The sequence below is a fragment of the Perognathus longimembris genome, chromosome 13 (assembly GCF_023159225.1).
Source record: "Perognathus longimembris pacificus isolate PPM17 chromosome 13, ASM2315922v1, whole genome shotgun sequence".
Taxonomy (NCBI): domain Eukaryota; kingdom Metazoa; phylum Chordata; class Mammalia; order Rodentia; family Heteromyidae; genus Perognathus; species Perognathus longimembris.
Genome location: NC_063173.1, coordinates 4,033,943 through 4,178,121, shown reverse-complemented (window position 1 = coordinate 4,178,121; position 144,179 = coordinate 4,033,943).

Below are 144,179 nucleotides of genomic sequence, written 5' to 3'. Positions count from 1 at the left end.
AAGTTAGTCTAAATGTAGTTAAATAGTATACTATTAATTTAATCTAATTTAGTGATTAAGAAATAAAATAGATTGAATTAACAAATGACTAAATAAACAACAGGAAATTTTCCAAAGAAGAGGGAAAGCCCTTCCACAGTGACATCTGATAGGAGTTCCTGCAGTTGGTAACGTGTCCAGTGATTTCATGCAACCTAAACTCAGAATGTAAGAGCACTGGTCAGCTCTAGGACAGTGGAGATTGAACTGCCTAGATGTCTAGGTTGTTGGTAGTAAAGGAAGGTAGAGAGAGGTGATAGATGAGGGAAATGAAAGCCCACTATTAGCTGAGTAATAACTACAGAGTTCCTTTAATACTTAGGATCAGTGGTGAAAGCAATAGCTATTATAAGGAGAACTGAATTTGGGCCCTGAAAAAGAGTGAAAGAGAGAGAGAGAGAGGAAAGAGAGAGAGGAAAGAGAGAGAGTGAAAGAGAGAAACAGAGAGAGAGAGAGAGAATTCTAAGGGTTTTCCACTTTTCAGCCTGTGACCTTGGGAAAGTCATAACTTTTGTAAAAGCCTTTTTTATTGAGGTTTTTTTGTCTCTAATCTGAAAATTGAGATAATGGCGATATTTACTGAGTTCTTGTGAAGAATACATACAAAAAAATCCCTGCAAGGTATGTAGTGATCTAAAAGGGGGTTGTCCTTTTGATTGTCCTTAATGACAAGACCGGAGCTGCACAAGACGTAGTCTGACCTAACACTGAATTCCCTGGAGCTACCCTGACTGATGGACTTCTGAACAATGAATAAACAAGGGGCAATGATTGGGATAAGAATGATTCAGCCATGAGGCAGTGTTAGCTGGAAACTGAAAGAATGATGAGGAGCTCAGTTGAAGACAGCCATGAGTACTTCTCAGATAATATCCTCCATACTGAGGGGACTGAAGCCCCATGGAGGCCACCAATCCGGGACGGAGGTGTCCACAGCAGAAGCTGCCCTTACGTAGGGGCAAGGCCCAGGCAAGGTCACCTGTGTTCTCCCACCCCCCCTCCCCCCAAAAACGAAACCTTGTAAAGTGCCTAATTCAAAAAGACAGTTCAACGTCCATCAGACATCAAGATGCATATTGTTATGGATTTTATGTGAAAAAATAATTTAAAATACTATACATTTTACAGATGACTGTATTGTGGAACATAAAGCAAGCTCTTTGAGAAAGTAGCTAAACAACACTAAGACTCTAGAAGTATTCTGAATTTGGAGATTGCCTCCCTGAGCTGTGGGCTATGGAAACTCAGGATAAATTGTGGTGGCCCTCTATCGTAAAATGTTTTTAAGCAAACATTACACAAGTGTTGGCTGACGGTCACAGGACTCTTGATATATTTATGAAGTGAGTAACTTTAAATATATCACCTAATCATGATGGACCTGTCTGTTCACAAGTAGTGACTAGTGTGTATATAACTTGGGGGAGGTATGTGTACTTGGAATGGAGTTGGTGCCAATTAAATATATATATTCTTTCCTTCTCTCCTTCCCATATATATATGTATAATGTGTGTGTGTGTGTGTGTGTGTGTGTGTGTGTGTGTATAATGCCAACTTGCCACTAATGATAGCTCCCCTGTGGGTTTCCATTTCAGCACCAAATCCTTGCTTCCCCTTTCCTGCATTTCACAGCTTGGTTAGTGAGCAATGGGTCTCTCTCCCTGTCTTTTTCTCTCTCTTTCTCTCTCTCTCTCTCTCTCTCTCACACACACACACACAAAATGAAACACAATCTATCACTTCAATAAAAACAAGAAAATTACAAACATAAACTTCATTCATAAAATTCAGAAATAGCTCTCACTGTTCACACCACCCTGTTTCTCTAGTTAGTGTCCTACACTAGAAATCTTCACTGAAATTCTTTATTGATCTAATTTACCGGCTTCTGCTGTTTGGCAAGGCTATAGATTATCAAGCCTAGACAATACTGCCTCCCTCCCCCCAAAATCAGGATACACCTCAGAGAAGCACACGTCACATTTGTTCTCCACACATGGTTAACTACCCTATTTTCTTTCAAACCAAAGTCAACGTCCTGCCGAGGAGTTACACGCTGACATTAATGAACATGAAACCAGATGAGGTGCCCACCAACCCTGCGGCTGGAAAAGAAGAGGGCTGGTTCTGGGTGGGGTTGAAGAGAATTCAATTGAGGGTGATTAAGTGCTGTTCCCCTTAGGAGCTCAGTGATCCCAGCAATGCTACCAGTTTAAAATATAAGAAAGAAGAGTCAGTGTAACATCCTGGAAGTCATCAGAACGCCCGGCTTTCCACCCCATCTTCATGTTGCTTACTAACATGGTTCCACTCCTTTGTTGATGAAGTGTGGACCTAATGTTCCTTAGAGGTTTGGTGTTAAGACAGGATGAAGATGACCACGAAGTACGATGCACAGTGTGTTTGTGCAGAAGTGCCACATTCTTTCAATTTTCTATTTAGTAGCTCTTACTAAAATTAGGCATGCTAAATCATATCTATCACTATTCTCCAACGTTGTCTCAGCTGTAGCATTCTCCCTCCCTCTATTTTACACAAATGACCCCTTATGTAGTAGCTTATTCAGATTTCTTGTTTGTTGGTTTTCGTGGGGGCATGCAGGTACTTTTTGAAAAAGATAAGCAGTAAAGATGAAAAAACAAACTACTATCAATTAATGATAGATGAGAATTGGCCTATTCTCTGTGGGCCTGAAAGATCAAGGGCTTGGATTCCCATGGCATTTTCAGTCTGGACGGACACTGCACAACATGAGCCACACCTCCACTTCCGGCCTTCTGTTGGTTAATTACATGTGAGATTTTCATCAAGTTTTCTACTCAGGCTATTCAAAACACGCAACCCTCAAATCTCAGCCTCCAGAGTTGCTATGGTTACGGGCATAACCACTGGCGCCTGGTTGATAACTGCTTCTTGTTTTGTTTTGTGTTTGCTGGTCCTGGGGCTTGAACTCAGGACCTGGGGTTCTGTCTCTGAGCCTCTTTTGCTCAAAGCTAGCACTCTACCACTGAGTGCCAGTTCCAGCTTTTGTCTGAGTAGTTTATGGAGTTTCACAGGTTTTTATTTCTTTTGTGGACAGGATGTTGAATATCTCTTCATGTTTACTTTTTCCTCTGATAAGTCTTTTAAATCTTTAGCCCATTTATTAATTGGGTTGTTGAGTGTTTGAGGGTTCATTTTTGCAGGAGTTATTTCTTTTAGCTCTAACTATACTTTAGATATGAGGACCTTGTATGTTGTATAGCTGATAAAGATCTTTATTCTCAATTTCAGAGGAAATGGCTTTAAATTTCAGCATTAAGTGTAATTCTGGAAATAGGGTTTGTCACTGAGAAGATTTCACCTCTCTCCAGTTAGAATGGCCATTTTCAAGAATACAGATGCTGGCAGAGATGTGACCAAAAAGGAACGCTACTACACTGTTATTGGGAACGTATACCTGTTCAACCACTCTAGAAAAAATGGGGAGATTCCTCAAAAGAAGTAAACATAGAGCTCCTCTATGACCCAGCAATCCCACTCTTGGGCATTTACCCCAGTGACTACAAACAAGATCACACTAAAGCTACTAGCACAACCTTGTTCATTGCAGCATTATTTACCATACCTAAGATATGGAACCAACTCAGATGTGGTATGTATACAAGATGTGGTATATATACAAAATGAAATGTTATGATTCCATTAAAAAGGACATTGTCCCATTGATAAGGAAATGGAAATATTAAAAAAAACATATATTGTTTGAAGCAAGCCAGACCAAGAGAAACATAACTTGCATGATCTCCCTCATTTGTAATAACTAGACTATGTCTATGATATTCCCTGAAGAGCATCACAGTATCTCAATAGCTAGGTACATATGAAGATATGAAATGAAACTTATCAAAATGAACTCCAAGAAATGGAAACAAGAGATTTTATAATGTACTGTTTGCAGTTATTTCTCCCCCCCCCCACCTCGCCGCTCTTTTGTTTGTGCCCTGTTGTCACTGTTTTTTATTTCTGTCCCTTTGTCTTGTATATAAGATTATCTGATTTGTGGCAGGGAAAGGGAATCACAGAAATGGCAGGACAAATGTGTGAATGATGTAACAGTGATACTCACTGGACACTATGTTAGAAATGAACTTTACCACTGGGGGAAAGGAAATGAGGGAGGGAAGAAGGGAGAGAGTGGGAGAAAGTGAGTGAGGGGGTAATGCTTTTCAAAAACAAGTATACTCATTACCTGACTTAGGTAACAGTAACCCATCTGTGCATCACTTTTTAACAATATAAATACATACATACATACATACATTTCAGCTTTTATCACCTCTGGGTGTTAGGGAAGAGTCTCAAGGAATTTCCTGCCTGAGCTGCCTTGATTGCAGGCATGAGCCACTGGTGCCTGGTGAGAACTAACTCTTTAAATGAATTGCAGCAACTGGGAATGTGGTCTAGTGGTAGAGTGCTTACCTCATATACATGAAGCCCTGGGTTCAATTTCCTCAGCACCATGTATATAGATAAAGCCAGAAGTGACACTGTGGCTCAAGAGGTAGAGTGATAACCTTAAGAAAAAGGAAGCCAGGGTCAGTGTTTAGGCCCTGAGTTCAAGTCCCAGGGCTGGCAAAAACAAAACTGCAATGTAGCTTGTTACATAGGATCTCAAGGATGCTCTGGAAGCAGAGTGAGTAGTAAAGGCAGGGCCATTCCTTGCTGAGTCAGAGAACTGACAGTGGAAACCCCAGAAGTATTTGCTCTGTAAGTCCCATTTTGTCTTAAGAACAGGAAACGGTGAGAACAAGAGACATTGAGGACTTATCATACTTTTCTGTGCTCTTCTGTAAAGCAAGGTATACTTTCATTAACTATCAAAGCTCTGCAGTTTTAGCATCAAAATTATTCTTCTTAAGCTGCTTTTTTTTGTTCCTAGATTATACCAAATTAAGTCTCTCATTAAAGATCTATTGCCACATGCAAGTATCTAAAGGAATTGCGTTTGTTTGATTCCATTGGTATTTTAGATAATGATCTTGATGAAGTATGTCAGAGTTCAGACTCTTCAGATCTTGTCACCTTGTGAAATATACCATTTTATTTTCACACTCACACATATGCGATATGCAGGTCATCTGATACTATGTCCCATGACACCAAGGATAAGTAAACAAGAATTATAAGTAAGTAGATTTCAGGGAACAGTTTGGAACAGTTTCTTATCACTTTCATTCCCTCACTCTCTCATTCTCTCACTCTTGTTCTCTTGCACTCTCTGTAGTTCCGTCAATCTCTGTATCTCTCTTTCTGTCTTTCACTCTCTCTCTCTATGGTTTTGTCTCTTTGGTTCTCTTCTGTTTTGCATTGAGCTTTTCACTTCATTCCCACTTAAAACTGTTTTTTTAATAGCAAAGATAATTTCATATAATACCTTGGTCTCCCCAAACTAAAAATCACTGTTTTTCAGAGGTAAAGTGTTGATAGAAAATATCATAAAGTAGGACTTAAAAGCAGAGGCTGTCAGAAAACAAGTGTATGCAAGGAAAGAGACTGTGTAAACGTGCATAATATGCTAATGAAGATGATCTGGCTTTCATTTGGCTCAGCTGACATTGAAGACCAGAGGAGTCAAGGCAGGAACCTAGATGCACTCAGTATCTATGGTATTTATTAGCATCTTACATGTGCAGCACCAGAAGTACCATTTGAATTGCAAATTGAATAGCTGTGCTGATTCTTTAAACTGTATCAGTGTCTTGAACTATCTGCTTTTTCATTTTCCAAATGGTTGGTAGCAAAACCTGCTTTAAATGATTAAAGAAGAAAGTAGGATTCTAGGATAGAATGGGAAAAGCCAAGGTTGATGTTATAATAATAACTAACAATAATATCAACACTGCTAATTTAAAAATGGTAGAGATCTGCAAGGAGCAGCAGAATAATTTATAGAATTTGGAGTCATACTGCTCTAGGTTTATATTCTGTTTCTGACACTTCCTAGCTGTAGCTGTATGACCTTATACAAGTTATTTAAATTGAGCTTCCTCTCACATACAGAAATAGAAATTCTATCTTCTTTATAGGGTTGTTCTGATAGTTATAATTACACAAATGAATTTCTTAGGACTAGATAAAAAGGCAACTCTCAGTACTTGTTGCCTTATTTTTATATTTTATGAAATTATGAATTATCCATGAGGAAACTAAAGCACAGGGATTTTGTGTTGCTCTTAGTACTGGGGGATGAGCTTAAAGCTGTGAACTTGTTAGGCAGACACTATGCTGCGTGAGCATGGGTCTAGCCCTTTGGGCTATTTTCAGGCTAGAATCTCATGATTACACCTTTGCCAGCCTGGACTGTGATCTTCCCAGTTACATTTTTCAGGTATAGCAGTGATGAGAGGCGCTTACTCCTGCTCCCAGATATTGATTTAGATAGGGGTCTCACTCTATTGTTTTCCCAGCTGGCCTTCAGCCATAATCCTCCTCCCTTGTGTAGCTTGTATAGAATTAAAGACTTGTATAGGATTAAAGGCAGGATTTTTCTGTTCTAAACATGACATTGAGATCCTGAGTTACAAAAAGATAATAAGTAGTAAATTAGAATGCGAATTCCATGTTTTCTACCCTGTCTCATCTCATTCTACATGTGCCATCAGAATTGATTTACTGTAATACATCTTTCCCATCCAACTAGGGTTCATCAGTACTCTCTTTCAGTGCACATACTAGAAGGGCAGATATGACCACACTTCTTGGGAGTTCTTAACATATAAATAAAGAATGTATTTTTTGTTTTGGTGGTTGTTTTGTGCTCTTTTTTATGGCACTGGAGATTGAACCCAGGATATTGAACTTGCTAGGCAAACACTTTGCCACTGAGCTACATCCCAAACCTATAAACAATATTTGGTCTAGGGTAAAAACTAGTCACCTAACTTGGATCCAAATATTCAACACATGAAATGCACATTTGTGTTTCTATGAAATTATTGGGATAACCGGTGTGTAGCAACTGCTACGAATGTAGAGTACATAGTAAGTTATACCTACATTTGCATTCTTCAGGGCTTAGGACTGGAAGGTTCTCTACAATTGATCACTTTCTTCGTCCTAAAAAAATAGAAAATGATGTTCATCTATTATAAGATAACAGTAACCACGCCATGGCAAGGATGCTGATTAAACTAAAACAATGACTTGATCCTGTGGCCCCATTGTAGGGCACCCACGGGAATTCTGCATGTCTCAGTTTCCTTGGTACATCCATGACCCATGCCATCAGGCCAATGAGAGCTGGGTGACATACCATCAAATCTTGGAATATGCCATGACATTCTTGGCTCTCTTTTCACGATGTGTGGTGATTATGGAAAGCATAACCAAGATGACTCATAATAGGTTGTAAGCTGTCAGGGTCCCTGAAGAAAAAAAGCATTCAGTTGCTGGGTTAAGTATGAGTTCCCCAAACTAATTTGTTTCAATAGCCTTGTCTGGCTTGTTTTGCTAATATTTGAACCAACATTCATGGTTGATTTTTGTACCCGATCAGATACTGAGCACTCTGTATGTAATTGAATTTCAAATCAGAGCTGCAAGGTAGTTATGACCGCTTTATAGATGAGGACAAAACAAAACATAAAAGAAATCTTGGTAGTCTCCAGGTCATATCCAAATAGTTGTTGTACACGTAGACACTGTCTCCAGTTTTACTGCAGAAAAACTGTTAGATGATCAATCAAATGGTACATTTCTGAGATGGAGATAAGAAATAGACTAGATAATTCAAGGAGGATAATGCTGAGCTTCTGGGATAATACCCAGAGCATTTGCTTTATTATTTGCAATTATTATGAAAGTCGATGCTGGTTAGGAAGAACTTACTGATGGTATCCAATTCGTTCCCACTATGGTGCTGTGTTGTGGCACTTGTTGCTATTTTAATGGCTATGATTTTGTGTGGCTGTGTGAGTCTCTTAGAGAGGTCATTACTAGAACTAGAAAACAAGGAGACACAGCATAAACTCACGACTCAGCACACACACTGTGGCATGGGCAATATACACAATCAAGCTAACTAATGGATGCTATATACACGTGTAATTCCATGGTGTAACGATGAAGTTTAACAGAATAGATATCAGGAAGATGAAACTCTTTTGAGGCAAGCACTCTTGCCACTAGGCCATATTCCCAGCTGTGATGAAACTCTTTTGAATGGAGGGAACAATTGGCAGGGATGACTGCATGGAAAAAGGAATGATGGACAAATGAAGTCATAACACTCGATGCATGTAGGTAGGTGAGCACGAAATAAGAAATGATGTGATTGGTGGGAGAAGGGCTTAGGTTGAAGGATAAGAATGATGATATGGGGACTCTATTAAGAAGCCATGTTTATATAGATGGACCTGCCAAATTAAAAGCCCCATTTGAGGGTTAAGTTTTCATGAAATTTTTTCATGAAATTTTCATGAAATTTTTTTTTTTGCCAGTCCTGGGGCTTGAACTCAGGGCTTGAGCACTGTCCCTGGTTTCTTTTTGCTCAACCACTCTACCACTTGAGCTCTACCACTTGAGCCACAGGGCGACTTCCGTCATTTTCTATATAGGTGGTGCTGAGGAATTGAACCCAGGGCTTCATGTATATGAGGCGAGCACTTTTACCACTAAGCCACATTCCCAGCCCTTTCATGAATTTTTATTGGTATACATCTTAGATGCTGTATAGAACATAAATGTGTTTTTATATTGAAGTTTATGTGTATGTATGGCATTTCCATGTAAAATAAATAGAGTAGGTAAGCCAGTTCATGCACACTCATTTACATATATATATATATATGCATGTGCTTGTGTGTATGTATGCATTAATTTGTCTGTGTATATGTAAGTACTAACAGACTCTCATAAATGCGTGGCCTCTGATGTGAAGAATTCAACAAGCCTTTTAGGAGCAGGTTTTTCTTACAGTCTACAAATCTAGATTCACAGCCTGACACACTGAGGAAAGTTTCAAGAGGCATCAGTGCCATCAGACTCTGTTTGCATGAGTAATTTTCCTAATTTCACAATAAATAGTCCTTTGAGCATTTACTAATTGCTAACAGCTTGATACATGATTAGAACAAGGTTTTAAAAATATGCACACTCAAATACATGGGTTATCTTTTCTTATACTGTAACAGTAAATTCCAATTACCAATAAATTCTGTTAAAAATAAACAAACATATATTGAGTGCCTTCCATGGTGCCAGAATATCCTACCATTAGGAAACTTCTTTATGTTTTCCTGTTGTTGGGGCTTGCATTCAGGGTCTTGTGCTCTCACTTGATTTTTCTACTCAAGCCTGGAGCTCTACTCCTTGAGCCACAGTTCCACTTCCAAAGGAAATTCTTTTCTTTCAGTAATATATTTATTTTTGTTGTTATTGTCAAGGTGATACAAAGAGGAACTGCAGTTACATCCGTCAGGTAATGAGTACATTTCTCTCTGAACAGTGTCTCCCCTCCCCCTGCTCTTCTCCAGTTTTCCCTTCCATCCTTCCTCCCCCAAGTTGTAATAGTTCATTTTCGTAGTGTCTAGTGAGCACCACTGCATTTGGTCATCCTTTGTCCCATCATTTCTAGGACATTCCTACAGTGAATTATATAATGCTCCTGTCCCAAAGGAATTTCAGGTAGGAGGGAGGTTTACTTCCACTAGTCTTTAATGATCGACCTGCTTTGAAACCAGAGTTCCTAGACACTAGCACCAAGGTCCACAAGTTTCATCTGTATAATCCAGCTACTTAACCTGATAGGCCAAAGAAAGAAAGGTAAAGGACAGAGAAAAGAAGTCAAAGGAAGACAGCACTTCAGTTGTTCATCTTAATCCCCCTTCAGGGAATACCCATTTGCTTTAGGTTAAAAAGAGGGAATTTCTGGTTCCTACAGAAAAAGATATGCATAGTTAAAATGGTCCCAAGTCTCTGAGGAGTTCAGAGAAGGTTGGGGTGTGAGGTGGCATCTAAGGCAGGGTAACAATCACCTGCCTCAGGATTGTTCACGCAAGACCTTGTCACAAGAGTCACCGAAACCTGCCGGGCAAGTCCTTTCTAGCTGCGAAGAGGGCATGTAGATGATTCAAGACAAGGGACATACATCTAATTTAGATGAGTCTGAGATGCCTAGCATTTATCCTGCTTCTAGTGAATTCCAAACTCTCTGTTTCTCAGGAAAAAGCAGCTTTGACACATATCTCCAACCTCTCTTGTATTTTTTGGTGAGATCTTCCTGTTCCACGGGGTTCGGTATGATCTTGCTTCTGGGAATCTCAGGGTTTTGCTGTCCCTGACCTTGGCCCGATCGATGCCTTTGTCCATAGAAACATCTGTGAAGAAGGGAGGTGCCACGGAGACTGCAGGTTGCTGCTTCATATCCAACTTCTTAAGATTGATAATTAGATTCTGTAGAATGCACTGTGTGTGTGTGTGTGTGAGTGTGTGAACACATGCACACGTATGCCCATCCTAGGGCTTGAAATCAGAGCCTTGGTGCTGCCCCTGAACATTTTGCTCTAAGAGAGCACTGTCCTATTGGAGCATATTTGCACTTCCCACATTTTGGGTGGTTAATTGGAGATGGGAGTCTCAAGGACTTCCCTGCCTCGGCTGACTTGAAACCATATCCTCAGATCGTCCGGAGCCATCACAGGCTCCTGGGGGCTGTGGTGCTGAGGTTCGGCGATGGGTCGTTTGGTGGTGGCAGCCCCGGCTCTACCCGCCTGCATCACCCGGTTCCCCAGCTGCCTACGTCCAATCCTGGCCTTTTGGTCCCGCAGCTCCAACTGGTGTCCATGGAGCCCTGCCGTCTGGTCTCTGCGCTCCTGACGTGACTTTTCGGCAGTTGGTCTGCCGATCAATCACCAGGTCCCCTTTCCCAGCTTGGCCCTGTTCGGGCCAGGGTCGGCGGGTGGGGAGAGGGTACCCCGGAGATTCTCCGGCTCCATGTAGGTTTTCAGCTCTTCTTTTTTGCTCCTTTTTGTTTTCCTGCGTTTCTCCACTGCTTCTGGCTGCTGGTTTTGCTGGGTTCTTGATGGGGTGTGGGGTGCTGGAGTTCCCAGCTCGCTATTCAGTTGGAGCAAGTTGGGGTGCCTCCCTACTGTGGCGGCGCCATCTTCCTTCTGTTCTCATAATATTCTTGAAGAGGGAATAAACTTATTCTATTAGCCCCAAACCTATAGGAAATTATTTTTTATTATTCTCTTTGATGAAATGGGCATTTCTACTGTAGTGAAACACAGCGAGTGGTCTGCTCACTAAAAATAAATGTGCTGTATTGCAACGTACTTGTGGCTCAAGCCTTTAATTTTTGCAATTCAAGTAGAGGAAATGTAAGGTTCCCAGGATAAAACCAGCTTGGGCAGGAAATTTTGTGAGAGTTTTATTGCCAATTAATGACCAAAACTTGGATGTGCATATGTATCTTAACTGGTAGAACACCAGTCTTGCACATCATGCTAGAAGACAGTGCCCAAACCCTGAGTTGAAACCCCATTATCGGGGCTAAGAAAATGGCTTAGCGGTAGAATGCTTGTCTAGCATGCATGAAGCCCTGGGTTCGATTCCTCATCACCACATACACAGAAAAAAAGGAGCTCAGGGACAGTGCTCAGGCCCTGAGTCCAAGCCCCAGGATTGACAATAAATAAATAAATAAATAAATAAATAAATAAATAAATAAATAAATAAATTCCATTATCAGCACACCCAAAAAATAGAAAGCACTACTGGTAGGATCATTTGAGTTATGTGCTGAACTAGCCACTTTTTCAAGGTACATAATATCTTTTTGGAAGAATTGACAACGAAAGTTATGATTAGTCACTCTTGAGTATTTGATAGACATTTTTTTGAAAATGAAGAGAAGGGACCTATCACTTCAAGGAAAAACCAGTGACAGAATTTGTTGCCAAAGATAAAATTCAAGTTTCTATGTGAAAGCAAAAAATTGGAGAAACTTGCAGTCTACAACTCTGAGCCTGACAGCTTCCCAATGCTAAACGACTTTTCTGTTGAGATCAGTGGTGATATGAGCAAATGTATTTTTTGTGAGATTGCATAATGAAATGTGTCAACATTTGGAAGAGCCGAGCAACTCAGTGAATCAATGTTTTTGTAAATGCTTAATGCATAATATAAAATCATGCATGGATAAAAAGATTCATCAAAGCACAAAATAGAGTGATGGATTTTAATGCAACACAATAAATTCATTGGCATGTGTTCAGATTCCATATTGCAAGTGATGTTTAAGAAACCCCACTTTTCAAGTTTTGATGCTGTATCAGATATCTGAAAAAGCTTCAATTTCCCAACTACCTATATTTGTGAGCCCAGATTTTCTTCCTGTACTTCAATGAAAACAACATATCAAAGAGATTGAATATAGACACAGATATGAACTTTGATTAAACTACACATAAAACATAAAGGGAGATATAAAATTGCGTGTTAACAAATACTGTGTTCACAAAACAGTTTTTGTTTGAGATAATACATAGTAACAGGTCATACAACTATGTTATGTTGATTTAATAGATTTATTGTGGCTACTTCAATATGTAGAAAATTATTTTTAAATTCCCATTGCTATTGAACAAGTTCAGATATTTTATAGTGCAACACACAGAAATCATGGTGTTATGAAGTCCTCTTAAAGGGTCTCAAAGCATCTATTGAGAACTTAAAGAAGTGTAGATAGATGTAGACATAAGCGTACCACAGTTCTGCCTTGGCAAACTAGTAATCCCACTGATTCAGTATGTCTTAATATGCTTATAAATAAAATGCTGGGACTTGCTTCAAAGTTCTTAAGGCCATCTGGTTATTTAAAAGACTCCCACAAAATGAAGGTTTGGTATTATGATTGTAGATGAAGTTAGAAATAACAAATGCATAGACCCAAATTAATTGCACTACATGACATTGGTATCATTAATAGTTTAATTCATTCCAACAATAATAATGATGGCTTTCAGCCTTAAACGTGCCCAAAATACCCAATATATACTGTCTATCATCTTTTCACTCCTCTATTTCCCAAATCAATTAGGTCAAGGTGCAATTTTCTCCTAGAGTTTTTTCTCTTAACGGCGTGTCTCTCCTATCTATACACAACATTCAATGAAGTCTTGTATTTCTGCCTATCAGTTCAGTTTCCTGGATCCTAGTAGGAAAATGCTATAGGTCTCACATTGTTAATATCTCTGAATTTTATTGAAAGAGTTGATAGTAGTATTTAAGTAGAGCTGTGACTCATTGAAAAACAAATGTCCTAATCAAAACTGTAAAGCTAAAACAGGACTATTATACTTTGCTCTTGTTCTCTCCCTTCTTCCCATTTACCCACTCAATAGCCTGCCCATCTATCTCTTTATTGAAACAGGAATTTCATGTTACTTAACACTAAGATATTAATGATTATATGATTTTCACCAGCAAATTAATCAGGGGTTAAGAAAGAGGGATCAAAAAGTACTGAATATCAAGTGAATGTGCTTGTCAACAAATTCACATCCCATCATGGAGCAATAGTAGTAATACATTAAAATGATTATGAACAATACTTATCTTTATATGGACATCAAATTTTAATGCCAATTTTATTTGCATTCAACCTAAGAAATCAATGAGAATCACTTTTAGCCCCCTAACTTATTTGCATAATTTCATAGGGACAACATTCTGCTTCCCATAACCTGTGCTTATCACCAATCACCAATTTCATTTTGCCATATTTCAACTTGATACTGTAATTCTGAGCCAAAAGAAACTAGGTTTTTCTATATTTGAATGAGCTTGGCATTTTGAGTTTTTGTAACTGGATTATATATTATGGGAAGTAAAATAGCTTCACTTGCAAGTCAGCCAAAGGCTTTTGACAGATAGATGTTATATTCCTGAGGAGAAGTCCTTCATGATGCATAAATTGGTCACACTAACCTCTCCTAGGGCTGAAAATACCATTATCTATTCCCAGAAATTTGACAGTTTCTACTGACTCTAATTGCAATGCCTGCTGTATGATAGACAATCTTGGGCATACACAATAACTTTTCATTTCAATGGAACTTCCTAGTACTGTATAATCTTTTTGAAGACATTTTAAATGACAATTAGGGATCTAAATTTAAGTCAAACTTAAACTTTATGCAATGTACAAATCAAAGGGCTCTTACTCAGGTGACAATAGTGTGAAGAAAGCTATGTGCGCAGGAAACTATCTTCTGTTGCATACACGCCTTAGCAAATGGCTGCATTCCTTTGTTTTCCACAAAACTTGTAAAGCATATTTCAGTATCACATACCATGAAACACAAACAAAAAATATCTTTAAAGTAAAAAAAAAAATTATCCAGGCCTGGCAGCACATATTTGTAATCCAAGCAGTTGAGGAAAGGCAGAGGCAGGGGAACATGAATTCAAGGCCATTCTAGGCTATACAGTGAGTTAATTTCAGGCCCGTCTGTGTTACAGTGGCAGTTTGCTTTCCCAATAGGCACAGATCCTGGGTTCAATCCTAGCATACCAAAAAAAATTAAAGAAAATATCTGTATATAAATATTTGTATTACATATATATTGCATGTATAATATCTATCTGTAGGCTGTGTGCATATATTTTATAGCATTTGTAAATCGTGTATATTATACATAATATTTCACATACACAGAACACTTATGTGGTCCATATGCCATATATTTTAAGCAAATATTTAACCCATATACAAAACAGCTTACCAGACTTGTACATCATGCATATCACTGTGGTGATATGCCACGGTTGCAGCTTAGAATGGTTCCCTGAAAAGTAGCATTCTAATGAGAAGGGTCATTTTTTTTTCTTTTCTAAAACTATGTTTATTGCTTTTCTAGCGAATCACTAATAGGCTTTTCTAATAAAACTCACAACTTGTAAGCACATGGCCAACAGGGAGGAGAAAACAAAGAAAGCCTTACACACCTTGCAGAATAAACCTAACCAGTTTTTCAGCTCTGTAGTCAAGCTTACACAGGAGCCAGGGTGTGTATAGAGAATGCACTGCAAGTTTGGATTCAAATGGAAAGAATGAATCAGGTAAGGAGAGTTTAGCATTTCTCAGGGGTGGCTATATGCAGTGAATCTTACAAACAGAAACAGGTAATGTATGCGTTTATGACATGAACTGTGATGAATTAGCATCTTTTTAATTATTTGCAGTTAACCCTTGTCATTTTAAAGCACTGCTTGGGAAATTTTTTTGGAAAGCAGTTGCTTTCTTTTCATCAATAACAATGTCAAGTAACCGGTTCTGGAGAGGTAGGGATACCCCATCAAATGGAGAGTTGACATTCGACAAAGATTTCCATAGGAAGAACTGAGCTCCTGTAAGAGTAGGCATGAGTTCTGGAGCCATGGAGTCAACAGAGTAGGAAGGTTTGCATTTCCTGATGAATTAGAACAAATGTCCAAAAAATTACACTCTCTTATTTTTAACCAGGTGTACAATATACACTTCAACTGCATAGTCATTAAGAAAATCATCATATGATGATCATGCATACGCATTGACTTGGCCACCATCCACATCAAGTTACAGAATTTTTTCGGCAACTAAATGACTTCCTTTGGCAATTTTCCATTTAGCCACTCGAAACATGCAGTAATGCTACTGTTTCTACTAATTAGGTTAAGTTTTGAAAACCGCACTACTTTTTTTCCTTAAAAGTAACTTTATTTTAAATATAATGAAACAAGATGAACGCAGCAAGGTAGAGAATTTAAATGGTATTTGTGCTGCTACCTTTTATGATACACTTTAATAACTGTGTTAATTATTCATTTACTCTTATCTCCTCATTTTCTCTAGAAATTTAGTAAACAATATAATCTACAGGTAAAGATGGAGGGTTATATTTGAATTAATTGAAGTATAGATGTGTTAGGTAAAAAGGCTCAAAGTTTCACCTTGAATGACTAGGTGTAACAAGTGTGTAGGATTTACTGTTAAATCCTGTGGTGGCTAATCAGGATGCTTAGCTCAAGTAGGTTGAGAGAGGCTTTGAAATTTAGTAAGGCATACTTCTGGATGTGTCTGTAGTGGCATTTCCAGAGACAATTATCTAGGAATGGAAGACCTTTCCTAAGTGTGGGTAACTATCAATAAGCTCTACATCCAGACAGAATAAAATAAGAAAGAAGAGGAAAGCCAAACCACACAGGCATTCTCTTTCTCTGCCTTCTCTTTTTGGCTAACATGATGTGGCCTGCCTCACTTTACTGTACCCTCCAGACCACAGTAGACTAAAACATATAAAGTGCTACCTAAAATAAGTACTCACTCCTTTAAGTGATGTAACAGAAATCTAATATACAAAATTGGTATGAGGAATGGAGTTGTTGTTACATTACCGATGATGTGGTTCAGGAATCTTTGGAAATTGTTTATGAGAGAACTTTGGAAAAGTTTAGAGATATGAGCTGGAAAAGCACTGGAATGCTATACACGGATATTAGTGGGAATTTCTCTCAGAGCTCAGAAGACAAGGATGCCTATAGGAATTTAGGTAGTTAACATGGAGCTCATGAGGTTTCAGATGGAAACTAGACCAGAGGTATTTATGTTCTGTTGTGGTAAAAAGCTTGTCTGTGTTTTGTCTGTGCCCTGAGACTATGTGGGAGACTGAGTTTAAAGGTGATGGACTAATTATTCTGGTGGAGAAACTACAGTGTGTGGCAGGATCATTTGGCAGTTCTTTTGAGGAACTGCTATACTTATTTCCATGATCGTGATACCATTTTAACCATAGAAGAAGTGCAAATGCAAGCAACACTAGGATTTCTTCCCACACGATTCAGGATGGCATTGACTCGTTTCAATTGCCATTACAATTTTGTTTTGAGGTCTTCATGTTTATGGTATGAAAAGTTTTTTTCTCTTGTCTTAAATATTGTATGGTGTCTCTTGGGGTTCTAGATCTGATTTAGATGTTTGCTACACCTAAAATCATTTTCTAACATCTGTCAAATTAAGAGGAGCAGAGGCAAACACTCACTCCAAATTGTCTACTCATCCTCTATGGTCATGAGTGGCTACAGTAATTTCCATGCTATTGTTAACAGCTGTTATGGTGAAGTGGCATGACCCTCGGGATAGTCTTGAATCCTCTCTAAGCCACCTTGGATGAAGCTTCCTCTAGAAAGAGAAGAAAGGTTGCTTTCTTACTATCAAGTGACACAGGGCTCCAGGAGTCCTCATGAACTCTATGGACATCATTGAAAGGAAAGGAAAGTTGTTACTGAACAGTACGGTTGAAAGTCTCATGGTTCTTTCCTGTATTCCCAACTCTTGAGATGCTGAAAAAATAGGTTCATGAGTTAGAGTTCAGCCTTGTGCTCTATAGGGAGTACCAGGTCAGTTATAGGCTTCATACATGGCATGACCTTCAGTCAAAGCAACAAAGGAGCAAAGGCTCATCACCCCATGTGACCTTCTCTGACTGACCCAGCAGAGTGCTTCTTTGTCATATTACAACTTCATGAGGAAGAAAGTGTGACTTTCTAGCTGGACTTCACCATCATAGGCAAGTGCTGAGTCCACTTGTATACTAGGGACATTTATCTGCACTACAGCAAGTGATGCTCTAAACCGACTCCATATTGCTTGCTTGCGCTTCTCTTTCTCCTTTGTCCAGAGTCAGGGACATTTTATATCTACTTGCTGGCATTTGAGGGGGTCAAACATCTTAACATGACACATGAGGCAAAATTAAAATCCTGGAAATTCTCCATTGAGTTATTTCTCCTGTCTCAACTCCCCTGGACAGTTGGCATTTTTTTCTTCTACTTTTCTGAGACTTCTTATGTTTATTTTATGTATGACAGTCAGAGTATTAGTTGTTCTTTGGAGGAAAAGCATGGCCTTGAGGTAGGTATTATTACTAGATGTAAAATTTCCATTTTAGAGAGGAGGAAAAGAAAGCATAGGGAAAGATACAGAATGTGTCCATGAGGAGATTAGCTCCTCAGTGGCAGGATTGAATTCAATTCTGGCATCTGGTGCCAGATTTTAGATTAATAGATGGAATCAAATGGACAGGTGAAGTTCACAGTCTCAACTCCATTAAGCCTCTAAGTCACCACTGATCCATGGACCAAAACAGATGCAGTGTCAGTCCCACCAGCACTTGGGTCCTGCAATTACTTTGCTGTGTTCTGTCCAGGGATGCCCATAGCTCTAATCTCCTAACCTTTGCTATGTTGGTTCAGGATTGGAACACAAACTAATACCTGCCCTTAGGCCTCACTTTGTGATTTGTATTTCAGTGAATCTGGAAGGATTGACACTCCATAAGAAATCCTAACATCTAACTCAGCTTTGATAGTGTTAATTCCTTCTGTACTTATCCCTGAGAACTTCTACCCCCCTCAAAATCAGTGATCCTGCTACATGTCAGAGATTACCCAGAAGCCCTATCTCATCTACCATGTTAAATAACAAGGGGGGGGGGGCAGGTCCTTAGGGCCGAGGGTTGGCCTAGCTAATTACCCTGTTTGATAAGCCCTTTGCCCACAGCCTCTGACCCACTGACAGTACCATTCTTCCCCTGAAGCACTCCAGGGAGAGACAGCCCTTGAATCTGGTTCGTATTCCTGCCCAAATAATCGATCCCACTGCAGTACATACCCCTTCTTGCCACCAAATTCCAATCTATATATCACTGTTGATTTTGTTGTAATAAAGGCATAGATGGTCGAGGATAGAAATAAAACTCTCATTCTACAAAAGTAAGAAAAGGATAGTGGAGTTAATGGAACTAACTACAATCCTATCTAGATATGACAGTTCGATACCCAGTAGCAACCTTTAATTTTTGCTTTCTTAAGTAGAATGTTTGATCTTCTTCTAAATCCTCTCCTTACTAAGATAAAGACTTTTCCCCACAGAGAGGGAACAGTACAAACTCGCCTATGCACCGTTATGTCATTATCATTTCTGAAATGTTTTGCTTTTTCCAAGTGAGTACAATTAATGATGAAGAGCCCAAGATGGAATTCAGCCTTGAGTTCAAAGCCTGGATTTCTTCCTGCTCCCAGTGTCTTTACTCATCCTTTCATTGGCAGCTTCTCTCTCCAACCAATGCAGTGAAGACAACACCTATTAGTAGATGGGTTATGAGATTTAAATGACACATTCTGAGGAGTTTAGCATAAATTCCGTGACCTTCTAATGACTAAGTGGAAAGAACTGAGTGGCAATGCTATGCATATATTTCCCCAATAATTAGCAAGCTTAAAATTAAGTTACTATTCAATGTGAAGTTAAGAAACACATAAATGACAGCTGACAAGTGTATCTCCAGCTTTTACACATGCATATATGTAATTATTACTCACATTTTCCATGTAGTCAATTATATTATTCCCATTTTCAGACAATAGAAGAAAGAAGAAACAATTGAAGAAAGTGGCAAGGCTAGCTTAGGATAACTAGAATGAAAATTTGATTAAGACAGGAGTTTGAGTGTACCTCAATTATCTAGAACCCCAGCTAGAATGAAGCATATACTACATAATACATATTAAAGAAAATTCAAAGTGCTGGAAAGATTCTCATGCAACACTCAGTTCTGTGTCTGCCTTTACTTGGTTATCATTGCTCTTCCTCTAATAGGCTACCCACTGATAGTTCCTAGCATGAAAGTATTATTTTATCCAAAGGGAATATCTATAATTTATAATTTGCTTTAATCAATGTTTGCCCTTTAACAGATGCATGACAACTGTACTATATTATGTTCTGAATTCCAATTATCATAAGGCAGATGTCTGCCCTTTCTAACAAATCTCAGAGCTTTGTGAACTTTCACTGGAAATTGCATCTTCAACTCATAAATGGCCATTTTTATTAAGTGAATGAGTCTGTGCTGTGTATTTAATTTATTCAGCAAGCTACATATTCTTTGAGTTGGAAAAATGTGAAGCAAAGTACACATATATTCAACTATATGTAGCATAGTGTTTTGACACTATAACATGATAACCATCAATACTACAGAACAATAACAAAACTTGGATTTTGTGATTTGTTGATGACTGTCATTTATCCCAGAAGCAGATACTTTTTGATGAAGATGTATTTAGCCCTATGACCAGCTAGAGACCAGTTCCAGTGCTGATTCCATCAGTGTTTGTATTTTAAGCAAGTTACTTTTCTTGTTTCCCATTGTTCACATGAAACTTTATAGTGATGAAAAATATCAACTGGCTTATTATGCAAACAATGTTATATGCAGTGCTATGCAGAAACACACTTAAATATTCTCAGAGCTAGATAATTTGCCCTGTAATTAACGGAGGTCAACTTTACAGATAGATAGAATTAACCTGCTGTGTGTATAAGGTAAAAGCTACACATTCCGAGAGCAGCAATCTATTTCCAGCTACAGTAACATCTTCACAGTATCATTTCCATTGGCTATGGTGATTTTGATACAAATCTATAGAGACAGATGTAGTTTTATAATCAGGTGCCAGCACTCATATTATGCTTTATACAATTAAACTTAGGATTTCTAACTTGTCAAATGGTTATATTTCATCTAACTTGTAAGACTGCTTTGATGATTTATTAGGTAAACTGTTTACTATTTGTTGAGTAATTGTTAGCGGCAATGATGGAAAGACAAATGTACCTATTGAGAATATAGAATAGATTACTTGATTGGTGACCGTTCCAGGCATTTCTTGTACAGTATCAGTGGTATTTGAATGTGCTATCATTTTGTGCTTACATATTCTTACTCTTAATCATAGTGCTAATGTGACGGAATTACATCTTTTGTTTTTCTACCTCCAAACTGATTTGCTTTATTTTTCATTAAATAAGATGTGCAGCCAAGGAAAGCATTCATCGAATGAGGAATGTGTGATTCTATTTAAGTTATAATAGTTTAAATCCTAAATACTCACCAAAAGTTCCACAAATGACCCAGTTGGCAGTGGATTATACTTGCCTCTTTACCTTAGGAGACTGAGATCTGAAAACTGCAGTTTGAAGCCTATTCAAGCCAACAAATCCAATAAATACTCTTTTCAACTAGTTGGCAAAAAGCCAGAAGTGGTAGTGTGGCTTAAGTGGTAGAGTACCAGCCTTGAGTAAAAATAGTCAAGCAAGAGTACAAGGCCCCAAATTCAATTCCTAGTACTGACACAAAGACAAGACAAGACAAGAAAAATAAAGAGAAAAGAAAAAGAAGCATAGAAGGAAGGGAGGGTGGAAGGAAAAGGAAGGAAGGAAGGAAGGAAGGAAGGAAGGAAGGAAGGAAGGAAGGAAGGAAGGAAAGAAAGAAGGAAGGAAGGAAAGAAGGAAAGAGAAAAATAAAGATAACAGCAAAAAGAAAGAGGAAAGAAGAAAGTGAGGAAAGCAAAAAGAGGGAAGGAAAGAAAAAGAAAGGAAGAGGGAAAGAAGAGAGGAAAGAAACAATGAAAGAAAGGATATGAAGGGGAGAAAGAAAGAATGAGAGAAGGAAATGAACAAAGAAAGAAAGAGAAGGAAGGAAGGAAGGAAGAAAGAAAGGAAGGAAGGAAGGAAAGAAGGAAAGAAGATAAATGTAGGAAAAAAAGAATAAAAGAAAAAAGGAATGAAAGAAAAACAATAGAAAAGAAATAAAGGAAATAGAAGGAAGGAGGGAAAGAAGGAAAGAAAATACAAAAGAAGAAAGGGAAATGAAAAGAAAGAAAGAATGGAGTAAAGAAAGAGGAAAGAGAGGAAGAAAGAAATAAAGGAAGGAATTACACCAATAAGGAAATTATCAAATACTCATGCACTGATTATGTAAATTTAGGCACAAGAAAAGATTTATTGAAGACACAAAGCAACTGTATCTTCAATGAAGTCATTCATGACTGGAGAAGAAATGAGATATTTAGCTTATGTCCTTAGTGAGGTCTTAGATTAATTCTGAATCATTTTTCTACCCACACTCACCTTTCTACTGTTGTGTTCTTCAATAAATGACTCTAGTAGTACCTAGCAGAAACATTGGTCTCGGGCTCGATGGCCACCTGTATGCCACGCTCATAGGTCTGATTTTATTGATATAATCAATTATCATTTATAGCCAGTATTGCTTTGTATCTATAAATGCATCGGGTCCTTCTCATAGAGCATTTGAACAACAATCTGGGATCTTCATTTTCACTCAGCTTGGTGGCAACATGTAGCCGAGCATTATCTCTGCCCTGATGGAGCTTACAAAGCATCCCTGACCACAATGCCAGGCTGGGCCTCACATTGAGAACTAAAGCCAATTTCTAGACGGTTGTGCCAGGTTGTTTTGTTTGTATCAACTGCATGACACTTTTTGTAGGATGATTATTTCCATGCTGAATCCGTAAGAGAAAGTTCTTACTTAAATCATGTGTAAATGGGAAACTCCTTAAGAGCTGAAATTACGAATTTTGTTTTTGGAGGGTTTGGATGAGTATAGATGACATTTATCCAGCAGTTAAATGCTTCCACATTGTTCTGTGTGTGACTTATCACTTAATTCTCAAGACTTTCATTAAAAGAAGGCACAGATGAGATACGAAACACAGATTTGTTAACTACAGGCATGCGCGAGTGAATCAAGTCAAAGAAGAAAACGTTCATAAATCAAATGAAAGCAATGTAAAGAAATGTGGATGTATCAGATAGGGAAGATATTTTAAGGTGTCATTTGAACAAGGTCCTCAAAGAAAGGAAAAGTGAACCCTGGACATCTAGAGTGGGCATTAGGAGGCTCAAGCAAACCACAGCACATAAAAGAGAGTAGCACAAGTATAGTTCCATCCTGTGGTAGTAATTTATAGAACAGGGAACTCTTGTTTGTTTGTTTGTTTTTACTGTAACTGCACAAGGCGAACTAAAGGGTTTTAACTGAAGCATGCACAAATGGAAATCAACCTCTTGTTCCTTTAATATATGAAAGGGTTCTTAAGGCTAAGAGATATGGTCAGGTCCAACAGCTACCATTCACAAGAGACAGACAGAAGCTCAGGAGACAGGTAGAAAACTGAAGATGCCCTTCTCATCTGATCTCTCTGGCTTAACATCTCTATGGCATATTCTTCAAAGTATCGTGACTCCCTTGCCTTATGAGTTTTTGTCCCATTTCCGCAGGAAGCCAGCAGGGGTCTGTACAAAGATCAAGACAGAACTTGTTAACATGTAACAAAGGATCATATCTGTCTAGAAATTGACCTTTTTCTCCTAGATTTTTCCAATTAACTTCAGTTTTGAAATATTCTTAGTGATCTTCTGAATTTCAGTGGTATCTGTAGTGATACCATTTTTTTTCCTAATTTTATAAATCTAATTTTCTCTGTCATTATTTATATTGATTTGGTTAAAGGTCTTCAGATACTGTTTATTCTTTCAGTGGTAGTAGCATACTATAAATTTTCACAAAAATCTATAAATCAACTTTAACTTTATCACTATGTCAGTGGTAAAGAAACTGGCTCAAGCCTGGGAACTTTGCTAAGTGGTAGAATACTGGAGCAGTATTTGTGAAGCCTAGGTTCAGTCCCTAGAACTGCAACGGAGAAAAGAAAAGTGAATGGAAAAGAGACTGATTAAAAAGCATTTAAGATTTTACAAAATCAGTGGGGTGCCGGCGGCTCACCCCTGTAACCCTAACTATTCAGAGATCTGAGAATCCCAGTTCAAAGCCATGTTAGGCAGGAAAGTCTGTGAGACTCTTATCTCCAATTAACCACCAGAAGACTGGATGTGGCGCTGTGGCTCAAGTGGTAGAGCACTAGCCTTGAGCTGAAGAGCTCAGGGACAGCGCCCAGGCACAGAGTTTAAGCCCCATAACTACCACCAGCAACAACAACAAAGGAATTTTACAAAATCATCAACAAGCAGAAAACAGACTCAAAATCTTTTGACCTTAACTTCTATCTTATTTCAGTAGAATATATTTCCACTATGCACATTTTTATATGCCTAAGAGTTTCATGAACATATTAATTATAGTATGACTGGTCTGGGGAATAGAAGAAGGGACTTAATTAAGAAGGTAATACATTCAAGTATTTCTACCAACTAGATTATAAAATATTTACTGAAGTAAGATCTGGTAAAGTAAGACCTGGTAAGCTGTTTCTAGATGTATTTTAATTCTAGAAAATGCAAATTCAACTTTTTCATTCAAACCATTGTATTCTGGATGGCACATGCCCATTGATTTGAGCATTCTTTCTTCATTATTGCCAGGCTAAACACCTGGAACGAAACTGATCGCCATGGCACAAAGCCAGCCCAGGCAGGAACAACTGTATTTGGAATATGTATAGAGTCATCAAAGTCATTAAAGTTTCAAGTCATTGGAAGCATTTAAAAACACATTCTCTCCTCTCTCTCTCTCTCTCTCTCTCTCTCTCTCTCTCTCTCTAGATATATATATATATATGCACATAAAAAGAAATTAATTACTACCAAATTCTACATGATTTGATGCTTTCACTCCACCATGTCCTAACAATAAAATCTCAATTTCATCACCCACAGCATCTCACAGAAATGATACTATCTAGTTCTAGCTCAGAGGAGCTAGTCTTTACCATCCAGATTCCAAGCCTCTGATCATTTTCTCTATCCTGTCACCTCTCATCAGACTTCTTCAACAAGAGGAATACATATGCTGCAAAGAAATCCTTTAATAGATAATTGTTCAAAGATGTAAAATCCTTGTATTTCTACAGATCTATTTGTTCTTATGAACTGAGAGCCTGGGTACTGATCATTAACTGTTTTACTCAAGGCTGGCACTTTACCACTTGAGCTAGAGCTCCCCTTTTGGCTTTTTGATGGTTAATTGGAGATAAGTCTTCAATGGACTTTTTTTTTTCCAGCCTGGTTTCAAACTACAGTCCTCTGATCTCAGCCTCCTGTAAACACCAAACTGTAACTTATTGTTTGTACAATTTATTTCAGTACTTGGTGTTCTTAAAGGAACACCAAACCGAGCAAAAGTTTTTGAGACATTTCTGGAGATCAGTGAGATTTGATTTAGCCTCAGCTACCTGCTGCCCCCTGTTGGTGTGGAAAAGCAAGCAGAGTGAAGCTGGGCGTTATAAAGGTCCAGCATTCCCTATGGAGAGATAGGGGTTAAAATAAACAAACAAACAAGTCATGTCCTGCTATGATGAGCACACTATTGGGTGAGAAGGAGACAGTTATTACAATTTTGATAACTACGGGATATATTATAATCAAGCTGATCATTTGGTTATCAGAATGAGCAGGCAATATTCTTGTTTGATCCGGAAAGAACCTCAAAGTTTATTTTAGGTCATACAGGCAACTAGAGTAAGCATTTGTATGTAGCTGGGTTGAACTTCCTTCACTAATCTGTTGCTCTAGTCTGAAGTCAAATTTGGTGCCACTCTGATTCTTACCTTTCAGTAACTCAGACAAGTAATGGAATTGATTTTCAATTTCTCCCATGAACCCCTCAGAATTGTTCCATCTGATTTTCCTTTTACATTTCCATTTGTAGTGGTGCTTCCAGACAAAATTCTGAACTAGTTGAGTTTCTATTTTTATGTACCACTTCTATCCCTCCTACCATACTCTTTCCCTAATTTCAGTCCAATAATATTAATGATGCTGATATCAACTTGATCATATTGGTCATATCACTCAATTATTTTTTGAAAAAGAAAGGAAAAGTAGAGGCTCATTACACTTGTGATTATGTTTATATTTCATACTCTGGTATTTATGGTCCTTTATAACACAGCCACAATATGTGTTTCAAGTGTAATCTACAATCAAGAGCTTACATACAACTCTATGTCATTAAGCCACTAAATATTCTTGGCACTTGAATTTTGCTCATTCTGTTAGCTTAATGAGAGTTCCTTATTCACCATTCTCATCCCAAATATGATTCGAAAAGCAATATTCATTTGAACTCAGCATCTATTGTAGTATTTCCTGTACACCATTCTTGCTGTTTTAAACAAAATAATTTACTTTGAAGATTTTATCTTCATCTGAGCCAGATAATAATTGGGGAAACTGAGGCCTAATATGTAGAAAATTCCTACTAATAGCTCTAGATATTTTGCTTCAAATACATTTAACAGGCATACTGAACCTTTTTCTATAAACTACAAATGAATTAAGTGACACTCAGACACACCAAGTAGTTGCTGCATTTCCTAATTTTTATAAGCAGTTGCATGGGAATAAAATCCAAGCCAGTCTTAGTTTCAAGGATGCAGTCTTTCCTGTAGTGCACATGTATTTAGTACAGGAGCAGTTGCCTAAACTGTCTCCAGATACATTAAGTTCAACCTGTGTGGTCTTTTAACATCACTCCACTATATCTATAGATGGGCAGATCACACTCCATGTCAACTTGGGAAAGGCAATTTCAAATTTGGACTCTTTAAAGCTACTTTTAACACTATATAAACGAATGTCCATATTGATAACTACTTCTCCTGGCAGATGCCCTTCAGTTGGCACCCATCTCCACTCCATTCTTTTCTATTAGGGTGCCTGTACATTTGTGCACTTTCCCTATGACAGTTTATTTTCTCTGGGCAAAGAATCTCTCTCTTCTTCAATTATATATATATATGCGTTTCAAATTTCATTACAAAAGTAGATGAATATATAAAAGCACAGTTTCTTAGTCTCACAGAGACCAATTTGTTTCTCTACTTTTTTTCACTAGATCTTGAGTAGGTTACTTATCTAACGCTTGCCTTAGTTTCTCCTCAGCGCGAATATTTCTCATGTGTTTGCATACATTAGAAAACATGTGAAAAACAGTCATATCACTGGTGGGTAATAAGTGCTCAGTAAATATTCAATCTGATTATGATGATGATTATTTCTTATACTTAAACAAATTGAAGCATTTATAGAAGAAGCCAAAATGAGCCAAGTAATAATTAATGGTCTGTCTTCCAACTGAATGGATCGTGCAGAGCAATCTTTTTCTCTCCCTCCCCTTATTTTTCAAGGGAGAAAAAGTCAATCAGAAGCTGCTAGAGCAGAGAAAAGCAAATCATTTTGGCACCCAAACAACAAAGCAATGTTAGTTTATTTTCTTTGTAAAAAGTCATCTGTTCGCAAACCTCTTTTTATGAAATACCTGTCAAAGTCCATTTTATTGAACGTTACTCACGCCGCATTCTTTTGGCCTCAAGGTCATTCCATTATCAGTTCCTGTATCACCTTCCCTATTGGAAATGGACTGTGGGAAAAGGAAGGGAAAAGACACACTCACACACACACACACACACACACATACGCACACACAAATACATGACACACTCCCCAGACATCTCAGATAATAAAGGTGATCTCAACCTGTGTCAGGCAGAACTCGGATGTAACCAGAACTAGTGACACTTAGTGACAGATCTGCAAAGACAGCTCCCTATTCCTGGCTGGTGCCTGAAGCCAGAAAGCAGCATTCAGTCTGATCACTAGGTCTTATCCAACATAACAGAACTATGTCTTCTGTGATGTTTCTTTATAAACCTATTTTTCAGCTTCTTTCATAAAAGGAAAAGAAAGCACGGAAACAAGCAGCGCTAGCCGCAAACATGCTCTGAATGCCTGTTCTCATCCTGAGGATCACCTGAAGATGCTCAGCATTTCATCTCAAAGCCTGTCAGGATTTCAAGACTGTCATCTGTGGTTGTGATGGGCATGGCTTTATGAACTACCTTCTCATGTAAAACTCGAGGAAACCTCCTTTGAATGGAGGCCCAAGACTTAACAAACACATTAAGAATCAAATCTTGTTTCATGGCACTCATAGCTAAAGAAAGAAGGCCGGTCATGTGTCGTGTAATCATTCACATGTTAGTGCACACACATTCTCTCATCAGATTTGTAAACCTCCTATGATTTTTATACATGATTCAAATAATGGTGATGTCAGTGCTCACCGTGACAGAGGAGGGTTGTGATGGATGATAATGCCATGGTAACTAGGGGAGAAGGGTGATCTTACGAATCAGGGAACCCAGGCAGGCACTGGGGGGCTCATCATGCAGGATCCGAACTTTGCAGGAAACTGAGATCCGAGGATTCAGGTTTGAAGCCAGCTCAGGTAGACAAATCCGAGAAATCCTTATGTCCAAATAACCAGCAAGGTGCCAGCCTTGAACAGAAATGCCATGGGAAAAGGCTCCGATTTCAAATGAACAAGCACGCGTTCCCTTTAAAAAGACAAATGGGGAAATGAGAGCATACAAACAGGCAGGGATCATACAAGCAGGAAGCGGGTACCTAACAGTTAAGGACAGGTCAAGCTCATTCATCTGTCATCTTCTGTGCTGGGGATTAAACTCAGGACCTTGCCTATGACAAGCAAGCTCTGCCACTGAGTTCAGGCTAAGCTCCACCACACATGATGTTTCCTGCTCCATTCTTCCCGCTCTAAGTAAGTTCTGTCACTTTCCAGAACCCCCAGTTGGGGCTTCTGTATCATCTTTTAGAGTTCTACTGAGTGCCATCCATAGGTCTTCTGTGTTTTTTCCAGTTCTATCTATTAAACATACTTATTATCTGAAATTCCTGTAATAATTGTGCTTCAGGTCCTTGGAGAAGGAGAGGAATCGATGTATCTAGCAAGAATAATGGAATTAAATTCATGGGAAATGTCAGGCCACAGTGCCTCTGGTCTGTAACGCTAGCTACTTAGAAGCCTGAGATGGTAGGTCCAAGTTTGAAGCCAGCCCAGGCAGGGAAGTCTGTGAGATTTTTTTTATCTACAATTAACCAACAAAAAGCTCCAAGTGAAGCTGTGGCTCAAGTGGAAGAGTGCTAGGGTTGAATGAAAAAGCTCAGGGATCTTGGGTGGCAATGGCCCACACCTGTTGTAGTTCTAGCTACTCAGGAGGCTGAGGTCTAAGGATCATGGTTTGAAGCCAGCCTGGGGAGGAGAATCCAAGAGACTCTTCTTTAATTAATGACAAAAAATAAACCCCAAGGCTGGAAGTGGAGCTTTATTTCAAGTAATAGAGCAATAGCCTTGACCATAAAAGCTCAGGGACAGCATCCAGGTCCTGAGTTCAAGCCCTAGGACTGGCACCAAAGCAAAAACAAAAACAAAAAACAACTAAGGGCAGCACAAAGTCCTGAGTTTCAATCACCAATACTGGCACATGCACATAATCCCCCCTCGCACAAAACAAACAAACACATTCACACGAAAGACTCGACTTTCTGAGCTCCTTTTCTTTCTACCTACGTGGAAGGAAAAGCCAGATTATAGATACAGAATGTGCGCATTAAGGTTCCAGTGAGGTCTAGGATCTATTAAAAACGATCTTCTGAACAGGGCGTGTGATAATCACCGGCTGAGTGATAGCAGGTGTGTGAGCAGACACTCCCTTCTTTTGAAGCTGTATCCCATTGACCTGGTGCCACACTTTGGTAGGAATGGAACATATGTCCTCAGCTACAGAGAACCCGAAAAGACCTTCTTTCTTTAAAAGAAAATTATTTATTTTTGCAACAGCGAAGTAGCCTACCCTTATAACCCATCCTGCTGTCTAATTAGTATAAAAAAAATCTAAGACTGACCATGGCACAGTGGAAAGCCTCAGCCTTGTCATGTATCACAGCCAACACGATTGAGGAACGATCATCCTGCCAGCAGAGCAGAGCCCTTGCCTCACGGCAGGTCTGTTTTACAGCGATGCCAAAGACTCAGAATATCTTCTACCTAGTCTTCAAATTTGAACTGAGGGAAAGAAACCAAATACCAACTCTCATATCATCACATGACCCCGAAACTTCCGTTCTTGTCAAAGTAAAACTGTCGAGGGCTGCCTGCCATGTTTGTCTTCAGTCAGATTGAAAACACGAGTTGCCCGTTCATTTATGATTTCAGTATTGTTGTGGCGATGGGGATCAAATCCAGACGCTTGCCCAGGCTAGGCAAGGGCAATCTCACGGTCAAAGCTCTAGCTCCATGGATGCATTAAAAACAACTCTTTACTTTGTCTTGGTTTAACTGTAAAAATACTAGAGCGAGACCAAGTGTTACTTTTAAAAAGCAATCAGTAATTCTCAGTGGGATACTCTGAGAAGTGTATCCCCAACCAGCTGCTAATGACAATAAAACTCATAATTATTTAAGTGGCACTAAATGATATAAATTATTTCCATAACCATTATAGGATCCCGTGTTTGTTTGTTTTTTTTAAAGAATTCGCTTGGCAAGGTAATTCACTTTATTTTTCAAATCTCCATGTATCGTCATCATTGAGGTGCTGTACACAAGGGTTACAATTTCCTGAGTCAGATAATGAGTCAATGGTAATCCAAAACTTGGGCAAAGTTGCAGGATATAAAATAAACCTTCAAAAAGCAATGGCCTTTCTCTATGCTAACGACCTGAAGACCGAGGCTGAAATCAGGAGAGCAACTCCTTTTGCAATAGCCCCCCAAAACATAAAATACCTAGGAATAACCTGAACCAAAGAAGTGAAAGACCTCTTTGATGAGAACTTTAAAAGCTTGAAAAACAAAATTAAGTCAGAACTAAGGAAATGGAAAAACCTCCCATGCTCCTGGATTGGGAGGATTAATATAATCAAAATGGCAATATTGCCAAAGGCTATCTACAAATTCAATGCAATACCCATTAATATCCCAACACCATTTTTTGATGAAATAGAGGAAGCAATCCAGAAATTCATATGGAACAATAAAAGACCTAGAATAGCAAAAACAATCCTAAGCAGGAAGAACAGTGCTGGAGGAATTACAATACCCAACTTCAAGTTGTATTATAAAGCTATAGTAATAAAAAAACAGCTTGGTATTGGCACCGGAACAGGCCTGAAGACCAATGGAACAGAATTGAAGACCCGGGAATGAACCCACAGAACTACGCCTACTTAATCTTTGATAAAGGGGCTAAAACAATAGTTTGGAAGAAAGATAGCCTCTTTAACAAATTGTGCTGGAAAAACTGGCTCAACACATGCAACAAACTAAAACTAGATCCTTATATATCACCCTGCACCAAAATCAATTCCAAATGGATTAAAGACCTCAAAATCAAAACAGACACCCTGAAAACACTAAAGGAAGAAGTAGGAGAAACACTTGGGCTCCTTGGCACAGGACGGAACTTCCTTAACAAAGACCCAGAAAGGCTACAAATCAAAGAAAGGATGGACAAATGGGACTGCATCAAACTGCAGAGCTTCTGCATAGCAAAGGACATAGCTTGCAAGATAAACAGAAAGCCCACAGACTGGGAGAAGATCTTTACCGGCCATTCAGCGGACAAAGGCCTCATATCTAAAATATATGCAGAACTAAAAAAATTACCTTCCTCCAAAACAAAACCACAAAGAACTAATAGCCCCCTCATCAAGTGGGCTAAAGAACTACAAAGAGACTTCTCTGATGAGGAAACGAGAATGGCCAAGAGACATATGAAAAAGTGCTCTACATCACTGGCCATAAAAGAAATGCAAATCAAAACAACATTGAGATTCCATCTCACCCCAGTAAGAATGTCATATATCAAGAAAACTAACAATAACAGTTGTTGGAGGGGATGTGGCCAAAAGGGAACCCTACTTCATTGTTGGTGGGAATGTAAACTGGTTCAGCCACTCTGGCAAGCAGTATGGAGATTCCTCAGAAGGCTTAATATAGAACTCCCCTATGACCCAGCAACCCCACTTTTGGGTATTTATCCAAAAAACCACAAACAAAATCACAGTAATGCCACCAGCACAACAATGTTCATTGCAGCACAATTTGTCATAGCTAGAATCTGGAACCAACCCAGATGCCCCTCAGTAGACGAATGGATCAGGAAAATGTGGTACATATACACAATGGAATTTTATGCCTCTATCAGAAAGAATGGCATTGCCCCATTCGTAAGGAAATGGAAGGACTTGGAAAAAATTATACTAAGTGAAGTGAGCCAGACCCAAAGAAACATGGACTCTATGGTCTCCCTTATTGGGAATAATTAGTACAGGTTTAGGCAAGTCACAGCAGAGCATCACAAGGCCCAATAGCTATACCCTTATGAACACATAAGATGATGCTAAGTGAAATGAACTCCATTTTATGGAAATGATTGTTATATCACAGTTGTAACTACTTTCAACATCCCATGTGTATCTGTAGTTTCTACTATTGATGATGTTCTTGTATCACCTTCTTGTGATTGTATCTACACAATCTCTGTAATCTTATCTGAATATATTGGAAACCGTGTATACAGGTATTAGAATTAGGAAATTGAAAGGGAATACCAAAATTGAGAGACAATGGGTAAAATAAGAGAAACAACTACAAAAGCAATACTTGCAAAACTGTTTGGTGTAAGTGAACTGAACACCTCAGGGGGGGAAAGGGGGAGGGGGGAGGGGGGTATGAGGGACAAGGTAACAAACAGTACAAGAAATGTATCCAATGCCTAACGTATGAAACTGTAACCTCTCTGTACATCAGTTTTATAATAATAATAAAAAAAGAATTCGCTTGGCAAGGTAATTCACTTTATTTTTCAAATCTCCATGTATCGTCATCATTGAGGTGCTGTACACAAGGGTTACAATTTTCTGAGTCAGATAATGAGTGTCATTCTTGTTCTGAACAATGTCACTCTTTCTTTCACCTTCCCTCAGTTTCCCCCCTCACGTCCCTGCCCCCAAGTTACCTAGGTCATTCCCACATAGTGTTTATTGAATAGCGTGATTGCAGAATGTGTTCACCCTTCCTCCCTACCTCTCTGTATCCCCCACTTGAGGCACTACAAAGACGAGAGAAAAAAACCCAAAGCAAACCCTAACACCACCGCCACCACCACCACCACCAACAACAACATGTGTCCGTTTCCTAGAATTGGTTTTGATAAAGAGTACTTTGATTGTTCAGAGGAGTTAGGCTGTTAGGTGCCTCCCCTAAGAGTCTCTTCCTTTCGTCTCCACGCGAGTGCTGAGAGCCCTGTGGTAGTTACCCTGTTCAGTTCATTGTAGATCCAGCTTCGACGACATCTGAGGTAAAATGTGCTCCATTTGTCTCTCTGAGCTTGACTTGCCTCACTTCAAATGATGTGTTCTAGGTCCACCAATGTCCCTGGAGTGAGATGGAATCTCAAAGCTATTTGCTTCGCATTTTCTTTATGGTCAGGAATGTTGAGCATTTCCTCGTGTGTTTATTTGCCATTCCTGCTACCTCTTCTGAGAAGTTTCTTTCTCTTAAGCTCCCTTGCCCATTTATTGATTGGTTTATTAGTTTTGAAGGGAGATTGATTTTCTTAGGCTCCTTGTGTATTTTGAATATTAGGCCTTTGTCAGATATATTACTGGTGGAAATTTTCTCCTAGTCTGTTGGCTGTCCTTCTAGTTTACTGTGTCATTTGCTGTGTACAAACATTTTATTTCGATGCAATGCCATTTTTCAAGTCTCTCTCCTACTTACTGTGCCCCTGGGACTCTTTTCAAAAAGTTCCTACTTATGACTGTACATCCTAATGTTTCTCCTACTCCATCTTGCAGTAGTTCTAAAGTTTCTGGTCTGACATTGAAGTCTTTGATACACTTTGAGTTTATATTAGTGCATGGTGTAATTTTCTCCATAGGGATGTCCAGTTTTCCAACAGCAATTATTGAAAAGGTTGTCTTTTTTCCACCATACATTTTTGTTCCCTTGTCAAGTATCAGATAACTAACTGTATGTATATGGCTTAATTTCTGGGTCTTCTAGTCTTGATCTTCAGGCCAGTACCATGCTGTTTTTGTTATTATAGCTCTGTGGTAGAGCTTGAGGTCTGTGATCATGACTCTACCTGCATTGCTTTATTTTGCTACTATTAAGGAAAGAAAAGCTGTATGAAGGAGACATGGATCTCTTTGATTTATTTCTGACAATTGATAGTGCATTCTCATAGATAGATAGATGATAGACAGATAGATGCCTAATAGATAGATAGATCTAAAAATAAAAGTCTTAAGAAAATTAACATCTCAAAACTGTGATTATGAAGATTAGGTCATTATATAAAGCTTCATTGCTGAATACATAGCTCTGAAATTCAAGCTATTTGCATTTTATTTAGTTTAATAAATTAATGAATGTAGTAATAAAACAAATAAGTTTCCAGAAATATTTCCTGGAAACCATGATTATTCAAATGGGATTGCTAACAGGGAGCGCGAATCATAAGAAAAGCCAGCAAATACTATGCAGAGAGCAAAGCGTGGTTATTCATATTGAATCCTTACTGTTTTATACCAACCATCAATATGTGTTGAGAAAGTATCTTGTGGAAGGCCATTGTATGAAAGTTAAAGATGAAACTTACTCATTTTCCTCTGTGTGTGTGTGTGTGTGTGTGTGTGTGTGTGTGTGTGTGTGTGAACATTTGGTGGGGATGTGTATGTTCTCTGTGCTGAGGAACATCAGTTACATCTCTGGCATGATAGAATTTTAATTCTACCGGATCTTCTCAGCTCAAAAGGCAAAATATAGACATATACGGGATTGTATGCATATATGGATAAACCTACCAACTATGGCATTAGCAGGAAACGTTTGCCAAGGTGTAGCTCTTTCAAACAACCAACTCATTGTTTAGCAAAATGAGTGCCAGAAAGTTGAAATGTGTTGTTAGAATTGAGGTTGGCATGGGAAGGGAAGAAGAGAAATGGAGAGATGGGTTAATATAATCATAGCATTCAACCCACATAGGTGAAAGTGGAACCACATAACTTGAGGGGAAGTATGGCGTTGGGAGCGATGGGGGAGGAGGATGGAAGGGGTGACATTGGTCAGGACGCATTGTACTCATAAAGAGATATGTGGAATTGAAACCCTTTTGTACAACTACTTAAATATAATTAAAAAGTCAAATGATTATAACATGATAATAGGTATATAGTAAATAAATCACAAGGAATATTAATGCTGGTATTGGATAGCCTGAACAGAATGTGTTCCTGAAGCAGGTGTCACTAAACACAGACACTGAAGGATGTATAGGAGTTCAACAGGGAGTCTAGAAAGGGAGCAAGTTTATGTTTTTTTTGTTTTTTACTTTTGTTGGTATTGGAGATTGAACTCAGAGCCTGGGCACTCTCCCTGAGCTTTCTTGCTCAAGGCCAGTGCTCTACCACTTTGAGCCACAGCTCCATTTTTAGTTTTTAGGAGGTTAGTTGGAGATGAGAATCTGAAGGACTTTTCCGCCTGGTCTGGCTTTGCACCGCAATCCTCAGATCTCAGGCTCCTGAGTAGCTAGGATGAGAGGTGGGAGCCAGCAGGGTCCCACAATACAGGCTTTTTTTTTTTTTTTAATGTAGAAAGAAGTAGGTGCAGAGGCTCAGTTACATGAGAATCTGCACAGAGTTGGAGCAGGTGATCAATGTCAAAGGACCAGAGGGGAAACCAGAAAGAGAATTAGGAAGAGGATAGGAACGCAAAGTAATACACTGAAAATGGAAGAGCCTTGAAGGTCATCTCAGAAGAAGGCATTTTAAATTGATTTAGGATGCAATGTGGAGCCAATGGAACATGAATGGCAGGAACTGTGCAGCCACTATGGAAAGGCTATGGAAATGTCTGGGAATGATTTGTTCTTTGTAAACCCATGGCGCTTTCAGTCTGTGACTTCCTTTGTCCTCGTGATGGTCATGGATTTTGTTAGATGGTCCTTTTCCGTTCAGCCTCTAATTACTGATCTCACCCAGAGTCATTCAGTAGACACACATCTCCTTGGACTGTAAGAAACGGGGGCTGATGTTCTGTGTTTTGAATGTCTTCAGCCTCTATTTCTACATGGATATTTTGAGGACATTTTGTTTTCTGATCATCAGAAAATATATTTTAGAAGCTAGCATTTGTAATTGATTTTACAGCCATCTCTAGACTTTCTTTGCAGGGTCATGTTTTATGCTAATATCAAGCTGCAGGGTTAAGTGCTTTCCTAGGTGCCTTTTAGCAAAGTTTTCTGAAAGCTTGAATTTTTTTTACTTAAGTATCTCATCACAAGTACTAATGTTTTGACATAGAATATCACATTGCTTTTTCCATTCATCATTCACCAGCATTTCCTGAGTACCTCTTTAGTGCTGGATTCTGTGTTTCAGGCTGTGTTACCTGAAAAGAAAATGATCTTATTTCCAAAAGGTTTAGTACATGAAAAGGAAGACCAAACAATCTGCTATGAAGTGTGCTATAAGAAATTTTAGTACAGCATTGGCTGGAGCAGAAATGTGGGCACCAGTGTTATTCTTAGGGGCTTGGAGAGACTTTGCAGGAGGTGAAATCTCAAAGTTTGTTGGAGGATAAAGAAGACAGCAGCAATTCTGCTTTAGTCTGGGCATGTTGGTGCAACGGCCAAGGGCCTCAGGAAGCTGGACATTCCCTCATAGGGAGTAATTAAGCACAGGTTTAGGCTAGTCACAGCAGAGGATCACAAGAGCCCAATAGTCCAATACCCTTATGAACACATAAGATGATGCTAAGTGAAATGAACTCCATGTTATAGAAATGATTGTTATATCACTGTTGTAACTACTGTCAATGTGCTATGTGTAACTGTAGCTTCTATTATTGATGATCCTCTTGTATCCCCTTCCTGTGGTTGTACCTGCACTATCTTTGTAACTTATCTGAGTACATTGGAAGCCATGTATACTGGTATTGGAACTAGGAAACTGAAAGGGAATACCAAAATCAAGAGACACAGGGTAAAAAAGACAAACAACTACAAAAGCAATACTTGCAAAACTGGTGTAAATGAACTGAACACCTCATGGGGGTGGGGAGGGAAAGGGGTAAGGGGGAAGGAGAAATGAGGGAGGAGGTAATAAACAGTACAAGAAATGTATCCAATGCCTAACGTATGAAACTGTAACCTCTCTGTACATCAGTTTGACAATAAAAATTAAAAAAAGAAATCTACAAAAAAAAAAAAACTGGATATAAGGTTGAAGGTGGGAATAATGGAAGAAGTAAGGACACAGACTCCAGAGGAAAGTAAGAATGAGTTTCCCAAGAAAATATCACTCAACATTGAGTATCTTGTACTTTATCCAAATGGAAACAAGGAGTCATTGAGTGATTCTGATAGGAGCTATGAGGAGAGTTGGGTGTCAGGGAATCACCATACCTCTCTCTCTATGCAGTCTGTATTCCATTCTTGCCTGTCATCAGTGACCCTAGCTGAATCTGTCCTAAGGACAAGCTTCAGTCTCTTTGTATTCCAGTGCCGGTTGCATTCCTGCAAGTTTCAGCATCTTTCTCACTGAGCAGCTCTGAGCTCCTGCTGATTGTAGAGCCTGGGAGATCTCGATCTGCTGATTGATTTGATTTCATTCCACGGTAGTGCGTGCAATTTCATGCTTCCAAGTGAAAGACATTTTCTGAAAAGTCTCCAATCTTCCCCAATTACTTAACTTTATATATTTATCTGCAGCTTCATTGGACTCTAAATAACCCAGATGGGAAAAAAAAATTCTTGGCACATGATGCTCTGGTCATCAAGATTCAACCATTTCTTTGATTAGCACTCACAGACAGTTAAGAACTATCCTAATGAGAAGAAAAATATTAAAACGCAAATGTGTTCAATTAAGATAGAATTAAAAATGCTTATTTGGCAGGGAAGAAAGGGCTGATATTAGGAAATAATAATAAGGTCAGGAAAAATTACATTTGAGTAGTAAAATGGCAAAATCTTTCTAAGGGATCGGCTTTTGATTGATTGATAAATGGACAAATTCCATTGAAATTAAATGTTACAAGTTTTTAATAAGATAGGACAATAGTCAGATCACATTGAAGAATAGTTTAATGAGGTACTTTCCCAAATCATGTTGTCTATAGTTCTAAAGCATACTTTAGATGTATATACATACGTGTACAAGTACATACAGGTATTACATTCATATATGTGTGTACGTATATCAGTGATAAAAGTTTTATCTAGGTAGTATTGCTTGTAAAAGCAATAAAGTTTGGTTCTTTAGAATAGTTCGGGATTTACAGAAAAAAAATAGAAAGGCATTACAAATTTCCTACATATCTCACAACTAGCTCCCACTATTAATTCCTTTTTAATTTTTAGAATAGTGTACTTTCTCCAATTAATGAAGTAGTAATATAGATTTTTTTTATTGCCAAGGTGAAGTACAAAGGGGTTATAGTTACATACATCATATAATGAAGAAATGTACTCACTATATTGATAGATTGTTTTTATTATTATCAGCATACTAAAGTCCAGACCAGGACATTTTACTTTTACTCATTTTGCTCATTTTAGCTCCTTTGGCTATGAACATGTTAAAATCCTGGAAAACGTGACCGCTTTGAGCAGTTTCATTAGATATTTTGTACCATACTGTTCAGTAGAAATCTGTCAGCATTCTCATTATTAGCCTAAGTTTGGAAGGAAGAGTATCACAGATGTAAAGTGCCATTTTTATTACATTCTGTCCAGAGCACGTATTAATAACTTTACTGATCACTGTTGAAGTTAACCTTGATCACTCAGGTGAATTAATCTGTGCGGATTCATTCGTCTCTAAGTATTTCTCTATATAACCTCTGTCTTATCTCTACTAAAATAATCTTGAGTTCATACCAATGTCTCCAACCACATAGATCATTTCAGCCTCCTACTTTGGCTTATATGAAACATCTGTTTGCCATCCATTTACATGAATGATTAGTTTCAGTAGCATGACAGGTGGTTACTGCTTAGGACCCTGGAACAATGAAAGCCACTGGAACTTCTTCCATGGTGGGCCATGGCATTTAGGCTAGCACAAATCCATGTTCTTAGGTCATAGTTACTCATATGTGATTTCCCACATCTCAATTGGCATCAATTAGCTATACAGCGGAAGTTCATTTTGATATTTCCATATATGCGTTCAATCTATCTTGATGAGACTCAGCCCCTCCATCCTTCACCCTTATTCCTCCTTCCCAAACTTGGTTGTTCCACTTTCATATGTGTACATAATGAGTTTGGACTATAGTCACCTTCCTTCATTCTGTCCACATTCCCTCCCCACTCCTTACTAGTAGCCGTATCCTTGTCTATTTTACATTTCTGTGATTCAATTTTTAGTGTATGTTAATTGTTTGAAGAGGTTTCACCATGGTATTTCACCTATGCCTGCAGAACTTTAATCGGATTAACCTCCTACAGACTCTCTTTTCCCTGTCTTCCTACCCTTATTGTGCAACAGATCTCAGTAATTATATTTCCTTGGGGAGGAGAGGGGGGAAGCTATGAGCTCTTATCCCCATAGGAAACCACTTTCTTTTTTCCCCCCCCCTGGCTGTGGGGCTTGTACTCAAGGCCTGGGCTCTGTCCTTGAGCTTTATACCTCAAGGCTAATGCTCCACAGCTTTGAGGCACAGTGACACTTCTGGCTTTTCTGGTAGTTAACTGGAGATAAGCATCTTATGGGCTTTCCTGACCAGGCTGGCTTCAAACTTCCTTCCTCAAATCTCAGCCTCCTGAATAGCTAGGATGACAGAGGTGAGGTACCAGCACCTGGCCAGAAACAACTTTCTTAAAAGATGATCAAGCTTATATAGCTCTTATATATTATATGCTTTAGTAGGTTGTATTTTACAATGTCATTTTATTAATTCATTTTAATTATACAAATAAGTGATTTTTAATGTGAGCTTGCTCTATATGTATATAATATACTTCAATGAAAGTCATTTTTCTCAAATAAAGATGTATGTTGAATACATTTTTCCAAGACAATAAATACAGACATGATATTCTGATAGATATAGTATGGGTAAATGGTGCTATGTCTTATAAATCATTGTGCGAATTATGTCCTTTATTCCCAAATGAGATGAAAAGCCTTTGTGCGGAAGAGAATGATCTAGCAAAAATTTTAAGATGACTCCAGCTGCTAGATTTTGACAAGAAACAAAACTGATGTGAGGAGCAAGAGAAAATGTTAAAGACCAGCCAGAGTCTACTACCTACAGATAAGAAGTGATTTTGACTTAGGCCAGGTTGGTAATAGTGAGAGATTAAGTGGCAGTACTACTGTTTCATCTGTTTACCCTTTGTCTCTCCATTCCTGTGCTCCCCTTTACACTCCCAAAGGCATACAGATAAACAAGAAGGAAAATTTTAAAAAGCAAGTGGCAGTATGTAAAAATCAAGTCAAAAATTTTGCTGAAGGATTGACAATGATTGTAGGAAAGAAATAGAGAAATCGGGGGAACTTGGGCCTCAGCGATGGGAAGATAAGAATGCCAGTTGTTGACATGGAGAAGCAGGTATTTTTTTGTCTTCTTTGGCTGTGTTGTGGTGATAGGAAGTAGTATGGGTTAAGAAACAAGTGTTTGGCTTATTAACTTAGGAATATTATTCCATATACCTAGAAGATTTAATTTTCATTCAGTAAATAAATAGAAACAAGTAGAAAAGATGAGGACACAAATAATCGATTTTATTGACACTGACTTAGAATACCTCAGTGAACCACTACAGAGCCAGAGTGTCTCCAGAGGAGAGTTCAGTAGGCTCAACAATCCTACTCCATGGCTCTTCACTAGAGCCTCATTAACCCTTCATAAAAATCCTGCAGAGATTTTTCTTCCATGGTCCCTTCTTGGATTTTCCTTTGGTTTGGGCCACAGAAGGATATGAGGTGGGAATAGAGTCTGTGTTTATTTGAAACTCTCTGTCCATAGATTCACCACTTGTGGTAACGGTGAACACAGCCCATAGCCTAGCCTCTCACTGCTCTCTGGCCCAGCCTGGCAGAGTCAAAGCCTAGGCAGCAGCTCCAGGATCATTCTTATCAAAGGTACACCCCGAGACACCTCACCTCCAGGCACATCGCACTGTAAAAAATGCTATCACCCCATCGTCCATCCTGCCTTGCAGGGGTGTCTAGTTATGCTCTCTCCAGATGCAATTGGCAAGTGGCCGAGGAAGCCACAGAAAGCCATGCATGAGTGCCCAGTCCCAAGGCTACAGGTAGGATTACCTAAAGTAGTGCACAGATAGGTACATGCTCATTGTTCCATGACTATGCTGAACCAGCTGAATCTCAGTCCTTGGGAAATGCCAGCCCAGAGCTCTTCAGCAATGCCTGATTGATTATGCATACCTCACACTATCCTTGTGATCTGTCTTTGGTGGTGGGCTTCCAGAGACTGACCATACATTGCTTTGAAGGTCAGCCTGCAATAACAAAGTGGTTAAAGTGAGGTGGAGTCCCTTCCCTGAGTTATCTTGGAGTGGCTCAGACCCAGATCAGACTTAACCTGGGGAGCTAGCCGCTTCTTCTGCTTGCATTTCTTTTCTGTGAGATCCTTTCTCATTGCGTTTTATGCATTTCTTCCTAGTCATTGAGTTCCACTTTCACTAACTTGTAAAGGTTTTCGCGTCTCTAAAGGAGATCATGCTTCATGCCTATTTTACCTAAATCATACTTGATACTTGAAGACAGGGAGATTTTCAAAACTATTTCATACTAATAGTTGCTACATTTGGTCACTCTACCTGACCTTTCTGGAATTAGGGTTTTCTTTGAAAGGACAGGTTAACACCACTTTCCCTAACTGATGTTGATAGCCACCATTTTTTATTGTGTTCTTGTCAGGTGACTCAGATCTATCATCTGATTTCTACTCCAATGCTATATAGTAGCTTACCCAAAATAGCCCAGAAAGTCTTAGACACTTACACAAGAACATTGAGTTATTCAGTAAATAAACATGTCTTCAGTGATAAAAGTTAAGTAATGGCAGAAGTTATCCATTGCCTCATTTGTCAATGATAAAGAATACAGGTGCAGATAAAAAACAAATTCAAATGTAACATGGAAAGCATCTATCCATCCATTTCATGCTGATGTTATAAAGATCTGAGGCATATGCAAAAGCACTTGCACTGGAATATTCCATAAATGTCAACCAGTACAGGGATTGTTTGAGTAGTGGCAATTTAGGTAAGTATAGTTATTCCAATTATTTATGTATCATGTTTACCCCCAAATGATTGCTTTCTATCGGGAGATTACAGTCATCAGACAAAATGTTACAGTGTGTACTGCTTTCTCTGAACTCTCATACAGTCTTTAGCTCAAATTCTTTAGTTGCAAACAGTAGACACTAAGAAGCAGGCTCACAGAGGGATGAGAAGAGCTCATTATAAAGGATGCTCTCATGTGGAAGCAGCTCAAGGGCAGGTAGGCAGCCAAGCCACACAAAGAACCAAGAGAGGGGAAAGCCAGAAGGAATCCAGAGACTTTCCCTTTCAATTCTGCGCTGGCTTCTCTCTGCACATCTGTGCCATTGTTTGCATTTTCTGCCTATCAACGTTCTCTGTTACTTGGTGCAAATCCTGGGAAGCATCCACTCTTTGCCTCTTTAATTTTAGTTTATGTTGTTTGTTTGGGTTTTTTTTGGGGGGGGTGGTTGTTCATGAATCTTATTGTTGTTGTGCATGCGTTTGTTTTGTTCTTAGTTTTTACTTTGTTTTCGATACCCACCCTTCACACTGGAAAATTAGTCAAGGATGAATTGATGCAATATAGGCTCCGTTCCAAGGTCCTTATGAATGGCTCGTGATTGGCCCAGCATGGACCACCCAGCTGTAGTCTCAGTATTCACGTGACTAATGAAAAAGCACCCTTACGGGAACTGAATTCCTTTTACTCACACGGACATCATAATGTGCTACAAGGAAAAGTTAGGCTCTCTGAAGTTTCGTATATGTAGTTTTCCCAAACAAAAATGGTGTTCAGTGGCATACATACCTAATTCCAGCACTTAGGAAGAGTAAAAGTTAGAGGCTAACCTAGACAACATGGTAGGATCCTTTCTCAAGTAAATATTTGCCTTAAGCTGGAGGTGTAGAACTTGTCCAGCATACATGAGGCCCTGCACTTATTCTTCAGTACCATCAAATAAAAAGTTTTCATCAAAGAAAGCTCTGCTATGGTTATGGTTACTTAAAGCTTTGTACAACTCAAAAATGGAGTAACCTGTGAACTTATGTTGATAATGCAACTGTTGATTCTAGAAATTAATTTTCTTCTTACTTAGGATGAATTATTCACACAGGGCTCTTTTCTCTTTATGCATTTAAAAATATTTGGGGAAGGTTTTCCAGGATTTAAAAAGAAATCGCTGTATAAAATGAATCATGAAGTTCTTCCCTCTCAATTACTGTGTGTTGTATCACAACTATTTTATCAACTGAGAATTCAGCACTTCCATCACTCATTTCGAAACCGTAGGTCATTTCTTTCTTATTGGTCATGAGACTTGAGCTCAGGGCATGGGTGTTGTCCATGAGCTCTTTTCTTGTGAGAACCTATTTTATAAATAGAAACAACTTTCAGAGGAGAAGGTGTCATCATATTAGCAAACCTGTATGGAATCTGTGGGACCTGTCCCCCAAGGTACAAATATGCACTACAGTTCCCATTTTACAGATACAGAATTCATGCATTTAACAAGGAAGTATGAGTGTTCATTATATACAAGGTTTGGAGTGAAGTGACAGTGAAATGCCGTGTTCTGTCTCATAAGTTGGCATCCACCCACCAGATGTGGTGGCAGGCTCGAGCTTGGAAACACAGCTATTTGTGAGGCAGATGTAGGAACGGTATGGTTCACGGCCAGCCCAAGCAAACATCAGTGAGACATGGGTTCAAAAAGAGGTTCATCCTGGCAGTGTATACCTTTAGTTTCAACTACTTTGGGGATAGAAGTGGGAGGAGTATGCTCTTAGCCTGGCCTTGTGAAAGCTGAGAACTGTGAAAGACAAAACCACCAACTAAAACAAAAGGACTAGGGGTTATGGCTCAAGTGTTAGAGCACTTTCTTAGCAACCATGAAGCCTTGAATGTTCAGTCCATATTGCTACCACATTGCTCATTAGGTTAATGATCTTATTATATATTTAATTTCCATTTTAATAGGTATGACAAGTTTGTGGCCTGTGAGAACCCAGTTGTAATATCACAACTATTCTAAAATTTGCGTAGGCATGAGAGAATACTGCCCTAAGGGAATGAATTTGAGTTGAGCTCTAAAACATGATGAACAACTAAGTAATGGGTGGAGGATGAATCAGGAAGAAGGAGCAACCCAAGAGGATGACCGGTTTGAACAGTTCCCAAAGGCTATCTTACAGGATAGGGAAGATGGCATATTATTAGCCAGTGAAGTAGATACTGACTACACCCTACAGATGTATAAGCAGTGTTTTAAAAAATGCCCCTTGTGAAGTAAAATTCAATGCTACCTTCCAAGTCTTTCAATGAGAAGAGTAAGATGACAAAAGGGGTTTTTGTTGTTGTTATTACAAAGAGGTTGGCCAAAGTGTGAAGTGTGAAGTGAGAAGAGATGGAAGGAGGACAAGAGAGGCTGAGAGAAATAACTCAGAGGGGCTTTTAGTGGTCGCCAAAGGAGTGAATGGGAAGTAGAATAATGGAGGTAAGCAGTAACAAGCTCTCTTCCCTCTTCCCATTCGTATCTGGGGAAGCAGCGCATTATAACAGAGCACGGGTAAGTCACGCAGACCCAGGGCAAGGACGGAACTGGATCTGAATCCAGGTTGCTCTCTGCTTTAGTCAGGAAGCGTGTGAGAGAGTGTCCATGGTATTAGTTACTATCACACAAAGACATGGAGCCAGAGAGGAGGCAGGTGATACGCTTAATAATAGCAAACGGAGATGGAAACACAACTGATCTCCTGGGACAGAAATGTTGAATTCAAATCCAAAGACAAAATGTTTTGTACTGCTTCAATATCCTCCTCTTTGCTATTTTATTTACTTTACCATGAAACATTATGTATACACACAGACTCTTTATGAGAGACAGACTTTTTTTTTTCCTTCTCAAAGAGAATTTCTTTTCAGCTTTTAAAAGAAAGGTATAGATGAAAGACTGAGAAAAAAAATTATTTGCCAAACTGCAGAATACTCAGGAGCAGGCAGATGCAGAAGCACGTATTGTATCTTTTATTTTACAGCACTAGCCAAGGGTTTTATCTCTGCAGGAGTCTGCTCAGAAAAATCTCCTGATCTCTAATGAAAGCCACCCCACTCCTGAGCCTTCTATCAGAGGAAAGCTGGCAAAGGTGAAATTGCAACCTCTAGGAAGCGAGAAATAGAAATCTCAAATTCTCAGTGCTCTCAACGTGCACTCTTTCGTTAGAGAGTAGGGACTTGGGTGGCAGGTATGATGTAGAGCAAAATACTTCAGCCCTTGTGCCTTAGTTTCCTCATGAGGACTTAAATGAGCTTTCCTTACAAAGTTAGTCAAAAACATCCCAACACCATCAATGGCAGTTGAGAGGGAGGGAGTGTTTCCTTTAAAATTCGGTGGATTCATAGCTTAGAAAATGATGGAGTTCTCTCTGATAATTTATAGAAGAGACCCCAGTGCAACATAAATTCACAAGCCATGTGTAACTCATAATCCATACAATTCGCTGCAAACAAAATACAGAATCTCCCAGGAAAGTGTAATTATTGAGGTGTGAAATGTGACCACAGAAGCACCCCCCTATCATTCTCATTCCATTCTTTACAAGATATTCATCTCCACTCTTTTGCCAGTGCTAGTCTTGGGGCCTGGGTACTGTCCCTCAGCTGAGATGTTGTGACCAAGGCTAGCGCTCTACCATTGAGCCACAGCTCCACTTCCAGCTTTTCGGTAGGAACTGAAGGTAGGAATCTCATGGGTTTTCCTGCCGGGGCCGACTGTAAGCTGCGCTGTTCAGATCTCAGCCTCCTAAGTAGGTCAGATTACAGTTTTGAGCCACCGGTGTCCCCCTTTCATCTCCACTCTTGATCAAAGTTGAAGGCACTGAGCAGTGTGATGTCTGTAAATCCAGAGGCCAATCCGTACTGCTCTTCTTGAGCTATTGCCAGCACTGTTCGTTACTCTCTCTTCCACGGAATACTCCACTTTCTCTTCCAGACCCTTGTTTTCCCTTCATTCACTCTGTTCTCTGCTGACTCCAGATTATGCCCTGCACTTATCAAAGCAGAGCTATTTGGGGCTCATTTCACATACTCGTTTTTCTGGTTATACCTAGGCATCTACTGGGTGCCCTCTAGTTTATGCGGTTTTAAATGCTGTCTACACTCTCTCCAGTACTATGAAGCTTTGTATCTGTAGAAAAGGTGTCTCATCAGCACTCCAGACTTGTGAATTTGATGTCTCTGATTTTATCATTGGCTGACTTATAGGCATCTCACAGTATTTGAACTTCTTACTTCCAGAACATCAAAGGTTGTCTTATTCCACAGAGTACCTCCTCTTAGTAAACTTCAATTCTATCTTCAGAATTTATTCTCCCTCTTCCCCCTCACGGTACCTGTTCCTCTCTCTACCTCTCTCTCTCTCTCTCTCTCTCTCTCTCTTTCTCTTCTCTCTCTCTCTCTCTCTCTCTCTCTCTCTCTCTCTCTCTCTCTCTCTCTCTCTCTCTCTCCATTTTCCCCAGCAATGAATTCTAGTATTTCTTTCTAAAAAAATCAGCCATCTTCCTACCAACTTATTTTTTTCCTCTGGATAAAGACAAAAAAGCAGTTCTCCTTCTCTCTTCTAGAATATGTGCAACAACTTTTGTTTAGAATTTTATACAGATGCCTCCTTTTGTCTCATTCTTGTGAAGTGTTTGGAAATAGAATCCATTGATTAGTTCCTGTGTGATTAGTTCTGATTTCTCTGAACCTCGGGGTCTGATAATACCTCTGACCCCTTCCAGGAACTTAGGAGTTCAGTGTAACACATAGGTCCTGAAAATCATCTAAGGAGCTTGTTAAGTACAGGCAGCTGGACCTCATTTTTTATCCACTTCAATCGGTCTTGGTACAGAGCTTAAGAATGTGCATTTCTCTTTTTTTACTTTTTCTTTTATTTTTCTATTGTCAAGATGATGTACAGAGGGGTTACAGTTACATCCTTGAGGTAGTGAGTCCATTTCTTGTCATACTTGTTACCTCCTTCCACATTTTTCTTCCACCTTCCCTCCATCCAACCCACCACCCCCTGATTTCGTCTTGCTTTTTAAACCTTTCCAATGACGGACATCGACATTCTAGTCTACAGTGTTTATGAACTCTACGAACATTAGCAATAAGATAATTTTTTTTCAGGCCGAGTGATGTGTACATTTCTTTCCTTTTGCTTGATATAATCTGTTCCCTCTTTTTCTCATTTCTTCCCCCACCCCCCCCCACTTCCCTTGAGTTGCTTAATTTGCTTTCATCAATGCCCATTGCAGCTGTTGCCCCCACACACACTGTATTTTTTTCCACCCGCTTTCCACACACTCTGTGACTGCCTCCCAGATGTGACTTCCCTCTGTGACTTCCCTCAGATGTTCACATGTATGTACAGTATGTGAGGTAAAGAATATAGACTCCTCTGAATACTAGAAGACTAATTAAGGAGTGGTCCTAGGTTTCCTTATCTTTGGAAGTACGTGTATTTCTCATAGAATGTTCCAAGTCTGCTGGGCTGGAGAGTACATGGCAAAACTCGGATATAAAGACCTTCTGTGAAGTACACATGTACCAGCTCTTCAGAGAGTGCCTTAGTCCCAGCCTGGCCAGCTGTCTTCTTCCTAGCGACCGGGATAACCTGGTAGCTTGTGAACTGATGAGCCTAACGTGATAAATGGGTGACAGGCTGCTGAAAGCCAGGTTCACAGTTCAGGCTCATCACGAGACTCCTCTGCTCAGCCTCACCCTTTACCTATTTCATGCCATGAAGTGTCTTCTTGATATGCCTCCTTTACCTCCTCACCATCCTTGGCAGCCTGCCCCTTGCTACTGACTCCCTTGTCGGTCCAGCTGAGTGCTGCTTCTCTTTTGGGAAGTCATGTTGCTCCTGATACAGATCCCTTCTTGCAGGGAGAACTGCTAGCTCCCCACAAATCCTCCCACTGGTGTTTATGAAATATTTCTGTTGAACTAAAAGATTTTCTCCAGACCAATAATTGTTGTCATTAACATTTAGATAAGTTGACCATTCCCTAACTCTTTATTTCACTGTGTTCCATTGCCTCATAATGGAGCGAGATGGAGAGGAATAAAGAATTTCAGAACAAATGGCCTTTGCTAATGAAGTTGACTGCTTCATTTAGGATGGTTTCGATAGCCCATGAAGCCAGCATCCGCTCTGTTCCCATCACTCCATTGCCTTCATTCCTCTGGGGTGGGGAGGTGGTCATCCTGAACATTCTGATTCTCGTTTAGGCCTTGGAGAAAGAAAACTTAGTCCTTGCGAACAGGAGTTGGCTCAAGTGTAGTCGCAATCCTGCCTGCTTTCTCTGTGGCTTTCTTTCTCTTCAGATTTGGACAGTGTAAATCTGAACTGGAATCGGGGATCCCCAGGTCAAGCCCAGAGCTCTTGCATTGCTCCCAGTGTCCCCCAAGATTTCTCAAAGTCTAGGAGAAATGCCTGGATATGCGTTAAGTGTCAATACCATTGCATTTTTCAACTAGGGATATATATGTACATATATATTGCAGTGTGTTCTTATCAGACGGTGTTGTGCAGTGAGCTTTGTCATCAGGAAAATGAGTCCCGGTCTGTGCATGGTAGGCAGTGCAGGTTGGGAGAAAGTAGACTTGGATGCCGGAACTCAGACTGAAGGTGGTTCTGCATGGGGCTGTGGGGGGCATCATGTGTGTTAGAGGAGCAGGAAAGTTACAGGGAAGTCCTAGCGCTCCTTGTGCATCACTTAGAGGGCAGCATTTCACAGACGTGATGGGCAGCCTGTTCAGCAAGCAAAGGAGCAGGACAAAGGGTCCATCTGCTCGACTTCTGATTTTCACCATTACAATGGAGAAACCCCACAGAGGGCACTACTGCTCAGCCACAAGGGCTTTCCATCCGTGGCCTCCCTAATTGCTTATCTCTTGCTTATGTTGTAAAAGAGTCGAAATCTACAAAGTGGAGACACAAAGTACTTCTGCAATTGTTAACATGCTAGTCTTCCTTATCCACCACTTGTCCTGAAAGACGGGAGGAAGTTACATCTGCAGAGATAATTTCGTAGTTATATTTTGTGTTGGCCATCCAGGACATACATAAAGAGGACATGAGATGTCACTGACCCTTAGGGATCATCTCACTAGTTGATAGAGGAGAACGGTTATTCACAGACTACTGCAGTTTTTGCCCCAGGAGGTACACAGTAAAGGAGTAGGCCTACTATTAGTGTGTGGCAGGGGGCACATTGTCCTTCTTTAACCTAATTTCTCTACGTTGCTGGAGAATTGCACACAAAATTAAACAAAGACACATCCTTGTAAGAAAGAGTTTTGAACACTGTAAGGTGTTAAACTCTTATGGAGGCTTCTTCACAAAGATTCATGTATGTAAGTCAGGGAAGCAGTCTGGTTCGATGTTTTCTATTTCTTGTTTTTATTTTAGTACAGTCTATCATGCCAAGCACAATGGCTAGGCCTTCGCCATTTTCATAGAAATCACCTAGCACTTCCTACTTCTTCACCTTTTCTGAAATCAGTTCCCCTCTCTTATGCCTTCCCTTCTCATATCTTTCTGAAGCAACACCTCCTAGAAAATCGTCTTGGATTTTCTTTCATAGGAAGAGACTTTTCTATCTCCTCCCAAACCAAGAAACCAATCTTCCCCTGCCTGGGCAATATTTCTGGGTTGTAGAAATTTTTTTCTCTATGAAATATCTTACACATGAAGCTCAATAGCAACTTGGAAGTAGCTGCTATGTTTGATTTTTATCTTCCCCTGCACGTTTACCATTGAATTGCAAATGCTAATGTTGAAAATATCTTCTCAATTATCTTTTAATTTTAAGCAACAGCCACCAAACTTTAAATGGTTTGAACAAGAAGGGGATTTATGATGTCATATAGGCAGTTGAAGAAGTTTTAATATAGGCCTACCCAGGGCTCATATTCTGCCATGATTAGGGTTAGACGTCCGCTGAGAGCAATAATGGCCTCCCATAGCCATCAGTTTGTCACTTGACAAACTAATTGGAACATTTGTCACTAGCCAACATAGAGGGAAGTTCACCTCTAATCACAGAGGATGATATTTCGCTCCTCAACCTGGTTAGGCCAGTAAAAGGATGAGCAGGCGTGACAGGACCTAGCTGTCGTCAGAAGAATGTCATGCTCTTAAGAACAACACGTGGAAACACAGGGGTTATTTTCGTGGTTGGTCGAGGCTTTGAGGATTCTCCAGCAGACATCGCTGCAAGCAGGAAATCCTCTCCTCAGCACTGGCCAGGTCAGAAACTACATGACGACGGCCATGGACTTGAGACCTGTGGGTGTTACTAGGGGAGAACAAAAAAACTGTGTTCTACTTCATTTTAAGCAATTTCAATTACACAGCACACGTGATTCTTTCAGACAGGGCAGGAGAATGATGGAGCTACGAATTAAAGAAGGAGATCGAGTTCCCTGAGTTTTAGGGGACAGAGAGGAGGACGGGGAGTGTGGCTTCCTATTGGAGGGAAGAGTTGGGCAGCTGTGTTTCTATCTATCATTGCTGCACAAAACGTGTCCAGAGACCATAACACAGAAACCACCTGGAGCCTTGTCCTTATGCCACAAAAGCCACAGGAATCTGACATCTAAAGAGAGTCTTGTCTGCTTAAACGGATGGCTTGGTTTAAAGGCCTGTAGTCAGAAGGACCCAGATTCCCAGACTTTATCTGCCATAAACCAAAAAGAAGTGTGATAGCCAATTTACTTCCCAGTTCTCTAAATCTAAGTTTCCCCGTCTCTACAAGTGGTGCAATAATACTTGCCTCCTATAGTTATTATGACTTTTGAATGAAATATGATGCAAAAAAATGCACTGAGCATCTATTATAAGGCCATAGAAATGTTTCTTTTTTCTGTCTTCACTTCAAAAAACAATGTGTCATATGCCTGGAAAAATTCCTAGCCCTGGCCAAGCACGGCAATTAATAGCTTTTAAATAATACGAATTGATTTACTAAGATAAAATTAATAACTGATTGAAACTGCCTATCGATAGCTTACCCATAGAACCTTAGCAACACAGGAGTTTAAGCTATAAAAAAGACTGTCGTTCAAAGCCAGACCCACACAAAACACCATGAGCCTCTATCTCCAACTAACCTGCAAAAGAGAGAGCTGCGAGTCTGGCTCAAGTGGTAAAGCACCAGGGGAGCAAGCATGCTGAGGGACCTCGCAGATCATTGCTGTTGGCAAGAGAGAGCACGAGAGTATTGAGTTATTGAATGAATTACTAGGTACCTCGGACCTTATTTCAATGAGTAAATGTATTTTATATGGAGCGTCAGGACCGTGTTTGTCTTAAATAATTTTTGAAATGGGTCTTCTTACCCAGAACTTCCTTCTTAAGTTAGAAATGAAAACAATCCGTATATATTTCATCATGTCTTTCCGATTGTTGGACTCTGAGTTGTCAGAGCAACACAGTGTCCTCTGCTTGCATAGCCTTTTCCCAGTTACCTTTGGAAACATTTGGAAAATACAAACAAACCAACAAACAAAAAAACCCAGTGACATGTGCACACTGTCCCTGTCGAACGCTTCGGCCTGGGCTCCCTGGTGACGGTCCTTGCATCCCTGTCTTGATTGGTTTCTTACGTTTTTTCCAGGCATTTTTGCATCATCCTCCCAGAGCTGACTTGGATCTCGCCAGCTCTAGGCAGCCAGACTTAAAGCTCTTCCAGTACCTTCTTTGTTCCTCTATTGTAAGATAGAGGGCATGTCACTTTGCGTTTATGTCCCTTCAACATTTCTGAGACGTGCAGCATGTGGAGAAATGGTTGCGGATGTCCTGTGTCCTAGGAATGAGAAAGGGAACGGATTCTGGACCTCTGGCTTGAAGCGATCCAGGGCTGGTCTTATGATTTGAACTTCCCTAACATTCTGTCTCCTTATCTGAAAATCAAGCAAGTCTGTGTAACAGACTTGTTTAAATTAAATTTTAAATTCCCAGAAATATGAGGTAATATTTTCATTCCCTGTTGTCCCTGTTATTTTATTTATTCACAAGTGCTTTTTGCCTTCCTGTTATAAAAGAGATTAGGGTCAGAGGAATGAAAAAAAAAAACAAACCACGCAGTCCCTGTCCACTAGATTTGAGGGCCTGTGATGGAACATGAAAGAGAAGCCTGAGCAGACCGAAAGCAACACCAGGCAGAATGTCTTCTAGGAGGAAGGAGTTGAGCTCCGGAGAGGCAAGGAGAAACTCACCACACAAGTAAGAGCAGAACGGCTCCAGACAGCACCAAGAGCAGTGCCCTCGCGGCAAATAGCACGTTTATGTCACCTTGTTTAAAGAGATGAATAAAGCCTTTTACTCCTTTTAAATACAGAGCAGCAAATATCCATTTCCAATCCCAGGATTCTTTGTTCGTAGTGCAACCTGCTTAGTTCACCTGACAACGGACAGAAGAGAAATTCCGAACCAGGGCACCAGTGTCCCCAAGGTCACACAGGTCATTAGGAGCAAAAGTAAAGTCTACTAATGCCCAAGTCTAGGGCTTCCTTCCTTTACATCATCCTGTCTCCCACTACCAGAGGCCAGGTGGCAATTTTGCATTCCTGGTAGCAAAGACTCTTCTGTCAACACTAAACACAAACTCACAAGCAGTACTCCTTGGCTGGACATGGGCCATTTGTCAACAGATTCTGTGTAATGGATATTTGCTATGACGGAGAGGTTTTAAAAAAAAAAAATGAGATCTGGGAGTTCTTGGCATATTCCCACTTGGCACCACATCCATTTAGCTTCCCAGAGTACTTCGGCTTAAGGAAAGCTTAATTAAAACCAAGTCAATGGAGCGCTCTCTGAGAAACTAATAAGACAACACAAATAAATTAGGCTTTTTCCTCCTCTCCCCTTTTGGCGTTCTGCCATTCTCAACCTAACCTTTGATTTCTTTACACCATGAATTTACTTAGTCGTCAAGTTTTCTTCAATCCTTTGTTGCCTACAGGCTGATAAGATGCTTGCTACTTTGGAAAGTTAACGGTTTATATCCTTGTGATGTGTCGTGACTGCTAGAAGGAGTTGAATTGAAATGATTGGTGGACATGAAATTCAACCCTAAGCCAAAGTCTTTGTGATAGAGGTAATAGTAAGTGATAATGATGCGCACATGCTAAATGTGTTGTTGGAACCTTTGCAGTAGGTGAGATGTTTATAATTTTCTGTATTCGCCACTAAGACATCCTTCTTGCACTCATTTTCCTCCTCAATCCAAATGGAGATACTGCCTGTTATCTTTGCTTACCAAAGAATTGTATAAAATCTCTATTGCAGTGTATGTTTTGAGATGGTGTCTCAAAGTGATGGCATTAATAGCGTGTGGATTGGTAGAAAGCTGTCTTGAATAATCAAAATGCCCAGAATGGCCTTTCCAAGCAGGTGACGTTTTAGGAGAATTGTGTATAGAAAAGCCAGCAAGGTAAATGCCAGAGGACACAGACATTCTAAGGAGAGGGACCAGAACTACAAATCTCTGAGAGGATGTACTTAGGAGGAACAAGGCAAAAGTGAAAACTCACATGCTGCTGCTGATATGACCAGCATGCAGTGGGAAAGTCGAGAAGCTGCTGGAGACAGGATCAGGAAAGGCTTCCTGAAGAACAATGTAAAGAATCAGAAGATTACTCAAAGGCCATGGGAAAGCCCTGGGAAATTAACTCCATTCACTTCCTCTGTGAACTTCACCAAGTGCCTTCACCTCCCCAAACATGCTACTTCAACAAAACAGACCTAGTGATACCAATGGTGGCATTTTATTTGAGAGCTACATTCTACATGTTATTTCTTAATTCTTGATCACAGACCAAGATGGAACCCATTTCTGATCGTGTTGCTTGCTGACACTGACCTCATTTTCATGGTTATTTCCCTCAATTCAGTTAACTCCAAGAAGACCAACCAGGAAGGTAGAGGGATCGCAGAAGAGATCGGCAGGCATGACAGGAAAAAAAAAAAAAGCACCAGTTCCAGTTCTACTAAATGTTTTATTTCTGTGAATCAAAGATGCTTCATCTTTCTCCAAGCATTTATTTATTTTCTAATCATCAGATACTATGGCCCTTTGGTCCTAGAGGCTCATGTTTACGTCCATGTCAGGGGACCTGAGTGGCAAATGACACTGTATTTGCATCTCCTGGCTCTGAATCTGAAGGTCAAGCCAGAAGCTTTCCCCATCAGCCTGTGTGCCGAGCACCCAGATCACTATCCAGGAGGTCAGACAACCCTTCTGGAAGCCATCGAGGCAGATGATTGGTCTTAGATGTGGATAGCAGGTATTTGAGCTCATCTCTCTTGAAATAACAGTAATAGAACAAAACACATTTACTTCAGGTACACTCCCCATACTTTCACAGAGAATGCCTGGCAGCTGAGCCTGAAGTGGAAAAAAACACAGAGAAGGTGAGCAGGGTACATATGAGGTGTAATAAGGCCCCGAAGACGATTTATCCACACAAGGTTGGCTCCTTCTGACTTTCAGAGTAAGGAGCCAAGTGACAATGCAGACATCCCAATCTCAGCATAACCTTCTTGACTGATGATCGTATGACAACCTGTCGTTCCTCTTTTAGTTTTTACTTTTCTCTTCCTCAATTTCTGCTTAACTCGTGTGTGTGTGTGTGTGTGTGTGTGTGTGTGTGTGTGTGTGTTTCTCATCATACCTTTTCTCTTGTTCTGCACACTCAACACAGGCTTTAAAAACTTACGAGGTGACTACTGAAAAGAAGATTTTTTTTTCTGGCTACATCAAGGTCACTAGATGACCACAGATACACAAAGGAGAAAGTGGCGTGTCTTAGATTTGGAGAACGACCAAGGAAGAAGGATTGGATTTCATTGGGGATATCAAAAAAGTTTTATTCCTACATTAGTTTTGACAGACAAGTAGTGCAAAGCAGACAAAGAAGTAAATGTAGGTTAATGTAAGAAGAAAGCTAGAAGAAAGGCCAGAGTGTAAAACCTTAGTAAAAGGCAAAAGATTTATACGATCTGAAGAGAAACCAGAGTATAGTGTAAAACTTGAGGATGCATGAAGATAAGACTCCAAACGAGCAGGTCAGAAGGCTTTCAACAATCTTAAGGAAGGTTGACTTTTTTATATAGGAGATAGAGACCCACTAAGGAATCTTAAGTGAGGAATGGTATAATTAAAGCTGTGCAACAAAAATAGTATTCTGTGGTATCTGGATAGTGAAATAAAGCAAAACAGGATTCCCTTGAATTGTGGAAATGAGCAGTGATGGATATAAGTCAAGTAAGTCACATAGGAGGTGAAAGAAATAGAACATTAAGGAAGAATATCTTTCAGAGGTATAAAATATTTGTAAAGCATTGTATTTGTTTAGAAGACCCAGTGTGAACACAGAAAAGCAATGTGATCACAAACTTTCTGACCCTAGGATTTTGGTGAAGGTTGGAAATAACCACCAACATGGAGAGTAAAGAATGAGGAAGCTCTAATCAGACAAGATAGAATTTAGATAAATATGTGTGATACTAATAAGCAGATTATCCCATTGTTCTGCAACTTTGGAAATAGACATTGCATTTCTTATAAGCTTTTGGGAAATAGACCTACAACCTCTTCCAAAGTCTTCATTGCACTTTCATATAGACACATGTGTGTATATGTATTGCTACATTTGGTTTTATAAACACAGCGACTATGTGTGTCTCTCAGACATTTTGTGAAAGTGAGGAGAGATTACCTATTGAGAATAAGATCAGAGCAGAGATAAGCAATACGCATTATTATAGATCCTTGGTAGTACCTATTCCTTCCTGTATTTATTTTAGTTTTCCTTTATCAGAAACTAATTTTTGTCTAGTGAATCTCGTCTGCCATTAATGCTCAAGAAAAGTGATGGATAAGACCTCCAGATAGAGCCAATACAGTACAGGCGGTAAGAATGAATAGAGACCTTTCAGTTTTCGTTCTGAAGACAAAAGGAGAAAGAGAAGAGGAGGAATTCAGCCAAGTTCAGCATTCTGACTGATTTCATCAAAAAGCTCTAGCTAAAGGAGAGCCTTGGGTAAAAAGACAGGGGAAAACCCCTGAGCTAAGGGGTACGAGGAAGGGGACCAGAGAAGCACCACTCTGTGGATTTTATTTCCTGAGTCATTGAGATGACCTGCAAGGAGAGAATGATTCAGAGAGATGAGCCTTTGCACAGAAGACAAGACTGAGTGCTCAGCAGTAGGCCAAATAAAAACTACATTTCCCTGCATATCTAGGTAATAATAGTTACAGTTTAGATGCTACCACATAATTCTAACATAATCAAATAACAACAACGGCATGAGTTGTTCGCACTGAGACTCAAGCAAGAAAGAAGAGACTAGAAGGAAGAATTCCAACTGGTCCGAGCAAGGTAGGGGTAGGAAGACTTGAGTGTCCAAGGAGCCGGATGATCATCTTGATGATGAAATGTTCCTGGAATGGACATGAGGGCGGGGCTTAGAACCGTAGCTACTGAGCTCTGTCATGACTCTTCTTATTGTGAGAATACCAAGTGGGGCTGGGTCCTCTGGTGCTAGTCAACACCCAGTTCATCCAATCCCCTTCTTCAAATCCCACGCCCACAAGGTACCTTCTGACTATCTCTTAACCCATCAACTTTGCCTCCAGGAAATCATGCCATGGCCACACGTGTGTCAGATCTTATCAAAGCAGTCATTCCTAGTAAACGTTGATGTGGTCGCTGATGACAATTTTGTTCTCTAATTAACTTGAATTAAGGGAGAAAATGTGTTGATTATTTCTCATCACAAGAGTTCTCTTGTTGAGCAAGGTTTTATTTCACTAATTTTTTTTTCCATTGCTTCCGCTATTTGGTCCAAGTTACCTATCAACCTTCACCTAGAAAGATGTTGTAGCCTCCTGACGTCTGATCCAAGAGAAGTATCTAAAATGTAGGTTCTGTTGCAAGCAATCAAAAATGTCTGAAAGGCTCAAAGTCAAAATTAATCCCACTGCCCCTTCGCCTCTGCAGGCTCCTTCCTCTTCATCTGTCCCTCGTTCCCTGAACTCATCATCCTTGCTAGGTGGCCCACGTACCTGGCTCCCAAAACAAGTACCTCCCAACATTCATTTGTCTCCCCAGGTGGCATATCTTTTCTTACAGTGTCTCTAAACAAAACTATGCTTTCACGTTATTGTTGGACATATACCCTATCCCATATTTCTCCAATATATTCATCACTGCTTCATGTACTACATAGGTATTCTTTTCAACTTTCAATTATAGTTAAAACTTGGTGAGACAGAGTAAACACTGTATCCCTAACTCTTAGAAGAGCATTTAGCACATGTAAATAGTCCCATGCATGATTACTGATTACATGAATGAGTGAATAAATTCTGTTTGCTTTCTGATGGAGCTGTAACTGTCAATACATGTAAATTCAACTTTTTCATCATTAGGCACATTGAAGAGTTAGACCCTAGGACTGAGATAATAGAATGCAGCAATAAAGTAAAGTTGTTTGTATCTCAGTGACTCTATATTTGAAGTCATGGGGAATTACTGGATTTAAGTATCAACTGTAGGACTTACTAGTAAACACTGAATAAATACAATACACACACACACACACACACACACACACACATCAGGTAGCTTTACTTTGAATGATACTTTCACAGCTAGCTTTTTTTTTTTTAAAGCAAATATACCCATACAGATATATCTCAGCTAGCTTTCCTTTGGATACATCCACATCCATCTCTACCTGACTCCATGTTCACATCTACAATCCTACAGTCATTGTATACTCATCAAACTAAGAACTCTGTCAGAAGGTTTATTTACTGAAACACAGTATGATGCCTATAGTATATCCTCAGAGATTAACTGTTCAATTGAGTTGACTGTGCTCTTATGTTCTTATCTTTATTTCTCTTTTGCTTGAAGAGATGAATGTGCTTAACTCTCTCCTCTCCCTACTTCTTCCTTCCTTCTTTTATTTATTTATTTATCTATTTTTTGCTCTCAATGATGATAGATAACCCAAAAGTCAAGGGAACTTTGAAGTTAGGTTTACGTTAACTGCAGCTTCAGTTTATTCTTTGTGCAACCTTGCACAAAATCATCAGCTTTTCATAGTCTTCATTGTTTTGTGAAACAAACAAGAAGTAATCCTATTTACTTTTTCAGAGCTCTGCTGGGAATTAAAGAAAAGGTATGGAAAAAACATAGCAAGTGTTCATAAGTCAGTTTAACTTCATAGTTCCTATCACATACTATGTGTGGTGCTGGGACCATAGCTAAATGGATAGAGTTCCTGCCTAGCACATGAACATAAAGACTGATTCTAATCTATCTTTACATCTCTCTCTGTCTCTCTCTCTGTATATGTATATATATACATATATGTGCATGTGTGTGTGTGCAATCAGACAGCCTGGATATGTGTATGTATATACATACACATATATACATACACATATATGCACATACAAAATATGCATTTGCATATACCTATATATGTATCTAATATATACATACACATATATATCCCCAGTTATTGTTGTATAAGTGATAGATGCTTATATGATTAGGAGTACCTGAAGCTAGATTATTTTGTTTGGCCTTCATTTGACCTTCATCTGTCTGGTACATAAAAAAGAGGAAAATTCTATACACATCACAAATAGGCAGACACACACAGTGAAATTCTGGTTCCTGTGTACTGAAAACTATCTTCTCTCATTTTCCTATATAAATTCTCCTCCTTCCCTATTTTTAGCCTTTTTTATGCATTTAACATCTCCTTGTAAAATATGACTTTATTCTTGTATTCAATGTTTCTTTCTTCCATTATGTGTGGTAAGTAGTCTTTGGTCTGTGTGAATAATGCTTTATCAAATAAAGCTAGGTTACATTGTACTCTTGGGAGCAGCAGCTGAACTTTAGTATCTTCTCTTCAAATGATATTTATTAAGATTTTGTGTTCTTCAGATGACTGTTTTAAAACTACTTCCAATATAAGAATCCCCAGTTCTATATTGGAAGAGACTGGAAGGAAATTTTTTTTTTTAAAAAAGGAAGGCAAGAAAGGAAAAAGAAAACAGAACTGTGTTATACCAGTGATTGTGTAGATCTTAATGTTTATTTAAAAGTCCTCTTCGTGTGGTTGAAATATGATTTGATTAGTAAAGTGGGTAAAATTGATTCAGGTACTTCTGGATCTCTTAAGCTCTGGCACTTCTAGAAGGAAATAACTAGGCTACTCTTTATGTTGTTGCTTGCTTTTGCTTTGCTTGGAGATGAGGTCTGGCTAAATAGCATAATTAGGCCTCCCACTCCAAGCCCTACCTCCACTTCTGGGCTTCTAGGATTTCAGGCCAAGCCTATGGTCTGTAGCTAATTTCCTCTCTCTCCCTCTGCAAGCTTTCTTTGCTCTCCATGCTTGATATTGGGGAGGAGTGATGCAGGCAATTCTTTCCTTTCTACTATCCTCAAGGATTATTTTCTTATCATGCTGACATCCTCTACTATGATCTCTCCCCTAGTTTTCTTAGCTGTCATGAAGGTAGATTGGTGTGTGGATAGATGTTCAATTTGATATTTCTGGGAGAGATGATAACTGAAAGATATTCTGCAGTCAGCGTGTTCTACTCACCCTCAACTCAATCTCCAGCTCTAGACTGTTACAAACCCACAGAGATGATATCACCTGGATAGCCACCTAATTGTTCTTCAAGAAACACACCAAAAAAGTAAAGCCAGTTCCTCTTCTTTTAAATCAAAACCACCTAAAGGTGTCTCTACTTGCCAAATGTGGCATAGAAAATGTTAGCAATAGACCTTGACGCTGGTCCTGTTTAGTGCTTTTTTTTTAGTCTCTTATCATGACATATAAATTATTTCAATTTCACTAGTTTTTGGAAGATTGGGTCTGGATCAGAGAAGTCTTTTTTTCCTGGTCTTAGAGCTTGAACTCAGGGCCTGGTTCCATTCCGGAGATTATTTGCTCAAATGACTGCCATTTGAGCCGCAGCTCTACTATCAGCTTTTTAATGGTTAATTATAGTTAAGAAATGTACTCACTGCCTTATGTATGAAATTGTAACTGCTCTGTACATCACTTTGACGATAAATAAATTAATTTTAAAACGAATCTCATGAACTTTCCTGCCCTACCTGGTAGGGCTGGCTTTCAACCACGATCCCCAGATCTCAGCTGCCTGAGTGCCCAAGATTACAGTCATGAGACACTGGTGCCCAAGTTAGAAAAGCCTTTTAATATCTAATCTTTCTAAACTTTCTGTAAGTTTAAATGATCAAGTAAAACTTATTTACTAATTGTTATGTAAGAGGGATGCTGGTATGGATAATTCTTTAACAAAGAAGATGTAGCTGCAAGATAAACACTGCCTATATTCTTCTATTATATCTTTGTTAAATGATTTTTCAAATGTAGCACTGGGTTAATTAAGAGGGATGTAATCTTGTTCTTGCACTGGTCAGTGTTGTATTTCTACACCTACATACTTAAGGCTGAGTGCTTTTATTAGTAAGAGAGGTTTTACTCTCTCCCCCTCAATATTGCCACACTGGGAAACAAGCTTCTAACTGAATTCTTCAGGGAATTTCCTCCATTTCAAGAAAAAGTCACCTCATGCTAGCATCACTAGAATTCCTTTTCAAAGATGGAAATACTTTGAATTTACAACTGACTCTGCCTTTTGAAGACAATTAGATGTGACATGTGATCGTTCCTCATTTTCTTAGTGTATTTTCTGTAAAAAAAAAAAAAACATGATTTAGAAAATTCTCTTTGTACAAAATTTCAGACTATAGAAAGAGCCCAATGTGATAGAGCATGTCCATGAATGTCATGCATTGAAACAGATATATGTTTCATTTATTTACATCACATAGGTACCTGTTGTGTTTGCTACCCTCTTGTAAACCTAGAGGGTGACACAATTGGTGCCTGAAATATATAATGGATGTTTTGGAAGACAATAGAATCTGGTATAAAAAATACTGATAGATGAATGATTAGGCCCAAAGTATTTCAATCTATACTAGTTACTGAAATCTTGTACTATCTAAGATGTCTATTGCTAATTTCATAAAATATCTAGATTTAGTCTGGGCAGATATTTCAGCAACCCCAAGTAGCCACCAGGGACTATTGCATTCCCTTAGGACAGTCTCCAAGATGCAGACATTGAGATGGATTTTCTGCTTGTAAAAGATTTATTAGAGAGGGTGTTGGAGATCACTGTTTTGGAAGGGAATGGCAAAGAGAAGAGGCAGTATTGAGCAGAGGGAAGTATTAACCCGTGATGAAAGTCCAAAGACAATCTCAGCTACCACCACAAGGAGTCTGAAAAATGGGGCAGTCCTCTGGAGTTCTGTTCCACTGGGATGGGAATACTTGGAATTTACAGATCCTAGATCTGTCATAGGATATTGGCCAGCCACCATCCTCTGCATGTGAGCTTTTGTTCTTAAAAAGCTTCCTTAGTGCTGGCAAAATAGATTGTAGGCACCAAATAGGAAGTTTCCCAAAGAAAAACATACTGAAGAGGAGAAAGCAAAGGAGCCAAACGGGACTTTAATTTCACACGATTCGCCCTTATCAGAGAAAAGCCTTTCTCAAAGGAGCAAGGGAAGGCTTCTCTCTACCTGCTCTGGTTACACAACTGGCAAGAGAGAAGTGTTACTATCGAGGAATACCAGCCAAGAGTCCTGGGTGACAGATAGCTGACATCAGCGCCGCATGGCTGGTGTAGGGGAAGGCTGAGCCGAATGACTGAGAGATGGAGAAGGTTGTTGAAGTGGGTGTTGGGTACTTTGGGATAAGGATTAATGTTCAGGTTTCCTCTTAGGGCTATTATTCTTGGGCACGTTTGTGAGCCTTCAGTTTCCTTAGTTATAAATTGGGAACGATAACAAAAATATGACAGATGATATGAGCGATAGTGGAATTAAATGCATGCCATACACTTACGAAGTTACTGAGAAGCAATAGTAGCCTTATAATACCCACGGGATGCATGGTGTAAATACGAAAACAAGAGGGGCTTCATACCGATAGGTTCCCGAAATCATACTATTAATTTAGAGACATGATAAAAAAAAAAACAAAAACACCCCTCAGTACATATTGTACAGTGATCTTTGTTGAGAAAATTTTCTCTGGTCTTCTCAGTGAGATATTTTTCAAGAATCCTCAAGCCACATTGAAAAATAGCCAATGCCACACACAAAGCAGGCAATGGTCTGGTGGCTATTCCCTTCTCTTATCTCTATAGTCCAGGTGTCTCCTACACCCGCTCTTGCATTCTCTTCAAAGCCATCAAGTTCTCTCCAAATGTGTCATGTCCTCTTTAACAAGCCATTCTACCTCAAACGCCCTCCTTACAACCACTGAACCCTACCCAAGCGCGATCCTTCCACAGGCCTCCCTGGCCCTTCCTCCGTGCTCAAGATTGCCCTCTAAATGTCATTGTCACAGCTCACTCCAGTCGCACCTTGTCATTCTTCTTCCAGCATCCTTGCCACGAGGTGTTGATATCCTTGATAGCAGGACCTATTTTCCATTCATATCTGTGCAATCCTCATGGACCATTATCTCTGTACATGATCTCAGATCTCTGCGTGTAGACGGATGGAAGAGATGGCAGGACTTACCCCAGCAAATTCGGTAGACCCCAATGCCATTAAGAGCAAAGGGTCTTGGAATTAAAATGCCTGAATTTGATGCTAACTGAACAAGTTCCATGCTGTTATGTAGAAAAGATCTATAAGTTTCCCTCTGGCAAGTAGTTAAATTTTCTGAGTAATAGATATGAAATGAACACTAAAAATGGAAAATAGTGAAAGTTATCCAATACAATGCCAGGCATAGAGCAAACTTCCAATATAAGTAGTCATCATTGTCATCATCATCATCATCATGATTAGAAAAAGAAATCCCATGTTATTTGCTAACATTACATATTAGATGAATTAGATGTATTATCCTTTAAGTACAAGAACATGTGCAGGATTCTTTGTATTATATCTGAGAGCAGATAGTATATACAATACTATTGAATGCTAATAGCAGCTAATTCATATGTGGCTAACACAGACTATGTGCCAAGCAACATGCTAACAGTGTCACATAAGATAATGGATTTATCATTGTCCATCTGGAAGGCACTCACCAGAAATTTTCCCATTCCTACAGATAGCCAGAGTGAGGATCTTAAGAGTTTAAATGCTTTGTCCTTCATAGAAGTGACAAAATCTGGGATTCCAATGCATACAGTTCAACTCCAGAATCTGCCTTCATTTGCTTTCTTTACTTTTCTACTTATCATGAAAATGAATGAATAAAACTCATCAGATAAACATACCAAGAAAGCAAACTAAAGCCATCATCAAATCCACTGTTATTTAACCCAACCATACCCCAGATATAAAGTGAAAGAGAAATGATACCAATAGATATGGTGCAAAATTGTAAAATTGTGAGTGGCTTTTCCATCTCGAGTGGTGTTTGCTTCTTTGTTTGTTTGTTTATAACTGGGTGTGGAATAAGGCTGACCTGGAATTTGCTATTCTACCTCTGCCTCCCAAATGCTGAGATTACAGCTGTGTTCTACTTTGACCAGAATCATCTCTAATTTTTACAACTAAGAGTATAGAGATTGGCATTTTGGATGGTCTGTGGTCTACTTTTTGCCAAGCATAACTCTTAGAGGCCATGCTTACGGGATTCTGTGTGGCACTGAGACAAGATGACCATTTGCCAATGCTTATGTCAGCCAAAGACAGCAACATCAAAGAGAAAACTTTAAATATGGTAAGGATAAAGAGCTGAAGAGTAAGTTGGTAAAAAGAAGGACAAAGTGTAAACACATGTGAGATAAAATATAACCATATGTGGACAAATGAATCATAATGACACCGACAGGTTGTGAGGTGAATATAGGCAAGCAAGCCCACAAGGATTGTTTTAAATGTGATATCTATTAAAAACACTAAAGGCATTTCCAAGCACCCTAGTTTCCCTTAATAGCTTACTATAGATTTGTATGCAATGAATTCATTTTAATGCATTTGTACATATGAATAATTTAGTCACAAACTGCATATCAAAGAGAAAACTACTTAGTAAACATCTATTGCTTTCATTTTAAAATAAATCACCTTGTGCTAGGCACTGGTGGCACACACCTTGTGACCTACCTAATCAAGAGACATAAATTTAAGGACCAGGGTTCAAACCAGCTGGGAAAGTAAAACCTGTGAGAGCACCGTTTTCAAATAATTACCAAAAAGCTGGAAGAGGAGGTGTGGCTCAAGTGGTTGAGTACTAGCCTTGAACAAAAAAGCTAAGCAAGTGTGCCCAGGCCATGAGTTCAAACCCATTACCAATACTAAAATAAAATGAAGTTTATTGTATTAAATAAATCCACATCGACTCCCAAAATAAAGTAACCAGGTTCACAGTTACCCAATTAAAATGATACACTTACAGATGGTAGTTGCCCCAGACAGTGAGATTTCTGCTTCTCCATACTAGACTTAATATATTTAATTTTTCAAAGATGCACTCCCTACCCTATTTGGGGAATACTATAATCGAGTAATAAGTCAAAACTCCCTTGTAGATATAATCCGCAGTCTTGCATGTAAAAATCTTTAATTTATGGAAAATAATTTTTCACCGTCATGAACAGAAACTATTTCACAGAAAAGCCATCCATTCATGAATGAATGATTGAACATAATTTCAGCTGTCTGAACACAGTGGTATCATTCTTAGCTATCTTCTGATTTCTACAGCCGGTTTGCAAAGTGTATTTGCTAAGAGCTGGCAGCCCAGGAATCTGGACCTGGGTTTGTCCTTTCAGAACTGCAAGCTTCCCCTGGCAGGTGGAGGTTACGTGACTTGGCGTCACACTGGTCTCTACTTAGCATGGACACCATTCGTGGAATGACTGGGGGAGAGGTAGATGTAACTGACACAAGCCATAAGAAAACAAGGTAGGCGCTGGTGGCTCTTGGCTGTAATCTTAGCTACTCGGGGAGGGCGAAATCTGAAGATTGAGGTTCAAAGTCAGCCCTGGCAGGAAAGCCCTTGAGATTCTTATCTTCAACTATCAAAACAAAGAAACCAAACAGAAAAGCCAGAAGCAGAGCGGTAGTGGCCCACGTGCTGGAGTGCCAGACTGAGAAAAAAAAAGAGAGAAGAGGGAAGAGGAGAGAGGATGGGAGAGGAGGAAAAGGGAAGAGGGGAGGGCGCAAAGGGAGCAGAGGGGTGGGAAAGAACAGCTGGCCAACTGGAGGGATGGTCTGCAAAACATTGTACTCGGACTTTTTTTTTAGTCGATGATTTAAAAGTTGAAAGAAGAAACGGCTTGACTTTTCTAAAACAAAGGAAAGTCTCGTGACGACACACACACAAGGTGCCTCTCGACTGGGTCTAAGATTGGGGAAGGGGGGAGCCTGTAAATACATTACGGACCATCTGAAAGTTGAGGCCACGTTACATAGTGGGTTGCACTGATGTTCCGTTTCTTAAGTGTGGTCACTGTGTTGTGTTCATGGAGAGCCCTCTTATTCTGAAGAAATAAGGGCTGGGGTGTTAGAGTTAAGTGATTCTCCCATTTAAAGTACTGAGGACTCCTCTTCCTTCCCAGTGTCCCATGTCCTGAGCCACTCACGCTCTGACTGTCCAGCTGAGTCCCAGGCTCTGACATGGCCTCTTGAGTTCTGGAAACTCTCTAGAGAAGCCCTTGTTTACATAATCTGACCTATCAGGAAAGACACAACTCAAAAATACCCAAAGAGGAGAGATTGCCAAGGACAGGCACGGACAAGAGACAGCAGAGTCTCTGTGACCCTTCTGAGCACCCAGCTCTTCCAGTACTGGAGCCTTTCAGCTTCACCAGTCAGAAAGCACAGAAGAGAGTCTAGTTTGAAGGTTTTCCTGATCCACTCAGTCTCCGTCATCTCCAACTTCCTGGAGGTCAGGGAATGAGCTGAAGAGTCTTCAATCTCCAGTCCTTGGTTGGTTGGTGGGTTGGTTGGTTTTTCCTCTTTCTAGGGATTCAATCCCCAATCTATGTCTTCATTGTCTCAGGACACGCCCTCAGTTACCTCATCAACATAAACCCAAGTGTAGTAAGAAAGAAACACGTTCATGAAACCAAAAAGAATCGCATCAAATTGGGAAATTTCAATGGTTCTTAACGACAAGAATGAGGAGCAAAGAGCAAATCTAATTCTTCTGCTAGAGCAGGATTCATCATGTCATATAATGAAATCTGAGACACCTGCAGGATTTGTACCTGCAAACCATAACCTCTGATGGATAAATTCTGAATGCAAAACGGCAGTCCTGAAACAATTAAAATAATGTTAGCCATACATACATACATATATATGTATTTGTCTATTGAATGTGCAAGGTTGTTTATTTTAGAATAATAGGATTCATGCAGGAAGATTTAGAAAAAGAGAGAAATTTTTCCTGTCCCTTTTTCTCGAAAATGGGATTTAAAGATTCCAGTCGTAGGCTCGTAGCAAAAGATTTTTGTTGTGTTTTGTTGCTTTCCTTTTTCTTTTTGAAGTACGGTTATGGAACAATCTTGAGATCTACATGGTCAGGGGAGGTCTTTGCAACGGTGTTTCCATTTGTATCTAGACGCAGCTTGTAGACTACTGTGCAGAATGCTGAAACATTCCTTAGAGACACACTTCAGTGGCCACGGAACAGTGAAGGTGTGAGGTTTCTTAGAGAGGCCCTCTGAACACTTTAAATGTTTTAGACTGAGCATCTTTCCTAGGTTCCTCTGCTACTGTCCCCCACTTATTCCCCTCTACATCCCTTGTTCCAAGAAATAATCCTCTCACTAGCCCAGACAATGTCAGGGCCACCCTAAAATTCATCAGCTATAAATAGAAATGCAGAGGGGAATTCTTACTAAATTAACATGGGAAATAAATGCTTAAGATTCAGTCACCCAGGAAAAAAAATACCTAAATGAGGCAAATACTACATGTGGCTACACTTCTAGAATGTATTTAAGCACAACAGAGATTAGCTTTTAGAAATGATGTATATTCTTTGTAAGGAGAGTGAAGGAATCGGGTTTGGGATTCTATATGTTCTATAAGTAGCATGTGAGTTCAACACATGCATTTGTGAGTTTTGGTGACATAAACTGATAGACAATACTATATTTCCAGTTTATTAACAAATCCATTTCATGGAATCTATTGACTCAATCCATGCTAGTGCTATTTTCTTGTAGATGTCTTCCATTGATCAGAAATTAACGGCAAGAGAAAGTACTATCATGGATGCTAAGTTTCCAAAGATAGCTTTTATGTTACTTGGCCAATTGGCCACCCCACCTTGGCCCTGTTGCGCTTATTACAGCTCATTCAGACATCTGAAAAATCTCTTGACAATTCTCTGTCACACCAAATGGAGCCAGCACTTTCCAATGGATCTCATTAGACTCCATATAAAACCAGTGCACACGAGAAAGAGTTCCCATCCCAGAAGGGTTTCTGCATTCAAACTTATCAAGCCTCTACACAGTTCTATTCCTGATTAGCAATTTGTCCTCCTAAGAGCTTTAAAGATATACCTTTCTATCTCTGTAATTTTATCCCATCCCCATTTTCTCTCATTGGCACATTCAAATGTATTTTACTCTTATCTTGGATCTGTCACTCAGCATATGTCAACTTCAAGAGTGCTGGACTATAGCGGTGACTGTCAGGAATGTTTCAAGGTAAAGAAAGGAATAGGAAGAAAACTGTCAGAATGCACACATCAGATCTCAGAAAGCACTCCACCTGGATAAATAGCATCCCAATATAGTCTTCTAAATTATCCATCAGGAAAGCAAATGCCAATCTGCACTTTTGTCTGGTTGAAGCACAGAGATTTTCTTTGACTCCATGTTATCAAATACCATGTCTAATCCATCCATACTGTCTTCTCTTTCTTTTCATGCTTTAAAGCTTTTATTCCGGGCTCCCTTCTCCCTGATCTCCTCCTCCCACATCTCACATCTCCAGGCCCACATCTGTGCTGGGAAGTTTTCTTTACTATCCTTTTGACATAGCCACCCCTCCACCAATCTCCCTTTCACTCTCTGGGCAAACCACCAAAACTATCCTTGCTGCAGGTCTCTGAAGGTTCTGTTCATATACCTGGTTCAAGGGTCAACTTCCAACTTATCATCTGACCAGGATTGAGTTCACAAGCAAAATGGCCTATTAGTATTCCACAAAGGCATGCATGCTTCATCAATGGTTGGGCGGATAGATAGGTAGATGGATGGCTACAGAACTATAGCCATGCATCATTGAAGGACAGGGATACCTTCAGAGAGACATGCCACGAGGGGATGTTGGTGTGTGTCCATGTCACAAAGCACGCTCAAACAAACCTCAGTGACATGGCGCGCTGGGCTAGAGAATTGTATAGCACATGCATCCACTGAGTACTGAGTATCTGAGTATCCACTGAGTATCTAACACATGATACTAGTTTACCTAAACATATCTCAAAAGAGAAACGGTACAGTATAGAAGATGAAAGGGGAACACCCGCATAAGGTGCTCTGGAAGTTGCTTTGGATGAGTCAGTAAGGGAGAAATGAGTAGCTGCAAAGGCTCAGTCGATCATCCACCGTGGCCACAGTGTTTATAATCACAGCACACTGAGATGGCACTGAGTTTACTTAATTACTTTTCATTGTTTAGCCATAAATGAATGTTGTCTTACTCTAATATTTTCACCTGATAAATTCTGCATATATGTTAGAGGTTTTGACTTTTAAAAGCACCTTTATAGGTGTGCTTTTTTAATTTCTATTTTTTTGCTTGTAAATTCAAGGGGTCCACTGTAAAATAACTGTTGAAATACACTGCCTAGTAAACCTGTAAACTGGTTCTTTCTCGCCATTGTTATCTTTCTTTATTGGCATTACGTGGCATCATGTACTTTATGTAATGGTATGTTCTATACTTCTATACGACTGCCATGCACTAGGCCTGCGGACCCCTGGGTCACCGTAGCAACATGACAATGCACCGTTCTATAATGTTCCAATGGCTACAACATCACTAGGCAAAATGGATATTTCCAGCTCCATGACCTCTCGGGACCGACTGTTCTATGTACATGTGGTCGTTTCTATATGCAGTCCATCACGGGTGAAGCAATGTTCTGTAGCATGTGACTTTAACTGGACTGCATTCTGTAAACCTAGGGGGATGATGAGTGCATACCGGTACTTAGTAAAAGATTGTTGAGATGAATTAGCACCCCAAACATGATGGGTACATATGGGTACTTAGTAAAAGATTGTTGAGATGAATTAGCACCCCAAACATGAGGTAAAGTGAATTTCAAATGATTATCGGTTAAATGATTTGAAATAGTAAGACACGGAAGCTAAAAATGATAATGCCTGAATTGAGCAGAAAAGCAGTAATGAGAATTTGGAAAGCTATTTGCATCCTTGCAGAAGAAAAGGAACTGAACTTTTGCTCACACAGAGTCAATTTCCCTTTTGGAAAAAAAAACACAGACAAGGTGACAGGAAACAGCATTTTCTGTTCTCAGTGATCGTTTTTAAGAGAAAGCTCAAGAAATGTTGAATCACTTCATATTTGATCCATTAATTGATAGTTTTGCTCCAACTTGCTGGAAGTGAATTAGAAGATAGAAAACTTCAGGGAGAAGTTCTGCAGGAGCTACTAACTAGCTGTGTGACTAAAGCTGGGTGAAATGAAAGGATCAAATGATCAAAGGATTATTGCATGTCTGCTGCATAGCAGATAATATATTAATTTATTGATCCCTTGGCCATCTGATGGAGCAGGCTAACACACAGTGGTAGAATACCCAACATCAGAAAGCTACTGGAGTAATTTCCTGTTGCTACTAGCACAAATTATCACAAAGTTTATGGCTTAGATAACACAAATCTCAAGTACTAGTGTTCAAAAGGATGCAATCCATTTTCATAGAACTTGCTTCCTTCCCTTTTTTAGCTCTAGAGGCTGACCAGCGACATGCCTTGGTTTATGACTCCTTCTTGGCGTCTTTCCAGCCTCTTGCTTTCATGACCACGTCTCCTCCCACTTCTTAATCCATTTCTTAATCACATCCTCTCTGTTACTGTAAGAAGATACCCGAGTCTGAGTATGCACAAAGGAAAGTAAATTGTTTATGGGGACAATTATGAAGACTGGAGAGCCCTGGTACCATTGTATTTTTGGCTCTGGAAGGACTTTGCGCTGCATCACAACGGGGCAGGTGATGTCATGACGAAAGTGTGTAACAGAGGGCGAGATCTCTGTGTAAGACAAGGGGTGAGAAAGAGTCAGGGACCTGGGCTGCTCTTTTTGGTCACATTTTGTTCTCTTGAGAATTAACTAATGGCCCTTGAAAACCGCACTAATCCCTCCCAAGGGTAACACCCACCTGACCCATTACCCTCTCCTAGGCCCTACCTTTTAAAAGTACATTGCCAGGGCTGGGAATATGGCCTAGTGGCAAGAATGCTTGTCTCGTATACATGAAGCCCTGGGTTCGATTCCTCAGCACCACATATATAGATAATGGCCAGAAGTGGCACTGTGGATCAAGTGGCAGAGTGCTAGCCTTGAGCAAAAAGAAGCCAGGGACAGTGGTCAGGCCCTCAGTCCAAGCCCCAGGACTAGCTAATAATAATAATAATAATAATAATAATAATAATAAATAAAAGTACATTGCCAGGCTACGTGAAACCTGGGGCAATGGTGTCAAATCATGTCCAACCCATAGAAGTACTTGCAAAGTGTTTTGCCATGAATGATAACATTTACAGGTTTCACCAATTAAGGTCTCAACATGTTGGGAAGTCACTCGCTGCTGGATTCGGGATTGAAGTTGAGGCCGTTAAGGGCATGGTAACCATGATTTCACTAGTATTCCAGGCTGCCAGTCAGTCCATGGTTATATGCTTCACGAATTTCAGGAATGAAGAGCTCGCTCCATTTAGTCTAAAGAGAGCAGGAAAAGGTGTTTCCTAAAACTCAAGTGCAAGAAATTACAGAAAATCCCCAAAGGGTCCAACTCCATTAGAAAAGTCCTTAGGATGCACATTTCCTTCTAGATGTTTCTGAATGCCCCGATCCTCTTTCTCACTGTACTTCAAATATCTCTGGATCCTGAAGTCCATGTAGCAAGAAACGATCACAGTTCATTTCGTATGATTTGCTTCTAGCTGAATGTAAATCCCCTGTCTTTCCCTCTGCAATCAACTATGGCAGAGGGCTCCATCACGTATGATGAATAAAGTTTCCAAGAAAAATAGCATCAGAGCGCAATCTGCTGATCAAGGAACTTTTTTTTTTTAACTTGAGGCTCTGAAAGCTGAACAGTACCCCAAAACAACTTGTACACAATGTTTTCTGTTTTCCGTGAAAGCTCCCTGAAGAAAATTATTGAATTGTCCACTTTGCTTTGAAACTCAAAGAAAATTATTTCATCTACTTCAACAAGAAATGGCAACCAAATCATGGAAAGTAAAGGGCCCAAGATAGGAAGGAACAGGATTTATCTTGGATAGTGACTTCTAAAACAGCTCTTAAATCACTTCTTTCCGCCCTGCTGTTTACCCTCTCTCCTTTCCTCCCTCCCCCTTTCCCTCATTTCTCCTTCTTTCCTCTCTCTACTCTCTTCTGCTCGCTCTCGCTCTCTCCTCTCTCTCTCTCTCTCTCTGCTTCTCTTTCTTTCTTTCTTTCTTTCTTTCTTTCTTTCTCTTTCTTTCTTTCTTTCTTTCTTTCTTTCTTTCTCTTTCTTTCTTTCTTTCTTTTACCAGTCTTGAGGCTTGGACTCAGGGCCTGAGCACTGTCCCTGGCTTCTTTTTGCTCAAGGCTAGCACTCTACCACGTGAACCACAGCAACACTTCTGGCCGTGGTGCTAAGAAATCGAACCCATGATTTCATGCATGCTAGGCAAGCACTCTGCCACTAAGCTACATTCCCAGCCCCTGCTCTTTTCTTTTCCTTCCTTCCTTCCTTCCTTCCTTCCCCCTCTCTCCCTTCCTCTCTCCCTCCCTTCTTTCTTTTCTTCCTCTCTCCTACCCCCTCTCTTCATTTGCTTTTATCATTTGGCTTATTTGGAGGAAATGGGTATGAAACTAAGAAGGAGGACTCTGTCATGAAAACTTCAGGAATGCTGGCTGGAAGCTGTAGTGGTCATCAGCAAACACAACGCGCACAAGAGCAGCTGGCATTACCCAAGGAGCTACAAACAGGACATATCCTGTTCCTGGTAGCTTCACAAAATAGATGGGGTGATGTCAGATACTTGGGGTGGATATTGGGACTTGTATAAGATTTCCCTGTCTATGCCGTCAGTGTGAGTGAAGACACATACATTTAAAGGGATAGAATTAGTGAGATTCTTATTTAACATCTATTAACAATGCTAATAAATAAGAAAAGTAAAGAAAACATTACAGTATTTAGACTACTGTCCAGTGAACAGTATTCCTTGGATGCCACATGGAGGTTCATAGTTATTCTAAGGCATTCTGAGTATGAAACAAATTGGGATGGTCATACAATTTCTGAAACTGTCATCCATGGCAAGAGAGTTAAAACACAAATGACCAAGAACTCTATGAAACAAAAAAAGGCAGAAGAGTCTTGTGAAAGTTTTTAAACTCTGGAGTCAGAGAGTTGAAACCTTATCTTCCTTCATTTTTGAGCTATAGGGCTTTGGATCAGATAAGTTGATTTTGTATACATGCAACATTCTTATTTGATTTTTCTTAAATGGGACTGAGTGGAAAAGATCTCAGTGCCTTGTGCACGCTAGGCAAGCTGACACGTCCTTAGCCCTCTAAGCCCCACTTTTGATGTGCTTCTTACCTTGTTGAGAGGTTTCAAACATTCACTGAATGGATATTAGAAGATTGTGCACTAGGTTAGAATTTTTTTTTACAATAACAAAATAACCAAGTCTGTTAATGTTCAAGGAAAGGGGGTTTTGTTTTACCACATGGCTTTTGTTCAAAGTCAAGGATCTACACCTGGTGATAACCTTCTTGGTAGAAGAGTCCCAAATATCTTCCAGCCATCACAGAGGAAGATAGTGTGTCTTCTGACTTCTGTCTCTCTCTTTTTTTTTTTTTTGCCAGTCCTGGGCCTTGAACTCAGGGCCTGAGCACTGTCCCTGGCTTCTCTTTGCTCAAGGTTAGCACTCTACCACTTGAGCCACAGCACCACTTCTGGCTTTTTTTCCCCTATATATGTGGTGCTGAGGAATCAAACCCAGGGCTTCATGCATGCAAGGCAAGCACTCTACCACTAGGCCAGATTCCCAGCCCCACTTCTGTCTCTTTTTTTCCCCTAACTGGCATTTTATCTCTTGAACCAAGTATCTAATCCAATATTTTTTTTTCCTGTAAACTCACCAAGATTCAATTGTGAGATCTACCCAATAGCTTCATTGAATCCTAGTCATATGCCAAAGGCTATTCCTCTGAGCCTCTTAGTTGGACTACATTTTTACCTTCTTAATGTTTTAAAATAAGGATTAAATCGCAACACATGGGCATTTAAGAAACTTTCAAATAATACCCAAGCCATGGTAGATGTCCAACCAAACAAATGCCCTCCCTCCTCTTGTATCCACATTAATAATATTTCACATCCTCCCTATATTCACATTTGCCCCTACCAATAATCAGGGTTGACTTAAAATTATCATTCACATGCATTATTCAAAAAGTAAGTTGAACAGACACCAAACTGTTAAGGCACATCTCTGTATCTTCCAAATGTGTACAGAAATTGAGGTGCTTGGACAAAGCTAAATTTTAGATGGATTTTCACCCATGAAAAGAAAATGACCCGAAAAGCTTAGGCTGAATCTAAACCATCACTGGGAGTCAGACCAGAACTATGAAGAAATTTCATTTTCTGCCCCATGGAGTAACTCGAGGGAAGTCCCAAGTGAGAGACAGAGGGCAATGGTAGAGAATCTTTCTAGGATGTTAGATCAGACAATGGGAGATGGAGACCCCAGGTATCTGAGTGAGGACTCAGGTTGTCATGAGTGGCAAGAACATCTGTAGCAGGGATGAATCAGAAAAATAATAGCTATATGCTATTTGCTAAAACCCCAGGGGGATTTTAGAAAAACAGATAAGAAGGAAGGTTTTATTGTCCTCTAAGAAGCATGGAATATTTTCTAAAGTTAATGAGGCCAGTAACAAGTTTTAATAAACTTAGTAGCATAATATCTGAAACCAGTACACAGTAAATTGTATTTTATTGGGCAAATGCATTTACATAATAATAATGCATGCCATTTTTATTGTGTGTTCTCAGTACTTGGTACTTTATAAAAATAAATTTAGGTACATTAGAAAAGAAAAAAAATGAATACAGATGAGCAGGCATGATATATTATAAAACAGAAAATCAATAAAATTGACAAGTACATGTAAGAATTCATGTCTTGTCGAAGCAAACAAACAACCCAAAACTACAGAAACTCCAAATAACACAATAAACACAGAAAAAAAGAAAATTATATAAATAGCATTTGAAATTGGAAAAATCGAGTGCAGCAAATATTAAATATATTGGGGAAACAAAAAGACTACTAAGAATTACTTTGCAAGACTAAGTGATGCATTTGAAAATCTGAATGAAATAAATGAGTTTTCTGAGACATTGTGCTTCCAAAATTGACACGTAAGACACAGAAAACCTAAGCAGTTGGCAAAGCTGAGAAAGCTATAGAAGTTCCATAGCTAGCCCAATGCTAGCTGGCTAGGACTTACATTCTTCTTCCTGTTCATTCAGTCATCCGCATACAAATATGCAAACATGAATAATTAATAACAGGAACTTACCTTTGCTTGTACCCAAAGCTTAGAATATTTCTAGTAACCTAAACTTTATACAACTACTTTTATGAAACAAAACACATCAAAAGACAAGCATAGACAAAAATCATGAAAGACATATCAGGAAAGGAGGGACGAAGATCCTAGCAGGAAGAAGAAACAAGCAAAGAAGAAAAACTGTGTAGAAATCATGTTAAAGATTGAGAAAGTGAATGAGCAGCAGCACAGGATAACATTACAATTGACCATATGATATTTATGGTTATTAGAAATCCCTCATCTAAACCATTTTGAATAAATACTTGAAAACCTGATAACAGAAGTATAATAAAATCTGCCATGTGCAAATAAGGCAGAAAGGTTGCAAAGCTTTATGGGAAGATCACAAAACTTACTAACAGTTCCTAAGAGGAAAAATCCCTTGGAAAGAAAATTGTGCAGACTTTCAAATTGTGCACACTCCGTCTAGGTATTTGGTATTTTAAGAGATTTTCAAGCAGACAACCGACGATGGAGAACTCCACACGGAGTTTGAGGCCGAAGAGAACATTTTTTTAGGTGAACTGCTGGCCTGCTTGCTGCTGTATGTTGCAGGCTCTAGAGTCACTCCCAGGGAAGGCCTTATCTAGGGTGGGGGGTAGGAGGTGTGTCCAGGTAGATTAGGGTGTGTCCAGATGGATTAGGGTGTGACCTCAGAGGAGGGGGAGGTAACTGTCTCCAGTTGTGCCAGTTACCTAGGTAACTGGACTGAGAGTTAAACAGGTGGGGCCATCTGCATGGAGCCCTCCTGGGGGTGGACCTTACATTTGGGCCTTTTAATAATTATGAGAAAGGATGCCGACTCTCTTCGGCCACATCCTGCTGGCGAGGGGTGTGGACATTAGGGGTTAAAGATGGAGATGTGGCCCCTCTGGGAGAAGGCAAGCAGCAGTTGTCCCTTGGTGGTAGGTCCTTAGATGAAGTCTCCAAGAGGTCTCCTGATGCCAGGGTTGGGTCTTCAGGTATTCAAGGCAGCTTTACCTTGATAGGCCCAAGGGGAGAACAGGCATACCTTGAAGTCAATGTTGGTATAGAAAAGGCAGGATCCCTTTTATTCTTCACAGATGAATCCACTGTGGCTGTCCCTCGAGCTGGACTGTGGTGGGGGTGGTCAGTAGTAGAACCTGGTGAGTGCCTGTCCGCTTTGGCTTTGTTATCTGGGCCTTAGAAGGGGAGGCTCTGTATCTTTTGGCCAATAGGAAGTTGAGGAGGTCAGCTGTGTGTTGGCGAGCCAGTTCGAGGGAAGGGCTGCAAGCAAGAGAGCATCCACGTACTGAAGAATGACACTAGGGGATACCTGGAGAGAAAGGAGAGCCTTTGCTAAAGCTTGTCCCCCCCAAAAATGGGGGCTGTCTCGGAACCCCTGAGGGAGGACTGTCCAGGTTAGCTGTTGTGCCCTGGAGGTATCTGGGTCCATCCAGGTAAAAGCAAAGAGGTCCAGACAGTCAGAATGTAAGGGGATTGTAAACAAAAATGCATCCTTGAGGTCCAGCACTAAGAAGTGGCTGGTACCAGGAGGTCTCGGCTATGTAAAACCACACCCTGGGCTCCTCCATTATGATGTTTTGGGGGGCCAGTGGCCCTGGGCACTGTCATTGTGTAGCCAAGCAAACAATCTCCGATGGGTCGGGCTCCTCCTAGCTGTGTGGGCAGGACGGGGAGGAACTGCTGGTCTACCTCGTGGAGGTGAGGAAGGCCAGTCGTCTCCCTAGTGCCCCTGTTGTCCACATCTTGGGCAGGGTCCAGACGGTGGTTGCGATGAAGAGCAGAATTTTGCCCAATGGCCTTCTTGCCCACACTTGTAGCATGCTCTGGGTAGCATTTGTTGGGGGCCTCTTCTCGGGGGAGGCCAGGTGGCCGCAGCCAGGGTCTGATAGCTCTCCCTCTTAGGAGCAGTCTTATCAGCCATCTCCTGCTCCTCTCAATTACTGAAAACCTTAAATGCCATGCCCACCTGGTCTCACTGTGGAATGTGAGGACCGTCCTCAGCCTTTTTGAACTTTTTCCTGATATCAGGAGCAGCTTGGGCTATGAAATGAGTCTTGAGAACCGCCTCGGCCTCCACTGACTCTGGGTCCAGCTTAGTTTAGCGCTGGAGGGCCACTGTAAGGCAGTAGAAGAAGTCAGCCTTTGGGTAATGTGTCTCAATGTATCATAGTTAACTGGGTGATAAGCTGCTTTTTGAAGGCCAGCCAATAAGCAAGTTATCATTCTATTTCTACTTTCCCTCCCGAGGGCATTGCTTTGATCATTCCAATTGGGCTCTTCCCTGGGCACGGCCGTTGCTCCCACTGGGAAGTCATTATCTAAGCAGTAGGCATCATCGGCATATTCCTGGGCAGCAGTCCACACCCTTTGCTTTTCCTCAGAGGCAAGGGTGGAGGATATTATTAAATAAACGTCATGCCAGGTAAGGTCATAGGTCTGAGCAAGGTATTTCAACTGTTTAATATAACGACTAGGGTCTTGGGAATATGATCCCAGCTGCTTCTCAGTCGGAGCCATAGCAAGCATTGAATATGGAGCGTGAGCTCTTCCTATCCCTGTGGACCCTGCCACCTCCTGCAGGGGACGCAAGGAGTCTGGTGGGGGGAGGGGGCTGGGTGCCACAGGGGCAAGCTGCAGGAGGGGAGGGGAGAGAAGGCGAAGAGGAGGAGTGGGGAGGGGAAGAAGGGTGAGAAGGTGCTGAAGGCTTGGCAGGAAGCGGGGCAGAGTCAAAAAGGGGGTCAGACGCATCAGGCTCTGGAGAAGGCGTGAAGCTCCCTCAGAGATGGAGTGCCCACATGGCAGAAGGATGGGGGAGGCCAGGCATGACTGGCGGAGAGCCGGGTTACCCCAAAGAGCAAAGAAAGACCGAGTGTGGACGACCTCTGACCATTTACCATTGTGGTGGCGAAAATGGTTTAAATCTCTGAGAATGATATAATCAAAAAATGCCGCCTTTGGGCCATTGTCAAGTTGGTACTGTGGCCAGACGTCAGTGCAATAAGGAATTAGGCATTTGGGTTGATGCAGCCCTTAAGAGATAAGACATCCAGTGGGTGCAGAGGGCATTCCAAAGGGGTTTCCGGCTTCACGCGTGAGTTGAAGCACCCCATTAGAAGCGCAGGTGGAAATAAATTTGGTGAGTGAATGAGAGCTTACTGGGTGGAAGCAGAGTCCCCGGCTTTGGAGGCGACCAGGCCCTGGGCTTGAGAAGTTCTTTAGGTGATACCAGGTCTGGAAAGAGGGACAGAGTACCTGCAGAGCAGTTTCACTCCCCGGCATGATGGGGGTGGGGATGCGGATGTAGAGGGCAGCAGTGGTATTGGTGAAAAGTCTCACCTTGCAGCAGTTTGCTAAGGAACTGTTGGCTCACTGCTAAGTACAAAACCCATGCCGCAGGATCTAAAGTCATTCCCAGGCGAGGCCTTATCTCAGGCAGGGGGTGAGAGGTTTGGATTAGGGGGTGACCTCAGAGGAGGGGGGAGGTAACTCTCTCCAAAAGACCTTATAGTTATAGTGTCCTTCCAAATTTCATAGAATGAGCCTTAAGGCAGTATTTTAAAATGTGATGTCCTTGGAGAGGCTTTGGAGGTGAATCCTAGGTGAATCTATAATTGACCTCATAGAAACAGGGGATGGGGACTTAGATACTAAAGTTGTCTAGTCACAGAAAATGAGATGTCAGAAAATGATATGAATGTCTCCATATGCAAGCCAGGAAGACAAATCGCTAAAAAAAAATCCAACCCTGCTAGCTCCTTGATCTTGGATACCTAACTTTCAAAACTATGGGGAAAAAAAAATGTCTAGAGTTGAACCACACATTAAATAGCATTTTATTAAGACAGCTCTGGCAAACAATACAATACTCAAAAAAAATATATGAACAAAGATGAAAGGTCAGAAAGAAGGAAAAGAAAATGTGGGGGAAAAAAGAAGCAAACCTGAGTTTCCCTTTCTTTCTCAAGGTAGTAAATTGCACAATTTACATCCATTTACTTTTCATCATTTTGTAAGCTAGAATTTCAGAACACAGCAACAGCCAAGTGTTCAAAACATTTGTGTGTATGTTTGGGATATATTGTTTCTAGTATGTACTTAATTTTAGAGGTGTAAATTAAAGCAATTTTTCATTCTTGCTTTCCTGTCTTCTTACATAAAACATTACTGTTGCAGCCTTTGTAGGAAGCTAGTGTCTTCACAGTTGTTCTGCATGCATTCTTGTCTCCTTGAATTTATAGAGATTGTCATATATAATTGTACATACAGAAGATGCTACTAGAAATGATAATCTTCAGGATAATAACAGGTGGACTATTTACCACTTACCACTTTTCCCAATTTACCTCCTCATGCATCCAGTTCTCTATTCTGAGGGGGAAAACTAAGATTGTCAGATAGGTCAGTTGGCTAAAAATGAATTTCCCTTTGGAAAAGTCAGAAAGTGATTTAGGAATTATGAAAGCATTAATATAGTGGCTACTTGTTTGCCAAACACTTGGGAGAAAATCAGGACACCTAACGACTCCATGACAATTAAGGTTGAATAATTGTGTGCTAAATGTAAATCATCAACCAAACCAAGACATTTAAGGATCATTCTTTCCCTATCCTGTGGCTCTGAAGAATTTTGTAAGAATGGAGTAAATGTGTTTACAAGAGGAAAGATAGAAATAAAAGCAGGGAAAATAATCACTTCAACATGTAGTTGTACATGCTGTTGTCTGGAGGAATTTTCTCTACTAGTCAGAGAAGTAGTGAATCATAGTATAACAGCAAATTCATTCAAAGCTAAAGTAGAATACAGGGGCCCCCCGAGCTAGGAGACTATTGTCATCTTCTTGGGGCCATTATTATAGTACAGGGTCTCCTCCGTATCTTTTTCCCTGGATGCTTTACCTATTGCAGCATCTGTGCTGACTATGTAATGGCTCATGCCTGTGCTACTCCAGCTCTTTCCTTTGGTTCCTCCATCTCAAGGGATGAATAGGGAAGTTAATCTGATTGGTTGTAACCAATCATGTACAAATAGGGAAGTAGATCCCATTTGTTATGCCAGGTTGTGCACTTGGTATCACCTCGCTACTGACATAGAATTTTGAGCAGGAACGCAAGGCATTATGGGAAGAAGCAGCATTTAAGCATGAATGCAAGTTACTGTGGGAACATAAAGTGTCATGGTGGGCCACATGTTATGTCTGTCATTTTTTTTTATTCCTATCTACCTGACAGTAGCCTCTTTATTCCCCCCCCCCCACCCAATGAAGGATGTTAACTTCCCAAAATCCAACCTGCATTTTTTTTTTTTTTTTTTTTTTTTTTTGGCCAGTCCTGGGCCTTGGACTCAGGGCCTGAGCACTGTCCCTGGCTTCTTCCCGCTCAAGGCTAGCACTCTGCCACTTGAGCCACAGCGCCCCTTCTGGCTGTTTTCTGTATATGTGGTGCTGGGGAATCGAACCTAGGGCCTCATGTATCCGAGGCAGGCACTCTTGCCACTAGGCTATATCCCCAGCCCGCCAACCTGCATTTTAAGATACAGTATTAATGGAGAGCACTGCTTGCAAGTCAGCAGATTTGGACATTATCTATTCACAAGATGGAAAGTATTCTATTTCTTCCCAGAATTTTAGCTAACCATAGGCAGAATGGATGTTATGGAAGCACTCTCTAGTTGCTATACAGAGACAAGAAGAAGGCCAAGGTGATGGAAGAGAAGACATCATGATCCAAGAGCTGTTGGTTCACACTTGTAATCCTGGCAACTCAGAAGGTTGAGGTGTAGCAGATCATAGTTTCACACTGACTCAGCATATATATATATATGAGACTCTGTCTCTAAACAACCAGCAAAGTGCCAAGTTGGAATAAGGCTCAAATATAAACTGTCACCTGAGCAAGGTAGCTAAAAAGTACGAGGGGTTCAGTTTTACCTGCAAAAATTAAAAAAAAAGGGACACCAACGGATAGTGACATTGTGTGTGAGTGGCTATGTCATTACTAATTAGGTCATACCCCACTGTCCCTCCTCCTTCTAAAGGAAGGTCTGGCAGTTTTTCCCCTGCCTCTGTTTCTCTGGTGATAATTTCTCTCCTGTGTTGGCAGTGGGACTTGGGACCATACTTATTTTAGACTCTTGTTTCTTTCTTTCTTCCCTGCAACCCTTCTTTTTTGTGATATTCCTCAAGCCTCAACTGTTAGATCATATCAGTGGGTAGTTTGACGTCAATATTTCCCAACATCACCATCACCTAGCACGCAGCCAAAACCCATTTGTGGCAAGGCACGTTTTCTCACTATGATGGCGAGCCCTGACACTACTTGATGTTCACCACCAAAGGCCCGAAACATTGCTGCCAGTAAAAGGAAACGAGGAACGGCAGCTATGAATGCAGTTGTCCTGGATTTGTACTTTCTCAGACCCTCACCCACAATGCACACCCTGGGTACTAGGGAAGGAGAGGGGCATGGGAGAACACATTCGTATCTCTCATTTGGACCATGGATCTTTGGTGGGAATTGCAAGTTTTATGATACAACTTCAATTCAGAGCTAAGACTAGGGGAAAGGAGAGTGAGTGCAAGAGTGAGTAGAGACAGAACGAGATAGTAGCAAAACGCTTCTGAATGTAAAGAAGAGAGAAAGCACTTCCTGATGAAGTTCACAGAGGTTTCATTGGTAAAGAGAGTCATTGAACAGATCCCGGAGGGTAGAAAACATTTAGACTTTTAGTGAAGGAAGGGAAGCAGGACCTGTTAGTTGGGAAGAGGGATTTGGACATCAATGTCAAATCATTCCGGTGCCGGAATTTAAGGGATAGTTGTCAGAGATTAGCTTTATTTTATTTATAATTTTTGTTCAAGTATTTGGGCTTGAATTCAGAGCCTCCTTCTCTGACTTAATTTTCTCACTCAAGGATCGTCCTCTACCCCTCAAGCCATTCCTCCACCTCTGGATTTTTGATGGTTAATTAGAAATGAGAGTTTCACAGGACTTTTCACCTGAGCTTGCTTCAAACCTCAATCCTAACATGTCAGCATCCTGAGTGGCTAGGATTATAGGAGTGAGATACCAGTGCCTTAATTTTTAATTGATTTAATTCTTTTGTTTTTTTATTTTTAAATTTAATTTTATTGTCAAGGTGATGTTACAGTTACATACATAACATAGTGAGTACATACTTGTTGCCCCTTCCCACATTTTCCTCCCCTTCCCTTCCTTCCCCCCTTACCCTACCCTGATTTGTACAGTTAATTCCAACATACTGTCTTTGAGTATCGCTGTTGCATTTGTTCGCCCTTTATCCTTTGTCTCGCCATTTAGATGTTCCCTTTCCCTTCCCTAATTCAGATAAACATATATGCAATACCCAGGGCATCAAAATCAGTCACAGTGATAACAGGGGATAAACCATAGGAAAGAAAAATGAAAGCAAAAAGGAATAATTTCACATAGTACATTTCAAATAACGAAAATAATGAAAAACTTCTTGTTTCCATAACTTGGCATTCATTTCTCTTAGCTTCACCTTATATAATCATATGTTCATGGCTATTGAGCTATTGTGATCCTCTGCTAGGACTATCCTAGACATATACAATTATTACCAATGAGGGAAACCATTGAACCTATGTGTCTTTGGGTCTGGCTCACTTCACTTAATATGATTTTTTCCAAGTCTTCCCATTTCTATATAAATGGGTCAGTGTAATTCTTTCTGATGTAAGCATAACATTCCATTGTGTATATATACCAAATTTTCTGTATTTGTTCATATACTGAGGAGCACTTGGGTGGGTTTCAAATAATTAAGTCCTCCCAGAATAATTCCTCAAGGAAACAACTGTCCCATTAATAAGTGGCCTAAAGATTTACAGAGAGACTTCTCTGAGGAGGGAATAAGAGTGGCAAATACACACATGAAAAAATTCTCAACATCTCTGGCCATGAAAGGAATGCAAATGAAAACAGCATTGAGATTCCACCTCACCCCACTTAGAGTGGCAATTATAAAGAAAACTCATAACAACGGAAACTGGCTAGTGGGAATGTGGTCAAAAGGGAATGCTACTACAGTATTCGTAGGAGTGTAAACTTGTTCAACCATTCGGGAAAGCAGTATGGAACTTCATCAAAAGGCTCAACATAGAACTTCCCTATAACCCAGCAATCCCACTCCTGGGCATTTACCCAAAGGATCCCAAACAAGGTCACACTAAAGCTACCAGCACAATTGCTTTAATTTTTAATGCAAGAAGAAGTCATCAAATCAGCAGACGGTGATCCTGATTATAATTCCCTTTACCAAAGGGACTCTAGTATGCACATGGTGGATGGGAGTGGGTATTACAAATAGTAAGAAATAATTAATGGGCCTCTTTAACAGAAGCTCTGCAAGAAGTTCACAAGCTCTAAGGGGTGGAGATGTGGGAGTCCAATTTAAGACATTTGAGAAGTACAATGGCCAGGATTCAGTAAGTGGTTGGAGCAGAAGGAGTGACTAAGTTGATGATGAATCATGATGCTAAGGCATATATAACTGTGAATACTAGTTAAATGAAAGAATCATTATCTGTGTTAGGAAATTTCAGTGATAATGGTAATAATCACTGTGTTTTAATGAGTCTCATTGCCTCCAGTATTTTTCTGCTTCAATTCATTCTTCATAATGTCTAATTTAGAAGATTATTTTGGGTGATGTTATAATTGTTGAAAAAAAATCAAAGCCTACTGTTTGCTTTAAAACTTTATGAAGGAAAGTGTGCGTGCGTGTGTGTGTGTTGTGGTGTGTGTGAGAGAGAGAGAGAAAGAGAGAGGAAAAAAGAAATAGACAAGGATACAGGGAGAGACAGAAAATTACAAGAGAGGTGTGAGAGGAAGAAGGAGAAATTTAAAAAAAAAAATCCTTCCCCTTCAGATTAAAGCAAGAGTTGGAAGTCTCTTATTCCCAAAGTAAGATTTTCTTTAGGTACTTGAACAGTAAAAACATATCAATCTATAATCAATGGATCTTTTACAATGTGCCAGAAATAAGATTAAACGGTCCCTTGTTATTTCACTTTAATTATCAGAAACTTTTAAAATTGTTGTGCCACATATTCCTATTTTTTTTTAGATGAGGAAACTAAGGCTCAAAGAGGTGAAGTGATCTGCTCACAGACAGCACCACTAATGAATTCCAATTTCAGATTATTTCTGGCAGTACTGAGCTTTGGACTCAGGGCCTCATGTGCTCCCTAGGTAAGTGTGCACTACTTGTGCCACTCTTGTTTCCCTTTTTACTTTAGTAGTATTTGAATGGGGGTCCAGTGTTTGTTGCCCAGGATAAACCCTTGTCTGTGATTCTACTATGAAGCTAGTATTACACGATAGTTTTTCATGCATTGCTTGTTCATTGAGATGGGCTCTTACTAACTTCTTCCTCACTAAGATAGCCCTGGATCTAATCAATCCTCATGATCTTCTCTTCCTGAAGCAGGATTACAAACACGAAACCCTTGCCCAGCCTCCAATTCTGGAATTGGAAAGAGATGATGCATGTGCAAAGCCATGCCTCCTAGATGGTGTCATGAGAAGTGCATTTTATAGGCCCCTCAAAGGAGGGAACATTTATGTATGTGTGAGTTCTCTAGAGGAACTAGAGAGAAAGGGTGCCCCAGGATTGTCTTAAGAGCTCATGGCTCAACTCTGGCGAAGTGAAAGGACTAAGTGATCTTCACATGGTACCTGCCTGCTCACACCAGCTGTGCAAACACAAGAACCCTAAGGTTGGGCAAAATGGGGCTCCATTTTTGTTTCATTTTTAAGGCAGGGGATTGGTTGACTGCTAAATAATAAATGTTGAGAGTTGGACAGCAGAGTCACGGAATGGTAGTACAGGAAGGACAACCACCATTCTGAGGGCCCTGAACTGGAGAGACCTCACTAAGACACGAGAAGACTACGCCGAGACAGTGACACCAGGGAGGAGTGGGGAGAGGAGCGAGCCTCGCCAAGCCACACCCTGTACATGTGTGCCAAACATCACACCCTTGAACAACACAGTGATGCTAATAAAAACATAAAAGCAAATATCAAATCACAACTTGTAGAAGACAAGAAGGAGAAGGAGGAAGAGGAGGAGAAGGAGAAGATGGGGAGGAGGAAAAGATGAGGGGTTGGGGGTGGAAGAGGTAGGAGAGAAGGAGGAAGAGGAGGAGGAGGAAGAAGTGGGTGGAGGGGAAGGATAGAGGGAAGGGGAAGGAGAAGAGGAGGAAGAGGAGGAGGGAGGGGAAGGAGAGGAGGAGAAAGGGAAGGGGAAGGGGAAGGGAAAGGAGAAGGAGAAAAAGGAGGAGAAAAGGGTCCGTGGAATTATCTGGAGAATGGCTACCCAAACATCCACTTGTCCACTGTTTCTTTTTCTTATCACCCAGACATCCCCTGTGTTCAGCCTGGGATTGATAGTTACCCTTTTCTTCCTTGGCTTATGGTAGCATCCAGTGACCATCTTGAAGAGACCCATTCTTGGATCATTGACACATTCTATAACCACTTCCCTTTTTCCTGCCATAAACTTCTCTTGGGTGTTTCTATTTATTTTTTCCTTCCCCAGGACAATCAAACACAACTTCTTTTAGTATGGGCATATATAAGAAAAACACGTGAAAGAAAATATATACATTATTTGACACAAATCACTGAATTTCTACATACAAGCTGCATATAAGTGTTTTGGGGACAAGAGGGAGAGGGAAAGGGGATGAGAATAATAGAAAATAAAGGGTAGCAAAATACGATTTGTGTGTGTATGAAGATGGTATAATGAAACCAAAAACATAAATGGTGGGACGTTAGGCGGCAGAGAAATAGAGCAATAGAGGGGTTAATTTGCACATTTAAGTGTAATATATCTATGTATAAAATACCATGATGAATCTTCTTTTTACAATCAATATATATGAACAAATGAAAGACAGATGCTGTTGGAGGGTGGGCACCAGAATTATGAGAGGGCACAGAGAGGAAACATAATTTAAGTATTTTAAATATATGTATAAAAATAGAAAAAAAAACTGCTCATTTACTTTATTTTTATTGTCAAGGTGATGCACAGAGGAGTTACAGTTATATACCTAAGGTAGTGAGTACATTTCTTGTCAAACTTGTTACCTCCTCCCTCATTTTTCTCCCACCTTCCCTCCTCCCCAATCACCCCCCCCCCCGTCCCGAGTTGTACCGTTGGTTTACACATATCATCTTGTACGTATTGCTGTTGCATTGGTTCGCCTTTTACCCTTTGTGTCTCCACTTTCATATTCCCCTTCCCTTTCCTAATTCAGATAAATGTATATACAGTACCCAGGCTACCAGTATCCAATACCATAACAACAAGGGTTAAACCATAGGGAAGAAAACCCAAAGGAAAAGGCATAATTTCGCATGGTAAGTTGAAAATAACAACAGCAATGATAAACCACTTATTCCCGAAACCTTGAGTTCATTTCGCTTAGCATCATCTTATGTGATCATTTGTACAGAGCTATTTAGCTATGGTGATTGTCTGCTGGGACTATTCTAGACATTTACTAATTATTACCCATGAGGGAAACCATAGAGTCTATGTTTCTTTGGGTCAGGCTCCCTTCACTTAGGAGGCTTTTTTCTAAGTCTTACCATTTCCTGATATATGAGGAGAAGGAGGAGATGTGAAAGAATGAGGGAGGGAAGGAGGAAGGGAGAAAGAGAGAGAGAGAGAGAGCGAGAACTAGGGTGTGAGGGAGGGAGAACTACAGAGGAGATGAAGGAGAGAGACAGGAAGTGAAGGAGAGGGAAGGAGGAAATGAAAGAGAGGAAAGGAAGTGGTATGGAAGAGGGAGGGAAAGAGGAGATGATGAAGACAGAGGGAGGGTGTGAGTTCACTAGGGTATATTGTATGAATGTATGGAAATGCCTCAGTGATATCCCCTAATACAATGAGCACATGCTTGGATGATAGCTTTCACAGTCAAGGTAGGTACTTATCTGACCTGCTTCTCTTCTTCACTAAGGCTGATGATGAATTCCACCGAAGGTATGGGTTATGAAAAAGAGGCAATAAGAAGGCATAATCTGCGCTGGCTGCGTATTATCTCTGTTACCAAATGTCACAGAGACTTCTTCAACACACAAGTTGTTTCCTCATAATTCTTAAATTTGAAATGCGGTACGGGTCTCCCCGGGTTAAAATCCAAGTGTCTGTTTTGTTCCTCTAAGTCTGCATTCTGCTCTTCTAATGCTCTCTTAGCAACGCATTACTTTGTTGTTTGGAGCTTCTGATGCCTGCACACATTCTTTGCTGGGTAGGGGCCTCCTGTCCTTCATCTTCAAAGCCAGCTATGGAAGGTGCAGTTCTTACAACTATCTGCTTTACTTCCACTGGAAAAATCTCTGACCACAGCCAGGAAGCATCGTCAGTTTTAAAGCGCGCGTGTAATTGTCTTTCTCCATCCTAAGTTTCATAATCTAAGTTGCACATGAGATGGTCTCTGTGCCTATGTAAAGCAGCATAGTCACGGATTGTGAGGATTACGTGTGGGTGGCCCTGGGGTCCATCGTTCTGCCTGTGAGTAAGTTCATTCTTCCTTTCCCTTTGTCCTTTTCATAGGACAAGTATGAGAACAATCTTGTTGGTGGTAGAGACAACCGGTGCTTGTGTTGTTATTGTTGTTGTTGCTGTTGATTGTGGGGCTGGAACTCGGGCCCTAGGTGCCAAGGCTAGCACTCTACTCCTTTGAACCACAGTCCCACTTTTGGTTTTCTGTTGGTTACTTGGAGCTAAGTGTCTCCAACTTTATCGAAGTCATCGCTGGAATAAAACTATTTACTCTATGAGAATCTATGCATGATTCCAGAGCTCTTATACCTCACTTTCTTGGCTAACAAAAGTTACATACACATTAATGCCCACTTGAATAAATAGGATAAGGCACTTTACCTAGCTGGTAAAAAAAATATAATCAGGATTCATAACTATTTCTGAGTATATTTGTTACATAAATAGTAAAGTAGATTATGATTTTCTTGTTATTGTGTACTAAAGCCCACATCTATTTAGGCACAGCTATTCATTGTGAAACCTTTCTGATTTTCCTTTTAAGTCCTAGGGATAAAACTCAGGGCCTTGGGTGTATTAGGCAAATGCTGTGTCACTAAGTCCCAGCCCTATTTAGTATATTCAGTCTCCATGCTCATATCTCCTATATTTTTTCTTATTAATAATTCTGTCTTCTTTCTCTCTCCTATCTACTCCATCAGTCTTCCATTCATCTGTCTCATCCTGTCCCTTCCCGTCCTTCCTTCTTTCCACAATTATAATCCTATGCAATCCTATGTTCTGGATATAATAAGAAATAATATACATAAGTCAGATTCCTTTGCCAATTTTTACAGAAAATAAAAGGAAGAAATACATGATAAACAAGGAAATACTCAATATCAGAGAGAAAAATTCCAGCTACATTTTCTTAAAATGCCATAGGTGAGTGGGCTTATTTGTTGAAAATGTGATCCAGATACTGTAGCACATGCCTGTAATCCAGCAATGGGAGATGGAGGAATATGGAAACAGGAAGCGTTTGATTGAGTTAGAAGCACTTTGGGCTACATAGTAAGAGGATATATATATATAATATATATATATATAATATATATATATATATGTCCAAAGAAAGAAATTGAGAGGAAGAGGGAGAGAGACAGAGAGAGACAGAGAGACAGAGAGAGAAAGGGACCAAGAAAAAGAGACAAGGGAGGGAGGAGGAAAGCAGGAAAGGAAAGAAGGGAAGGAAGAAGGAAGGAAGGAAGGAAGGAAGGAAGGAAGGAAGGAAGGAAGGAAGGAAGGAAGGAAGGAAGGGAGGGAGGGAGGGAGGGAGGGAGGGAGGGAGGGAGGGAGGGAGGAAGGAAGGAAAAAAGGAAGGAAGGAAGGAAGGAAAAATGGAGGGAAGGAGGGAGGGAGAGAGGAAAGCAGGGAAGAAGGCAGGCAGGGAAGGAGGAAGGGAGGGAGGAAGGAAGGAAGGCAGGCAGGCAGGCAGGCAGGCAAGACTTTTGGAGGAGGTGAAATGTAAGTAACTCATAAGAGTTTATGCCAGGTGACATTTTGGCACAGTGCCCTGTACCAAGTGCATTCCACCCATCATATCAATTCATCCTCCCTTCTCTCTGGGTATCCCCCTCTACAGCTTTGCCTCTAAGAGCTACTGCCTGCTACCATCCCTCTGGACTTCCGTGGGGTCGGGCATATTCTGCTTGTTGGTAGATGAAAGAAAAAGACGGGAAATCCAGTGGCTCCAACAATGACAATTAAGGCTCTCAAGAGAAGCCTTACAGAAGCCAGGGCATCCAATAAGGCTGTATCAAGACAACCTGAGAGTAAATCCGACAGGGCCGCACACAAGCACAGGCCGACTCCATCTTGGCATTTTCATTCTCTTGACTTCCTTCATCTGCTCTGCCTTGGGATCCCGGAGTTAGTCGCAGATTTCAAGCTCAACTCTACCACTCCCTGCAGGGGAGCTCCCAACAGTAATCCCGCCTCTCAAAATCAGCATTTCCTCTCTGCGCAAGGTGCACAGTTGAGCCTTGATGCAAGACTACTGTGAGGGTGGAGATGAGGTACGAGGCACACCTGTCAAAGGGCTTGGCATGCAGTAGACACAAAACAAATGCCAAGATGGCAAAGAAAAAAGTTCCCCATCCTGAGGTTATTCGTGAAGCTTATACATCGTAGAGCAGTGTGGCTGAAAGCTACCGGAATTCACCGACCCACCAAGTATAGACTACCTTTCTCCCCTGAGTTGACGTTGCTGAGGAGGCAGGAAGGGACACTTAGGGCAACTGTGGTCTATAGTATAGGAATCTCCCTGAGATGTCCGATGTCTCTCACAAGTCCTCCCAGGGGTAACCCAGCCTGGGAGCTCCAGAGAGGAGGCTCTGGAGCCCAGGAGTCTTCTTGCAGAGACTCCTCCTCCAGCATTCCTGTCACTCCGCATGAAAGTTGAGCGTCAACCTCTTTCTTCTGAGTGCAAATATTATCCCCCTGCTTTATGGGCAAACTTGGCAAGGTTCTTCCTGTGCTTTATTTGTTTTAATTTGCTTAATACATTTAAGTTTGGGACTGAACAAAGATGGAAATGTCCTTTGTGCACTTCACTATGCTTGAAATGAGGCCAGAATAAAAATGAATTCCTACTCTCTAAGTTTACACAAGTCTCATGTATTCTATACATCTCTTACTGGGGGCCACTGAGTTCAAGGCACTCTGCTTATTAGAGCTCACAGAAAACAAAAAAGAAGAAAGAGCTTGAGTTCTGAAATGCTCACTTATACTGTGTGCAGTTTTCCCTTACCCTATTGTTTTATTTCATTCTCACAGGAAGTCTGTGGTTGGATAGGTTAGCTTTAAATAGCTTCTACAAAGCCAGAATTTAAAAACCAGGCTTTTTAGTTACAGCATCCATGCTACAGCACTTACAAGGCTTTAACTCTATACTATCTAGTTTTGCAAAGGAGGAAAATGAGTTTCGAGAGAATGATGTAACCAAGTCCATACCTAATTGCTGTTGACTAAGCCAATATAAACTGGATTCTTGATTCCTAGCTGAAAGCAATTCAACTACATATTTTCCTGCCTTTACTCTTCTATTTATCTGCCTTTCCTTTTCAAAAAAAAAATGTGTAGATATTACTTTGTCTCTATTCTGTAAAAAGTGTTGTTTAAGATATGGTGAGTGCAAAACGACTGAAAACTTATGACCCTGGCTTTAGCATTTCTAAGATTTGGGGTAAAGTGTGGGCATGTGAATCACATACATACATACATACATACATACATACATACATACATACATACATACATACATGATAAGCAGTATGAAGTGACCCAGAAAAGGTGAAAAGAAATGGCAGGAGGAACACCAATGAAAATACCATAGTTTGGCTCTTTGGGAAGGGATTGGTGGCCCTGTGATGCTAGGTGATCGGGAAGGCCTCCTAGAGGAGGTATCATTTCAACATGGTTAGCAACACCCAAGCGAGAGGCTGTTATAACACTTCCAAAACAGATGCAAAATGGCAAAGAAACCCCTGAGCAAGCGAAAAACATGGAATAGCGGGGACAAACCCAGGACAGTGAGTCCAGGGTTTACCACATGCAGTGGGCGTCCCTGGGGGAAAATGATTATTCCTGCTGTTTAGAGGGAATTCTGAAGGCACAAGCAAGTGTGGATGGGAGAGACATGTGAAGAGGCCATCGTGGTTGTCCTAAAGAGAGAAGATGGTAGCTTAAAGCTGAAGAGAAGCTAGAGATCAGCAAACGAAACTGGAATTTACTCTCTAGACACGAAATGAGAGGCGTGAGGTTTAGAACTGCGTTTGATTTCTTAGCGTCTGTATCCTTCGTCTCTAGAAGAAGCACTGGATGATAGCAGCTACTCAGTAATTATTGGTTGGAGAAATAAATTCATTTCAGAACTGGAGGAAAGGAAATTATATTGTGAGGAGAAACTCAGAGTTGTGATGAATCAACGAGACAGATGTATGTGCTGCTTACGGGGGACTGGGGAGGAGTTGCTAGTGATCCTGTGGAGTCTTGAGATGTGTCTTAGACACTCACGTGGAAATATCAAGTAGCCATCCGGTACTTGAGGCTGGCACTCAGCAAGACCGCCGCTGCATACCATCATTACACAGAGATGAGCTAAAGCCATAGCCTTACATGAGATCATAAAAAGAGTGAGTATGTATGTAGAGAAGACTGTGAGGAAGGAATGCCTCACCTCTGTAACTGAAGTTAGGACAGGTTGGAACATACCAGCTAGGATGAGCTGGGAAAGTTTAGAATATGCAGTATAGGGATGCCAGACTGTGTGAACATTGCAATGTGATTATGTAAGATAGGGTCTCAACGATTACTATTTCCATTGCACTACTAGTGGCAATAATAACACCAATAAATAGTAATGATTGTATCTAATATTACTTGAGCACTTCTCTTGCCTCCAGCATACAATTCAAGTGGTATATGAGTTCACACCTTTAACTCTCATCATGATCTAAGAGGCAGGTACAGTGTTTATGTCCATCCTTCAGATAAGAAGATCAAGATCCTAAAAGATTGAGGAACTCTCTCGAGACCATACAGCCAGTAAGTTTAGCATGAGTAGGTTATACACCCAAGAGGTCTCTCTCTCTCTCTCTGTCTCTCTCTCTCGCTTATTTCTTTAACCTTTGTCTTATAAAATAGATGAAGCGGGAAAAGTGGCTGTAAGATCTGGTGGCTCAAAGTCTTGATAAATGTGGCAAAAGCCTTGAGAAAACGCCTGATGAGTGGTCTGAGAAATTAGCTTGACAGTATATGAAGCTAGGTAGGGGAAGTGGTACCTGAAGACAATCGTCGGCAGAAATTGTGTGGCAGACAGAAACACAATGATGAGGAAATTACTAGAGAGGGTTGTGAGACCCCCTAGGACAGGCATTTTTATTGATTGTTTGTTTTAAGATAGACGGTACTAGAGTACATTTGTAGAGTGTTGGAAACAATCAAGTAAGGAAGGAGGAGTTGATATTACAAACACAGGTCACAATCCCGAGGGAAATTTCCTGGAAAGCTGAGAGGGGACAGGTACAGCCCGCAGTGGAGGACCGGCCTTAAGTGAAAGAAGGGACTGTCAGTGGTCACAAAATCACCAGGATCTGAGCCCTACTGTGCTCTGGGAAGGGTTGTACTCTGTCCTAAAGGACAGCTTCAAGACACAAAGATTTCTGCAGTCGCCACCGTGTCTCATTACATAAAACAATGACTGACGTACAGTAGGTCTAATTTTTGCGGGACAGTGTTCCAACAATGGCTCAATGCACAAAACTCTAATTGCCCTCATGTTCTACTTGAGGGGTAGGTGATGAACTGCACAGGGAGAAGCAGGTCTGAGATGATACAAGACTAGAAAACATTCCTCGTGAAGGTAGGAAAGAGATGTATTTTAAAGGGCCGTGGGATTACCAGGAAATCTGGAGTGTCCTTTAGAATTTAAGGTTGAAAATGTTCTGTGTCTACAAGAATCTTAGGGTGCTCTGGTGCAAGGTCAGAGTTGGTAGGGACAGATTTAAGGAAGGGTTTGGTGCTGACAGTTAAGTGACCAGAAGGAGAAAAACTCTTTTCAAAGGGATGGAATCTATGTAAAGGAAAGAATGAAAAAGAAATGATGACTAAGACATAAAAAAAGAAAGCCAGCCAGCACCAGTAGGTATCTCACATTCACACTTGTAATCCTAGCTACCCCGGGCGGGGGGGGGGGGGGGGGCTGGGGAGGGAGGGGCGGGGCTGAGATCTAAGGATAGAGGTTCGAAGCCAGCCAATACAGCAAACTCCCCTGAGATTTTAAATCCAATTAACCTGATAAAAGCCAGAAATGGAGATTCTTTTTTGCTTAAAGGGTAGAGCACCGGTCTTGATGGAAAAAAGTATAATGGACTCTACAGAGAGGACAAATAGTGTAATTCTTTAGAGAGACTAAGCCGAAGCCCAACAAAATGAATTCAAGGAAATGGGGTACTTACCTGGGGGTTGGGGAGGGAGCCAGGGGTCAAGGGGAGAGGAGAACAATAATGAACAGGGAGAAAAGGAGTAGAATTCAGGCAAGAAGGCATTGTATGAGCCCCAGGATTGAGAAAAATAAGGGAAGGAGAGGGTCAAAGGGGAGTGAAGATTCTGAAGGGATGACACAGGGCAAGATGCAATGTATGCTTCGTTAAATGACAAAACAAATCAATACAAAACCTAAAACTTAGGAAGAAACGAGGGAAGAGGTGAGGTGGGAGGGGTGGGTGAAGATGATAGAAGGAGTTACATTGATCAAGATGCACTGTATTCAGAAACTGCTGTGTTGATCGGAAAATCCTTTGTACAACTACTGAAAATAAAAACATTCCATAAAAAAAAAAAAATCAAGCGAGAGCCCATGGCTTGAGTTCAAGACCCAGGGACAGTACGAAGGAGAAAAGAAAAAGGGTAAGCAAGACAGAAATGGCCAGGTGACTATAATTGACATTAAGGAGACCAGAATGGGGATACAATCACCAATGTATGGGAAAAGTAGGGACAGTTTAGGGTGTGGACAAGATTGTTGAGGGAGTGTCTCAGGTAACAGCATGTAAACCACCTCAGGCTGTCCTAAGGAAGCACCGCAGAATGTCAGAACACAGCTGGAATGTGATATTCTTTGGCTTCAGAAGCTGGAAATAGTAAATTAGGGTGGCAGCCAAATCTAAATTCTGGTGAGGGTCTGTTTGTTGTCCATCTTCTCATATACCCTTTCCTCAGTGTGTGCGTGATGAGAAACAGAGGGAAAGACTGGCAGAGAGAAGGAGAGAGGAAGAGAGGGGAGAGAGATAAAAGAAGGGGAGAGAGCCACGTAGAGAATACACCAGCACTTACCCACTTTACTAATCCTAAGTGACCCATACTCATGACCTAATCTAACATTTGTTATTTTCCAAAGATCTCACCTCCAAATAGTACCACATTTTGGGGTCCAGTTTCAACAGAGGAATGGGGGAGGAGGGAAGGCTGCCAATGTCTACAGCAGCAACTGGGGAGGGGGTCAAATATTGAGTACCGGACAAATGGGATAGATCCTCCTTTTGAAGACTGAGCAACTTGTTGTACAAATCCTGTAAGTAATTCTTACTAAAATGTGGACAGGTATACAAATCGAGCAGAAATATCAAACCAAGTAATAACTTATCAGGAAATGAAGATATTGGCGAATAGATGAGATCAACAAGGAAGACGACTCGATAATAAAGCCCCGTGACAGCACTTTCCAAAGAACTAGGTTTTGGAAACACAAAGAAAATAAAGATGCTTGGAAAAATAAAGGAAAAGGCCAGCTATCTTACACACAGTCAGTCCATCATATAGAATGAAAGCAAAAATGGCCATGCAAGGGAGAGTTTCAGGGAAAGCTGTACTGGGAAGGGAGGATTAAGAGTTGAAAGACGAGGACATTGCAGAGAAAAGTCTGAGACGTGAGGAGCAAGCTGCTAGGTGCAGTGAGCTCCCAAATGCACACCGGGAGGACCCCACTGAAGAGGGCGGGGATGGGGTACCCCCTCCTAAACTAACAGTGTGTGAGAGGCGAAAACACACATGTATTGAGCAGGCTGTGTCCTCCAATCGCACACTGAGTATCTCCCAGTTGGAATACTCTGTTCCCTGAGCATGCTGTACATCCAGAAGACAATGCCAGACGTCCTGCCGGCTCTGCTTAACCTTACCTGTGCCATCCGAAAGCGAGTAAGTCCGTGGTGTTGGGCCTGCCTTCGGCATTGGAGCTAGAAAACTTGAAGTCCTCTTGTGGATGGTGATGGGTATCCATCTCCAGTGTGTTTGCTCATCCTTGCCTGATAGATATCTCAAAGGCCTCACCCTGGCCGGCCCCACGGAGAGACGTGTCCTTCAGGTGTCTGCATTTCCTTGAATGAGCACTTCCTCTGAAGCAGGGGCCAGAGCACTCCGTCCTGCCACTCTGACAACGGCAAGAAGGAGGGAATTCACCTCCGTGGAACAAGTTCTTCAGCAGCACAGCCAACCAAAAACAAATCCATTTTTTCGTTTCAACAAAAAAGTCATAAAAGACCCCTGGGCTCCCTTCTCTGTCTGAGTGAGGCAAGCTGGTGAATGTTGTTATGCAGGGGGCTAGATCTCAAGAGGACGGGCTGGCTTTGGTGATGATTTTTATTGGATGAGGGTCGCCATCTTACCCTTCGGAACGAGGAAAGTGAATGTTGCGGTCTGAGACAATCTCTGAGCCTCCTCCCTGGAGTTCAGAAATGGGAAATTTGGTAGAGATACTCTTAGGGACTTGGCAGGCTTGTGGTAATTAAATGGGCTTGTTATCATAAATAATATTTTAATTCAATAGCACTTTAATTAATATTACTTTAAAATTGTTATGAAGTAATGTGTGGCAGCATTCAACACTATACCAGAAACACGGGGGAAAGAAAAGAAGAGATCCTTGCAGCAGCCAACAAACAACAACAGCAACAACAACAACACATAGAACAAGCTCCTCAGATGCAGAGATTTCCTGGAGCTCTCGACAGCACCGCAGGTGCTAGGCTGAGGAGTTTGCTTCTCAGACGCAGACTTATTTTTAAAAATAAAGGTGTTGCTTAAGATCCACCCTGCCAATCACATATCAGAAATAAATCATCAACACAGGCGAGGTGTCTGAGTTACTCAGATGTTTAGAGGCCCCGAAAATACTGTGTAATGAGAAGATTTCATTTAAATCTCTTCAAAACGGGGGTGTGGACACTTGCAAAGGCCAGCTTCACGCCTCTGAAATGAAGGAAGGGCGCCAACGGTTCTCCACATCTCCTCTTCCTTGGGGCGATTTGCATGAAAATGAGATTGTGGTAGCTTCCTGGCTCCTTGGCTTGTTTCTTCCTTCGGAAGTGAAAGCAGCAGCAGGACAGGTCTGGCGCGGGGCATTCATAATGAAAAGGCAAGGACTTAGAAAGATCTCCCTGTGAGTGAAGGGACTCGCCTCTGTGTTCTGGAGAGGGAGGCATCAAGCCGCCCAGGTGTTCCGGGAAGTGTAACCAGGAGTTCCAAGGACAAGTCAGGGGAAACAGAGCAGTGGGAGACCACTGCCACGGGTCCCTAAATTGTGGGTGTGGATGTGGATAAGCACCCTCATGACAGGACCGGGGAGGAGCCGGAGTGGGAGGCAGACTTCCTGCAGAGAGATACCCCGTGCCACCCTCTCTCAAGAACGAGTTCCATCACTGGTGTGGAGACACGCCCTGCCCTCCAGCTCGCCTCCTCCTGGCTCATCATCCGGCACTGTGAACCTTTAGGTGGGAACTTCTCTCTTCCTCCTTGGCCCAGCCCAGCTAATCGTTATTGAGTACCTAAGCACAAGCCAAGAACTGTAAACCCCCGGGATTAATGAGAGCCTGTCCATTAGAAACTCTTGTGGGAGGGATGAAATTTAAAACAAGATAGTTATAAAACAGTGTGTCTGACACACTCTCGGTGGGGCTTGGTGACACATACCTGTAATCCCAGAGTTTGGGAGGCCGAGGCAGGATGATCAGGAGCTTCAGTTGTGTCTGAGCTACATTTTGAGACGCCGTCTCAAACAAAAACAATCTTTTTTTTTTTTTTTTAGAAAAAAAGCTGATTACAGTAATAAACACTTCTGTTGTAATGTTTACTAGCTGTCCATAGGTTCTTTCTCCGTCAGGGACTTCCTGAGCATTATCTATTCCTTATAAAATTTCCATGAAATTGGATTTATCCATTTTGACTACATTGTATGGGTAGCAGGTGTTGTATGCATGGCATTATTCTTAAATGTTATTTCTCAGAGATCTTAAATACCTTGTCAAATGTGCACAATTCAGTTGTGGCAGGTCAGGATCTATCTGGTTCTAAGCCCTTGTCAAGTAGAGAAAATAGAATAAAATAAAAGCACATAAGAGGAAGAAAGCTTGTTTCCTTTATAGTGAGCATGAGTTAGAGAGAAGAGGCCAGGAATGTTAGATAAGCAAAAAATCTCACACTGACAATCTTCTCACACTGGAAACATAACAGAACCCAGGTGCGAGCATTTGCTGAAACTGGCTGTCCTACTTTTGTAATTTTGTCATTCTGTTACATACTTCATCTCATCTGTCTCTTTCATGATGGAAGAAATGTTCCATTTAGTTCTCCTAATTGCGTCAGCCTTGGTTTGACATAGATCCAAAGGTTGATAATAAACATACACAGAAATAGTAACTATAGATGCTTCATTCAAGTATGTGATATTGGAACTGTTATAGAAGATGAAGATCATGCTTTCAAAAATAGGAATATTTCTTCTTGTATCATTCATCATGTACTTCATGAATGATCATTCTACTCAAGGCTCTGAATTTGTTGAAGTTCAAAACTTCTAATCTAACAGATTATGGTACAGAGAAAGAGATAGATGGGAGATGAAGACAAAAAGCAAGGGAGGGAAAGAGAGAGAACATTTGAGAAGCAAACGTTTGAGCAGTTTATGTGTTAAGTGTAGAAGTGTATAGCTCTATTCATAGATAGATGCATAAATAGATATGTATATAGATGTCTCTATATATTTACAGATGCATATAAATGCATAACATACACACTTTACATATATATATGTACATGTGTAGGTGCTTTGTATTTGGATTTATTTCTGTGTTTAACCTTTTAACAACTCACACAACAAGGAGAAGACCCTAGTGTCCTGATTCTGAACCCCGTGCTCTTGTCTTCTAGGGAAGGTTTGTCTGTCCTCCTGAGCGGCTCCTCTTGTGAGTGAACATCACTGAGAAGCCTGGCTTGGGAAGGGAAGGAAGAATGGCTTTTGTGATCTGAGTGTATTTGACATCTCCACCCAAAATACCTCTTCGGCTCTCGATGCCATAGGAAAACTATTTGCAGTTGGCAGAATTTAACAACAATGACACATCCCAGGATCAGAGAAGGGAAGGGCTGCTTATGGAACACAGACAGAAGTGCTAGAAGAGAAAATCAGAGAGGGGACAGAGGACACAACTTGGCGGAGCTTAGAAATGAGCAAACATTTTAATCTTAGGGAGGAGAGAACTATTATTAAATAAATTAAAAATGTGTTGTGATTTTACGTAAAATCTATAACTGTTGTTTTGTCTCAACATAGACGTACCCATAAGCCATCGATGTGTCTGTCTCAGGCGCTGGCTTCGGGCTAGGATGCACAATGAACACAGCCCATATTTCTCACTCGAGTGGTAGATCTTGAAAACTATCTTGAGGAGAGGTAGCGAAAGGGCCTTTGTGTCCGGCCTTTGTGTCTCGTCAGTAAGTAAAGCTGGAAAGTCAGGTACAGATGGCTCACCCCTTTCATCCTAGCCACTTAAGAGGCTGAAATCTGAGGGTCAAAGCCAGCCAGGACAGAAAAGTCTCCCAGAGACTCTTGTCACCAGTTAACCCCTCAAAAGCCAGAAGTGGCGCTAGGGTTCAAGTGATAGTGCTAACCTTGAGCACAAATAGGCTCAGGGACAGCACACAGGCCCTGAGTTCAAGCCTCACAGTTTATCAAAAAAAAAAAAAAAGAAAAAAAAGTAAAAGGTAGAGACATGAAAGATGATGAAGAAGCTGTGAGAGCGAAGATGTTTCCGTTCTGAGGGCTGTTCTGGAAGCTTCTGTCATGGAGCTGTCAAATTTTTGAGAATCAAGATGAGACTAGTAAAGTAATTTCTATCTCAGAGAGTCAGAAGTGGTAGAGCAAAATCGGTTAGACTGATTTGGTGGGTTATTTATTTATTTTTTTTCAAGTTATACAAGGCTCCTGGAATCGGCCCTCTAACCCATTTCCTGTGACATTTTTACAAAAGAGCTGCTTTCTTCTATGCTGTTAAAAATAATGACCTTCAGATTGCAGAGGGTAAAACAATCATTTCTGAGAAGAAAATGAAATGCAAACAAGTGCATAGCCCGGAGAGAGCTGTGTGGAGACACCGCATTTAATATAACACGGTCTGGCCTGGAGTTCTGGCCTCGCTACTGTTATGGGTAAATCACTGAAGGAAAGCCACCGAGTCTTAGTTTCCTCATCCATCAAATCTGTCAATAAAACACAGGTGGACACAGTAATACACATTTAGTGTTCACAGAGAGGGTGGCACAGGAAGACGACCCCAATGGGCACCTCGTGGAATTCACATTTCCACAGCCAAGAACATCTGGAGTATCTGACACTGATTGGTTTTGTCTTTACATCAAGTCTCTTTCTGGAACCCTGCTCTCGAGTCTCATATTGGACAGTCTCCTGTGTCTCTATGCCCTGCAAACAGTACACAATTTCGTGTTAGAAGAAAATCACTCTTTCTCTTTTCTCTCGTTCTCTCCCTCTCCTCTTGCTTCTGCTCTCCTGCTCTCCCTCACTTTTCTTTGTCCAAGCACCAAGTTTTTAACTCAAGGCTTCACACTGCTCACCTTTTTCTCTCATGGCTAGTGCTCCACCACTTGAGCTATGTCTCTAGCCTAGCATTTTGCTGCTTATCTTGGAGATTGAGTCATTTTGGTTTTATGCCCAGAGTTGCTTTAAATCACAATCCTCAGATCTCAGGCTCCTGAAGAGATACAATTATAAGCCGGCCATCGGCGTCCAGCTGCTGTCTTTTTTGTTTGCATTCATCTTGGAGGAAAGAATTTTATCTAGATCTTCTCTAGAAGAACTTGTTCTAGCATAGTCTTCACATTAGCATTTGATTATTCTATGTTGTTATTATTATTATTGTGTGTGTGTGTGTGTGTGTGTGTGTGTGTGTGTGTACTAGTCCTGGGCTTGAACTCAGGGCCTAGGCACTGTCCTTTAGCTTTTGTGCTCAAGGTTAGCACTCTCCCATTTGAACCACTGCTCCACTTCTGGCTTTTTTTGGTAGTTAATTGGAAATAAAAGGTTTCATGGGCTTTCCTGCCCAGCTGGCTTTGAACTGTGATCCTCAGCTCTCAGTCTCGTGAGTAGTGAGGATTATAGGCAAGAGCCACGAGTGCCTGGCTGATTCGGAAATTTTGTGTGTGTGGTATTGGTGATTAGTTTCAGGCCCTTGTGCTTTATAGGCAAGTACTTGTACCACTGTGTTATGGTAGAATTCTATTAAACTACAAGCCCATTTAGCATCTCATTGTAAACTCAGACCAGAAGTGGTAAGGGGGTAAAAGCTCAGGCCATGCAGTACTAGCCAGCACTAGCACTGAGACACCAGAGATTAATGAGGTCAGCCCTTTGTCTGTGACTGAGACACTGAGTCAGACACAGGACCTGCAGGAATAGGTCATTAATCACACAGGGCTGGTTGTATGCACCATTGCTATTGTTACAGGATTTTCAGCTAGGAGATAGCCTAGAATTACCCCAGGTGGACTACCTTTACCTCTAATGAATGTCCCATGGCTGAGTGGTTTGGGCCGTCGGCATATTCTCTTGAGGACAGGTGATCTTCACTCCTGAATTCAACTTAGCAAAGTCATGCCTGCTCTTCCAGATTCTCGTGTTGCCTTTATAGAGCCAGGTATTGGGACGTAGAAAGGCTGACCACCAGAAGATCAAGTAAGAAGAGGGAAGTGCATGGGGATTCCACATATTTTGGAGAATAGAGACTTACTATTTTGTTCTTTTTATTTTTCCGTGTCTGGGGGAAGAAAATCAGTCAACCTATGCATTCAGGTAGACTGTAGTGTCTGACAGGCGTATGCTTCAGATTTACAAACCTCACTGGATGTGAAGAGTGAAGTCTACGGAACGTATCTGAGGAACAACAACAACAACAAAAATTAAAAACCCTGGAAATACTAAAGGACAGAACATCTTAGTTATTATACCTAATATTTTGCATATTACTTAGCACACAATCACAATTTAATCAGCACTACCTCTCACTTTTTTATGTTATTTTTGGGCCAGTCCTAGGGCTTAAATATAGGTCCTGGGGACTGTCACCTTGGTTTGTGTTCATGGCTGGCAATTTACCATTTGTCCCACTGCTTCACTTTCCAGCTATGTGATGATTAATTGGTTGAAGGTAAAAAGGCTCACGCTCTTTTCTGTGGCTTTGACCTGTGGTCTTCCGATCTCATCCTCCTAAGTAGTTAAGCATAAGAACTCTTAAATTCCTAGTATGTTACTAATCTGGAGACAGAGATATGACCAATATGAACAAAGGAATACAATGTAAAATGCTTATGATATAATATATATATGTGTGTATATATTTCACCTTTTTAGGGCTTTAGTATAATAAAAATATGTCTGTAGGTTTTGTTTTCTGCTGACATATACTTCCCCCAATTCTCAGAATGTCCTGATGATAGAGGCCTGTGCTCATTTAGAATGAGCCTCTAGAAGATCCTTGAGTCCATGTCATAAGGGAACATCCCTAGATGGGTGCCCTAGACAGCGGCAGGGTGGAGGCTGTGCACTACACACTCCAGCACACGATTACAGTGTGAAAATTCTCAACCTACCCTCCGTCCTCATTCAAGAAAGAGACATGGAGGGAGACTGGGTCATAAAACCTTCTTGAACAAGAAGGTGTGGAGAATTCCAGAGGCAAAGGCATCAGGGTTCTGGGAAGGTAGCATGGCAAGTCGGCATGCATGTACACACACACACACACACACACACACACACACACACACACACACACACCCCTGCTCTGTGAGCTGCCCTCACTGCCTGTTCCGGTACCTTTGTACCTTTTATAACAAACCTAGTCAATCTGAGTACATAAATCTAAACAGTTTCCAACTTACCATCTTTTGATTTATTAATTCTACTTTATGATATCCTATGGTTCTACTTTATAGATATCATACTTCCAGTTTTGACTGTTGATCTTTTTCCAGGGTAGAAATGCTCTCTTGAGATGCTGGGCAGAGGCTGGAGCTGTGTACAGATCCTAGGGTGTGCTGTGGCCGTGTGCTATGCCATTGGGAGCTTATGTGTGGTGAACGTGTTTGTGACTTGCACTCGTTCCGATTCATGGCTGGTTTGTTGGAATGTCATCTCATGGTCGGTCTAGGCACACCATGCAGTGTTCTGGGAGTCGTTCTAGCACAGTGCTGATGAGAAGGGAGTTCTGGAATGCCACTTTGTAGCCGTGTCAGAGAGAAGTGCAGGCAGGCTGAGAAGGTGGGAGGGAATTTCGGAGGTGTCTGAGAAGGTGAGAGATATTGGCCGGGGAGGGAACTCGTAATTCTAGGAAGTCTGAGGCAAACTCCTGCCATTGTCAGAACCGAACTGAATTCTGGGGCACCTCATTGGTGCTGGAAAACCAGAGAGCTGTGTAGGAGAAAAAAATATAAGAGGTCAGGAATCTTGATTTTTTTTACCCCTAGGTTTTCCATTGACCTTTCTTGTGACCCTTGTCAATGAAGGGATTATTCTCTTAACATAAGGAAGAAGGGAAATGACGACAATAATGATGAGTATTTGGAAGACTGAGTACTTTGGGGAAAACTTTTTTTTCCTAGGAAATACAGATTGTGTTCAAGTCCACCTGACTCACTGTAATGACCAGAATTTCTTTTTTTTTAATTTAATTTTTTTTCAAATTTTTATTATCAAACTGATGTACAGAGAGGTTACAGTTTCATACATTAGGCATTGGATACATTTCTTGAACTGCTTGTTACCTCGTCCCTCATTCCCCCCTCCTCCCCCTTTCCCTTTCCCCCCATGAGTTGTTCAGTTCATTTACACCAGTTTTGCAAGTATTGCTTTTGTAGTTGTTTGTATTTTTTTACCCTATATACCACTGTTTACCAGTATACATGGTTTCCAATGTACTCAGATAAGATACAGAGATAGTGTAGGTACAACCACAGGAAGGGGATATAAGAAGGTCATCAATAATTGAAGCTACAATACACATGGCACATTGACAGTAGTTACAACAGGGATATAACAATCGTTTTCATAACATGGAGTTCATTTCACTCAGCATCATCTTATGTGATCATAAGGGTATAGCTATTGGGCCTTGTGATCCTCTGCTGTGACTTGCCTAAACCTGTGCTAATTATTCCCTGTAAGGGAGACCATAGAGTCCATGGTTCTTTGGGTCTGGCTCACTTCATTTAGTATAATTTTTTTCCAAGTCCTTCCATTTCCTTACAAATGGGGCAATGTCATTCTTTCTGATAGAGGCATAAAATTCCATTGTGTATATGTACCACATTTTCCTGATCCATTCATCTACTGGGTGGCATCTGGGTTGGTTCCAGATTCTACCTATGACAAATTATGCTGCAATGAACATTGTTGTGCTGGTGGCTTTAGTGGGATTTTGTTTATGGTCTTTTGGATAGATACCCAAAAGTGGGGCTGCTGGGTCATAGGGGAGCTCTGTGTTTCTTAAGTTTAATTTGTTTCACTCATAATCCTCTCACGACTTAGCGTGAGCCTTTATTTGGATCCACAAAGACCCTGTTGTTTTGTCTTTTATCTGTATAGCCTTGGATCTGTGATTTTGCAACCATAGCAGTTGATATCCCAGATTTCTTAAGTATGAAATTCACCTATAGTATACCTATAGTATACCATTTATTCTGTGTATTGGTGTTCATTTTGTAAAATGGGATGTTGTATAGGTTGAATTATGTGCCCTCAACATTCATGTATGAAAGTACTATTACTTCAGAAGGTGATGAAGTGATCTGGAAATAAGATCAATGTAGGCGTAAATGATGCAAATGACCTGTTCACCTGATATTATTGATTGAGTAGGACAGACCCGTAATTGTGATGGATCTGTCTGTGATTCCTCTGATCCTTGCATGGGAAATTGTGACAGAGACATGCACAAGTCAGTGTCAGGTGAAGAGAAAGTTGGAGAATGAGACCATTCTTCTATAGCAAAGATCACCATCGAATCAGTAGGCGGTCAGAGCAGTCAGGAGCAGATGCTATCTCCCAGCTTAAGGAAGAAGCCACATTCACGCCCTGACCATGAATGTCTAATCTACCAAACTATGTCTTTGAAGCCATTTATGTTGTACTTTGTTACTATTGCCCCCAGAGTGTATGTGTGTGTGTGTGTGTGTGTGTGTATATATATATATATATATATATATATATATATGAATATCAAGTTCATAAGCTTGATTTGTTTATTGTGGTAAGGTTTAAAGACAATAACTATGAAAAGAAAGCATGTTAGTATAGTCTCTGACACCAAATAAGAGCTTCCCATTAACACCTGTAACACACGTGTAAATGAAAGTGTATAAATGAACTGAACTCAGGAGATTAATATCTGAGAATCACCATTTAAAGTCAGCCTGGTCAGGAAAGTTCATGAGACTCTTCACTCCAATTAACTGTTAAAAAAAAAAAAAAGTTGGGCTGGAGATATGGCCTAGCGGCAAGAGTGCCTGCCTTGGATACACGAGGCCCTAGGTTCGATTCCCCAGCACCACATATACAGAAAACGGCCAGAAGCAGCGCTGTGGCTCAAGTGGCAGAGTGCTAGCCTTGAGCGGGAAGAAGCCAGGGACAGTGCTCAGGCCCTGAGTTCAAGGCCCAGGACTGGCCAAAAAAAAAAAAGTTGAACAAGAAATGTACTCACTGTCTTATATACAAAACTATAACCCCTCTGTACTTCACCTTGACAATAAAGGGAAAAAATAAATAAAAAATAAAATAAAATAAAAGAAGCCAGGGACAGTGCTCAGGCCCTGAGTTCAAGCCCCAGAACTTGCAAAAAAAAAAAAGTTCACAGTTTTCTGCTTTAGCTGGGATTGCATCGTGATCCTCAGATCTCAGTCTCCTGAAGAGCTAGAATTACGTGCCTGAGTCATCAGCACCCAACAAGAATCTTTTTTTCAAAAATGCTACATATAATCAACTATAAAAAGAGTTTTATTGCTTGAAGGAAGATTCTTTCTATTAAAGTAAAATTAAAAATAAAGAGTGCTATTACAAAAAAAAAAAAAGCCAGAGGGGAAGTTTGGCTTCTGTGGGAGAGTACCAGCTTTGAGTGCTAAAGAACAGCACCCAGGCAGGCCCTTAGTTCCAGCATCAGTACCAGCACCAATACACGTGTATGTACATGTGTATGTATGTATGTATATGTATATATGTACATACATGTGTGTATATACATTAGCTGATTTTTGACTAAGAAAATTACTTTTAGAAGGAATTCTCATCAACAAGGCATGGTGGTGCAGTTATATAATTCTAGCACTCAAGAAAGCGAGGCATGAAAATCATAGTTCAAAGCCAGCCTTGGCTGCATAGTGAAATACTGTCTCAACAACAACAACAAAACAACAGTCAAGAAAAAAGTTCTTGGGGCTGGGGATATGGCCTAGTGGCAAGAGTGCCTGCCTCGGATACACGAGGCCCTAGGTTCGATTCCCCAGCACCACATATACAGAAAACGGCCAGAAGCGGTGCTGTGGCTCAAGTGGCAGAGTGCTAGCCTTGAGCGGGAAGAAGCCAGGGACAGTGCTCAGGCCCTGAGTCCAAGGCCCAGGACTGGCAAAAAAAATAAATAAATAAAAACAAAGAAATAAGTTCTTGGAAAGTCCCTTGTAAATGTTTAACAGGATAAGCGAGTAAATTAAAAGGTTCAGGGTCACCTCCTTTAATGTTTGCCTACATTCTCCTTCCGCAGTTCATACGGTCATTTACGTATCTGTTTCCTTGTTCTTGCATTTATTCAACAATCATCTATAAAATGTATTCTTTGGACTGAATATTCTTCTAAGGACAGAGCCACTACTAACAAATGAATGAATCCCTAGATAAAACCCTCAAGCTCAGTTATCTACAGTATCACGAGGAAAATTAGCAGCATCATACATGGCGGCTACGCAAGGTTTAGAACCTCAACATCTTCCTCTGAGAGGCACAGTTCTAAGTGGTAGCCTCTGTGTGGCTGGAGACCAGATCAAAGCTCCAGGACCTTCAGTTGTGTCCCACCTGGGTTCCAGGCTCAGCTTTACATGACCAGAAATGTGGCTACTCCGCTGGCCCCTCCTTCTGCTGGTGAGAGGCACTTTAACAATGTTACACTGTCCAGGACACATGGATACACAGTCCAGTATAGCGTGACAGGCTTTGATGTTGGAAATCGTTCTCACCCGTATCCTTAGCTTTCTTCAAGCTAACACGCGGGCCTTAGTGTATTCCCAGACTCACAGCTGTAGAACAGAAACAACAACCAGACCCAGGAGCATCTAGTGCTCATATCGCAGGTTCTAGGTCAGTTGCAAGAGACTAATCAGTAAGACTTAAGACACTCCAAGGTCTGTGGGTGTTGTAACTGATACAGAATGTATGCAGAAATGATACAAGTAAAATTAAAACTTAAATGCTCTAACCAAAGGGTGGTGAGACCTGGGACTAAAAACAAATGAATTCTCGTTTGATAGTAATAATCTAAGAGGAAGGGTGTTGTTGTTTTGTGTGTGTTTTCTAGTAAACTTTTCATGATGATACTATATATGATGATAAGTCAATATAAAAAGAACCATTTATTTAGGCTCCCATTTTTGTAGGCTTTAAATACGTGACTGATAGGTCCTTTTGCTTTGGGCTTATACTTCCCTGCTGGAGCAAAGCCATTCATCCCTCGGTCAAAGCTAATCATGTGAACCAAGGAAGAAAATGTCTAAGTTCCTCTTTAACACTAATAGCACAACCATGGAGTAATGCACCTGAGTAGTTGTTAACCTTTGAAATGGAAGATATCTACTCGTTAGCAATGTTATCCACAGATGCTACACTGTTGGCATGGTACTGTTTCACCTCTCTTTTCTGGGGAAATACTTTGTTGTGATGCAGGCACAGACAACAATCCTCTTTCTGAAATCATGTTAATGGCATTTCCCAAGCCTATTTAACCTCTCCAGATTCCATTTGAGGCTTTCTTAAGCATGAAATAACTAGCGATGAACCACTGGTTGAGGTCAAGTCATTTATCAGGATCAAGAACTTTGACTGACTTGAGGAAGATGCCGTGGAATTTCCATGTTGAAAGGTCAGAATCTGTCAACTGGCAGGAAATGCTCCAAGCTTAAATAATCCCATCAAGTTTACCACTATGCAGGGGCCATCTTGAAATATTCTTTTCTGCGAAACGCCCACAAGATGGCGCTGCAAATTCAAAATGGTTTATCTCGGGGAAGGAATGGGAGGCTCCAGTGCCATTTCCACCCCAGTCTTGACATATGCATTATGAATGCAGAGTAGTCTCCTGGTATGCGTTCCCTGTCTCACTTCCTGTCAGCTCCCTCCTTCAAACAAAGACAGGGCTGGGGATGTGGCTCAGTGGTAGAGTGCTTGTCTAGCATGCATGAAGCCCTGGGTTTGACTCCTCAGCACACATACACAGAAAAAGCTGGTAGACTGGCGCTGTGGCTCAAGAGGTAGAGTGCTAGCCTTGATCAAAAAGTAGCCAGGGACAGTGCTCAAGCCCTCAGTTCCAGCCCCAGGACTGGGGGAAACAAAAGACAGGATATTAGTAGTAGTTATTTAGTCCTTTTTTAAGGGTCACATTCCGTAAAGGGTAGTAAGGTGTTCTGAGACTTTAAAGCATTGAGTAGGTTTTACTTTGTCTAAGTTACCAATGGACAGCAAATGAGTATAAAGTTATAAGAATGGGTAGAGTGCAGCTGATAATTATCCCAACGGCTAAGCTTCATAAGTCAATTGTAAAATAGCAAAAGGAAAATGGATGGTAATGTCAGAAAACTCCCTAATTAGCCCAATGTTTTAAAAAGGGAAAAACAAAGGTAACTATGGGAACTTGTCCAAGTGTCACATTATTTTTCTTCACGCCTAAATTATATGCATTCTAGGAATACTTTGGTCTATAGCAAACATCAGAAGAAAATCCACATGAAGTTCACACATATTTGTAGTAAACCTTACATGTTGCATTACCTAGTGAACTCACATGTAACATCTCAAGAGATAAGTTTCTATTAGAAATTATATGAAGTAAATGATAAAGAACTGCACTACTATAGTTTACAAAAGTGCAAGCTAATATGCAGCATATATCTCCTTGGCTATCAAGAGACCCAGAATGGATTTTAATGTTCACGTAATGTTAACCCTTCGGTAACAGACAAAAGGCTTCTCTTCATAGCCTGGATTTTATTTCTTTCTTTGATACTAGAAAAGTTGATTTCTTTTTCTTTTCCATAGTCTACCCTAAGCCCTTTCAGGATTTAGCATATTAATAAGTGCAACTAGATAAAATCACTTGAATATATAAAAATGTTTTGATATTTTTGTGTATTGCCTGGAGGTTCTTTTGTTGTTGTTGTTGTTGAGCAATACTCTACAAAATATTACACATTCAGAGCCTTGTATTAGAACTAGTATTGTCAGAAAGGTAAAATATGTCATAAATTGGTAAATCACTGTACATGGCATTACCTAATTTAATGTAAAAGGAATGGTAATCACAATGTAACGTTACGGTGAGGGCATTACAAAGCATCTAGAGAGGAGCTTGGGCAGGAGAGAGCTGCAAAGGCTGGAGGGGTGGCTGGCTTCAGTTGGATGGGAGAGCCAGGAGGGTTTAAAGAAGCAGCGAGGCAAAGCAGTGTTAGGAAGGGAGCCAAGAACCCGGTAGGCATGAAGCAATGTCTATTGCTGGAGCCTTCACACTGGGTTTGTTGTGTGGTGTGAACCTTGATGAATTCGGAAGGATTGAATGCCAAATTACAGAATCCCCTCCATAAACATGTAACCGTTGTGTACATCCAGGTTCCATTAGGTGTCTCCTAGGAATCGATGGCCCTCTGGATAGAGCAGTGATAGACCCAACCGCTTGCTGGTTCTTAGATGTCCCCGGGCTGCTCCTGGGGCTTCCCAGGTAACTGAAAGCACAAAGAATCAACCAGGATCAGCGTGCGGAAGACACTTACAGCAAAGCTCTGGGAAGCGATTTTCAATGTACTTTTTGAAGAAGTCGGATGTCGTTGACTGTTGGCCATTCTGTTTTTACAAGAAGTGTGTCTGTGTTGTGCCTGGCTTATGTCATTCAAAGTAGAGGTAAAGCTCATAGTCCCAAGTATCTGGAGATATATTTTCCTTTTAATTGTTCTATACACTTAGTCTAAGAAAGATCATACCACACATATACCCACACTGGGATTTACCATTTCTAGGCTTTACCATTTGAGCCAGGTCCTCGGTCCTGTTTTTTTTTTTCTTATTCTTAAATTTCCTTTTTTTGGAAGGTTAGGTGGAAAAAGTTAGAATTGGTAAAAAGATTTAACACTACACCGGGAAAGTTGGTTGATTTATTTTTTCCAATAGATTCTTTCAGGTATTTGAAATAAGTATACATATCTCCATGGCCTCTTGTCTCCAGGAAAACAAGCAACCATTCATCAACTCTATTTTAAATATATACATATATTTTATTGTTATTATAGAGGTGATGTACAGAGGGCTTACAGTTACATAAGTCAGGTAATGAGTATTTTTCTTTATGAAACATGTCACCCCTTCCCTCACTTTCTCTCAGTTTTTTCCCTCTCATCCCTACCTACAAGTTGCCTAGTTTGTTTTCAACAGTGTCCAGTGAATACCACTGTATCAACTATTTTTCTGTGACATAGCTTTGGTGTGGCGCTCTCAGAGCATTGCTTGGATACCTATTATTCTTTTCTGCATTCCTTCCCATTAGTCTCTATTCCTAGACATCTTGTTAATGATGAAATCTAGAGGTGGTCTCAGAGTTTTGTATGACATTGTTAACCAAAGGAAGCAGAGCCATATTTTACATGATTAAACTTACTATTAGTTCATTCGTATTCATTTCTTCAACAATGAGTTCATGTTGGGGTTTCCATTCTCGGCCTCCACCAAACTCAAGCTATATGCAGTTAACTCCTTTAATCTCTTCTCACCCAGTTAGCCCCATTTTCGTAATCATTTTTGTTCCTCCTCTCACTATTCCCTTGAAAATTGCTTTATCTCATGGTCAATTTATCACATAGCCATTTAATTTTTACCAGGCACATAAACCTCCCTGTGAAAATAGCATTGCCAAGCACATTTGCCCACAGTTTAAATGCGGCTCCCGCCTCCCTTGGTACGTAGTTCACTCTTGCCTTGTTGAGCACAAGTAGCGGGAAGTTTGTACACTAAGGGCCATGGCTTCTTGACTTCCCTGCCAAGAGGGCTTGCTGGGACAAGGGCAGAAACCCTAGGTATCTGCAGGAATGCACTGCTGAAGGAAACCATGAAGTTTCCTCGTGTATACGGTCGGCGCTGCACTGTGCACACTTCCATCAATTTCCCACGGACACCTCTCAACTTCTGCTAAAGACATGCATTCTGCCACTCAACAAACACGCATTCGTCACTTTCCCACCTCAGTGAAGTACGTTCATTTCTACTTTCCCTTTGGAGAACCATTTACTTTTGAGGCTATGTATTTTTTACAAAATTAAAGGCAAGGAGAGAGAATAGGGAATGAGTGTGTATGTGTGTGTGTGTGTGTGTGTGTGTGTGTGTCAGAGCAGGAATTCAGGGCCTTGTGCTCTGGCATGGCTTTTTTAGTTAAGACTGGCACTCTACCCCTTGAGCCTACTTCTACTTCTGGTTCTTTATTGGTTAACTGGAGATAAAAAGTCCCATGGACGTTTCTTCCCTGGGTTGACTTCCAGCCATGGTCAACAGACTTCTGCTTTCTGAAAAGCTGGGATCATAAGCGTGAGCTACCAATGCATGCCTCACAGAATGATTTGGACCTAAGCGAAGATAACTTTGGAATGACCAAGAGCTTTACCGTGTGAGCTGCGTAATACACACGACGGGATTTAAGCTACGCGGGTTGAAATCTGTATTTGTTTATTTATTTATTCATTTATTTTAACCTGTGGTTACATTACAACTAGGGCCTACTGTAGTTGTAAAATGTAATCCACACTGCATCACACAGACCCAACTGATTTGTGACTGCCAGTGCCACTCCAAGTTGTGGGAATTTTGTACGTGGTGGCTCAAAGTGGTAGAGCACTAGCTTTGAGCCCAAGGAGGCTCAGGGACAGCACCCAGGACCCGAGTTCAAGCCCCCCCCCCCCCGTATCTCCAAAATGCTTACACTAATTTTTAAAAAAGGAAAACAAAATGCCTACCCTGAGTGTTCCAACTGATATCGTTGTGAGGAATAAGTGACTTCAAATGAGATGATCTATGAGAAAATATAGACTCACTTGTGAAGCATACAGTATTTGCTCTGGTTATTACAAAACAAAACTGTGCTCCATTCGTGGGATCACTCACTCATGGGTACCAGGCACTGTCCTAAGATTTACGTCCATGTGATTCTGAGGTGAAGTGCGGCCTCTCTCTGCCTTAAAATATGCCCAATTCCATGTCTTAATAGCCAATGCCTTCCATAGAGAAACTCCATTCACCTCACACCACCCCTCTCCGCCATCATCCACTCTTACTGGGCAGAGGGCACCTGAGCTTTCTTGGAGCCTCTCTCTGTTCTGAGCAAAAAATGTTTCCCTATCTTATGAGGAGGGATTGCCTTTTGTTGTCTTAATTCTTGTTGCCTGTGCCAAGTGCGTTCATCATACCAATTTTTCGAACAAAAGAATCCTTCTTACCAAAGTAATTCACATTAACTTCTGACAGGATTAAATTTACTTTATTCAATTAAATGTATTATTGTAAAAATCCTCACAAAACATTGGCAAGGCATGTCCATTCTCACATTTGGTAGACGTGACAAAGAGACAAACTCTCAGAATTATACACTAGGCCAGGTGGAATTGGTGGCTCACGCCTGTCCTCCTAGCTACTCGGAAGCTGAGATCTGAGGATCACAGGGAAAAGGTGGAGGAAAAGTTCATGAGGTTATTATTGTCAATTAACTACCAGAAAGCCAGACATAGAGCTGTGGCTCATGTTTTAGAGCACTAGGCTTGATCACAAATGCTCAGGGACTGGGTCCATGCCTCAAGTTCAAGTGCTTGGGTTGACAGCACACACACACACACACACACACACATGAATGCATGAATGTGTGTGTATGTATACATACATATATACATATATATACATACATATGCACATGTACACACCAATATATGAGTATGTAGTCTGAATGATAATTTCGGTATATGTAAATAAGTTAGATAAACATATCACAAATGATTCGAACAATCAGTAATATCAGTACTTACAATGGACTAACCAGGACAATAATTTTAGCACCTAACACTGACTGGTTACTGTGTATTGGTGTCCATTCTAGATGACTATGTGTACTAACTTATTTGATCCTCACCACAATCAAGTAACATGAACATTAAACTTTCCACTCTAGGGATGGAGAAACACTGCTTCTCTGTTTCATGCCAAAGGCGAGTTTGATATTTATAACATTATTCATAGACCATACAAAGTTATCAATACAGATGGAAGGCAGCCCAAGAGCAGCATACTGGAAACATACCCTGTCAGATACCAAATGATTTGGAGGACCTTGTGCGCCCTGTGGGCTGGGCATTCTCCATTTCTGCACCAACATCCCAGAGCACTGAAGCCTACAAGCCAGTACGTTCTTCTAGCCTCTACTGGAACACAATACACAAGTATCAGTAACCTATGAAAACCTAAAAGGCTTACACCACAGCAACTCTCCGTTTTGCGTTTTCTGAAACGTTTTGTTTAAAAACAAGAATACCACCAGCGCTGATGGTGCTGAGATATGAGGATCACAGTTTGAAGCCAGGCTGGGCAAGAAAGCTCACGAGAGACTCTTACTTCCCACGAATCGCTAAGAATGCGGGGACACATAGCACTGCGGCACAAGGGGTAGAGTGGGGAAAATAATCCCAGAGATAATGCCTGGGCAATCGAGATCAAGCTCCAGAACTAGTGAGTGCATGTGTGTGCGCGTACATACACACGTGCAACTATACACACTCACACAGAAACATACACAGTAATACCTAGCAGTAATCACATTCTGATCAAAGTACCACACATCTGTGCAGAGAGCACTTATGGCTGTCTGGCCTATTTGAGAGACCAAATACTAATTTATAATCCTTGCAGTAAGTTATCTACCCAAGTAATTTATTGTGAAGAAATGATGGGTAGACACAGTGGAGAATCCGTGGAGGTAACTATCACATGGATTCTTTGTGTTCACTGTTCTCTTGGAGGCGGATCCAGTCTTGGAGGAGAAGCTGATGCGAAGCTCTCCATCAGCTGAGGGCCATCAGACTTCTGTCTAGATGCCTTGCCCACTCTTCGGGTCCAACTATTCTTTCCTAAAGTGCCTCTCTGGGCCAGGTGTGACCAAGGAGAATGTGAGGCATTTTGCCACCATCTTCCTTAAAAAGCACTACCCTTCGTAGTAACCACCATCACAATTAAATGTGTCCTGTCATCCAGGTGTTTCGAGATAGAAAAACAAATTGAGCAGCTCCCAGAGAAGAGCTAGATTATCATACACGGAGAAGTTCTGGTCCACATCCACATCTCTCCTTAAACTCTCACGTGGTCTCTCTGCATCTTGAATTGTCACTTGTGTACATTGTCTTTTGACACCGGGTGAGCAATCCTTCAGGGTGGACAGAAATCCTTCAGGGTGTCCATTCTGGAGTAGCCAAATGCAGTGACTTGCTTCACTTGTCCGTCCAGAGTGCCTGCCTTTTCTTCCCTTCGCATTCTAAGGAAATCCAACGCAACTATCCCATTCACATTCAACTCTTCTCCGCATTTTCCCCAGACAGATCAGGCGGCCGGAGACGTGTCTTTCACAGGCAGTAAGTAGTGCTCCTGCACACGCACGACCACATTTTCTGACAGCGAATGCTTGGTGCTACAGTGGCAGTATCCTTGTAGTTATTAAAAATTGCAAAAAGCGCTGTTGTCAATTACAATTATCTACTGTTACACTCATTAGAATCTTTTAAAAGTGAAAAGGAAAACCTATGTCTACCATACTCTGGCATGCCTTGGTATATGAACCATGCCATCGTTATCATGCTTTGACCAGTTGTACAAGCATTTGTTGACCAACGGGGCTTATCACACATACTGTGTAGTGATGTGCTCATTTCTTCCTACATAAATGTATGCTATGAGCCAGGTGTCAGCGGCTCTTGGATGGAATCCTAAGTACTCAGGAGGCCGAGACACGAGGATCTGTTTGAAGTGAGTCAGTGCGGACAAATCCAAGGGATGCTGATTTCTGACCAGAAAAAAAAGCTGAAACTGGAGGTGTGGCTGGCCATGAGTGAAAAAGCCAAGAGAAGAAAGCTCAAGGTCCTGAACTTAAGCCCCAATAACAGAAAAAAATATATATCTATACATATAATTTATATCAATTCATATTGAACTGTCCTCCTAAGTATAATCCATAAAAGTACATTATCTGAAAATATAATCATTTAATCAACGGATGCTGAATTCAACTTTAATTGTCTTCATTTATTAACCAATTTTCAGTAGTAGTGCAATAAAGATGATCTTTTACTATGTGTGGATTTCCATTGCAGCATTTAAAAATACTATATATTTTATACATATAGCCTTTTTCCTCCTGCCTATTTTTTTCTAGGACAAATGTATACAAATAAAATTGCTATATCAAACAATACACATATATACAAATTCTGTCTATTATTACATTCAAGATGAAAGCCAGGACCTTGTGGATACCAAACCATCCCTTTACTGCTGAGCTACATCCCAGCCCATATTTTTCATTTTGACATAAAATCACATTGCCCACCAGAAAGGCTATATAGTTAAAGTTCTAATGAGATTGTATTTAAGTCTTTGATTTCCTCTACCCCTGTCAGCAGTGATTATTTTCATAATATATTTTAAGTGTTTGTTTATTTCTCTGCCTTCTTACTAGATCAGTTTTATAGAAGTCACAGATGTATATTTATCATCTTTTGATACTCAGCTAGTTTTTCCAATACATATAAATGCTTGGTTAATGTAAACTGCTCTGTCTCTGAAATAAATCTGAATATTTTAAAGTGCTAAATCATGAGCAGATTATATCTACTCTACAATGTCATTGAGGCAGGTATTGAAGTGGATAACAGTTTCAACTTGTGTTCTTTACCTACTCAGTATACCATGGCCTGAGGTATATAACTTCAACAGGCCTCAGTTTCTTCTCTATTGAAATAGGTGTTGTCGATTCTGTATAATTCTTCTAGCAGCATTAATGTAAGAAGAATCCCAGTAAAATCTTGCTGCTCAAAAATCAGCAGCATTGGAATAACTTGCAAGCTGGTGAAAAATGGAGAAACTCGGCTGTCTTGGAAAATAGTCACCCGAATTCTGACAAGATCTCCATGTAATTCTCATTCATTTTAACATTTGAGAAGCAGAGCCATGAAATATTAAGCATGGCACCAGACACATAAGAGACAATCAATAAAATAATAGCAATGATAACAACAACGATGCTGATCTGATCTCTGGAATGGATCTCGTATCTCACAAGCCATGGTTGCCTGGTTTTGCTTTGGTGTTCAGAGTCAGCTTTCACATAACAACGTGGCGATATGCAAAAACGCTGCACGTCTTTAATGTATGCGCGGGATCTATTTTGGGGTGAGCGCTGTGCCTTGCGTGGTTTACACTTGCCAACTCATTTGGGAGACACGGGGGTGCCTGAGACTTGGGAACTAGAAAGGGCCGGGATGTCATCCTGGCTCTGCTGCTCATTAGCTGACAGGTTCTGAGCAAGCACTTAATACCTTCAAGCTTGCCTCTCCTTGCTGGTTCTTCTGAGAGGCTGAACCGTTTACCTGAGCGATGCTTCTTAATTTACTGCAGAGGTCGGTAGCAGTCACCCCTCGCCGTCTGCTGTGTGAGTCCTCCTTGATAGTGTCGTCCGTGCCATGCACGGTTCCATCCTTTATTCATTAAGAGTCTCATGAGCTCCACATTTGTTATCGTCGTGATGTTCCTGAAGGCTGAAACGACCTCGATTAGTAACAGACACAAAGCAACACGAGGTGTCATGGGTGGGGAACATCCAAACCCCAGGGAGCCTACACAGGGTCCTCAGAATGACTTGCACCACGACAGGACACATTCGTGGGTTTTCCACATGCCTCTTCTTGTCCACCACTAGCCCATCGGACTCTACTGATTTCGATGATTTGCACTGATTTGATTTGGCATGGCCCATGAACGACGCTATAAATATTCAAATAAGCTTTTGACATGTGGGGTTCCCCACCCTGCATGAGGCTGTAAATCCAAGCAGTCTGTTGTCACAACCTAACCTCCATTTCCCTTGGTATGTCTTCTGTCAGTATTATTATTTTTTCTTTCTGCTATGCTTCTTTGAGAAAGTGGTATATAGACATCATTATTTGTTTCCGCCAGGTACCAATTCTTATTTATGTCTTCCAGTCACTGTTTATATTTCTTATTCTCCACATTTCCCCCCCCCCACCCCGCCTTTTCTCTCTGGAATCCATTCCTTGATCACCTAGTAGTACCAGGAGTGATGTGTGGTTTCATCAGTGACCCTGACAGGTATGAGAGGTGACTGATCTGAGGAATTCCTTATTCCTCACCATCTTATTCAGTCGGGGCATTCAATATGTCGTTCACATATGGACAGTTATAGTTAGCACACTTATGGTGTCCAGGAAATACTAGCATGGGGATACAGTTGTCGCTCAGTGGTGCAGAACTTGCCTAGCGTGTGCAGAGTCCTCTGTTTCGTCTCCAGGGCCACATGAAAGAAAAGCATTAGGCCTGTTCTCAGCAATTTACTTGAGTTAACTCAACTCACTGAGAAAGATTCTACAATTATCCACAATTACAGGTAAAGAACCTGAAGTGGATTTTTTTCCCGAAGATTCCATAGTTGGAAAAGATGAGATTCAAACTCAGGCAGAAATCTATGTCTTTTCTTCTTTTTATACTAATCTCTGTTTTTTAAAAATTCTTTCATTTGAAACATAAGACAGGGGCTGGGGATATGGCCTAGTGGTCAGAGTGCTTGCCTCGTATACATGAAGCCCTGGGTTCAATTCCCCAGCACCATATATATAGAAAACAGCCAGAAGTGGTACTGTGGTTCAAGTGGCAGAGTGCTAGCCTTGAGCAAAAAGAAGCCAGGGACAGTGCTCAGGCCCTGAGTTCAAGGCCCAGGACTGGCCAAAAGACAAAAAACAACAACAACAACAACAAACCCAAAACCCATAATACATCTATCTCATTGCTTGGGAGCTCCCAGCTGATCATTATATGACATGTGATATTAACAATGTTTGTTTGTTTGTTTCTTATACAGAGGGGTTGCAGTTTAACATGTCAGTTTATGAGAACAATGACCAATGCCCTTTCACCTCCTCTCAATTTACCTAGTCCCATTTTCATATATGTACATTTACTATAATGACTGCATTAAATCTGTGCTGTTAACCATGGCTCCTATTACTTTCCTCTTGAATCTCAAAGCTGTATTGACAGATCAGTAGAAAGATAATTAAAATCATCTCTTTAGAACTGGATACAAAGGCTTGGAAACACACACACACATACACAGACACACACTTTTTTTCTACGTTGAATAGAAGTACATTCCAATACAGCAACCTTACATTGAAAACCTTATTTGCCATTGAATTTAATATACCTAGTCTACTGAGCCTCAGATATTAGCAACATGGTGTCCTGTAGAGTTTCAGTTGTGAGGCTCTGTTGTCTCACTGGTGTTACTCTGAATCACAAAAGAGTATATTATCTCATGCCATTATCTTGGTAAAAGATCAAATTCAAAATAAAGCATAAGAGGTTAATATAGTGGGTATCACTTTTATTGAGTTGTATGCCTAAAATCAGAGTGACAATTGTAAAGGTTTTGCTTAAGGATTCACCCCTTGCCAGTGACTAAACTGCAATTAAATCCAGATCTCCTGACCAGAGGCTAGCTGAATTTGGAAAGGTAACTCAGGACAAACAGCAAAGAGGCCAAGAAAATGAAGCACTAGCCTGGGCAATATGCGCAGAGAGGGAGGTGCTCTGATTTCCTGCTGGACTTGCTTTGTCAATGGTGCCTGAAGCATTTGTCTTTTCTCATCTTAGCAAGTCCTTTCTGCCACCCTCAATTTGATCCTGCATCTGGAATCCTGTGACTCTGCATTTGCAATGCAAAATATTGTAATTTTGCTATTGTTTGTGCCTTTCCTCTTCAGTAGCTTGCCTGCTTTTCTTAGCAATCAGACCCTTCCCCTTCACATCTGTCCACAGAGGCTGTGCTGAGAGAGATAATCTTCCTGAATCCATGACAGCCCGCTTCTCTGAGATATGCTGAGATGGAGAAGTTGCCATTTCTGTTCTCCAGTTATGCAATTCATTGTTCCTTCCCTTCTTTTTTCCAAAACTGACTCTCTTCCCATTTTCCAGATCATGTAGCTTCCAAATGCTTTCTATCTGGGCCCTATTTATTCTCACAGTGCCAGCTGTCAGTATTTCCGAGGCTCAATGTGTAGTTTGAAATATTAGATTCGGCCTTTCTTTTCTAGTAACAACAACAAAATGATAATAAATGGGTGAATGTTTACAAATAAGAAAAGTTATTTTTAAAGACTTACAAGATGTTTTCTCATCAAATTTTTAGTTTAAAGTAAGCAGGGAAGTTGTTATCTACTACTTAAAAAAGTAAATGAAGAACCTAAGTTCAGAGAGATTTAAGCATATGGAAGCTGCCATACTAGTAAAGCCTCTTTTCTGCTTTTGCGAATGGTATAGTGATTTTAAAAAGAAGTTCATGCTTAGAGTTGAAGCTTTACTGTCCTCTTAGCTTCCATAAAAGCCATTTAAGTTTTCTAAGTAGCTACAACAATCAGAAAAAGAGTGGTTAGGACAGATACTCCTATGATCATGGTTACTCTGGAGGCTGTGAACTCAGGATTATGCTTCTAAGTCAGCACTTCCAGAAAAGTTCACTGGAGACTCTTATCTCCAATTAACTACCAGAAAGCTGGAAGTGGAGTGGTGGCTCAAGTGGTAGAGTTGCAGCCTTGAGCAAAACAGTTAAGGGATAGGGTTCTGGCCCTGTGTTCAACAGTACCAACACACAGTCATAGACACTGAAACAAAAACACACGAAGAAGAAAAGAAAGAGAAAGAGCTGGGGATGGAAGAAAATGAGGAGGGAGGGAGAAAGAGGAGGGGAAGAACAAGAAGGATGAGGAGAAGGAAGAAGAAGATGAGAAGGAAGAGGAGAAAGAGTAGGTTGCTTTAAATTATTCATAGTTATTAAACAAATTTAAAATTGGGATAAGAGAGGTAGGCGAATGTTTGGTGTATAATGCTCTTCAGTAAAAGAAGGGAACATGGAGTGACGAATGGCTTAGGAATTTAAGACTCCGCAGAGAGGTTGGGAAGCAGTAAGGTTGACCCTGTCCGTCTTCTGCAAATGATGCTCTGTTTCATCTCGGGAGACCACATTTATTCATTAGTCTATAGAGTTATCACTGGGCTTTCCATGGTGGTTTCTTTAAATGACTCCATTCCAATTGCACTATGCCAAACTGGTCTCAAAGAGCCTTTTGTTCTCTAAAGGGAAATGTCATAAAACAGTCCTGGCGGTGCCTCCCCACTATGCCTAATATGAATTCATGAGGAGAGATTGAAGCAAGATGGCAGGCACTGAACAGGGGACCCACACAGCTCTCTCCAAGTAGCAGAATCTTAGGGTCCCACCAAGCTCTCCACGACTGGAGAGTCACACCAAGTAGGCTATAATTACACAGAGGTTTACACAAAGGAAGGAAACTACAAGCAGCCTCCGTCAGAAGGCAGATGGAAGCTCCCACCGGAGGTGGCGGTGCCCCAGGGAGGTGTGGGACAGGTGCAGCACCAGAGACGGCGAGCGCCAGGTGGGTTTTCCACTCACCTCCAGCATCAATGCAAGGACCAGGAACTGGGATGCACACCGCAGCTGGCTACCGACAGGTACACAGACAACTGGTCACATCACAGACGACTGAAACACCAGGGGACAGTGTGAGTACCCCACCAAAGGCATCCTCCCTCCCCCCCAGAGATCAGCATGGAAGGAAACCCTTCCTCTACCTGAGAAGAACGCTGTTTTTTAAAGCCAGAGAAGTCACTCCAATACTCTTCAAACTCCTTGATAAATTGAAAGTGAAAGATCATTATCAAACTCATTCTATAAAACCATTATAACCGTCTTCCAAACAAAAAACCCAGATAACTTATCAAAGAAATAGAACTGTAGACTCATCTCTTTGATAAACAGAGGTGCAAAACTCCTCAATAAAATTCTGGCCAGCCAACTTCAACAAATAATAATAAAAAAAAATAATCCACCCTATTCAAACAGGATTCATTCCAGGGATGCAAACCTGGTTGAATACATGCAAATCAATGAATGTATTTCAAAACATCAGTAGGAGCAAGGACGGGAACCACATGAGTATCCCAATTGAAGCAGAAAAATCATTGGCCAAGACCCAACACCCCTTCATGATAAAAGTCTGAGAAAAATTACAAATCCATGGAACATTCCTCAAAATAATATATGCTGTATGTGACAAACTTATAGCCAACATTATCCTTACTATTGAGACGTTAAAAGCATTTGCTCTAAAATCAGGAATGAGACAAGGATGTCCACTCTCCCTACTACTCTTCAGTACAGTATTGAAATCTCTGGATAGAGCAAAAAGGCAAGAAACAAACTTAAAGGGGATCCAAATAGGGAAAGAAGCAGTATACCTCTTTGCAGATGATATGATTCTGTACTTAAAGAACCCCATACTTTCCTCTCTCAAGTTACTTGAGCTGGTTCAAAACTTTGGTAAAGTAGCAAGGTATTAATTTATCCCACAAAAATCAATACATTATCTGTATGCCAGAAAGGAGAAGAGTGAGGTGGAAATCAAAAAAGAAAGTCTCATTATAATAGCCTCAAAAAAAATTCCTAGGAATTAACTTAACCAAAGATGTAAAGGATCTCTATGATGAATACTGTAAAGACCTGATAAAGGAAATTAAAGCAGATTTAAAGAAGTGGAACAACCTTTCATGCTCCTGAATTGGGAGGATTAACATCGTTAAAGTGGCAATACTACCAAAAGATAGCTAAAATTTTAATGCAATGCCCATGAAAATCCCAACAACATTCTCCAATAATATACAACAAGCAATCCAAAAATTCATGTGGAATAATAAATGATTCTCAATAGCAAAAACAATCCTTAGCTGGAGGAATATCAATACCAAACTTCAAACTTTATTACAAAGCTATAATTATAAACACAGCTTGGTACTGAGGCCTGAGGACCAATGGAATAGAATCAAAGACCCAGAAATGAACCCACATACCTATGGCCACCTAATCTTTGGTAAGGGAGCCAAAAACACAAAATGGAAGAAAGCCTCTTTAACAAATACTGCTGACAGAACTGGCTACACAAGTGTAGGAAAGTGAAGTTAGAAACATATATATATATATATATATCCAAATCCAAATCCAAATGGATCAAAGACCAATGTAAGACCAGATAGCCTGAAAATATTATAGAAAGGAATAAGGGAAAACTAGGGCTCCTTGGCACAGGGGGAAAATTCCCAAGTAAAGATCTAGAAACACAACAAATCAAAGAAAGGCTGGATACATTGGACTGTATCAAGCTGAAGAATTTCTGCATGACAAAAGACATAGGAAGATAAATCGAAATCACACAGAATGGGAGAAGGTCCTTACTACCTACCCATCAGACAAAGGCCTCATATCTAAAATATATGTAGAGCTCAAAAAACTAACCCCCCCCAAAAAAAAAACAAATCATAAAAGAAACAACAACTCCGTTAATAAGTGGGCTAATGACTTAAAGAGAGACTTCTTTCAAGAAGAAGAATAGCCAATAGACACATGAAGAAATGTTCAACATCTCTGGCCATAAATGAAAGACAAATACAAACAATATTGAGATCACACCTCATCCCCATTAAGATGGCCATTATCAAAAAAAAAAAAAAACCCAAAAACTAATAAAAACAGATGCGGGTGAGTGTGTGGCCAATAGTGAATACTTCTACACCGTTGGTGGGAATGTAAACTTGTCCAACTACTCTGGAAAGCCATATGGAGTTTCCTCAAAAGACTAAACACAGAACTCCCCTATGACCCAGCAATTCCACTCTTGGGGATTTACCCAAATGACCACAAGCCAGCAAACACTAATGACACCAGCACAACCATGTTCATTGCAGCATTATTTACCATATCTATGCTATGCAATCAACCCAGAGACCCCTCGGTGAAGGAATGGATAAAAAAAAAAAATCTGGCATATGTACATGATGGAATTCTATGCTTCCAACAGAAAGAATGACATTCCCCCATTAATAAGGAAATGGAAAGACTTGGAAAAAATTATATTAAGGGAAGTAAGCCAGACTGAAAGAAACAGAGGGTACATGTGCTATTTGTTGAAGAGGCTCTCTTTCTTCCATCCTGTATTATTGGCTCCCTTATCAAAGATCAGATGGCCATAGGTATATGGGTTCATTTGTAATAACTAGAATATGTCTCTAGCTCTACAAGTTATCCAATGGATAGTAAAAGACAAGTAATTAAACTTGGAAATGATTAAGAAAGCAGCCCTCTAAGCATATTCTCACACTGAGAACAAAGGAGGATATTCTGAAGAGAGGATCACAATATCGCATTAAAATTTAAAATTATGCGGATCAAAAAGCCATCCAAGAAGAAGAAACGAGAGTTTTTGCTGTACTATTTCCAGTCATTTCTTTTTTCTTTCTTATTTTCTGCTTCATTTTATTCCCTGTTTTCACTGTTTTTGATTCTCTACCCTTTTGTCTGGTATATAAGTTTACCTGATTTTCAGGAAGGGAAGGGGCATCACAGAAACGGTGGGACAAATTGTGAACCAATTCAACAGTGACACTAAGTAGACGCTATGTTGGAAATGAACTTTACAACTTGGGGGGGGGTGGCGGGGAAGGGAGTTGGGGGAGGGGAAGGGGAGAAAATGAAGAAAGCGGTAACACTGTTCAAAAAGAAATATATTCTTTTTTTTTTTTTTTTCTTTTGGCCAGTCCTGGGCCTTGGACTCAGGGCCTGAGCACTGTCCCTGGCTTCTTCCCGCTCAAGGCTAGCACTCCGCCACTTGAGCCACAGCGCCGCTTCTGGCCGTTTTCTGTATATGTGGTGCTGGGGAATCGAACCTAGGGCCTCGTGTATCCGAGGCAGGCACTCTTGCCACTAGGCTATATCCCCAGCCCAAGAAATATATTCTTTACCTTACTCATACAATCCCTTTGTAGGCCACCTTTACAGTAAAATTTACATAAAAAAGAATTAATGAGGAAAGAATGATTGGGCAAGAAGGGGCCACTGCGAACAGCAGATACAGCGACTGGAAACAGCAGCCCTGGGCCCTGAAGTGTTAGAGGAAGAGAGGCAGAAGTCAGGGGACTCGGGCTGAGTGACACCACCAGGGGAACTCAGATTCCACCTGTGAGCATGAGCAATTGCACCTGAATATCCCTAGGAATTTAGCATCTAGTTGCCAGGCTAGCACCAAGTAGGTATATCTGGGCCTTCGTGGAATGCAGTATCTCTGGATTTCTTATTTCTGTTAATAGAGTTAATCATTCTCTCAGAAAGATTTCCTGGAGGAGGGGGGAAATGAAATATTAGAAGGCTTTGCCAGTGCAAAGAAAAATAACAAGATAAATGGAGCCCCTGAAAGGACAAAATACCAGGAATAGATGAACTCCAAGACTTGGTTCAGAGGCCATGGCAAGGGAATGGAAAAGCTACCACAGCGCCTTTGGAAAGTCAGAGGCTCCACAGGCAAGTTCACGCGTTCAACCGCAAGACCAGCCCCACAGACACCAGGCGTTCTCTGGCCTCTGAACCGCAACACCAGGCCCTGTGCTAAGGCACAGAATGGCAGAGGATTCTTGAGATTACCTTTTCCACACAGGGTCTCTCGACACATCTCGGAGACTCTTGTCCCTTCATTATCGCCGCAGTCTCTTACCAGGTTTTGAGGGAGAATGTCTGGAACATCGGTCTTGAACTGAACAACCTTAAGAATCTTTGCTTCTGCAAGAAACTGCCCAATTGCCCCAGGGAGTGAAGAATAGAATGGCCTTTGCACAGCACATTTGTGAATTAAAAGTACTTGGCCCCAAAGACTGATTCCTGTGTATACCTGTTTATTCTTATAGGTGTCATCTTCAGAAGTACATATAGTGAAGTACTGTGAGTAGTTTTCATATGATTCTTGATTTATAGAGGAAGAAGAAATATTCAGAAAGATTAAGTAGTTCTGTATAGGGCAAGCAGTTTCAGGTCTGACCCAAATGGTGCCAAAGTTTGAAACTCATTCTCTGTGAGGTATGTTTAAAACTTTAACTCTAAGAGATACATTTTTTTTCTGTGTTTCTGTGTAGAAAGTAATCAGCGCAGGCACTGGCAGTTCAAGCATGTAATCCTAGCTATTCAGGAGGCTGAGATCTGAGGATTGCAGCTCAAAGCCACCACAGGCAGGAAAGTTTGGAAGACTCTTATTTCCAGTTAGCCACAGAAAAGCCAGAAGTAAAGCTGTGGCTCAAGTGGTAGAACGCTAGCTACTCTTGAGCACAAAGACTCAGGGAAAGTACCCAAGCTCTGAGTTCAAAGCCCAGAAGCAGAAGCAGCCCAAAAAAATAAAAAAAATAAAAATCAGAACCATATCAAATGAGGCTCGGGGTCTCATCCACTGAGGGTGTTCTTTTTCTCCTGGCTTGCTGGACCTGAAACGATTCCTCACTGTGGACCTCTGATCAGTGAGCTTAAAACAAAATGGACAGTCTCAATGGGAGATGTATTTACCACTTCCACTGAACGGAAGGGAAGCTCAAATTCTAATACTTCGCAACACCTCCATGTCAAACAGGCTCCCAAATCAGAAAACCTTGGCGTGATGACCACGGTTTCATTTTCCCTGGCTGATATCATTTCCACGAATCCAAAGCTCAAAGCATCCCTGAAACATAGCAGGGTGGAAGAGAGCCTGCAATGGAGCTAGATTGCCTCGACTCCTACTCCAGACTCTGATACTTGCGAGTTGTGTGACCTTGAATAAATTGCTTTATATGTCTAAGGCTCAGTTTCCTCTCCCAGAGAGACCAAATAGCTACCTCACTGAGTCGATATGAGAATTAAATGAATCTATGAATTAATTAACTTGTTCTCTGCCTTGTTCCAGAAAGGATTCAAGGTGGCTTACAAGGACACCATAATATAATTTTAAGAATAGGAGAGAAAAGAAAAAGGAAAAAAACAGGCAGAGAGGAATGTCAGTCCAATGCAATGGCTAAGAATAGGTGACCTATTTTCTCAATGCTGTCCAGTCTCTGAACTCAAAAAGGAAATGTTGGCAGCTATATTGCCTGCCATATTCATGAGTTTACAACAGCCCCATGGCAAAAAGAAGAGCATGTCTATGTTTAAGACAGAGGGTATATTCCATGCTTCCTTATCTGTGATGCTATATGTACCAGGTTCCAGGTTCTACAGTAGGTGACAGGGATCAGTATGGAAAAAGGACCCACATGGAAAAGAGGGAAAGGCATATTTGGTTAACAGAATTCTCTCCCTCCATTCTATTGAAGAGAATGATTAGTATGACCACTAACATCGTCTATGATGTAGCACATATAGAGAATGGCCTCGGAGATCTCACTGAGAAGGGGCCACCAGACTTGACGGAAGAGGAAAGGGAGCCACTGGAGAGAAGAGAAAAAACATTCTGAGCAGGAAGTGCCAGGCCCAAGCATGGCAAAGGCTTGGCTTTGACCACTCAGTGTCAAAAAGGAGTAACAGAAAGTGAACATGAAATAGATTAAGATGTTTACGAGATGGAGACTCAGCAGGCCCAAAGATGAAATTTAGGAAGGCCATCCGCTCGGGGATCTCTGCACTCCTTTCCTTACAGCTTGACAGACAAAGCGGGGAGCTAGTCCACAGGACATATGCAAGCACAAGGGTCCCGGAGGCCATGGAATAAAACACCATGTGATTAGTGCAGCCAGAGTCAGACACCCAGGTCTGTGGTCAAAGCAGGCAGAGGAAACAGAACCAATACTCCCTAAAACCATAGCTAATAATAAAAAAAAAAGCTCCTTCAAAGTAAATAACTTTGTCTAAAGGAAACAGGCCATAAGCAATCGAAGCAGAGACTACATTGTCCCCCATCTGAAGTCGTTGGCCTCCTTGTTGATTTGAATGGAACCCCTTGGGTGACTACCTTCTTACCGATTCCCGAAAGATACTTCTGAGTTCCTCTCACCAACACATTTGTCTTTATGGTCAATGAGATGCAATGATTGTATAATTCTCAATGCTCCACGTGCGTGCGGCTGAGGGCTGAGCTGAAGCTGTTGCTTCTTTGTTGTCACAGGCAGGTGCTATCAGATTTCGCACCACCGAACATCTGAGGAATAGGCCGCAAACACACATGTCGTATCTAATAATAAACAAGTTCGACTTAAGCATGGCCATTTCAACAATAGCAATTACAGTGAAAAAATAAGTTAGATGATGCGTAACAGAGAGTGAGTGGGCTTGAGGAAGATAGTCCAGAGGAAATAGATGTAGAATTAGAGCATCACGATAAGGATAAAACACACAGTCAGGCTGACTGCTCACACTTACAATTGTAGCTTCTCGGGAGGCTGAGATCTGAGGGTCAGGTTCAAAGCCAGCCTGGGCAGAAAAGCCCATGGCACTCCTATCTTCAATGAACCAGCAAAAATCCAGAAGTGAAGGTGTGGTTCAAGTGTTAGAGCTCCAGCAATGTGGGTTTTATTATTCTCTCCCCTAAGCATGGACTGTGTGTACAACTTAGGCTCAGCTAAAGGAAGGCATGGGGAGGAGATGAAGAAGGAAAGCAAATGAGAGGTAAACACTGTCCCACCTAAAGTGGTGCAGGAATATCTCAGCTCATTCCAATTGTCTTTGTTGTTTTCTAGTTTTATTTACTTTTTTTTATTATCAGTATGCAATTATTCAGAGAAGTTTCAAGTCAAAATGTCATGAAGTGGAGAAGGGGGTAGAATTCACTCAAGAATTCAAGGTATGACATTCAAAATTAAGCAAAGTGGGGGAAGGAGTTGGTGGGGAGGGCTGGGAGAGAAGGATGAAGGGGATGAATTGATCAAGATGCGTTCTATCTGTAAAATACTTTAAAGAGTAACACCTTGGTACACCTACTAAAAGACAAAGATGCAAGGATTCGCACTCAGTGATTACTACAGTCTTCTTAGTGGTTCAGAATGGAGTGTGTAAGAGGAAGTTCCCAGATGTGACTTTTCCCGGAGGAGGAATCATTGAAACATGCATCTAACATTTGGGCTTTTCAGAGAGATTCCTAAGGAAGAGATCTCAGTATTTCCATGCATAGTCCAGAAGTCTGAGGGACACTGAGAATAAGAAGAAAATTGTCATCAAAGGAAAATTATAGACTCCTGAAAAAGGAAACCAGAAAATCCCTCTAGACAGTGTGTACATTGAGAGAAAAAGAGAGTTCCCAGAATTTTCTCTGATAGGTGAATTTTCCCTAGAGTTTTGTCTGATTGGTGAAGGTTTTCCTTTTGGAGATATAGGGGCAACCAGGACTCAAACTAGGTATCTGACACTCTATACCCCTGAGCCATCCCACTAACCCCAATGGATTTCCTTTGATTAAGCCAGTGTATACACATGGGGAAGTGATTGTTTTGAAAATGTGAAAATCCCAGCACAGAGTTGCAAGGCACACTAAGGAGTAAACCTGACCTAATTAAAGAAACAAAATGAATTTACCCAAAGAAACAGATATATATGTTGGTGCAGATTTCTCTTTCCTGGAAATGCCTACCTCGTACTAGCTCATGCAGCTACTCTGGAAGATGAGACCATGAGGATCGCAATTCAAATCTAGTCCCAGCAGAAAGATATATGAGACCCCAATTGACCAGCAAAAAGTTAGGACAGAGGCATGGTTCAAGTGATAGAATGCAAGCGTTGAGGAAACAAGCCCAGCAAGCTTGAGTTCCAGAATCCATGTCCAACTACTGGGGAAGAAGGAGGAGAAAAAGAGAGGAAGGGAGGAGAAGGAGGGGAAGGAAGAGGAGGAAGAGAAGACGGAGGAGGAGGAAGAGGAGGAGGAGGAGAAAAAGGAAATACAAGAATTCTTTGACAAACAATAACAATTATATACATAGTCATTGAACTCAGGAGAACAATACATTGATAAAATGTATGTGCCAACAAATAGAGAATATAAATCATACACACAAAGTTTGGAACTGAAGAAGATAAATAACTGAGTTAAAAAAAATTCACCATGGGGCTCCATCACAGAATTGACCAGATTTTAAAAAACAAATAGAACTAGCTAATTATAAGACAACTCACTTAAAATTATCCATAGGAATAGAAATGAGTAAAAACATAACAAAATCTTAAGGGATTTATGGAACATGGCACAGTTGACCAATATGCTTAAGACTATTAGAAGAGAAGGGAGAAGTAGTAGAAAGCTTACAGGGAGAACCATTTCCAAGCCTGAGGAAGAAGATCACAACCAGATTTGAGAAGCATAAAAATCACTGTATGTTAAACCTAAAGAAGCAATACAGAAATCCATTATAAGTAAATTGCCAAGGCTGAAAAAAGGGAGACTTTTGATCACAACAATACAAAAGCAATTCAATATATACAAAGGACAACCCTAAAAGAATAAATAGAAAAATAAATAAATAAATATCCCCCAGATTACCCAGTAGTAACCTTTTAAGCCAGAGGGGGATGTTAAATGATACTTACAATCCAACTTGTAGAACTGAAACTCCTTTAAAGAACTACATAAAATATTTAAAATACAAAATATTAAATAAGTGAAATAAAAATAACAAAGATGCTGTATCTAACAGAACTCTTTTAGAAATGAAGGTGAAATGAGGATTTTCCAAGATATAAAAAAACAACAAGAAGAACAAGCAATGTAAAATAGCCTTTCACTACTAGATCTGATTTATAAGAACTGCTAAAATGAATACATACAGTTAAAATATGAGCCCTCAACAAAACGCAAAAATACATAAAAATATAAATGTCACAGATAGCAACAAATCACTTTTAATACTGGTATAGAAAGAAAAGGAAATATGTAGAAGTAATGATACCAAAATACACTAATAAATGTACAATACGGAAAATTGTCATTGGTAGCACCTGTTACAAAGAACACTAAGGTGCTGGTGGCCTGTGCCTATAATCCCAGCTACTCAGGAGGCTGAGATCTGAGGATCACAGTTCAAAGCCAACTCCAGGCAGGAAAGCTTGGGACTCTTCAATTAACCATTAAAAAACTGGAAGTCCATCTGTGGCTGAAGTGGTAGAGCACTAGCCTTGAGCAAAAATGTTCATGGGTAGTATTGAGGCCCTGAGTTCAAGCCCAGGACTGTCTCTCTCACACACATACATATCGACATGCACCTAGCATGCGCGTGCACACACACACACACACACGCACACACAAAGTAGAGATTCTTGTGTTTAAAGTTAAGGTTCTAGCACTTTATAGAGTGTGTAGATTTTAGTATCCCCAAGATATTCTATAGTAAGCTCTTTGGTAACTATAGAAACATACCTGCAGAGGACTTACGAACGAAATGAGGAAGGAATCAAAGCATGTCATGACAAGTGAACAACGCATCAAAAACAAAGGAAGTGGCAGTCCAGGAAAAGGAATCAAAGGCAAAAGACCAATAAACCTGTTTTTGAAAATGGCAACACTGTTTACCTCCTTGTCGATTACTACTTTAAATATGACTGAATTAAACTCCCCAATATACTTTGCTATATACTGTCTGCAGGAGACTCGCTTTATGTGAAAGGAGATACACACACACACACACGGGCTGATAGTGAAGAAACGCACAAAGGCTCGCCTTGCAAATGCTAAGCAAATGAGAAAGGGTGGCCACACTGGTCATTCATCAGATGAAAGACAAAGCAGGATAGTAGTATATCATGCTAAAGAGTTGAATTGTCCAGGTAGATTCAACCATATAATACACCTAACATTCAATCTCTCAAAGACACACCAAAAATAAGGACACCCACGAACAGAAAACCAACAACACAATAGTAGTATCATATTTAACATCCCACTTTGAATACAGCATCCACCCAGAGCACCTGAAAGGAAACAGGACTTAGACAACACTTAAGACTAAATGAGCATCACATGTACCAAACATTCTGTTCAATAATACTGGAACATACATTCATATCAGGTATGCACAGAATATTCCCCCAAAGGAATTCACAAGTTAGATAACAAAGCAGGTGTCAATAAAGATTTTTAGATAATTACCATCCAACCAAGTATCTTTTCTGACCATAATGAAAAATAAAAAAAAATTGCAGAAGAAACTGAGAACTTCACAAGAAATGTGAAAACTAGATTTTTTGGGAAATCGGGGGTGAGAGAATAAAGAAAAGGGAAATTTGAAAATATCCCTGGATGAAAGAAATGAAAACACAACATGAGAAAAGTGTATGGGATATGGTAAAAATGAAGTTAAGGGCAAGTGTTTACAGTGTTACATGCTTACCAGGCAGACTAAGCAAGATCCCAAATAAAGTCATAGTTTGATTCTTAAAATGGCTGAAAATAGTAAAACATTAGAGAAGAATTAATAACATAATAAAGACCGTCTATGGCATGTTGGTATGCATTTGCAGTTCCAGCGCTTGGGAATTGATTTGAGCTCAAGAGTTCAAGTCTAGTCTAGATTAAGACAGCAAAACTGCCATGTCAAAAACACTGTGTTCACACATGCATTTAGACCTGCTTCAGTATTATTGTTGGTGTAGTATATGCATAATACATATTGATATTTTTATATAAAAGCTAGTACAGGGAAATCTCACAGCCAACTATACCAGCAATAGTTAAAAACGGAGCTTTTGAGATTGGGAACAAGGCAAAAATATATCCCTTCCTCGCTTCTAGTTAGCATAATACTGGGAGTCCCAGTGAGAGCAGTTAGGCAAGAATAATGAAAGACATCCAAATCAGAGAGGAAGTCAAATTATCTCTGTTTGCAAAAGATATAATCCTCCGTATTGAAAACCTTCAAGATTCTTCCAAAATACTTTTAGGACTGATAAACAAATTCATCTAAGTACCAAGATACAAAATCAACATGCAAAAATCAGTTTCCTTTATATATGCTAGCAGTGAACAATCTCCAAAAAATTAAAGAAATGATTTTTAAAAAATAAATTTATTTGTATTATCTTTAAATAGTTGTAGAAAGGGGTTTCCAATTTAACATGTCAATTTGTGCATGCAATGCATGCTGGTCAGGGTCACCATTTTATTATTCTCTAGTCCTCCATCTATCCCAACATCACCCATCTATAGTTTCTCTTTTCTTTTTATTTGTTTCAGTATTGGAACTTGAACTCAGGGCCTAGGTGTTGTCATTTCACGTTTTGCTCAAGGCTGGTACTTTACCACCACTCAGGCCATACTCTCTCTTTAGTTAACTGGAGATGAGAATCACACAGTTGTTCTCTCTCTCTCTCTCTCTCTCTCTCTCTCTCTCTCTCTCTCTCTCTCTCTCTGTCTCTGTCTCTGTCTCTCTCCTGGCTTTGGACCACAGTACTCAAATCTCAGCCTCCTGAGTAGCTGGGGTTACAGATCTGAGCCGCCAGCCCCAGGCCCACGTAGTGGTTTTAATGCTGATGAACTTATGAAGTATGTGATAAGGAACAAATGAAACCTCAGCTGTATAAAGATTACAGTAAAGGGATAGACAAAGCATAAGTCATGTTTCCAAATCTGTGACTGGAAATACAGGAAGACTAAAAGGTCTACAAAATTAACAGGAAGTAGAACAAAAAACCCCCTTCTTAAGTATCTACTAAAAACACCCAGAATCACCAGCTTGGCAATTTCCCCCAACCGACTAGTTATTGCTGATGGGGGCTATTAACTCATCTGACATGTTACTTGGGTGTCTTCACAACCAAGTGACTTCATTTGGTGGCATTGTAGGGCGATGAAGTTGGTGGTGAGTGGGTACATCCATATTCTGAGAGAGGAGTTACTGCTTGTGAACAGCTGAGGTGTGAGTAGACAAAGCTTTGCCTGAACTTTGAAAAGACACTAACACAGAGAACTGAAAAGGAAAGGCTAGGAACACGCTGTGGGAGGGAGCTCCCTGACAGTAGCAATCACACTTGCTTTATTCCTCATTTTATGTCGGTAAGGCTGCCAGGACACTTTCTATATCACACATAGTTGTTAATTCGTCGTGATGTAACGAAGGTGAAATGGAGGTTATGCAAAGCTTCATGGGTATCCAAAGAAGTCAAGGCTCTGTACAGTCTACTAATAGAATTCATACAGTGACCGCCCTCTTGGCCCCAGACATGCCACAGAACGAGTTTAGAATTCAAAGATGGCAGCCAGGCACGGCGGCACATGCCTGTAATCCCAGCTACTTACTCTAGAGGCAGAATACAAGAGCATCACAAAGTTGAAGCAAAGATAACCTCAGGACCCTGTCTCAAAAACAAAACCAAGTACCAAAAGGGGGTGGAAGCATAGATCAAGTGATAGATGGTTTGCCTAGAGTATTCAAGGCCCTGGGCTCCATACTCAGTACTGGAAAAGAAAAAGAAAAGAAAAAAAGAAAAGAATTGAGGACTCAGGTTCACGGAGAAGACAGGCAGACCCCTGTAGAATGTAACTCACGATCCAAATAGGGGCCTTAGGTAAACAAAACATCTGGATCCGAGCTGTAGTGTCAACATATGTCAGTAAGGGAGTCCTGAACACAATCCCAACCACAGCTGTGTCCCTCACACATTTCAAGTGGAGCATAAAATACAGCCAATGGCAATTACTCAAGGGAAATCCCTGCCACCCTTCTGTAACTTAAGGGCCTTCGCTTTCCCAAGACTCTCCTATGGTCTTTCTTCTTTTCTTTTCTTTTCAATAAATTGGCATGTGTTGGAAAAAGTAAGGAGAACCATGGTGATATTTTGATATATGCATAAATGTCTGAGGATCGTAGTCATCCCTCTGTCACTCTTCCTTTCTGCACAACTCTTTTGTAACTTTCCTCTACACCATAAACGTCATCACAAGTGATGGCATTTTCATACCTGCATAACCTGCGTAAGATATATTTCCATCCTCGTCGCCACTGAATGTCTTCGACACATGTCCTTCCCCAGTGTAGCTCCCTACACATTCTACTCAGATGAAAACAGAAAACATTGTTAGTCAGAAGGATTTGACCTCCATCCCAATAAAATTGTTGTTCTTATTATTGGTTCAAGGATAGGTCTTGTTGCTATTGGTTTAGTTCTAGTCTATCCAGCTTCACAACCACCCTGTTTCACGGTGATGAAATCAAGTACAGGTTATGCTACTTCCCTAGAGTTATGCAAATGGTAAGGATTTCAACCCAGCTTGTGTTATGAAAATACCATTAGAGTGTAGAAGAATTAGACATGGTGCGAGATGGGTATCTTCTAGATGAACCAATCTCTTCCAGGGATGACAAGGGTCAAAGCCAAGACATCTAATTTCCCGTTTCCTATTCTTCCACAGTGGGTCACAGACAGGATTCTCCCTTCTTGAATTTTCTCCACAAAATAGAAAAGAAAAGGAATAATCTAAGCCAGAAAACAAGCTGTAATTAGGATCCTTATCTTTCAAATTCAAAACAAAAATTAAGAAGCAGCTGAAAGGACTCCTTTGAAATGTAAAGGAAACTATTTTCAATTACAAAAAAGTATGCTAATTAAAAATGATTGATATGTTATTTTGTTAGTGATTCATGTTACCTTGTTACGGTTTCATTCATTTCTCATTGACTAATGAGCTCACTGAAATAAAGAGATGGAGCGAGATTGAATTTTAATTTTCTTTAGGATTTCATGTGTATTTATATTTCCTTTGAGTTGTTAAGCAACTCCTAAAGTTTACTACTATGTTCTATTTAATTTGGAACTAAAAAGACAAAGGGAAGAAAAGAATTTCTAATCTGGTTGAGTCACAGGGGCCTTGTTTGTTGGTGCTGTTGACTGTTTACATTAATGGAAATTTCTTTTCCTTAAAGCAAATTATCACCGAGCCATTGTTGTTCAAGTGTGGTCACTGACAGGTAGTGGGGCAAGTCCTCAGACCTAAATGCCATTCTGATATGTCCTTACTCAATAGGAACCTAGCAGGAGAGCTCTGCTGTTGACCTTGTTCTGCCTTGTGAACTTGGCTGTGAGAATTGGCAGCAGCAAGCCTCCCCCAGCTCATGGACGGTGATATGCAAACCTGCTCAGCAAGACCCAGCCGGGTGCCACATTCTGGAGACACAGAAACAAGAGAATCATGGTTGAAGGCCACCCTGGTGAAAATGGACAAGATCTTGAACCTCTCAAACAAACTCAAAGCAAAAGGACTAGGGGTGTAGTTCAAGTAGTAAAGCACTTAGTACTAGGCACTAAGTCCAGTCTTCAGTACTGCAAAAATTTTTAAAAAGAGGAAAAAAGAAAGAGAACAAAAGGGTCCCTTCTCTGCGTGCTCCATACGGATGCTATTAGAGCCAACAAGGACGCTTTAGAATAGCATACTTTAAAACAGGCACCAACTCGTGGAAATGCGTGGTCTTGAGCTAACGGCCGATGAAGCCAAGTGGGTGTGGGCCAGTTTCCATGCCTGCTAATTAATGATGGGGAATATTGTAGTGGAAAGAAAAGGGAATAAAAAAAAAAAACATACGTTCATAACTTCTTTGAACCATCACTTCCCATCGCTCTTGCTCACCATATATTTAAATTTGCAAGGAACTGAATCTGGACTTGGTGTAATGATTTTTTTTTTAACTCTTCATCTTTTCTTGTTCGCCCGTGTGTGGATTCTTGAACAGATTCCCAAGGTGCACTGCAACGTCCTCATGCTCCATGGGACAGTTTCGAATAGCCTGGACGTTGTGCAATGCGCGCACATCTGCACAGCTGCTCTCCGGGGACGTGCCAGGTCCCCGTCCTCATCATGCAGAGCCTGACACTTCCTGGCAGACCTCTGAGCTGCAATCCCACTTCCCTGAGCCAGTCCCGACTGGGCTTCTTCTCTAGCACCCCAGCTCTCAAATACCACACACGGCAGAGCCCCGAATCTGGTGCTTGCTCTTTAGGAAATGGGCTCCGCTTTGCTATGCTAAGTTCCAGAAAGTCGCCCTAAGCAGAAAGCTGGGAAAGATGCCTGGCTCAGAGAGACTGGGCGACCGTAGCGTGAGGACCACCGCTCCTCTCTGTCTGTCGTCTAGGGTTTCCAAATGTGGCCAGGTGCCCTGTAGCTCATGCCTGTAATCCCAGCTACTCAAGAGGCTGAGATCTAAGTATCGAGGTTCAAAACCAGCCCGAGCAGATAAACCTGAGACACTCTTGTCTTTTGAATGAACCAGCAAAAAGCCAGTGGTAGAGAAGTGGCTCAAGTGGTAGAACCCGGGTCTGGAAGTAAAGAGCTGAGCCAAGAGCACAGACACGATTCAAGCCCCAGTACTGGCAGGCGCGCCTAAAACATGGCTTTTGCTTCTGTTTATCTTTCAGCGGGAAGGCTGAGATCATTTGGATCGCGGACCAATTATGCGTGCAAAGCATGTTCTTTGAGCCTGTTTTCCAGAGGTTTCTTTCTGTAGATGTGTGCACATTTACAGTGAGTTGCTGACTGCCTGAGACAGACAGACACCGTCTCTGGTGCTGGTTTTCTTCTCCATGCTGGATTGTTTTCGGTATTTCCTCTTGTACATTTTATCACTTCGTAGACAATGGTCTTGCATGTGGTCTTGAAGCACGTGAGAATCATTAATGTTAATCTTGAGTCAGAGTCATCCATTTCTGTGATATATATGTGTGTTTATGTGTGCTTGTGTTTCTGAAGCTGGTTCTCACTAAATCCTCTCTTGCTCTTTTACTCTAGAAGAGAGCTTGAAGCAAAACTATTAAATATGGTGCAAACATGACTAAATTGGAACGTTAGCATTTAAATGTTATTTCTTGCCTTTTTAATGTGTTTTGCTGTTTTCCCTTCCAAATTATCATTTGTTTTCAATATTTATGTGTTAACATGACCTTTACTTTGGACTGAATGACTTCCACTGAGTCTCAAGTGCAAGCAGTATCATACTTTTAAAATTAAATTGTGTTTCAAAAGGCTGATTGGATGATATCACAAAACAAAGGAGGGTGGTAGAGAGGTCGCACTATCTGTCAGACCTTTAGAGCATTGCTTTCACAACCAAGAGTCAGAGAACCTGAGAAAAAGGTCAGGGCACAGATATTTCTGGATTGTAACCAATCAGACACCATGTTAGGGTGATTGCAGGTGTTTCACATCACTTACCATTCATAACAATCTGAAAGAAGACACTGGTGTCCTTTTGATCGTAATTAGCTGAGATAGAAGACAACCTCACAAAATTCATGTGGAGGTAGGGATGGAAGAAACCTCCAGAACCTGATACACAAATATTTTCTTGTTATGCAAATGGACATCTATATTGAAATAGAAAAATTTCTGTGTGTGTGTGTGTGTGTGTGTGTGTGTGTGTGTGTGTGTGTGTGTGTGTGTGTGTGTGGTATCTAGGTACTGGGCTTATACTTGGGACCTTGTAGTATTCTTCACATTTTTTTCCTCTCATGGTTGGTACTCTACCACTTGAGCTACACCTCCACTTTCTGGCATTTTGCGAGTAAAGTGGAAATAAGAGTATCAAAGATTTATCTTCCAGTGCTGGCTTTTAACTGTGATCCTGAGATCTTGGACTCCTGAATAGCTAGACTTATCGGTATGAGCCATGGATACCCAGATCAAATGTGGAAATGTCGATATTGGAGATTTAAGATGAACGTAACACTAACCAGTTTCTAGGGTAACAGCAGAGCAGTATCATTTAGCCACTTCTGTTTGTCTCATTCTTCCCAAACTCCCTCCTTTGCTGTGGGACCCACCCTTAAGTTTTTCAACCAAACTGACAAAACGATAACTTCAAATGTCCAGATTTCCTTCCCCAAATGTGAAAATTGACTGTAATGCAATGAGAAAACCATCCATGTTTCAGTTTCCAACTAGCATTCATTCACCCAGCCAGGGTCAACATCTTTAGAACAAGCTTCCAGCCCCTCACCGTCAGAGACTCATTTACGGTATGTCTGTCAAACCACCCGCTGGGTCACTTGAACAGTTACATGTGGTGTACAGTAAGGATGCGTGGCTCTTGACCATAGAAGCCTTGCATGACTATTTATTATCAAATAGATTCCTTTATTGAGGGTCACTTCGGTGCTGTACATAATGCTTCTGTGTCCATTGCTTTAGGGGCTACTCTTCAGTGTGAAAGGAAGGCGGGTTTTAGAATCACACAAATAACAAATGTGTGCCTAAGTTCCGCCACCTGCTAGCTGTGAGCCTTTCGACGTTCTCCATCTAAGCATATGACCCTCAGTGTCTCCATGGCAAACACAGCAATGTAAGTATCTCAGAAATGCCATATGGAGAACCAAGTGAAATTCCTTCAAAAATACTTGAAAAACCACCAGCACAAGTTCCTCAAAAGGAGTTTTATTAGGGACCATCACCACTCATGCCTTGAGGTTTCTGGTGGTTTAAAGTTCATGTACGCCAATACATCTGAGCTGGTGTTTTCTGGAAGGATACAGGTGTGCTTCCTATGTTCTTTTTTTTTTTTTTTGTAGTTGTATATTTCTTTTCCCTCCACCTGCCACAGGAAAGTGCCAGTGGAATTTGAGCTTCTCCAAAGAATAAGCTGTCTGTTTGTTTAATGAGAGCAATTTGAACTTAATGCTTTCGCTATTCAGGCCCCTCCTGCCCAGTGAGTTCTATTTATCAACTGAATTCCATGTATCTGCCCCTGATGGAGACTTTGTCGTGAACTTCCTGAAAATGAGCTGGACATCATCTTATCTTATCCTTAAACACAAAAGTTCTCTTCGGACTCAGCATTTGCACAGCAGAGAAGTCACTCCCAAGAAAATGGTGTCTGTGCACCATTTTTATCAGACCGATCATTTGCCTGACGTCTTTGGAGGCAAAGGCCCTCCGCTGACTTCAGACCACTTACAAGGAGTAGCATTTATCTCATTTACTTCTCACTGGCAGGTGGGAAAATGAGGAGTACCCTTCCCATTATGCTGCGCAACATAAAAAAGGCTCTGGCTAGCAGCAGTTCATTTGTGTTACATCTTCCTCCCACGGAGAAGCAAACTGAAGGGTAGAAAAATATGGAAAAGAGGAAACCTTTGCCATAGATAACCAAAAGTTAAAGCCAGTAATAAGCATAGGCATTAAATTTTCTTTGCCAAGCCTGTTGATAGTAGTCTATAGTGTGTGTGTGTGTGTGTGTGTGTGTGTGTGTGTGTGTGAGAGAGAGAGAGAGAGAGAGAGAGAGACTATTGCTGGGGCTTGAACTCAAGGCCTGAGACGATCTCATACCTTTTTCATTTAAGGCTGGCACTGTACCACTTGAGCCATGGCTCATTTCTTCCTTTATAGTTGCTGGTTAATTTCAGGTAAGAGTCTCATAGATTTGTTTTTTTGCTCCTGATGACTTTGAACACGATTTGCAGATCTCAGACCCCTGAGTAGCCAGGATTACAGGCGTGAGTCATTTAGCTTGATAGTATTTTTTTTTCTCTTGCCCCAGTCCTGAGGCTTGAACTCAGAGCCCGAGCACTGTCTCTGGCTTCTTTCTGCGCAAGGCTAGCACTCTGCCACTTCAGCCACAGCGCCACTACTGGCTTTTTCTATATATGTGGGACCGAAGAATTGAATCCATTCATGTATGCAAGGCAAGCACTTTACCAGTAGGCCATATTCCCAGCCCTTGATAGTAGTTTTTGATGAGACTTAACAAGCATGTAGCAATGAAGGCTCTTTCAAACACTAAATCACAATTAACTGTCACTGTGAAGAAGGGAAAAAGGGAGAGAAAAGGGAGAAAGAGATAGAAGAGAAGATGACAGAAGGAGGCTGAGAGAAAGGGGGAAGAGTGGAGAAGAGAAAGTAGAGAAGAGAGAAGAGGGGAAGGAAGGATTGGAGAGGACATGAGGGGAAATCACAGAGGACAAGAGACATGTGTAACTCTACCTAGTTTCTAACAGACCCCACGAAACTATTAGCATCGCCTACCATGCTATTCTGAACAGTATTAAACTTGTTTCCTTAAGTATGATGTTGTTTGTATCAAAATTATTTCAATTCTTATGAAACTGATATTTAGAGATTAGGTTCTTTCTTTATTCTAGGATTAAGAGTAGGCGAAAAGATAAAAATGTTGGTATTTATTGAGTTCCTCCTGGGTAACGTGTACTCTTCTCTCAATTTCATATGCTTTGGCTACAGTTTTGTCTATTTAGTCTTTCTGTTTTGTTTTTGTTTGTTTGTTTTTGTTTTTTGGCCAGTCCTGGGGCTTGGACTCAGGGCCTGAGCACTGTCCCTGGCTTCTTCCCGCTCAAGGCTAGCACTCTGCCACTTGAGCCACAGCGCCGCTTCTGGCCGTTTTCTGTATATGTGGTGCTGGGGAATCAAACCTAGGGCCTCGTGTATCCGAGGCAGGCACTCTTGCCACTAGGCTATATCCCCAGCCCCTAGTCTTTCTGTTTTTCATACTAAGGAATCCATGTATCCAAGAAGTTCAGTAACTGGCTTAGAGTCAGTGGAGTCACATAGGAACTGTGTATATAAGGGTCAAGTAAACAGGCTCTGTACACCGCTCTAGAGATTTTTCAGAAGTAACTGCACACAATATTCTCCGCAATAGCATGACTATATCAAGGTTTGAACCCTCAGCTAGGCCGTCGTGGCTCATGCCTTTAATCTCAGCTACTCCAGAGAAATGAGATCTGAGCATCAAAGTGTGACACCAGCCTGGGCAAGATGGATAGTTCTAGAAGACTTTTATCTTCAATTAACCAGCAAAAGCCCAGAAGGAGAGATGTGGCTTTGAGGATCAAAGGCCAGCCTTGAGTTAAAAAGCCAAGGGAGAGTTTGCGGCACTGAGTTCAAGCCTTAGTACCTGCACCAAAAAAAAGTTGTATTTTTAAAACCTCTTAATAACTATACACATTTAGCTACATCATAGGAATAATAACTTGAAAGTCATGAAGAACTTAACCTCTTTCCTTAGCACACTACAAATACTTAGCAAATATCTATCAGTAGGTATACAAGGAGGACAGCATTAATCCTAGAGCCAGGATTTACTTGAGTTTGATCCTCCAGTTCACAGTCTTCTAGAGAAATTGTTTCTCCTCTTGGGAATTCTTCCTTTTAGATTCTAAGTTGTGAAAAAAAAATATGACAGAGACAGCTTCAGTCATCAATAATCTGAAAAAGTCCTAGAAAGACACAAGTGGCTTCATACTATATCTGTTAGATCTTTGGTTACCATTTTGTTAGTCTTACTGCTATTTATTCCCTCTAGGTTAGCCTGTCCATTGACTGAGAACTGGTTTGTCTCACAAATGTAGCCTATGCCATGTTCTCTGAATGGATGAGTAACTGTCCATTAGAACTGAGGGATGAAAAGTGGTTCCCGGGCTAGCCAGAGGCTTAGTGTCCTCCATGAGAGTACAGCAGGGTACAGAAAGAGACTTGGGAGCTCCGTTCCACAAGAGACCACCACCCACCTTTACCAAATAGGGTGAAAATGAAATGAGAGACTTCAGTGAGGAGAAGAACTGATTATCACAATAATATAGCTATTTATTTGTCTCTCATGCTCTGAACACTTGGTTCTCAGTATCTAGAGGAAAGTAAAAAAAATAAATAAATAAACTCAAGGAGCTAAGGACTAGTTTCTCAAGAAAGATAATGTGTTATAGAATCAAAATGCTTGAGCTCGCAGTTAGAGGCACAGTTCAATCAGCACAGCACCAGCAGAGAAAACCTGAGGCCCTGAGTTCAAATCCTTAGTAATATAAAAATAAAATAAAAGCAGAGCAATATAATGAAAAGAAAAAGGAAGAAAATAAGAGAATTTGAGCTCAAGATCTAGAAGCAGCAGTAATTAACAGTATCACTTCATGTAGATCCTCTCTTCATCCAACTGCATTTTCTACAAAACAGAGTAACTAAAATGTAAGAGGAAAATGATGGTTTGGGGGTTGTTCCTGTTTTATTTCTCAGAGTTGCTGGAACTATTTCATGATGTGATGCCCATTGACATATTAAGGTTGATCCAGTGACTCAGAAAATGTTTAAAGACCCCTGTGCCGAATAGGATAGCATATCTAATATGGTAAACAAAATAATTGCTTCTTGTGACCGTGTTCTTGCCCATCTATGTTGCCATTGACCACAGAGTAATAAGCACTCATCCTGTCGTCCGAGTCCTGTTTGTAAGTTGTTGTTACAGTAGAGCTACATTAGTTAATCGTTGTCTCTGAACATGTCAAGCCTCTTTTGCCCCTACCGTTGCCGCTCCCTGAATGCTTTGCTTCACTAGCTATCCTAACCAAGTTCATTATCACACATGATATTGAGACTTGGAACCACGTGAATTTCGTCAAAGCCCATATTATTTTCTTGATACGGGACATTCCCTCAGAGCTTTTCACACATTAATGTGCCTATACGTCACCTGGGGATCTTGTTAAAAGGAAGCCCCCGAGAACATGCATTTTACCCAGTTCCCTGGTGATAGTCAGCACTCTGTGGACCACATTTTGAGCAGTGAGGCTGTGGAATCCTAATAGTAAATCACCCCATTACCAGTCACAGGTAATCATATAATCTTCAAGCTAACTGCCAGGAGTCTCTCTCCTAATATAGGCCAAAAGAGAAATCCTGGTGGTGTTAATGCCATGAGAGACGTATGTGAGCTGAAACAAGCCATGTTTGCCCTCCACTACCAGAGGGTCACATGAGTAGCTTCTGCCCAAGGTCAAGCTGACCTGCACAGCCCAGTTGTGAAATAATTCCCTTCCTTCAGTGACTCAATCTTTCCTTTCATTTTTAAGTCTACTCCCTATGTGCAGTATTAATAAACATAACACGGTGTGATTCAGAGCTTTTTGGTGGTCAGAATGACTGCTGAATAACATGTTAAATATTTCCAGGATGAATATTTTCAGAAGGAAGAAAATGTCACTTGGTGCTTCTCATTAACAATCTTTCTTTCCTCGAGTACCATAATTCGGGTCTATTTCTTTCTGTCTGTGTTTCAACAACTGCCATTTTCTCTCTCCCTTGTGACATGGCTAACAAAGGCACCAGCTACACTGGTCCAATGTTCCCTTGAACATAGACATTGATGATTCCCTATGACTTAGCATTTCTGGGATAAAAGTCTCCTCCCCATCACCCTAAGGAATGGAAATAAGAGTAATAGAAGGAGGAAAAAGAATGGGAGAAGGGAGGGAAGACAAGAATAAAGAGAAGAGACCTGCCTCCTGACGTTGTGTGAAGGTCAAATGAAGTCAGACGGAGTGTTGGGTTTGCGGTGGCGCATCGCGATTCTTAATTCCTCTTCCAGCCTTTCCTAAGCCTCCTTTGCTCTCTCTTTCTTACCTTCGATTTCTTTCCCGAGTGATTTTTATTATTCTACCTCATTCAACAGATGGATGTATAAAGTCATAAATCTGTAGGGTTGTGAAGAGTAGCTTTTGGCTATAATGTCAGCTAGGAAGAAGGTGGATATCAGGAGGACAGCCATTTTCTCTCAGCCCAGGCTGAAAGTTAAGCAGACTATAACATCGAAGGAGTATGTCCAGGCGCTGCGTGCCTGTAAGCCTACCTACTCCCCAGGTATAGTTAAAAGGACTGAGGTCTGAAGCCAGTCCCAGGTAAAAACTGCCAGGCCCTATCTCAAAAATAACTAAAATAAAAAAGACTTGGAGGCAAGGCTCAAGTGGTAGTGTACTTAATGTGGCATGTGTATGGCCTCCTTAGTACGAGAGAGAAAGAGAGAGAGAGAGAGAGAGAAAGAGAGAGAGAGAGACTATGAATTTGTAATACAATCTAATTCCCCAAATTATGCACAATTCCATTTTTCCTTGAGCATGCCATTACTACCTTATATCTTTCAAAAATCACCGAAGCATTACCGTACTTTGAAATCATAATATGCTTCTTATACTATTTTAACCTTTATCACAGACATATAGCTTTTTATCCTAGCTATTGGCGTTTTAAAAATTAATTGTACAAAGAGGGGGCAAATTTCATTTGTCAACAAGTCAAGTCTTCTGTAAGTATATTGTGATCAAGGTCGTTCCTTGGTGACATTGGGCCTTGGCATTTTACAGTCTAGAAGTATAACGGAGAACTTTTTCAGGACAAGAAATGATTCTTATTGGTCTATGAATTAATTGGGTTGAGCACTGTGCTAAACACACAAGTGCACTATTAATGTGTACTGAGCAAGTGACTGGAGGAGGGAGAGGAGCCAGAGAGGAAAGAAAGAAGGGGATAAAGAACCAAGAGAAGAAA